This window comes from Aphelocoma coerulescens, chromosome 25 (genome assembly GCF_041296385.1).
Source record: "Aphelocoma coerulescens isolate FSJ_1873_10779 chromosome 25, UR_Acoe_1.0, whole genome shotgun sequence".
In the NCBI taxonomy this organism is placed as follows: Eukaryota; Metazoa; Chordata; class Aves; order Passeriformes; family Corvidae; genus Aphelocoma; species Aphelocoma coerulescens.
Genome location: NC_091038.1, coordinates 3,140,144 through 3,272,724, shown reverse-complemented (window position 1 = coordinate 3,272,724; position 132,581 = coordinate 3,140,144). Strand labels below are relative to the sequence as shown.

Sequence of the window (132,581 nt, the reverse complement as noted above, 5' to 3'; positions counted from 1 at the left end):
GGCTCACTGGGGTCCGGCTGGTGCCTGCCCAGGCTGGGACAGCGAAAGGGACCAGGGATGAAAGTCAGCTCCTGCCCCAACCTGTCCCTAAGACCATCCTGAGAAGTGTTATTTGGGAAGGGGGAGAAAGGGAGAAATTTGGGCTCCCCCTGGGGCTCATTTCATACCAGAGAATCCTACAATGGTTTGGTTGGAAAGACTTTAAAGATCTTCCAGTTCCAAGCCCTCTGCCATGGGCAGGGACACCTTCCACTGTCCCCGGCTGCTCCAAGCCTGGTCCAACCTGGCCTTGGACACTTCCAGGGGTGGGGCAGCCACAGCTGCTCTGGGCACCCTGTGCCAGGGCCTCCCCACCCTCCTAGGGAAGAATTCCCTCCCAGTATCCCATCTAACCCTGCCCTCTGGCAGTGGGAAGCCATTCCCGGTGTCCTGTCACTCTTTAGGTGTTCTTTCACCCTGCCCAGCTCCAGCACCTCCTGTCCAGCGCTCAGCACCCAGGCACCATTCCTGGCCCAGCAGCATTCCCTGCATGGCACAGGGAATCATCGTGCTTGCATTAAGCCCCCTCACTGACTTCCCCCCTGCACCTACACACTCAGCTGTGCTACGGCGTTCCTGGTGCTGCTGGCTGTGCCAGTGAGTGCTGCTGAAGGTGCCACATCCCCAGGTGCCACACAGCCCCTCAGCAACACCAGCCTCGCTCCTGCTCCTCACTGACTGCCATAATTGCCTCCAGGAGCATAAAGGAGCTGCCAGATGGGTGGACTTCGGAAAAAAATAAAGCAAAAAAAAAAAAAAGGAATGAGGGAGGGTTAAGAAAACTATGTGTATGAGTATGTGCATGTGTATAGATGTGTGAGAGGGAGAGAAAAATGGCACTGGGGTACAGGATATGCATTCAGCACTTCACATCTCACCAGGCTGGTTTGGTGCAAGCCTGCAGCACTCGGCACGTGTAGGAATTGTAATCTGTGGAGAAAGGTGCCCCACATTGGGGCTGCTGCCCTGGTCCAGAATGGGAAAGGGGCTGCTGGGTTCTCCCAGGCTTTTTGAGGGAGAGGTGAGATGGAATGAAGGAGCATTGGGAGGTTCACAGCTGGGAGGTCGCTCTCCTCATTCTACTCCAGTCTGCTCATGGGAATCCACACACCCAAAAGGGAGGAAAAATGGTTAAACTGGGCTCAGGAAGGGGCTGCTGCAAGTTCTGATCCCACCAGCTCAGAGCTGCCTGGCCTTGTGGAGAAACTGTTGGGAGCTGGTGCTGGTTCTGGGTGTTGGGTGCTGGGTTCTGGGTGTTGGGTGCTGGGTGCTGGGTGCTGGGTGCTGGGCAGGCCAGCTCGAAGGCAGTGCTCCTGCAGAGCCACTGTCCCCACTGTCACGTGCCGCAGTCTTGCTAATCCCATTTTGAAAGCCTGCGCCCCAAGCTGTGCCCGCTAATCCCCTTCGGTGCCACGGCTGCGGGGCTCGGGCTGTGGTGCTGCCTCGGCAAGCCCCAGGGTGTCCCTGCACCCAGCTCCTCTCTCCAGGCAGACCTGGACGTGCCCACATCCTCTGCCTGCTCCTGCTCCAGTCCTGAGGATGCTCAGGTGCTTCCTGCCCTGTGCAAACAGGTCCTGAGTCCTGGACACCCCCCAAAGACACCTTGGATAGAGGCTGGGCTGTACCTCCAGCCACACCCCAACAGTCCGTGGAAGCGCCGCACTGCCCAGGAGGGATTCACCTGCTTGGCCAACCTGGCTTCAGCACAGCCCTGGTCACTCAGCACAACGCCCTTGCTGGCAGCACCGAGGAGGCAGGTGAGCAGCTCGACCTGCCCGTGCAGAGCCAGGGTTCAGCTCAGCTGTGCCAGGCTCCTCCCCAGGAGCAGCCGCCTTCCTGGCAGTGCCGAGGGCTCTGCACCGCGGCTCCTGCTGGGATGGCACAGGCTTCGAATAATATTGTTGTTCCCTTCCGATGGCAGCAGCTTCCTTGTGGGAGAGGGGAAAAAGCACAAACCGAACTGGGGAGAAAATAAGAGGGGAATGTTTGCCGACTGTCTGCTGTGTGTTGTTGCTGTTTGTTGTGTTTCTGTGGTTGCTTTGGCAACCCTGGGAAGACATGCCAGGCTGTAGCATGGCGGGTACCAGCGCGGTGTGGCGAGGAGCCGGGGCTCCGCTCCGCAGGGACAAACCGCGGCCCCGTGGGGATGGGAGGCTTCAGGCAGGGGATGGATGCGGTCACGTTTGTGCCCAGCTCAGCTGCTGCCCTCCTGGGTGAGCCTGGGATGGGCGCTTGCTTCGCACCCAATGGGCCCTCTGAGAGGGACCTGGCTTGGAGATGCGTGAAGGAAGATGGGCTGAAGGGTCCATGGGGACAGCAGCCGGCCCTGCTGTTTCCCAGGAGCCTGGGAGTATCTGGGCTCATCCTCTCTTCTTGTCTAGAGGAAAGACAGTGGAACAGCGGTGTCATGGAGGGGCAGCTGCTGCCATGCAGCGCTCACCAGAGGGGCAGCGAGAGTGTCAGGCAGTGCTGATGGGGCTGTGGGGGCATCTCCATCCGTCCAGGACAGGAGCTTTTTCCTCTGGTACTGGAGCCGTGGCCTCATGTGGGGAGGGTCACGCCGCTTTCTGTCCCCTGCAGGTCTGCGTAGAGGGGGCTGCTGCCTGCGCGGGATGGAGCCAGGGTCCCAAGGGGCAGCGTGGGAGTGGGGGGACCAGGGCAGAGGAGCCTGGCAGAGGAGGGGACAGGGCCAAGAGCAGCTCGGGGAGGAGGATGGTGATGCTCCCAGAGCCCCTCTCTCGCTCCCGCAGCCCCGGGAGCTGTGCGAACTGACATCCATCAGAGCAGGAGCCTGTGTGCCCCGCGGCATCCCCAGGGCAGAGCAGTCAGGGGGTGGGTGAAGGCTGTGCCCCTGGGAGCCAGGAACATTCTGTGCAGCTCCAGAGATGTGGGTTAACTCTTCGGGGGCTGCAGCGGGAGGACTGAGCTCCTCGGGGCTGTGGGCACCGTCACCCGCCCGGAGCCTGCAGATCCTGGGGTTTGGGTGGAGATTCCTGCAAGATAATGGTTTGAGGGCTCCCATCCCGCTTGGCACAAAAGCGTGGAAAGGTTTCAGCCTGTCACTGGTCAGAAGTGCCAGTTTAATGATATTGTTTAATTGCCACATCTCCAAATGGTCATTTTTTAACTGAGAGGCCTGATGAGGAATCCTGCCCTGAACTGGAAGCTGACTCATTCTCCTCGCAGTCCCGGGGTCATTGTTGGATTACAAATAAACACACCAAATTCCCACTGCTGGGTTCTGGGAACGTGCTCCTGGCCCTGCACGGAGGGCAGGGACCCAGGAAGGGGCTGGGTGTCTGCCTGCCTCCCACTGCATCCTCCCACCCTCAGAGCACGGGGGGCTTTAGTGGCACCTGGAGCTATCTGAGGCAGGGGGAAACACAACTTTAATACTGATGGGGGGCTGGAAAATCCCTAAGTGCAGAGGTTCACTGCCTTGTTCCCCCTTTGAAAAGAAGGGAGCAAGAATCAGGCCCCAGCTCTCTGTCATCCTTTCTGTAGCTATCAGGTGAGACCCAGTTCCCACTTCTTTGCTTTCAGCCCTGGTTGCAGCATCTCTGGGTGCAGCTTCAGCCTGAGCCCAGGTTTTGAGAGCAAAGGAAAACTGAAGAAATGAGAGGTTGGAGCTGGGACTTGAATCCACATCCCAGGATGAGGGGGTGAGGGGAGGGCAGTGCTTTCCGCCCCAAAAACCTCTCCACACGGGGCTGAGCAGAAGCTGGAGCCAGCGTGAGTCACCCTGTGCAGCTGCTGCCAAGGCAGGAGCGACCTTGTGCTGCTGAGCCAGCGTGGGCTGAGGCCGCGGCCCCGCCAGCCACGGGAAAGGGAAGCTTTTGCTCAGGCCGGATGCTCCAGAGGAAAGAATGAGCTCTGGGGCTGAAACCGCTGGCCAAAGAGGACCAGAGCAACGGACGTGAGGTCAGGGAGGGTCTGGGGTCTACCCCTTCTCTGCAGGGAGAGCATCAGGGCCTGCTGGAGCAGGGAGCAGGGTCTGGGCACTGGCGACTACTCCAGGGCTTGGTGAGTGGCATCTGTGAGCCACCCGGGGCTGGGACTCACTTTCCATGAAACTTCAGGGAAAAACAGATAAATCTCCCCTCTGCTCCTGCCACCCTGTCCTCAGCCTTGGGATCCTTCCAGGCTGGCGCTTGTGAATGTTTTCCCCTATCAACTTCTTTTGCTTGAATCAGCGGACATGACTCACGGGGAGGAAAGAGAGGGCTCGGGTGAGCTGCTCCATCCGCAGCGCCGTGGCCCTTCGGTGACACGGGCCGGTGCCACTGGAGCCACGGGAGCAGCGTCCCAGTGCCCTCACCGCCAGGAGCCAAACTCAGGGCTGCCATTCCCCTTGTCCCATTGCTGTCCCCTCCCTGTGTCCAGCCCAGTGGGTGCAGCAGAGGGGGAACTGGTTGAGCCAGTGCACCCTGTCCCGGCAGAGAGGGGAGATTCCTCTGCTGGGGGGAGTGACCCTTGGGGGGCTGCGCCTTTGTCACCAGGGTGGCCACCACACCCTGAGGGACAGGCATCGCCCTTCCCAAGGGACTCCTGGAGCGGAGGAGCAGGCAAAGCCCCTCCATGGCGGGTCTGCACTTTGTGGGGTGGGTGGAAGGTGGGGAGAAGGGGATGTCTCTCCTTCCGGCACTGGGTTAGGGGAGCAGCCAGCCAGGGCGGCGAATCTTGGCTGGATTAGTTAAAGAGATCAAGCAGCTGAGGGATTAGGGAGTCAAGAGAGCTGGGCCACCTGCGGGGGAGGGAAAAACCTAGGAAGGAGAAGGATATGCTGGTGCTCTGGAGAGAGGTGTGCAAGGCCTGGGCTTTGCAGCGATTAGATAAGTGAATCAGGGCCTCGGAGCGATTAGAGAAAGAAATCAGGTTTTACACCAATTAGGTAAAGTCCCCAAGTGATTAGACACAGAGGTGGCTGCAAGAGGAGGTCTCCCAGCAGTCTGTGGAACTGATAGGGCCGAGCATTGATTAAAGGAGCATCAGAGGCTGAGAGCAGTTTGATAAGAAAACAAAACAGTGGATCAATTAGCCTGGGAAAAAGGAGGTGGCTGGGCGATAATGGGAATAGGGAAGTTGGGGCCAGTCAAAACAACCCCTATAGCTTCGAGTGTGGGGCTGGTGGAGCTGCAGGGAAGGGGTGGAAAGAGGGAAAATGGTCCCAGCTGGAGCCTCCAAGGGCCATGGGTACCTGGGGCACTGGGATGAGATTGGTGGGCTATTTCAGTTTGGCCTTAGCACAAGTGAATTCACACCTGGCCTGAAGATGAGTTTATTGTTGGCTGTGGCCGGTGTGAGCCTCACACAGCTCCTCATGGGCTGCAGTGGAGCATCACCAGGCAGCTGCTCCTCCCACCACGAGAAGCAGAAAATTCTGCATTTCACAGAATCTTCGAATCATGGAATGATTTGGCTTGGAAGGGACCTTAGAGTTCATCTACTTCCAGTGCCCCTGCCATGGGCAGGGACACCTCCCACTGTCCCAGGCTGCTCCAACCCCCATCCAGCCTGGCTTTGAACACTCCCAGGGATCCAGGGGCAGCCACCGCTTCTCTGGGCAACCCGAGCAAGTGAATTTCAGAAAAATTCTCTTTTTTTGAGCAGGTTTTGCTCTGGGCTCACACTGTCACACACCTGGAGCAATTTTATCCACTGGGAAGGCAGTTATACCAGGATAACTCAGCCCTGCGCCCTGTCCCAGATGCTCTGGGAGTTTCCAGATACGGGTGCCAGATGAATAAGCAATTAAGTAACTCAACGGAGCCTTGAAATAATTAGACCAAGGAATGCAGCTCCAGAAGATGAGTTTAGTGAAGAAATGGGAGTGTTGGAGAGATGGAGATGAGAAGGGTGATCAGGTCTTGGCACAATTATCTAGAGAAAGTCTGCTCCAGACTGATTAGAGGAAGGGAAAAGAGCTTTCTGAGCAATTAGGTGAGGGAAATCAACTCTGGGCAGGAAGAAAATAGACTATGGAAGAGATTGGGGCGGGAGATGGTGAGTTATCTCTGCCCCTGAGTTAGACAAGGGAGCTTGATAAGGGCTTTCTGAGGCAGAAATGAGGATGAGGAGGATTAAGGAGCAGAGGTGGGTGCTGGGAAAGAGGGAGTAAGGAGTGAGGTGTCAGGTTCTCCGTGGGGCTGAGTAGCAGAAACTGAGCCCTGCACCTGAAGAACAGGAGGACCAAAATCCCGGGATTGGAGCAAACAAACAGAGTAAAACAGGGGTGCTGGCAGCTGGAACAGCCGTGGGTTGGAGTAGGGAAGGGAGCTGGGCACTATTTCCAACCCATCACGTGGCAGGATGCTTCCTTAATCTGCAAAACGGGATTAGTCCCTTGTGCCCAGCAAAGTCGAGAACCAGCAGAGTCTTTCTGCACGGGTGACTTTGACTTCAGGACAGAGGAACCTGCAGGGTGGGAGCGTGATGGGGGGGCAGCCCTGGGATGTGCCCTGGGAAGTGCCCTGTGGCACCCAGGGGTCCCTGACTGAGCCAGTGGTGGGGGGGGGGCAAACTGGGGTGACCACAGCAGGGAGCTTTACCCCAGGTTTTGGGGTGCTGAGCTACCGTGAGAGAGGTGACAATGGTCAGCTGCAGCCCAAGGTTGCGCCGCGGGTCAGCAGCAGCTGCAGCTGGAGAGTGCTGAATCCTTTGGGAACCGCTGCATTTGCTCTTTAATTAGCCTTGACGGCTGCTGGAGCAGATTTTGCTGGTCCTTTCCTCTCTCAGGCTGGCCCTGGCTTGAAGTCGCAGGGTTTGGTGAGGTCAGGCTCCTTTTTCCTTCTCTGCCTTTTTCTTTTCCTCCATCCTTGCACATACAAAAGGCAGCAGAGGGAGGGAGCAGCACCACTGAGGCACATGATGCTGACTCTGGTGCTGTGGGAAGGGGAAGCTGTGGTTTGACTGCCAGGTCATAGTTTGGCCTCTGGAAATGACCCTCTTGGAAAGGGAAGTGGTGTCTTGCCAAGCTCGGGCAGGGGCCCGGCAGACCCCGGGAAAAGGGGCTGCGTTGGTGGGGGGTGGCTGGAGTGGGAGTGAGGGACCTCGAGAGCAGCGGCCGAGGGCAATGCTCAGCTCCTGGGAAACAAACCCCAGGTTAAACCAAGCACCTGTGGAGGTCATGGAGGGTTTTCCATTTTTTTAAAAGTTATTTATTTTCATTTTTAATTTACTGCTTTTCCTCCCAGTTTGCACTCGTGGGGTTTTGCCACAGCTCCCAGTGGCTGCTGATGAGTGACAGAGAACAGTGCCGGGGCCATCCGGGGAAGGTCTCATGGACACTCGTCCCTCCTGGGCGTCACAGTCCTGCTTTTCCCAGCGGGAGGGTGGCTCTGACATATCTCCTTCACCCCTTGGCCTCTGCTGAGCTCGCTGGGACAAGCCTGGTTTCTGTGGGGTGACAGCGTTATCTGGGACACAAGCAGAGCCAGGCTCCACTTTAGTCCCGGTTCCTCGGCTGGTGTGGATATCCTCGGGAGATAGCACGGCAAATTGTCCCCCCGGGACTCCACATGCTTCACCTCCCATCACAGGATGGAAACGGGGATTTGCAGAACACCAGAGCCCAGCAAAGCCCCAGAGGCATGGGGATCTGTCCCTGGGGCCCATGGGTGTGTCCTCCTCCCAATGCTCAGACGCTGCTTTTGTTCGAGCCCTAATGTGGATTTCAGTGTTTTCATGGCTTTTAAAATTTTTTTCCCCTTTCCAATTCTGATGAAAAATGTATTTGGGGAAAATAGAAATATTTAGACATTTCCCTGACAGGCAGCAGAGCTGGAAGAGCTGCGGTACAGCACCGTTCACGTGTGCTGACGAAAGCTCAGCACAAAGAATCAGGCTGGGGGATGCAGCATCCTCGGCAGCACGAGACCCACAGGGTGAAGTGTCAGTGCTCATCCCATAGGTTACTCCTCCTGCCAGCGGCCCAGCACCAAGCTGCCTTCAAAATCTGGATAAGAAGATGGGTTTGAGCTGGTTTTGGGGAGGTATTTTGGTGTGTGTGTACATATAAATGTACATGTTTTTATATATATATATTCACACACACACACACACACACACAGAGACATATAAATCTCGTGTATACAAAAATATATGTCGTATATTAAAATATACTATATAGCATATTAAACCTCACTATAGCAGGAATTTGGTATTAAATTAGTAGTAGTATACATATTACAGATACGTATTTTGCGTTGCCTTGTGCATCTGTCAGTCCGGGAAAGGGGGTTGGTGTTTGTGGTCCATACCAGGCCCACATTTTCCCATCAGAAGGTGTCTGGGCCAGATGTACCTTGAAAGGGCCAGTGAAAAGCCCATCTGGAGCCACAGGATGCTGTGGGGACCTTGGGCATGTCAGTGAGGAACAGAGCTACTCTCTGGGATGAGCCCAGACCTCCCTTTCCAGGAGGCAGAGAAATCCCCAGCCCCGGAATCTGCCTTCCCCACCCCATTTTTCTCCCGCTCACACCCTTGGGTTTTGATGTTGGGAACATGTCAGCCACGTCGTCCCGAGCAGAGGGCAGCCACCGCGCCCTGTGCTGGGGAGGTGACAGTCCCCATCCTGCACCCCACTCCCTTTGTTCCAGCCCTTCAGGCTTCACCCCATTGCTCTGCCTCATTCCAAGGGGGTACAGAGCCTCCTTCCACACCTGGCAGGGCTGTGCCTTCCCAGGCTGGCCCCTGACCCACCGCTGTCCCTGCTGGGTCCCCACTGCATGAGCTCCCTGGATGTGGATGCCACATGCACAGGGCAACTCTGCAGAACCGGGGTATGGGGCTTCTGAGCTGCTCCTGTGGGAGTGAGAGGGGCTGGAGGCCATAAAATCATAGAATCGTGGAATAGTTTGGCTTGGAAGGCCCTTAAAGCTTATCTCATTCCACCCCCCTGCCTCTAGACCTTCCACTATCCCAGGTTGCTCCAAGGCCCTGTCCAACCTGGCCTCGAACACTTCCAGGGATGGGGCAGCCGCAGCTGCCCTGGGCACCCTGTGCCAGGGCCTCCCCACCCTCATTGTAAAGCACTTCTTCCTTATATCAAACCTAAATCAACCTCTTTTAGTTTAAAAAAGCTCCCCTTTGTCCTATCCATCCTTTTACTTGGACTGAGGAAGAGGAGCTCAAGGCCCCTGTGCCCGGAGACCTTGCAAAGTCCTTTTCCTGCTTGAATTTTGGGGAGTTTCCCTGCAGAGCTGTTTGGTTGCCCCTTCCCTTCTCTCCCTTTTCTAACTTGTTGCTGGTGTGGGGGGAAATAAATGCTCTTAAAGAGTTTTGTGGCTGCAAAACATCTGGACAGCCCCAGAACTGCCAGGGTGGAGAGATGCCGGGGTAGGGCTGCAGCAGTGGGACATCCCTCGCCCCAGCCCCTGCCTGGTGGAAAGAACAGGGCAGCTGATCCCAAACCACCTGAAAACCACCTTGGTGTCCTCACGTCCCTTTGAGAGAGGTGGTGCAGGAGGTGCCATTTTTGCCCCCCCAGCCAGGTCTGTTCTGCCTCGGCCGCCCTTGGTTTGGGTGGACGCTGTGGTGGGGTGAGGGACCAGAGACCCAGACAGACCCAGAGGGGATGGGAAAGTCGGAGAGGGGAGGTGCTGAGCCCGTGGGATGGGTTCTGTGAGCTATCCCATTAGTGGGTCAGGCTTGCACAGAGCACGGCACATCCTTGGGCCGTGCACACAGCGAGGTGTGGAGGCAGTGCTGCTCCTGGGTCAGGGTGGCTGTGGCAGGGAAGCACTGCAATGCTGGTTCTCCCACCTGTCGGTGCTGGTTTGGGGCTTGGGGAGCAGTGTGAGGCCGTGGGCTGGTGGGAGCACTGGGGCTGGCTGCCCCTTCCCGCAGCCCCCACACATCCCGGCTCCATCGTCAGCCTGACCCCTGATTACACTCCACAGGCTCTGCATCGCTGCCGTTGCCCCAGCAACGTGTCGTCGCCACAGCAACCGTGACAACCTTATGTTCATTAATTTAAAAAGGTTCGCAGTGTAACAAATGAAATAGTTATAAGCTTGTCAGGGTGTTAAGGAGCAGGGGCTGACAAGTTGCCCCCCTTGCCTGTGCCACCCGAGCAGCCTGGCTCTGCCACGAGGTCCCCACCCCAGACCTGGCTTCATCCCACCATCTTCGAGCACAGTAATTCCTTCAGGCCAGTGCTTGCAGCATCCCGGCAGTGCAGCATCACTTGGTGACCTCCCCAGGAACAACCAGGGGCCTGATGCAGGTGGGGGCTGTGGCAGAGGGGGCTCTGAACCAATGATGCTTCTGTTGGGCCATTCCTGCTGTGGGGTGGCTGACATCTGGGATGGAGTCAAGGTTATCCCATTGTCCTTCCCCAGGGTCAGCACAGGGTTTGTCATGGAGGATAATTATTTTCATGCAGCACGTAGCACCTCAGTACCTGCACTATTAAAATTGATATCTTTACCTTTGTACCTGATACGATCGAGAGGGGGAGGATGAACAGATCAAACACATGGCTATACACACATATATTCCTTAGGAAACCTGGACTGATCACAGATACCCTGGATAGCCTCAGCTGGGGGAAGGTAATCCCAGCTGGCTGAGCCTGGAAGCTGAGGTAAATCAATGTTTCCCTTGAAGTCCTGGGCCAGGTTGCTGACAGGTACAAAGAGGTATTGGAAAGCCGAAGCTGCTGAAGCCAGGGCAAAGGACACCAGTTGAGGATTTGGCTCTTACTTCATTATATACCATTTTGCTGAAATCTCAGCGGATTTCAAATTGACCAAACCCCTTTAATCTCAAATAAAGGCCATTCTCTGGCTTTTTGTAAGTGGAAACACAAAAGGAGCTGGTTTAAAAAAAAAAAATCCTGCCATTGCAATTCTGCTTGGCGAGCTGAGAATAAGGTCATTTTTCAGCAAGAAAAGTGTCCGTTCAGTTAAAAATAAAAATGGTGAGTTCTGGGCCACATTCGTTCCTAGTGGAAGCCGGTGCTGGGATTGCACTGGTTTTTGTCAGCTGGGACCCAGGATTTCACAGCTCCGACGCAGTCCTTTGTGTCAGAAAAGTGTTGGTTTGGGGACAGGGTTTGTCGCTCATTTCGACCCCTGAGCCACACTCCTCACAATCACCCAGCAACTCCAAAGCCTGGACCTGCTCCCTCCATCCCCACATCCAGCCTTGTGGGCAAACACTGAGCAGGCTGGAGCTGGAGTCGGAGGATTCCTGTGGCAAAGGGGAGGTGGCAACTGCCAGGGCCCTGCTGTCTGCCCGGTGCTTCAGGAAGGGAAATCCAGCGAGCACCCCGGGTGCTTGTCTCCTTGCCTTCAAGAGATCCTTCAAAATCTTTCTCAATAATTAAACAAGCAAGGCCTAAAAATAGCACCAATATCTACTATATGTGGCAGAATAATTTAAGGGGAGAGCAGGGAAGAAAGTGTCCTCAGTGTCCCAAACTTCCTCCTCCCCCAACCTCGGTGTGCTCCTGATGAGTGCAGGGAGGCTGCTGGATGTTGGGAGGCCCAGGTCTGGTGACAGATGCCTTCCAAAGCAGCCAGGTTTGGGGATGTTTCATTCCCTGGAAGAGGCTCTTCGGCAGCTTTTTATGCCAGGGTGGGCTTCAGAAGGGCACAGCATCCTCAGCTGTGGGTCCCAGGCTGCAGCAGAGAAGGCCTGGGACCCACACCTGTGACTGAAAGCATCTTGTCCACCTTGGGCACTGGCAGCGGGCACCCCAGGTCTACCCCAAAATAAGCTGGTGGCACAGCTGACCACCCAGCACATGGCACAGATGCTGCTGTGTGTGGCAGCCCGGGAACAGCATCCCCAGGAGCGGCAGCTGGAGCCTTAAATCTGAGCTCTCCTGAGCTCTTGCTTATCTCCAAAGCTCCCAGCACTGAAGAGGGACTGTGGTGGAGCAGATAAACCCACCACTTGAAAGGGGCTGCTGGAGCCTTGGCTCGAGGGAGAGGCAGCGAGGTGAGGCCCTGGGCTGGGGGAACTTGGCCCTGGGGGGTGCTGGGATTTGGGGCTGTGCCCCGTGGTGCTTGGAGGGGGCTCGCAGTGCTCTGACTCATGTGGAGAACCAAGATGAGACTCAGTGTCAGCAGTACCATGGCACTGCAGCTGTGCCATGCCACACTGAGGGTTGGTGATGATCCCGGCTGGGAGCTGGCAGGGATAACTGGGATGGCAGGGTTAGTCAGGATGCCATGGCAGGTTAGCCAAGATGCTGTGGGAGGGTTCACTGGGGTGCTGTGGCAGGGTTAACTGGGATGCTGTGGGAGGGTTCAATGGGATGCTGTGGCAGGGTTTGCTGGGATGCTGTGGCAGGGTTCGATGGGATGCTGTGGCAGGGTTCGATGGGATGCTGTGGCAGGGTTTGCTGGGGGGCTGTGGCAGGGTTAGATGGGGTGCTGTGGCAGGGTTTGCTGGGGGGCTGTGGCAGGGTTCGATGGGATGCTGTGGCAGGGTTTGCTGGGGGGCTGTGGCAGGGTTAGATGGGGTGCTGTGGCAGGGTTCACTGGGATGCTGTGGCAGGGTTCGATGGGGTGCTGTGGCAGGGTTCACTGGGATGCTGTGGCAGGGTTTGCTGGGGGGCTGTGGCAGGGTTCGATGGGGTGCTGTGGCAGGGTTCACTGGGATGCTGTGGCAGGGTTTGCTGGGGGGCTGTGGCAGGGTTCACTGGGATGCTGTGGCAGGGTTCGCTGAGGGGCTGTGCCAGACATGCTGTGAGCATGAAGAAAGCTCTTCTTGCAGCATGGAGAAGCCATGTGGAAAGGGAGCAGGGCTGAACCCTGGGGGATGCCTGAGGAGAAGGGGAATGGATTAGGAACAGACAGCAGCCTCTGGGGCAGAGCAAAGGGGGGAACCAGCGTGCAGCTTCTCGATCCCCATTTGGGACACCCCAGGACCTGCCCATTGCCCAGAGAGGGTAGCCAGCCCAGCCTCCCAAAACTCCTCACAGAGAAAGGCAAACAGCTCAGCCGTGCGTTGCATAACCAGGAAAAAAGGCGTCCTCGTCCTCGGAGCCGAGTGGCTGCCGGCCAACTTTGGCATTAAAGTGGAGCAGAGGATACCGGGAGGGGAGCGCGGATTAGGCGGGGAGGAGACGGGATCAAGTGAGCAGCAGCGAGGGCAGGCTGGCCGCAGCCTCACGGAGGGTCACGCTCCCCAGGGCCGCGGCCAGGAGGGATCCAGCCTCCCTTCCTGGTGCAGGGCAGCCGGACCTGCGGTGCGGAGCCCCGGGCACCTCCCATCCGTGCCAAGGATGGGTCGGACCCACGGCGGCGAGGCTGCCTTGACTCACGGGTGATAAGGAACTCACCCAGGAGAGGCTTTTTGTGTGCGATGGGCTCAGTCCGTGCAGGTTTAACTGGCTGGGCGATGGGGAGGTGCCGGGCCCTTTCATTAGGGCCAGGTGTGTGTGCAGGAATCACAGACAGCATCTCGAGGAGGAGGGGATGGAGATACTCGTGTTCAGCATTGAGGTTCTGTCTGCAGAGACACGGATCCTTGCTTTCTCTGAGCCGCTGAGCATGGAGCTGCTCTGGATCTTGCACTGATTCAGCAAGATGTGAAGGCTTGTAACTTTGGGAGTTCTTGGAAATTGGGCTGCTCCCAGTCAGCAACTACTCCTACACACGGAGGAGATACACTTGCTTGGGGAGCTTCTGCAGCTCTACCCACTGGCTGCCGCAGCCACTGCCTGCACCAGAGTGGGGCTGCAGTTTTGTGCTTGGGAAGAAAAAGGAGAGAGCAAGTTAATTTAAAATTGCAAGGTGCTCCAAAATGTTCCCAGTGTCCATTAGCTGATAAGCATTGTGCTGGGCTTACGCCTCCAGGATGCTAAAATATGCTAAAAGACACTTACCTAGCTGAGAAACCCCAGCAGCAGGAGATGGGGGGGTTCTGCTGTGCCCATTCTGCCCCAGGAGCTGCTGCTGTCCCAGCTGGATACCTCCAGCACAGACCAGCAAAGCTTGGGCTGAGCAAACCCCCAGTGGGATTTGCTGCCTGCAGAATCACAGAATTACAGGCTCGTTGGCGTTGGAAGGGACCTTAAAGCTCATCTCGTTCCACCCCTCTGCCATGGGCAGGGACACCTTCCACTAACCCAGGTAGCTCCAAGCCCTGTCCAACCTGACCTTGAACACTTCCAGGGATGGGGCAGCCACAGCTGCTCTGGGCACCCCGTGCCAGGGCCTCATCAACCTCCACAGGGAAGAAATTCTTTCTAATATCTCATCCTCTGGACTCGGTCCAGCAGATCCATGTCCTTCCTGTGCTGGGGGTCCCAGAGCTGGAGGCATCTCTGCAGGTGGGGTCTCACCAGAGCCGAGCAGAGGAGCAGAAACCCCCATTTACGTGCTGCCCACGCTGTGGGATGAGCCCCACATACAGGACAGCACTGACTGTCAGTTTGTATTGCCAGGTCACATCAAGCTTCTCATTCTCCAACACCCCCAAGTCCTTCTCTTTTGGGCATTTCCCACCAGGGTTTAACCCTGGCGGTTACCCCACAGAGCGTCAGCTCTGGTGAGCAGATCCCACCCTTGCAGCGGGGTGAAGGCAGCAGCATGCTGGGGTTGCTGGCAAATAGTCCTGACCAGTGGCCAGGCCAAGGCAACACCGATGCTTTGCAGTAGCAGTGGGGTCCTCCCCCACCCCCTCCAATTTATCAGGTGTTCTCCAAGCCTAGCAGCCATGGTAGCCCAGCTCAGGACTGGATAACTCTCCCGTTGGTGTGTCAGGGAGGATGAGGATGGTCTATCCCCAGTGAGAGTGCTGCTGGCCTTGGGGATGCTCGTGCAGGGCTGCCTCTGCCTGTCGCCCACAACGGGTGGCCCCCACTGAGGGTGGCTGCTTTCTGCAACTTGAGTTATTTTAATTTTTCCCCCCCTCTCTCGTGGTGGCTCCTGTTTGAGGGCTCACCACGATTGTTCCCACTCACCCATCTGTCTGCCTTTGGAAGCTGAGCATTCCACAGGCTGGGTGCGAGTGTGGCAGTGCCGGTGCTGCTGGAGGCACTGGGCAGGGGCTGGGGATGCTCGAGGGCAGGAGATTCAGGGCTGCAGTTTGTGCCCAGGGGAGTTGAAGGGCAGTGTGTTTGCACTCAGCTTTGCTTCAAAATAAGGGTCAGAGCCAGGGATCTCTGTCCCCCAAGAGCCTTGCAGTGCCAGTGCCCATGGCACGCTGCCCAGGCTTCCCGGCCTTGGGTCCAGGATCAGGGCGAATCCCGTTTTAAGGCAAAAGGTTATGGGCGGGAAGGAAGCAATCACAAAGCAAACACCACAGCCTTCTCCAACCGCACACTGCTCTGGCACAATAAATAGAAGAAAAGGGACAAAAATAGCCCCTCGGGTTGCAGCGCGGACACAGCAAGGAAGCAGGGCTGTGCTTTGGGATGGGGGTGCTCTCCTGCCCACCCCGATGCCCTGAGTCATGGCCAAGGGGATGTCCTGCAGCGCTGCGGCTGCCAGACAATTTCCTGGGGCAGAAATGATGAGTGGGCTTCAGGGAAGGTACCTGAGCCCTTGTAAAACTCACTGCACCCCGCACCCGAGCCCTTGCAAAACTCACTGCATCCCACACCCTGGCAGAGCTCTGGCACTTCCCCTGCGTGCAAACCCTGTTCCCCGCCCCCAGGACCCAGCTGAGCTGCACCGTAATTCGGGCAGAGGCAAAGCCCAGATGTGAAGGCACAAGGACTGGCTGGGGGCCCGGCCGCCGGGAAAAAAACACGCGAGTCTGGCTCTGGCTTTGGGAGCGGGTTCTGAGGGCTCGCACGTCTGATTGCACGCTGCCTTCCCTGGCCAACAGAGCGCCTGGTCCCCGTTTGGGGTGGGTTTGGAGCACGGCGGGGAGGAGGGGAGGGTGGCGGCATGGACCTGGAAGCAAAATGCGTTCACACTCCCCTGCAAGCCTTGTGATGGGCGAGAAAAAGCCTCATCTTCCCCCAGCCTGCGCTGACTCCCGCCGGGGTGAGCCAGGAAACCCCTCCCGGCGGCACCAGGACCCGGGTCCCGTCTGGGTGGGGGGTTCAGCGGGGCGGCCGCTCCCGGCGCGCCCCCTCCCCGCGCGGCCCCGCTGCCGGGGTGCGCAGCTGGAGCCCTCCCAGGGCCCTGCCGCTTTAACCTGCCTCTCCCACGTGCTGTCTGGTTGTGCTGGAGACGGTGACGCAGGCAGGACGTCAATGGACGCTGTGGGAGAATTTAGACTTGGAGAGGAAGGGGGCAGGGAGGAAGGGAGCGCTTGCAGGAGCGGGGGACCGGCGGGGGTGCACGGCCGGGGCAGGAGGGACCCCGCACCCAGCCTTGCAGGGTCGCCCGAGAGCATCGCTGGCAGCTTCGCTCCATGCGATGTTTCCCCCCCCCCCCTCCCGGCATATTTTGGGGCCCCCGCCAGCTGCGAGGGCAAATAAAATAATCCTCCTCCCGCGCCCAAGCCGGGGTGGGCGGCGGGGGGGGGGCCCGAGGGGCCACGTGAAGGCGACGCTTCCTCCCTGCCCGCACGGCCCCCCCGCGTTGTCACCACACGTGTGCCACTCTTGTCCTCGCGCGGGTCGGGCACGCAGCGCCTGGGCTGTGCCGTGCCCTGGGCATGTCACCCCCGCACAGGCAGCAGGTCACGGGTGCCCCAGGAACGGGGCTGGCAGGGACCCTGGAGATCACCGGGGCTGTCCCTCGGCCCGAGGCTGGAGAGCTGGGAGTGACCCTGTGAGTGCCTCTGCGTGCTCAGCTCCGCTCCTCTCCCCGTCCCCAGAGATGGGCTGTGCAACTGCCAAGGGCATCACCCGCACCCCGGGCCAGGGTCCAGCTGATGTGGCATGACAGGACCCCCATCCCCCTCCCTTGCTTTCAGCTCTGCATACCAAGGGCACCAGCACTGCCAGGGACAAGCTGGCCGTAGCACTTCCACGCCAGTGAGCGATGAGATGAGCCACGAACTTTGATTCCTCCCTGCATCCAACCGCGATCTTTAAGAGCCAAACTGGTCTCCCCAAAACTGGCATGGAACTCTGCTCCCACTTGGTTCAGAAGGAGGAACACTGGCAGAGAGAGACAAAAAACTTGTGGCAAGGAGGGTGGAGATGCTGCTCTGCAATAAAAGACTCTGCTCTCGGCCTCTTGGCTTTGCCCCCAGCCCTCACCCCACTCCCCTCCCTGTGCTCTGCGCAGGAAAGGAACAAGTGTCTCCCACTTTAGATTATTGGGTGCCTTTTATGTTTTTTTTTTTAATAGCCTGAGGGTGTAGGTGGCTGCATATCTCGGAAGACCCAGGAGTCCTGCCTCCTTCCCGCTGGCATAGGGCAAGGGAACGCAGTTTCCACTGTCAAGAGGCTGCGCACCAGCTGTACAAAGCAGCAGCCTGGTGTGGGAAGGGAGTTACTCAGCATTCGGTTCCCAAGAGACAAAAAAAAAAAAAAAAAGCAGCTCAAACTGACTTTCCAAAATACTTTGAGGTTCATAGTAATGTTCTCGTCTTTGTCTCATAAATATCCTGGGTTGGATCCTTCCCTCGTTTCCATCCCGTAACTCACAGAGAGGCACCAGAGCGCGGCTGCTGTGTGTTATTCTGACTATTTTTATTTTTTATTTCTTTGGATACATGATCTCAGTTGATTGGAAAACAAACCCCAGAGAATCCTTGAGGAGAGACTGCAAACAGCTCTTGGTGAGATGACTAATCCCATCTCTATCTAAACCAACAGTGTGCTAAAAATAGCCTTATTTCTAACAATAAATATAATAAAATAACTAACTGACAACAAACAGCCCCAAAAAGCCAAACACACTGAAAAGTCCACTAGAAATACATATTGGGATGGGGGAAGGAGCCAGCAGGAAACTGTGTCACTGAGTCAGAGAGGTGGTGGCAGCCGAAGTGCCCAGTGATGCTTGGTCAGATTGAGCCTCTCTGTCGAGACCATCTTTACCTCTTGCCCTTGTGCCTTTGCTTTCTTTGTCCCAGAGCAATATGAGGAAGGTACATGGGCACCAGACCCTGGGGAAGCTCATCCCAAAATCACCATCCCGGCCTCAAGCACCCTCTGAGAGTGGGACCCCTTACCCCAGCTCCAGGTGCAGGTCCATCACCCACTGGCTTGCTCCGTGCCCACCAGCCTCCCCGGGCCCTGAGCTCACCACACACCTTGGATAATTTGGATAATTTCCCACCTACTTTCCACGCACCAGGAGCCTCCCACAGCCAGCATGTTGCAAAACAACCCCCTCAGCTGAGTCACTGGCATTGGGGAACCTCTTCCTGCCCTCCCGGCCTGGGATGGGGCTCAGGGCAGAGCCGGCCACGACGAACAGCCATGATGGGAGCATGCCCCAGCCCCATGCCCTGTCACCCCAGGCCCTTGGGGAGAACACTGGGTGTTTTGGGCTTGTACAGTGCCCTGTGTCGTGGAGGCCAGTGCAGGGGGACCACGTGCTGCTGCATTAATGGCTACAGGCATCATCTGGGTGAAAACACAATGACTCTGTCCCCATGCCCGGCAGCTCCCCTGTGCTGGTTTTGTGCTCCAGTGACACTGGGAGCGCTCATATTCCTGGTGTTTCAGCTGAATGTGACCCAAGAGGGCTGGGACATCCCTGTCACTGGCCCCTAGCCCCCCTTGAGCTGGGACAGTGGCTTTGTATGTGACAGAGCCATCACTCGGTATTCCTGTCTTACAGGGTGCTGGAGTTGCACCAGACTCGTGCCGGCTCCATGTCACCAGTACAGAAGGGGGGTTGCATTCTGCCAGTCAGGGGGAACCATGAAACATCTACCGTGGAGGCTCTGATCCCTGGCACCAGTATTTTTCTGCTAGGAGCAGTCCCACACCAGCCTGATTTTTATTTTACTGTGTTGAGCGGCACGTGGGAGCCTGCCCAGGCCTGCCATGCCACACACGTCCCTGGGAAAGGAAAGTCTGTGCCCCATGCTGACCCCCAGCCCTGCCCATATGGCTCTCCTCCAGCATTCCCAGTGGTGGGAGAGCTCATCCAGTGAGATCACCAGCCCCCACCACACCACTCAGTGCAGACCTGGGGTGTAGATGGGTGGTCTGCATCCCTCCAGCCCTAAGGATGCTTGTGCCCACTGCTGACACTGCTCTGAAGCTGTGGAGAAGTGGCACTGGACATGGTGGTGAGACAGGAACAGAACCAGTTACCCAACCCCCTAAAAACCAGATTCCTGCCCCAACTCACAGCCCCAAACTGTCCTGGCACGGAGGTGGGCGTCACTGTTTGACCTGTTGGATTTCTCGAGGGTAGCACAAAGCGATTTATCTGGGTTGCGGCTACTGGAGGAGCTGCGAATGTAGTGCCCAGGCTTGGAGCAGGGTCCGGGTGCTGCGGCCCTGCTGCCGAGGAGTGCAGGGAGCCCAGGGCTGGTGCCATGTGCTCGGCTGAGGATCCGGCGCTGTGGGAAGGGCCGGGAGCCCCGGGAGCCCCGGGAGCCCCGGGAGCCCCGTGCAGTGAGGCCGGCAGGGGCAGGAGCAGCCCCTGGGCTGTGTCCGGGCACACGGGACAGCATCGCACCCACCAGGGCTCTGTGCTGGTGCCTCCGAGTGCCGGAGCCAGCATCCTGGCAGCAGAACCGGGACCTTCACCGGCAGCTGATGTCACCCGTGCAGCTTTAGGGACACTTGGACCCCACTGACCCACTGTCCCACTGTCCTGAGCCCGACCCCCCATGGAAGCTGGGGCAGAACCCACCATGCCCCCATCACCCCGGGGCGGCTGCTCCGGCCGCGGGGCTGGGCTGGACACTCCTGCCCACCCTGGGGAACACGAGTGGAGCCAGGCCAGGCCCTGAGGGTGAGAGAGGGGAGGTCCGGGCTCGGCGCACCCCCCTCTCCCCCCCGCCCCCCCCCCGCCGGCTCGTGTTCCCCCTCCCCTGCTCACCGCACCCCCGGGCCTGGCTCGGCTGCCGGCTCGGCCCCGGTAGGCCCCGGCTCCCCCCCGGCTCAGCCTCCCTTGGCCCCGGTCCCACCCCGTCCCCCCCGGCCCCGCTCGCTCCCCCCCGCCGCGGCCATTGGCCGCCCGCGCCGCCGCCGCCGCCCCTGACGCTGGGCCGGGCCCGGCCATGGTCGCTCCCCGCCGGCTCCGCCGCAGCCCCGGCAGCGGCCGGTCCGCGCCCCGCTCAGGTGGGTCCCTCCCGCTCTCGCGCTTCTTCGCTGTCGGTTTTTTTTTTTCTTCCCCTCCTTCTAATTGTTATTTTTAATTATTTTTGATTTCTTTTAACGTTTCGCGATTCTGGCGCTACTTCCGAGAACGCCCCCCCCACCCCCCCCTTCCCCGGGCGGCCTCAGGGGGGGCGCGGAGCCCCGCTCCGCCCGGCTGTGTTTGGGGTGGGGGGAGCGGAGGGACCCCCCCGACCCCCGCGCCGCACGGAGCCGCCCCGAGGCGCGGGGATGGGCGGGGGCGGGAGCAGCGGCGGCGGCGGCAGCGGCACATCCTCCCCCCGCGCCCCCCTCCTCCCTCCTCCCCCCTCGGCTTCAAAACAAACCGTCACCAAAATGGTGCAGAGGTGAAGGAGGGAGCGGGAGGAAGGGGAAGAGGTGGCGGCTCGGCCTGGGCGCTGCGGGGACAGGTGAGGGGGGCGCGGGACACGGGGGGACTCGGGACACGGGGGGACGCGGGACACGGGGGGGATGCGGGTGCCGGGTGCGGCACACGGGGATGGTCCCGCTGGGTGCTGCCGATGGGGTGGGGGCGGCACTGGAGGTGCCCACCCCGCTCCGGGGCAGTGGGCAGCGTCCCCGTGGGACCCCCGTGGTGGCAGACCATGAGCCCACCCGCGACACTGCGTCCACCCCCGAATGGGACCCGCTGCGGCCTGGCGGGACCCAGGGAGAAGCAGGGCCCAGTGGATTTCGGGGGCTGGGGAGTGCCCTCCCTGGCAGGGCATAGGGTGATGGCATCGGGGCTGTGGGGGGACCCGCCGGCGAGGCTTCGGGTGCCGGTGGCGGCTGCGGTTTGATTGGCAAGAGCAGATTTTGGGAGAGCCGGCGGTAAATCGAGTCCCGGAGCGCCCATGCCTTGGCCGTGCGCCGGCTCCGGAGCCGACAGCTGGGATTGTTTGTCCGGGGAAGGCTCAGCGCCTCAGCTCCATCCGACAGCGGCCGGAGCAGGGTATCGTGGTGGGGCCAAACCGCGTCACTACTGCCACGGCCTCCCCGGGGTGTCGAGCTCTTCCTTGGCCAGAGGGACCGGCGATGCTGAGCAGGGATGTGGTGACAGGGCGTCCGGCATCTGCGGCTGTTCGGCATCTGCGACGCCGGTTTGCCCGCAGCTTATCCCTTCCCTGCAGCTCCCAAACCCCTTTGGCTTTGTCGTTGGTTTTTATTTTTTTTATTTCTTTTCCTTTTCTCCCCTCATGCACAAGAGCAGCGCACGGTCAGTGATACACGCGCGTGTGCCACAAACGCAGCTGTTCCCCCTGCACCCGTGGAGCCCCACGGTACCCCCAGCTCTGTATGGCCATCAGCTGGGCTGTCGCCCCCTCTTCATCCTCCACAAGTGTCGGAGCTGCCACACGGTTTTGGCTGGTGACTCCCTCGTGCTGCGGGCAGGGGTCTGGGCAGGGACAGAGACACCTGTGCTTGGTGCAAATTCCACTGGCACTTCAGCTCAGCACCTCTGCCTGCCCCCATGCCAGGAAGGTCTGATCCTGTCCCTCCAAAGTCCCTTCTCCTGCAGTGCGTGGCTGTGCATGAATTTTTGGGCTGGTGTCGCTTCACCAAGGTGGGTATTCTCAAACCCCTGTCCCAGGACAGCCAGCCTGAAATCTTGCTGCCGCTGGGGATGGGGCTGTGCCAGCCTCAGCGTGATGGGGATGCTCATCAGGCCAGGGGTGCAGGTTTTGGGTGCAGGTAAGGGTTATTCTGGGTACATTCTCTCCTTCCCTGAGCCGATTCGGTGCCGGTGGCCCTGGCCTGGGAGTGCCAAGCTGCCCCTGTCCCTTTGGAGCTCAAAGCGCACTGCTTGCCCTGCCCTCAGGACCATTGCCATGGGTCCTGAAGGTCACGGACCTCTGGATGGGCCTCATGGCTTCTCCTTTCCACCCCCACCACCTTGCCCTTCAGCCCCTGCAGTTGTCACGGCTTTGCCAAGCCGAGGCATCTGCACTTGTGCCGGCTCGGAGCAGGTGGCCAATGTCCCCGCAGTGGTGGGGGCCACCGCTCGGGTTTCGCTGGTGCCTCTGCCACAGCAGGGATTTAACGTGCTCGTGTTGAAGGGGCATTAGCTCCCGTGTCAGGTGGCTCAGGGCTTCCACTCCTGCCTGGGCTCTCCCCCGGCTCAAACCAGCTTGGGGGCTCCTCATGCCGAACAGTCACGTCCCTGTGTGTGCTCAGTCCTGCTGGGGGGCTCTTGGGACCTTGAGAAGTGCTGGCTTTGTCAGTAGGTGACCTTGGGCATGTCCCTTTTCTTCCCCATGCTTTGGTGTTGTTCTCGGAATGGGAGAGGTGGTTAATGTGTTTAATCCCCCCCTCCTCACTGCTAAGGGGCTCCTGGCTCCTCTTGGGAAGTGCAGCTGCAGAGCTGGAAAGGGCTGTTGCTATTTCATGCTGTCCCCGAGCGGGCAGGGCGGAGGCATGGACGGTGCTGGAGTCACCCGGGGTGGATTTTTCCCAGGCTGCCAAGTGAAACAAGTGGGGTCTGAGTCTCATTTAATGCTGCAGCCCTTTACTGTGACTGGCAACATAAAGGAGCCTAAATATGGTCATAAACCGCATCCACTTCAAGGTCCCTTCGTGCTGCCAGGGCAGCCTCACGGCGGCTTTGTGAGAGGGAGAACAAAGCCGAAAGTGTCGGACGAAAAGTACGGGAGTGGGACCCAGCTGCCACGGTGCTGGCGCGTGCCGGGAACTGGTGCCGGCAGCTGCCTGGCAGGGAGGTGTTAATGCTGGTGCAGGCCCTGGCTCACGAAGGAAGGATGGATGTGAGGGTGGGAGGAGATGCTGCCTGGCACATCCCGAAGGAACAGGAGGGCTTCAGCCAGGTGTGGAGGGCTCAGCTACAGGCTATGCGTCTGGCACCCTGGGCGAGTCATTTGAACCTAAAAAAGCATCTGTGGTGAGGGGCAGAAATTGCTTTTCCCTCTTTTTTCCCAAGCCAGAGTGCTTCCCAGGGTCAGGTTGGCATTGCCTGGAGCGTGCTGGGAGGAACCCGCCATGGGGTGCTGCGTGGCATCTCTGCTCTGTGATGGATTGCAGGGAGGTGGCCGTTTTGGGAATGAAGGGGAAAGAGGGAGAGGGGTGTGGGTTGCTGACATTGACTCCGCTCCCCCTGACCACTGCTGCCTCGCTGGGTGCCCCCAACAGTGGTGGTGAGATGCCATGTGGAGCTGTGCTGGTGTGAGCTGGCCTGGAAGGTGGTGCCTGAGGCTCAGGAAGTGAGCAGGCAGCATCCCATTAAATCCTGTTAATACCTCGGAGTGCACACGGAGGTTACCCAAGCCATGGCGAGCTGCATGGGCGGCCATGGGGCTGCCGTGTTGGTGCTGTGCCGGACTTCCCCATCTGCAACCAGAGCTAAAAATATCCCCCTGCCTCACCCCGCCGCCGTCCCATCTGTTCGGAGGGTGAACTCCTCAGGCCAGGGGCTCTTTCTTATTTTTATCGCTATTTTGGCAGTTCCTGGAGGCTGAGCTGTCCCGAGTTCAGAGGTGACTCTATTGCAGATGACAGTCCTGCTCCCGGGAAGGTTTGGCTCTGCCGTTGAGCCCGACGCGGTGTGCAGAAAGCAAGTGAGGAGGAGGAGGGGGAGGAGGAGGAAGGCTGGGGAGGCACGGAAATGTGTGGCCATGCCGGTGCCATGGGGTGAGTGCTGAGTGCCCCTGGCTGTGCTTGCCCTCCGTGTGCCAGCAGGACTGTGGGGTGCATCACCCCCTTGCAGCCCCCCAACACTGTCTGAGACTTCACCACTCGATGTGACTCTCAGGGGTTTGGTTTTGTTTTTTCCTTTCCTTTTTTCCTCTAATTAGAGAAGCTTTCAATAAAAAGCTGAAATTTGTTAATCACTTTGTTTGATCAGAGCTCAGGCAGTGCTGAAGACCTCTAGGTTTTTCCCTCTGCCTGTGTGAGCTGCAGTTTGCTTTTGCTTTCAAGATGGATCTCGCCGTCTGCCTGCCAGCAGCTCTGCCTCCCCGGATCTGTCGGTTTGCATCTTGCACTCCACTTTGCTTTGCTTGTGGTTCTTCTTTAATTTTTCCTTTCCCCTCACTCTTGGCGTCTCTCTGTTGTAGCTCCCCACTGCTTGCAAAACAGACAGGAACCTGCATCCTTTAAAAAATCCTAAAAAAAGTACCCATGTGGAGAGCAAGGGTTTGATAAATACTCCAATTTGGAGTGATTTATTTTGGGGGGTGGGGTCTAGGTTTGCTTTCTCTTAAATGGGGGTTCAAAAGATGGGGGAGTTGGGTCTCTGAGTTGCATGGGAAGAGTTTTTTTTGGGAAACGTGGCCTGTTTTCGCATGGGTCATGACAAGGCTGGGGGGACACAGCAGCTGCTCCACGATACCCAGGCTGCTTCTGATCTATAGGGGAGCACCACCCCTATATAAAAGGGGGCAATGAGATGAGGTGCATGCAGTGCTGGTGGGTCCTCGCTGCCACCATCTGTGTCACCTGGAAGGGCCTGGTCACGGTGAGATGTCCTGGTTGTGGTTGACTGCTGGAATGCTGGAACAGCTGCCGGGGCCTGTTCCCAATGCTGAGTACTGCCATGGTGCCCAGTGGACTTTAAATAGCTTCGTGCCCCTCCAGTGCCCAGCGGAGCGGGCATGCGGTGCTGCTCTTTCGCTGCCAAACGCGAAGCCCGAGTGGCCGGAGCGGTGCCGGGCGGGTGTCCTGCTGTGCGCGGTGAGGACAAGCTGGAAGGGCGGGATGATGCCTGTGCTGGGATGTGTCAGGCCCCAGCCACCACCCACCCAGGAGCCACTGTACTGTCCCTTCCCGAAGCAGCCGGACCGGACCGTGCCGTGCCGGGGCCGCGCGTTTCCCTCCGTGCCGAGCAGGACACGTAGGATTTCCCAACGTGCAATTAGCCCTTGGTTTCCCCGGAGGCGGCACACGGCCCTGCCCGTGGCCGCGCACGGACGGGGTTGGCAGCACCCGTGGCCCGACCCTCCTTGCTTCAAGTGAGCAGCACTAGCTGGAATGCAGAGGTGGGGAGCTGAGCCCCTGCCATCTGTGCTGGCTGTGCCCTCACAGCCCGGTCCTGCTGGCACAATGGCTCAAGGTCAAAGCCATGCACAGTGGCTGCTGGGCAGGAGCCGGCGCAGGGTGGAAGTGCTCCCACCTCCTGTCCTGAGTCACTGGTGGTTGGGGTTGGAAAAGGGGTAATTAAATGACCTATTTCTGGGCAGGGAGGAAGAGGAGGAGGAGGAGGAATCGTTTCTCTTTCCAGAGCTTCAGACAGCTTCCAGCAAGCGTCCGGCACAAACCCCAAACCGCTTCCAGGAGGAGGTGCCTGCAGCCCCCCCAGCTGGGGTGCTTGGGGCATGGAGGGGGGGCTGGGGGCTGTGGGGAAGGGTGACCTCCCACTGCAGCACTGCTGTTGCATCAGCCTTTTTTTTTGGAAGGAGGCAGGACAAATCCATGGCTCACGAATTATTTTTTTACCTTTTTTTCCATCCCCAAAAAGTAGTAATGAGATTTGGGAAGCAGCACCTGCCTGCGGGGCCAGGTCCCTGACCTGAGCCCACCCCAGGGCTGCCAAGGGCTCATTTTAGGATTCCTAGTGGGATTCCTCCTTCTCCTCTCTCCTCCTCTTGCCATAGGGGGTTATCAGCATCTCGTGCATGATGGATCCTGCAGCTCACGGCCCCAGGGGTGCTGGGGCTGTGGGGCTGGGGGTACCTGCTCTGGAGAATGTGGTGGAGCTTCAGGTGCAAGGTGTTATTGATGGATATAAGCAGTGGTTATAAATAGCCCTGCTTGGAAGTTTTCATCTTCCTTTTTAAATGGAAGTGCCTTTTGGAACAAAGTGACTTTCCTCCATCCTTTTCGAAAGCACCTTTTTTCTTTCCTTATTTTGAAGATGAATTTTTTCTTTTTACTCTTAAATTTTTTCCTTTCCAATTATTGGAAGACTTCAGGGAAAAATTGCTAGGCACCATACCCAGGAACACGTCCCATGTGGTGCAGGCGGGGAAAATATGTGGGGTCGGATTTGTTTGGTTTGGTTTTCCTTAGAAAAGAAATTGAGAATGGAAAATGTTCATGGCATTGGTGAGAATTTTCTATCAAAGCAGACAGAATTTGGGGGGCTGAAAAAAACGGAGTTTGCTTAAACCTGCTGCATCAAGTGTAAAAAAACCCCATAAGTTAAATAAATTAAATTAATTGGATAAAGAACTTCTGTTCAGTAAAAAACTGGCAACGTTTCTGGGTTTCTGTCTGGAATTTTTCAGTTGTAAAACCTGAAATCCTCCCCCACCCCTAGCAGTAACCTTGAGACATGGTGCCGGAGCAGGAGTTTCCACTGGCAGGGAAGAAAAAAATTACAATAAAGAATGTGGACAAATTATTTTGACCGACCAGCCTTTTTTTATTTTGCACCGGCGCTCACTGAGACTGTCCTGCCCTGCAGCCGCTGTGCTCAGTGCTGGGAGCAGGAGATAAACTACTGTGGTGAGGGGCTGGGGCAGGGAATGGCAGGGATCGGGCTCCAGGCATGGGTGCTCTCGGTCCATGGTGACATCCATGGGGAAGGACCTTCTGCAAGTTTGGGACAGCCAAGAAATGGGTGTTTTTCACCCATTTTGGGTATACGGAGGCATAGAGTGGCTGTGTGTTTGTGTAACTGTAGGTGAGGGCTGAGCTGTTGTGCTTTGTCTAAATCTCATAATAAACGTCCCCGTGGAGCTGGTACCCACAGGCTTCTTGCTGGCACCCGAGTGAGCTGCCAGCCCTGGGAGGAACAGCCCGCTTTGTCCGAATGCCAGTGGCTGGGAATGGTGTCCATCCCCGGGCTGCGGTGTCCTGTGGCACCTGTGACACCTCGTCTGGGTGGGGACCCTGGTGCCGCTCAGCTCGATGGTGGGTGGCAGGTTGGAGTGGCTGAAGACCCCACAGCTTGTTAAAATCCCGGTGTTGCTGGAGCCTGGCTCTGCCACAAGCACCCTCCTCCTGCTGGGAACTGTGTGTGGATTTTTGGCCTTTAAAATTCCCCTGCAGGGAGCTCTGGCTTTGGCTCTGTTGGACACAGAGCCTGGCATGCGGTGCTTGGACTGGTTCAGAACTTGCTGGAAGAACCATGGGGGAAAGGAAAGCGTTTGTGTGTCACCAAGTGTCTCTGGTGCAGGCACCACTGCAGAGGTCATGGAGGTGAGGAGGTGCCTCCAGGCACAGTTACCACACTCATGGAATGGTTTAGGTGGGAAGGGACCTTAAAAATCATCTCATTCCAACCCTCGGGTTTATCCCAGGGGATAAACCACATGTTCCCTGGAGACATGTCTGCCCCTAGGAAAACCCTGCGATAGCAGCAAATTTATTTCAATAACTGGAACAGGATGTGGAAGGGTTGGGTGAAGGCAGGGCTTACTTGGACGTGGGCTTGGGGCAGCTTTCCATCTAGTATTCCAGTGAGGAGCAGCACTTGGGATCACGTGGACAGTGTGTGCATGCCAGCTCTCCTCTGAGAGCATGGACCAGTGTGGGGGCTCCTGGGAAGGGCTCAGGGGGTTGGGATGCAGCCAAAGTCAGACCTCATCTCCAGCCTCGTCCCTTGGGTGATGTTTTCCCAGAGAGCTCCATGTGCCACTGGCCATCTCGCTGTGCATGATTTAGGAGGATTCGCCGCCCCATCTTCAGGGTTTTAGGCACAGGGATCGATCGCAGATCCATCCTCAACCTTCCCTGACTCGGCATGGCCGTCCTTCCCACGCACCGGCAACGAGCCGCCGGGAAAACTAGCACCTCTCGGCTTGTTCGTTCAAAAATATCCCCAGCCCTGCGTGGATGCCGCTGCCAAGATGGGGAGCGGAGCCGGCGCTACCTCTTAGCAGAAATCTGTCGCCTCGCTCGGCGGTGGGGAGGCTGGGAGGGAGGCTGGGATCTGCGGAGCGCTGAGCCCCAGCGCTTTCGAAAATAGAAGCAGAACAAATGGTTGGAGCAAGATGCTGGTGGCGAAGGCAGCCAAGGCTCTTCCCGCGGCAGCTGGTGGCTGCTTCTTGCTCCTCCATCAATCCTCTCCCCAGAGCTGGCATTTCCTTGCGGGGGGGAGAGGTGAACATCTGGCTTTTGGGGCGGCCTGGGGCACAGCGATGCTTTATTGGGTTTGGTGTGACCCCCCTGGGGTTTTGGTACGGTTGGGCTTTGACTGAGCTGTGAGCGTGGCAGGGCAGGAGGGGATTCAGTCCGTGTGTGTCGGTGTGAGATAAGGAGGAGACGGGGAGTCGGGTGGCGCCAGTTCCCGAAGGGACTTTGTCCCAAAACAAGGGCACAGGTGCCGGCTTGAGCTGCAGGCACAGCGTGGCAGCAGGTGCTGACCTGGTGTGTCAGACAGCTGAGCACGGAGCTGCTGTGCCGTCCGCCTGCTCCCACGGGACGGGTGGGGGTCCCGGTGGGGTGAGTTCCTGGTTGCTCCTGGGGGCCGCAGGGGTCGTGGGAGCTGCATTCGGGTGCTGCTGGGGAAAGGCCAAGGGCTGGGTTCCTCGCCCCCTGCTTCCCCACGGGCACTGCTCCCGAGGGGACGAAGCCGCCTGTCCTCGCGCCGGCCACTGGCAGCCGGGAGAGGAAAACGGTGAGCCCAGCTCTCAACACAGATTCAGAGAGTTTGGAAAAATCCTGTTAGTTGCCCTCAGGTCTTTCAGCTTTAGGGCCAGATGTGAGTGTGTGCTTTAGCAAGCAGGATTTCACACCTGCCCTTGTGCTGGAGAGAGCTGCTCCAACTGGACGAGGTGGAAGTGGGAAGGCTGGGAAGATGCTTTCCTTATGGGAAGATGTTCTTGCCTTGTCCTTTCCAGTGGAGAGGACCAGCCACCGCGAGCTCAGCATCCGCCTGGGTGACCTTCAGCGCCTTTGCTGCTTTGCATGTCCTCTCCCCTGCCAGCCGCACTTGCACCGAGCATTGGGGTCTTTTTGTTATGCAAATGCAGCTTTGGTTTTAGCTTCTCAGAGATAAATACCTCTGAGGCTAAATCTGGAGCTCGGGGCACTGCTGAAAGCACTCGATGGCCCAAGGCCTGACAGGTCAGATGCTGAAGGTGGTAGTTTGGGGGTTTGGCTCCTCTTCAGGCACCGAAACAAAACACTCGCAATAGTTTTTCCACTGGGGTTATACAAGTTTTTTTGCAGCAAGGAAGGAGCGTGCTGAGTCCTGGTGGGGGGTCCTTGGCACCCGCTGCCACCCCGCACCTGGAGTTCCCACTTTTGCAGTGATGTGCTGTGGTTTTATTTAGGCATTTAGAGCTCAGGAGACCCTTTTGTCCCAGCATCACGCTGCCCTTTGAGGATCCCCACTGAGCCGTGCCCAGGCCCGGTACAGGACTGAGACAGTGATGTCTCAGCACCCCTGACACTGACCACCTGGGTTTTGGGGTCAGGATTTGTCTCCCACCCCTCAGAGAGGCCGAGGGGTGCAGGCTGCATGGCCCGAGGACGCGGTGCCGGGTTCCGCACACCAGACCGGAGCTTTTTCTCACCTCCCCACTCGTGTGTGGTGTGGACTTGGCATCCCCCGGGGCACTCTGGCTTCCTTTGGGACCCCATGAGTCCCTAAGAGCCCATTGCTCTTGTGATGGGGTCATGGGCCGTTGGTCTGGGTTTGGGCAGAGGAGTTTGTGTATGATCTTATTTTTATTTGTGCGTCTTTCGGAAATTTTTCGTCACAGCAGGTGCCGGTTCAGTGCCCGGCGATGGGGCGGGAAGGGGTGCGAGCGGGGTGGAAACGTGGCTAAAACTGGTTTGGCTTCTGTTCATGCAGTTTTGCTATTTCTGTGCCACAGGAGAACTTGAGGTCCCTAGGGTCTGAAGCTGTGGTTCATCCCTCCTGTGGGGTCACAGGTCACCTACCAGCCTGAAAACTCACAGACACCAGCCCAGGGGCTCTCTAGGGCTGAACCAGGGTAGTGTGACGTTAAGAACACCCAGAGGTATCTCATGCCCTTGCAGAAACACGGGCAGTGGTGGGTTTTATTCCAGCTGGGAGCTGGACAGGAACTCAGGGTCTCCCACATCCTGCTTGCCATGGGATACCATGAGGACCTGCTATGGGCAAAGCAGGTGGAGAGGAAAGGTGGTAGGAAGTAGAGGTAAAAAGGAGAGGGCAGCTCTTTCGGAGCTGCTTCTTAGCAAAGTTTTGACACCGGCTGGGTGCTGAGCTGTGGTGGGCTGGGCTAAGGCCACCCCAAAATAGGGTGCTCCTGCTCAGGGCTTCCTCAGGTTCCACAAGGTTTGCTGGGGGATTTAGGACTTGTCGCTGTGTCCTGGCAGGGTGGCAGCCTGCATCCCCCAAAGCCCTGCAGGGTCTGGAGCATCCATGCTCAGGGAAGCTGCTGCCCAAATGATGCCCCAAAGTAGGTACTCTGTCGGAGGGACAGGAGCAGGTCCCCATTCCAGGGAAGAGAAGGCTCCAGATAAACCTTAGAGCCCTTACCAGTGCCTAAAGGGCTCCAAGAGACCTGGAGACAACTTTGGACAAGGGTCTGGAGTGACAGGACAAGGGGGGAATGGCTTCACACTGACAGAGGGCAGGGTTAGGTGGGATATTGGGAAGAATTTTCTCCCTCTGAGGGTGGTAAGGCCCTGGCACAGGTTGCCTAGGTTGCCCCATCCCTGGAAGTGCCAAAGGCCAGGTTGGACAGGGCTTGGAGCAATATGGGATAGTGGAAGGTGTCCCTGCCCATGGCAGGGGCTGGAACGAGACCATCTTTATGGTCTCTTCCAACCGAAACCATTCCATGATCCCCTGCATCCCTTCGGCTGTGGCATGGCCCTGCGCCTCCAGTCTCTGTTGCCCAAGCCAAGGTGCTGCCTTGGTTCTTTCTTTCTTTTTTTTTAATTCTTTTTTCCCTAAATGCATTACCAGTGCAGCTCATCCATATTTCCACCACCTTCTCCCTCCTGTTCTCGCGCTGAAGTCTATAATGCTGAAATTATAGCATCCCCCTTGTCACCATGGCAACACTCAGGGATGTATTTAAAAAAAAAAAAAGGACCAGAAGCCCTCCAAGGATTATGACTTCAGTGAGGGATCAGGCTGGAGGGGAATCTGGGTCACGGCTGGAGCAGGCTTTTCTTCCAGCCTGTCTTCAGTAATTCCCCTTTCAGCGCCCAGGGCCGCGTCAGGGCAGGGCAGAGCAGAGCTGGCACCCATGGGTGCCCTCGAGGGGGTCCAGCTGCCCTGGGAGGTGCTGCCTCGCTCTATACAAGATTGCTTACTGCCCAAGTACACTCTGGGAAAGAGCACCCTCTGCAAGTTCAGTATTCCCACCCAAAATCCAGGCGTTTCAACGGAGCCTTTTTGATTCCCAAACGCGTGGTGCCTGCAGGAGTGCCAGAGCCTCGCTCCCCCTCCACCCCACTTCGTGCAGTGCAAGTTTTCTCTCTCATCCCCCAAAATAAACAGGACTTTTTTATATTTTTTTTTTTACTCCTCTTCTTCTTTTTATTTTTTTTCCCTCCCTTTTTCCACACCCCCAGAGCCGCTGTTGCTGGTGGCAGGGAGCCCAGACTCTGTAGGAACTCAGCAATGCTGCGAATCCAAGCCCCGGCTGCCCTCTCAGTTTCGCAATCCTTGGGAAGGGGGGAGAGAAGGAATAAAATGGGAGGGGATTTTTTTTCTTTATTAGAGATTTATAGACTTTCCCACCAGTAGGGACAAGGAGCTGGAGCCGAGCGGCCAATTTCCTACAGTAAGTTTCCAACACTGCTCCTCTCTGGCCTCTGCAAAACCCTCTGCAGCCTCGCCTATGGTGGGTTGGGTTGGTTAAATTTTTGGAAAACCATCAGAAATGCTGGCGGGGGGGTTGGCAGGGTGAGGGGCTGCTGATGCGGGGGGCGGTGGTGTGGCTCAGTGGGCCGGCACCTCCCATGGGTTAGGCGATGCTAAGGGCTGGGAAAAATCAGCTCAGGTGGTGTTTTTGAGCTGTTAAAGCCTTTTTTCTACCTGTTTTCTGGTCGTATGTGAACCCTTTGGCTTGGGCTTCGTGGTGGTGCCGCGACAGCCGCTCATGGCTGCTGGTCCCTCCAGCTTGCCAGGCTCGGTGCTTCTGGGGCACGTTCCCTGCTGTCCTCATCCCCCTCAGCCATTTGGCCTCTCGAGGTTTGTGGTCCATTTATTTTTAGGTAATTGCAGTGTCCGGGCGCTGGAGAGGCCGCTCAGTACCGCGCAGCCGGACAAGGGAGGGGTTTGTTGGCCAGTGTATTTTAAGCAGTTGGTTTCTTAGAGGCGAGAGCTTGCCCAGCTCCTTGCACTGGTGTGGAGGGGCCCAGCCAATGCCACGGTGGCTCCTATCCTCACAGATGCCACTGTACCTGTGCCTGGTGCTGGGCATGGGGCAGCATGCGAGGGTTCAGCTCCTGGCCCTTCTCTGCACCCTCGTGCAGGATCTGACCCTCTGCCAGTGCTCCTGCTGGAGGAAAAAAATCCTCCCTTGAGCTGTGCCTGGATGAGATCTGAGTGCTGGCAGCTCTGCTCCCAGTATCCAGTGATTAATGGGATTAAATTGGTGCCCCTAGTGAGGTTTTTTTATTTTGCATCTGGTTTTCTCAAGACTTTTTAAGCAGGGGGAGGCCGGGGCCATGTCGCACTGAGATCTGATTAGATAAGGGAGAGCTGCCTGTGAACAAAATTCCTACCGGATAATTATTTATACCTCCATGTGCGTCACTAATAAACATCTGGATCTGCTCCAAACATCTTCATTTGATTTGTTTTGTAGTCTCTCAACGGGGATGTTTCTCAGCTCCGCACCTCCCTCTTGTTGTGTAGCTTTGGAGGACTTGGCTGAAATGAGGGGTGGGTTTGAGCAGTTGCCCCACTGCTCATGGGACAGTCCCGTCCCCCAGCACCAGCCTTGCTTGCCCATTCCCCCCCAGACATTAGCACTCTTGGGGCTGGTTTAGCAAATTCCCACTCCTGGATTCCTGTGATGGGGTGACAGTCACGTTGCCCTTTCTCGGGAGGAGAAAATTTGTGGTGTTGGTGATTGCAGAAAAATATATGAGTGGTCAAAACAAGCCAAAAAGCAGCCCCAGATGTGTTGCTTTCTATTTTAAACATCCTCGTTTGATTTGGGGGCGAACCAGACTCCTGACCTTTTGGAGCACGTGGGGCTGGCAGTCACGCCAAGCTCTCCCAGGCCAGGGCTGACTCCTTGCTCTGTTTGTGTAGAGCCAAGAAATTACTATTAATAACTTTCCCTGAATGAGAGTTGAGTACCTGCTTCCCTGGGGCTCCTTGGAAGGCTCCGGCTCGGGCGGATAACATCAACAGTCATTACGAACGGGACTGAGAGCACGGGACTGAGAGCATCGGGCGCAGCTGGGATGCAGATGGGAAGGGACTGGTGTGGGAGGGGAGAGATGAAGGAAGCCTCTGGCTGGCTGTGAAGTGCCTTGGGCAGGGCTTGCAGGCGCCACGAGCCATTTTTTGTGTGTTCCTCCATCCTTTTCGCAGCCCTGGCCCCTCTTTGCACGAGAGCTATGCAAAAACCATCCCGAGTTCGCCAGAGGCAGCAGCGAATGCCAGCTCCATCCATGTTGGCTGTAATCTGTGTCTCACCTCTGCCGGGCTCTCAGGAAAAAATTAAATAAATAAAAAAGTTTCAGTGCTGCACCCAGCCTTAATCTCTTTAAACTGTATTTCCCTAATCCTTCATTAGGATCTCATTGTGAGCTTGTTATCCCGTTAGGGCTGAGCCGTGTGTGGCGGCGCGCGCGGAGCCGGGTGGGAAGGGGCTGTGTCGGCCCTGCCGAGGCCGCGTGCTCCACCGGGACGTGCCGGCAGTGCCGGTGAGGTGGGCTCGGCTCTGCGGGGATGGGCGTCCGTGCTCCGTCCCGCTGCTGCATCAGGGAGGTGCCGGGCGGGTGCTGGGCGCTGGCGGTACCGGGGTCTTTGGTGTGAGCTGTGGGAAAGTTGTTTCTGTTTATCTTCCCCTCCATTCCTTGATGTGCCCATCTGGAGCGTTGGAGCTGGGGAGGGGGGTGTCATGTAGAAAGTGCTGGTTTTGGTTTGTACCAAGGCTTGGTCAGCCTTTGGAGCGTTTCTGGGAGTGCCTGCAGCGCCGGGGCCAGGCACCAAGGGCAAGGTTTTAGCTGGGGCTATTATCCAGGAAGCTGGCTGGAGGTGATCTCAAGGGTCTCACCAGGAGCAGGTCAAACTCGGTGTGCACTGAACCCCCTTCCCGCTGTCACAGGGGCCTCAGAAAAGGGCATCATTTGGAGCCGGCTGCAGATTCCTTCCTTTAGTGAGAGGCGCTCTCTCGCTGGGAGGCTGCGCTGGTCCCTGCTTGGTGCTGCCGGTCCCCTGTCCCAGCCTGACACAGCCGTGCCCGCACTCTGCAGCACCCAGCCTTGGCACCTTCCCCTCCACACAGGGACCTTCTCGGAGTGACTGGCAACGGCAACAGCTCTGCAGCACCCCGAGGGCTGGGATACCCGCAAACCATGTTTCTAGAAGTTCTTGGAGCAAGAGAGTGGCCCTGCACGAGGCTGCAGCTGGAGAAGTGGGAAGTCCACCCTGCCGGATAATGGAGCAGGGCTGAGCCTTGTGCAGGCTGCGATCGGCGAGAGCAGGAGATGGTCTGCAGAGCCGGTGAAGAAAGCAAAACAAAACCCACACACCCACACATTCCCACATGCGCAGGCACACACGGCAGCGAGCAGGCAGGGAGGGGATCTGCCGGCAGCCAGAGTCGAGACTCGAGTTAATTTGGTGGAAAATGAAAACCATTGCGGCAAACGAGAAGGTTCCTGGCTTTTCTTTTTCCTCCCTCAAAAAAACCATGAGGTGGGATTTTTACCTTCCCCAGGTTTTGTTTTGTGCAGAAACGTGGTTCTGGAGAGGAGCCTGGTGGCTAAAAGAGTTGCTGCCTGTTCTGTGCTTTCCTGCCCAGCCTCCTCCCCGCCGGAAGGTCTCGTGGGCACATGTGTCACCATGTCCTTGTCCACTTCTGCAGCGGGTCAGGGGTGGGAGGTGGCTCCTTTGACATTGCTCAGCAAGTGACAATGGACTCTGCACGTGGCTTTGCCCGAGAGCCTTGGCTGGCGTTTAAATTAATGGACATTTATTTGCCTCCAGGTTGGGGAGCATCGCTGCAGGCTGTGCTTTTGGGCAGTGCTGGGGCACGAGGGCACAGTGAGGGGCTTGTGGCATCGTTCACCTTTGGGAGATGGGGTCTCTGCAGGGAACCCAACCCGCTCAGATGGTGTAGGACTGACAGACTGGTTCTTGCCGTGGCTGGGGCGGTGCTGTGCCCACACTCGACCTGTGCCGGGGCGGCGGCGCTCCCGCTCCCCCCGAGGGGCTTCCCCCCTACGCCAGAGCACATTGGAATTGTGAAGTGTTGTGAGATGAGATTTATGCTGCCTTTCATCTTTCCAGAAAATGAGGATAGTGAAGTCCAGGAGGACTGGATCCCTGGGATTCGCTCTCCTTCCCTGGGTTTCGCAGCCCTTTGGGGTGCTCCCATCGGGGGCTTGGCTGGGGCTGTGCTGCCCTGCTCCCTGTGGCTGGGAAGGTAGAGCTTTTCCAAATGCCTCTCTCCCCTTTTCCTGTGCCTATAATTAGCCCTGGCTCCCCGCCACCATATACTGTACGATCCTGGAAAGAGGTCATGGCTTTGCTGAAATTCTTGGGAACAGAGCTGCCTTTGCAGCTGGGAAAGCAGCGCAATTTCCAAGCAGATAAGAAGTAGGGCAAATGCAACTCAGTTCCCTGCTGTAATTTATGGGCTCTGGGGATGGCATCCAGCGGCCTCCTCCCTGCTCTGGCTCTCCACATGCTTGGGAGAGTCTGGATTGGTGAAGAGGTTCCAGCTGGTTCCCAGCTCCGGTGTGCTGTCCGGTGGTCGTGGGTGAGGAGGGTCCTGTCTTCTCCTGGACTGCTGGGTCTGGTTTTCCCCTTCTGCTGGATCTTGTTGAGGTCTTGCCCAGGGCTGGAGAAGGAAACAAACCTGGTTTTGGGTGTGTGTGGTCCTTTTCACTTCTAAAACTTCTCATTTTTATGAACTTCCCCAGAATGGAACTTCCTTTGCAGCAGGAAAAGCATCGTCTTGATGACCTTAAAGGTCTTTTCCAACTGAAAGGGTTCTATAATTCTGTGATTCCATGATCTCTGGGCAGGTGAGGAATAGGACTTGGCTTTTCTCCCAAGGAGGACAAAGCCCACAGAAGCAGAAGGGTCACAGGGGCTGGGGAGGGTTTTCCCACCTCCAAACCTTCCTGTGCAAACTGGTGAAAAACTCAAAGTGAAAAGAGTGTTTTGAAAGTAGAAAACTCCCCTCTTCAGAAAAGAGAGACAGAAACACAGTAAAATCCCCTGTTCAGAAGTTTCCCAAAGCTCTGCTATTGTTTCTCTGCCCCTGCACAGTCACTCTGAGAAAAAACCAGGATCAATCCACCCAAAAAGGACAGGAATGGAGAGCAAGGGCTTGAGTTTCTGTTCCAGCCAGGACTCCACACGTGCTGTATCCCCCCGGCAGCATCCTGCCAGTGAGCCGATCGTCCTTTTCCAAAGGAGAGATTAGCTAAAAAAATCACCAGATTAAAAAGCAAAACACTTTCCATTTGTTGTAATTGGCTTCTGGGCCAGCGAGTCCCTTCCCTTCCCTTCCCTTCCCTTCCCTTCCCTTCCCTTCCCTTCCCTTCCCTTCCCTTCCCTTCCCTTCCCTTCCCTTCCCTTCCCTTCCCTTCCCTTCCCTTCCCTTCCCTTCCCTTCCCTTCCCTTCCCTTCCCTTCCCTTCCCTTCCCTTCCCTTCCCTTCCCTTCCCTTCCCTTCCCTTCCCTTCCCTTCCCTTCCCTTCCCTTCCCTTCCCTTCCCTTCCCTTCCCTTCCCTTCCCTTCCCTTCCCTTCCCTTCCCTTCCCTTCCCTTCCCTTCCCTTCCCTTCCCTTCCCTTCCCTTCCCTTCCCTTCCCTTCCCTTCCCTTCCCTTCCCTTCCCTCTGAATTTTGCTTTAGTGACTGAAGGGTGCTGAGGATGCTGAGGTCCATGGGCTTCTGCTGGGTCCCCTTTGACAGCACTACGAGTTTTTCTGCTGATTCCAAGACTTGATAACCCCTTTTTTTTTTGGCGTTTGCTGTTACCAGTATGTTCAAACTGGGAGTTGCATTTGGGATTTGGAACTTTTCCAAGGGTCACTGCTGTGGTTCTGTTAGAGGGAGGTGATGCTTGTACCAGCCACGGAGGTTTTGTTGCCCCAAGGGGCACCGAGTTGTTTGGGGAGAGCAGGACAGTCTCCTATGGATTCACGCTGTTCGGTTGACTGATTAACCAAATTACGCAGAAATCTTCTTTTTTCACCGTAGGTGCCTATAAACCCCCTTCTGCTTCCCCCTTGCAATGGCGTACGTGGGGGGTGGTGTAGGAGTTGCTGACGATGGCACCGAATGTGCGAGTGTTTCTCTGCACCTCACCGGGGAGAAATATTTTAATCTTTTCTTGTTGTTGTTGTGTGGTTGGTTTTTTGGTTTTTTTTTTAAAATAGTGGATCTGAAGTTTGGGGAGTGGACACCCTCTCCACAGAGATTTGCCAAGGATGTGAAGGGAGCTGGGGCTTGAACTGGGAGATTTGGGTAACACCAAGGATGATTTTGTCTCTGGCTCGGGGTTTTCCCCTGCTGGGTTTTCAGAGGCAGCTGGGTAGCAAAGCCTTGCTCCGTCAGGATGGGACACACCTGCTTTTCTGGATGCAGCCCTGCCTTTGCAGCCAGTGAAGAGCTCTGCTCAGCCACTGGACTCAGAGCTTGTATGGAGGGGTCAGGGTTTGCACGGTGGTTGTGGGGTGAACACCCTTTTTGCTTCCTAAGGCCGAGCAGCCCTGGCTCTGGCTCAGATCGTGTCTGTGCCAGGTGGTTTTCCAGCCACTTGCAGGGGTTTGCCTGATGAGTGCTGCTGTCCATGGCTGGCACTGGTGGGCTGGGTGCTGGAGTGGGGCCAGGAGGGGTTGGTGAAGGGTGCTGGAGGCAGCAGCCCTGGCCGTGGCTGGCTCCACTCTGGACACACCGGAGGGGCCGTAGCACAACCCAGAATTAAGTGTGAGTCTCCCAGGTGCCGGCATTTGACCGTGGAGCCCCTCTCCTCCCCACAAGGAGCTCCCTTTTCTTTCTTGTTTGCAAATTGCCCTTATAAACAGGCTTAAAAAAAGCTCTCAGCTTCCAGCAAGGGCCACGGGGCTGGGCCAGGATCTGTCCTCATTCCCTGGAATGGGGAACAGCAGCAAGGGGCAGGTGGAGGTTTGCCTGGTCCCCCTACCTCGCAAGTGGCCACCTCCTCCTTCTGCCTTTGCAATGGCGTTGGAAGGGATTTTGGGTGATCATCCGGCAGCCCACGCTAGGAAGGACCTCTGCCAGCCCAGCACGTCACCCAGTTGCAGCTGAGAGGTGTCTTAGGACCTGCTACCATCTGTCAGAGCGGGGAGATGGATGGGCTGGAAGTTTTGGACATGGGTGGTCATGTTTGTTTGGTTTCCATGGGGAGAGGCCGGGCCGAGTGACTGGTGGCAGCCTGAGCTGCCTGCCGAGGCTGTGGCAATGAAGAAGGTCCCCAGGCTGGCAGTTGCTGACTCAGGTGATGGCAGAGCGGGGCCATGAGGGGCCTGGGCTTTGCTCTTAGTGATGATGATTGTCTCCTGTCCTCCCTGCCACCCGGCTCTGGCACTCGCTGCTCGGCCACACCTCACCCGGTGGCCCTGGAGTTTGGACCTGTCTGGCAGAGCCAGAGCTGGGGCTGGGGCTGAGCTGGCCTTGACACCAGCGGGGGTGGAGACGCCCAGACCGGCCGGGCTCCCAGGCTCTGGGAGGGAAAGAGTGCTGTGTGTGCCTGCAGCAACTCCCACAGGGTCCTTGGGGACCTGCCCAACGCAGGATCCTTCCCAAAGCGGGAGGTGAGGGGAGCTGGCACCTGCTTGCCAGGGCTCTGTGTGCTTTGCCCATGCTGGGCATACGCACAGCAGCTCCTGGTGCCTTCTGTGAGCTGTTCACGTGGATCCACGTCAGTGCTGCCAACACGTGAACCCTGCCTGCGACGAGGCCAGGCTGGTGCTGATGTATGTACAGGCGTGCTGGGATGAGATTGTGGGTGGGGTCCCTTCCAACATCACCCACTTGCTCCTTGTGCCCGTCACCCCTGCCAGGGCCCCCCAGACCTGCTGCCCTCCAGGGACAGTGGCGGCTCTCCATGTGTGTGTTGAGGAACCAAACTCTGTTGATTTTCCTCTGGCTCTGATTGTGTAACCCATGGGTGGTTGTGTTGGTCAGTGGCCACAGAGTGTCAGGGATGAATTGCTGGTGTATGCCAGCACTTGTGCAGGTGGGATTTTCACTCCCCCGTGCCTCCTGTGGGGTTTGTGTGGGTGGGAAACGTGGATGGCTGCAGAGCAGTGGCAGAGGATCCGTCCCCCCATGTGACAGAAGGGAGAGCATGGCCTGAGAGACAAGTGGGAATTGGATCCGTGGCCTCTGGGGAGAGGCAGCAGTGGACAGGAGAGGTTTTTGGGGCATCAGGAAGGCTTGTGGGGAGTCTGGGGAGCAAAACACATGATGGTGCCATCTCTGCTTTACCTCTGCCTTGGAAATGCCAGCAGGAGCTGGAACTGCAGATCTGGAGCAGCTGTCACTGCTGCTGTGAAGTCTCCTGCACCCCTGGAGCAGCACTGGGGCCTTTCACATGGTGCCCCAGAGAATATGGGGGGTGTGAGCAGGGTGGGGCCACCCGCAGCCCCTCTTGGCACCTCTAGGATGGGTTTGGGTTGCACATGCACTGTCTCCGGTTGCCATGAAGTTGGATAAAATTAGTTCAGGAAAGTGAGTGGTGGCTGCTCTGAGTGGATGTGGCAGTGGCCTGTTGTACCTGAACCTGGACCTGGACCCAGACCTGATACAGCACAGAGCCACTTGCTGTCCCATCAGGGAAGGTGCTACTGCCCTCGGGCCCCAGGGCTGGTGCCAGCAGGTGGCAATGTGGCCTGAAGTACTGTCACTGTCACCGGGGCGAGGGCAAGCACTGGGTGCTTGGGGTACAGGGCACCCACATCTTGGTATCCCTGTGCTCTCATGAGAGCCCCTGTGATGTCCTGGGGGTTTTGGGGTCAGTTTTGGGGTCTTCCTTGTGCTGCTGCATGAGCAGGTTGGGACTAGGAGGGAGGTGAGTGGCTTGCTCAGGGGGAGGAAATTGGGGTTTGGGGGATGCCTGTGTGTCCAGCTCTGCTGTTTGCTTCCCCTCTCTGTGCCTCAGTTTCCCTGTGCTAGGAGGTGCAGGTGGTGCTGCTCGTGCTGGGACCACTCCATGCAGGCAGTCATGGTCCTGCTGACCAGCACTTGCCCAGTGCACAGGTATTGCGCTGTCCTGCAGCAGTGTCAGCCCCTGGACAGGCTCACGGAGTGGGGACATGCCAGCTGGAGCCAGGCCAGGTGTGGGTACCTGCATGCCCAGGGGTATTTCTGCTCCCACCAGATGCGCCGGGTGCAAGGAGATGGGTGGCCCAGCTGTGCAGAGAGGGCAGAAGCAAGATGGGCGCTGTGAGCCAGAGGAAGCCCGTCTGTCTCTCGTCTCATGCTTCCCCCGGGCCCCCCAGCGCCCCTTGGTCACTGGTGTGGTGGTGCGTGGCTTTGCTCCGAAAGCCGTGCCAGTCCCCAGCGCGCCTGCACCTCCGGCCGCCCCCACGTCCATACAGCTGGGGGTTTCAGTTCTGCATCTCCGCTGCCCAAGGGGAACTCAGCCAGCGAGAGCGAAACTCGGTGGCTCCAACGGTTGCACTTGCGCCACCCCCCTGACACCCCCTCATGTCCCCCAGGTCCTGGCAGGGCCAGCAGCCGCTGTTGCAACACCTGCAGTGACAGCTGTGCCACTCGGCCGCTCCGACCTTCCCTGGAGCGCGGCTCAGTGAGCATGGAGAGGCTTCCCGGCTCCCCCGCCCAAATCCAGGGGCTGGATTTGGTTCCATGCTGGGACCCTTGTGAGGCAATGCCTCTGCAAGGTGACCTGGTGGAGCAGGGGTGTGACCCCCCACAATTCCTACCCTGCCTTGGTCTGGGGGTACCTCCACCCTATCCCTGTGCAGGCTTCGGAGGAGCTCCGGTGGTGGCAGTCACACAGCGCACGTTGTGGACGTCTGTGCCCTTGGCACAGCTGGCTTGTGCCATCGTTCTTGGTCATTGCTCACTGCTGCACTGTCACGCTGGGCAGCCGAGCATCCTGTGCCACTGGAGGTGGATTTCCTCCTCCTGGCTCCCACCTGTCCCCCTTTCCACGCCCCTGGTGCTGTGCTGCTGTGACTCGGGTGCTGGCTCTGGCAGCAGTGCATGGTTGGGAGCTGGGGCTCCTCACTGTGTTTAACTGCCAGCCCGTCCTGCCTGCTGCTCCTGCCTGGAGTGGGATCTCTCCCAGTTTGTTCCTTCTCACCTCTTGATGTCAAGCCAGAGGAAACCCAACTGGAAAAGGCTCAACAGGTCTAATTAAACCCTGGGGATATTCCCAGTGGTGGGTGCAAACTGAAGGATTGGCCATGGCTGAGATGCTTTAGTTTCGTGAGCTGGGGAAATGGAGAAAAATGGAGAAAGTCCTTTTTTTTCTTTTTTACTTTGTCTGCTCCTTGCTGTTGTTGGGACTCCCTGAGACTGACATAGCATAGCTCTGGGAAATGGGGTCTGGGGTCTCCCTGGTTTGGGGCGGGAGTCCATGAGCACCTGGCAGAGGAGAGGCAAGCTGGGGCTGGGGAAGTTTGGGTTTGGCATCCAAGTGTTTGCAGCCCTGAGCCCATTGCTGAGGAAACGTGAAAAAAGAGGAAGGAGAGATTGTGGTCACTGCTCTTCCCCTCCACAATCTGCGCCTCCCTCTTGGCCCCTCTGGCTCTGGAGCTGGTTATTCTGCCCGTCCATCTCCCCCTGACTTTCCAGCTGTGTGCTTGGAAGTCCCCATGGCAGTGGCCATGGATTATTTATCTGGGGGTATTACATGTATATGTGATGTAGGCAGGGGTTGTATATATTTGAGGTTTATATACATGGGAATAAATATGTATTTGGGGGTTTATCTATACATATGGGCATAGATATATTTGATGGGTTACATATATGGGAGTATGTATATTTTGGGAGGGTTATATGTATGGGAATATATATATTTGGGGAGTTATACATGTGAGAATATGTATGTGTTTGAGGGTGTTAGCAAAGACCGGCTGTGGCACAGGGGCTGCTGAGCACCAGCTGAGCAGATATCCAGGAAAGTCACCAAAAGCCATTCCTGCACATCCTCCAGGATCCTTACAGGCAGGTTGGAGCAGCTCCCAGCATCTGCTGCCTTTGCATGGCAGGTTGTGCCAGCCTAACTGCATCAGTTAAAAATGGGGGTCCCAGGAGGTTCCCCTCATTTTCCTGCCCTAAGGAATTTTGGTTTGTTACTTGGTGAAACCAAAGCTTTGGTTTTCAAACAGGAACAGTTTTAGCACCTGCTCAGCATTTCTGCCCCAAAGCTGGACATAAAAATTGTCTTGTCTTTACCCCTTTCTCTCCCCTTCTTTTTCCACTCAGGGGAATTCACTTGCCTTTGCTGCCTCCATCCCTCTCCTATGTGATTTTTTCCCCCTCAGCTTATAAAATAACAGAACATTTTGAAAACATGATACTTTTCCCCTTCCCTGGGCAGCATTTCTCTGTTTATAACAAGAAGGCTTCGAAGGCAGGTGTGTGGTGGGGTGAGAGCTGGGGACTGCACAGGAGCCCTGGGGGCTGCCAGTGGCCTGACCCCGCCCCAGCCCTGCTCTCACTGTGCAGCAGCAGGTGGAATCATCACCTTTTGAAATACTCAGAGTTTCTGGGAGCAGTGCCAGGATGCTCACCTGCCAGGGCGAAGGATGTGCATGGACAGACAAGGGAGCTGGCAGGGCCAGTGAGTGGGGGCTTTGCTCCTTTGCACCTGCTCAAAATGTTGCAAAATGGGGACTTGGGGGTTCACTGGGGTTTGCTGGTGCTGGATGTACCACCAGGTCCAAAGGGCAGCGGCTTCTGCAGCTTGGGCAGGGTGTGAAGCAGCCCTGGAGCTGTTGGGCTGGAGGGGGTCAGGCCCTTGAGCACCAGGGCCTCCGGACTGTCCCCCCATGTGTGCTGTTCATCCCTGTCTTGGATGACACTGGGCTGCAACCCTGCAATGTCACAACTGCCTGCAGGCTGAACACCCCAAAACTAATCCTGGTCCCCTGGAGTTCCCTACCTTGCCCTGACAAGGGGCAGCTCCTCTGCCGGATTGGGTCGGCAAAGGCATTGCCGTTAAGTGTCATGATCTGGGGGCTGTGGCACAGCCAAGGGCTGCGTGGAGTCAGCTATTGTCCAAAAATCGTCATCCTGATGGCCTGGTGGGCTGTGGGAGCCAGGGATGTGGCTGCTGCCAACAGCCAGCCATGGGCAGTTCTGTCAGTGCAAGAGTCTGTGAGTGGTGACTGTGTGGCTGTACCGGCTGTCCCACGGCACCGTGGGCATCCTGCAGCCTGTGGAAACAGACATTCCTGGCTTGTCTACCGGTGTCTCCCACTGAGAGGAAACAACTCTGTGTACAGACATACGAGGTCTTGCTTGGCCACATGTCCCCCATTGCATTCTAGTGGGCTGTAGAGCTGGCCCCGAGCGCCCTGAAGCAGAGCCTGGGTGCAGACCTCAGCCACATCCTCCACTCAGCCTAGCCTGTGGTCCCCGGTCCCCACGTGGTTCTACCACCAGCCCTACAAGGCACTGCAGTGCTGAGACCAGTGGGAGCTGCTTGGACACCAAGAGGAGGTTCAGGAACCCATTTGAGAGACCTTTTGCATTAAACACCACCTTCCCTTGTCCTGGCTGGGAGCGTGGCACTTGCAAAGTGGTGCTTCTTCTGTGAGTGTCCCTGTGTTCAAGTGGTCAGTCATTCTGTAGGACACTCTGTTTTTATTCAGGGAAATAAAGGAGTGGTCCTGGGCTGGGGGGTGACAGGTTGGTCTGGGCATACTGGGTGCAAGTGAGGTGGTAGCTGGAGCCCCCCATCCTTGACCCCACTGCTCCCCTGTTGTGGAAGACAGACTCATCCTGAGTCTGTGCTGATGAGGGAACCCCTGTGACTGGTCCGTTCGCAGGACCACAGCCCAAGTGGTGTGAGGTTTGAGGCCGGAAAGCCACTTGCACCTCGGCTGTTCAGGGGTGTCCCCTCTGCTTGGCTCCTCGGGAGCGAGAGGAAGGTGCAGCCCCGGACGGAGCCACGCGCTCCTCGCTCCGGCTTTGTTCAGGCTGAATTTTGTAATGTCAGGAAATGAGCTGGCTGTGGGAGGGGAGGCAGCCGGGGGAGGAAGGCTGGTTTTGTGGTTGGAGCGGAGGATGAGGACGCCGGAAAGCTGAGCACAATTCCTCGCTCTGTTGCAGGTGCTGGGGGTGAGGCTGCAGCTTGGGAGCTCATGGTGCGTTTGGAGAGCGGGTGCTGGCCTCTGGGCCTCAGTTTCCCTTCTGTTCAGCACCGTTCCTCTCGTGGGAGTGTGCTGTGGTGATGGGCTCTGCACAAGTGCCAGATGGTTGCGACCACCGGTAGATGACCAGCACAAGGCTGGCTGAAGCCACTGGGTTTTGCCCCATGGGTGTCCTCCCATCTCCCAGTGGTGAATGGGATGAGTTTAGGAGCTGCGTTTCCTTCTGGGCCGTGGTGGTTTCTCCTCGGGCCAAGCGCACGGGCTGTGTGCATTCCCTGGGAGAGCGTCCGAGCAGGCGGGTCAGTGCATGAGAACACAAAGTTCACCTCAACTTCGAGCAGCTCTCTGCTGGCCACACTGCCAGCCTGGGCCATCCCTCGTTAATGTTAACTTTATGATTTGTTTCATTCCTGAACTCTTTCGAATTTCTTTCCCTCTGGTCTCACTGGGATGCTTTCCACATTGCATAGCCTCAGGGTTCCGGGTTCTCTGGATCCCTGTAGGTGCCTGGCCAGGTCCCACCCAGCCTGCGTGGCCCTTGCAGTGATGCTCAGGATCAGGGCAGTGCAGGAGGGGACCCTGAAGCCCCTGTCCCTTCAGCCAGGGCTGCAGGGGATGCTGGGCTCCCCTCGCTGTTCCTTCCATCTGGCTGTGCTTGGACGGGGTGTGTGGGGAGTCCTGTCCTTGCCTCTGGCCCCTCAGACTGATGGCTGCTTGCATTGTCTTTGCAGTTGGATTGAGGAGCGGTGGCTGCAGCTCATTCCTGGCAGGAGCAGAAGATGCAGGAGGCTGCGTAGCAGGTATGGGGAAGATCCCAAACTCTGGATTCCTGCCTCCCCTTTGGGTTTGCTTGGCCACATGCTCCAGGCTGGGACCGAACAGAGGGTCCCACAGAGGATGCAGCTGGCTGCAGCTCAGGGTCTCAGGCTCCCACAGTGGTGCCGACAGGACCCTGCAGCCCTGCTCCAGTGACAGGAGGAACAGTGAGGTCTGGTGCTGGAAGGGCACAAGGAACACCCTGCTCCACTGTGCCCCCCTCACCTGCTGCTGCACACGGGGGTCCTGGTGTGGCAGCAGAGCCGCCAGAGCAGGGCAGGGAGGTGGCACCCAACAGTGGGTGCCACTGCTGTTCTCCAGTGCCCATCATCCCCTTCACTTCCTCATCTGGCACAGCTCTGATGGCTCCCCACCGTAGCCACAGCACTGATTTGGGGCTCTTTGGGTGTTTTGCAACACAGCTCTGTGTATCAGTGCAAAGGAGGGTTTTCCTGCCCTGTTTTCTCCTGGTTGTGGACAAGACTTGTGGCCAAACCTGTTGTTATTTTGTCCCTTGCATTCCTCTGAAATAAGGTGCCGCTGGGAGAGGGCCTCGTGTCCAGGTTTTCTTCCTTTTCAACCTTCTTGGCCTGTTTATTGCTCTTACAGTAAATGTTTGTGTCTCCTGTTTCTGCAGCGAGGTTGTGGTACAGACACCACCGCGGGCTGCTTTATGAGGGCTCTATGGTTTCATGTAATGCATCTTCTGTACCTGAGAGTGAAATCAATAAAAGGAAAGATTTTTAAAAATAATCTGCCCCCAGCTCCTGAATGGAGGGGGCTCTGTCACCACTGCTTAGTGAGATGTTTTGTGGGGTTGTGATGGCTTTTAGTGCTGGAGAGGGGACAGGTAATTTATTTGGAGGCCTGGTGGTGGGAGATGGGGGCAGCATCACTGCGTCCTCTGCAAGCTCAGCACCAAGGGCTTCATCTTGCTGATAGAAACCAAGAGCAGCTCCCCAGGCTGCGTCGGGGTGAGTGCAGCAGAAGGGCCCTGCTGTCTCAGTGGTGCTTGGTGTGTGCCAGCAATGGGCCGTGGTGTGCCAGAGGAGAGCAGGGTTGGAGGGCTCAGCTGGGTCTGTCCTGCTGTGGCTGAGCTGAGTGCAGTGCTCCGGGAGTGTTCTCGGGGCTGCTGTGGGACCAGCTCCGGTCCACTCGCTCTGGGCACAAATGAACACCAGCTCAGTGTTTCCGTGCAGTGAATGATTCCATGGAGTGTTGGGGCGATGGGTCTGGCTGCTGTGGGGCGTGCGTGGAGGGCAGGAACCTCCTTGGCTGCCAAACACTGCGGTCCCGATGGACCGTGCACATTCCGTCCCCCAGCCCGGATGCGGTGGGCGGTGTCAGGATCTCTCAGTAACTGCGTTCTCCCCCACATCACTGCTTGCTGCTGGAGACACGATGCCCAGCTCCGCCAGCTCCATCCTGACCAGTGACAACAGCTCCTTGTTTTTTAGTTTCGCACAAATTCTTGGGGTTTGGGTTGGCAGTGTCCTCCCGCAAAGCCCTTGTGCTGCCACTGGTGCCAGTGCAGAGTTCTGAGCAGGGGAGGAGCAGCTCAGTGATTTCTGCAACTGCAGAACTGCTCGCTCCGAGGAGCAGCTCAGCAAGTGGTGCGCTTGGGGAGGAGGATTTCGAAAATCATCTCTGGGGACTGCAAGTGACAGGAGCCGAGCAATTAGAGGAGCAGTATCGACCCAGCCTCAGAAGCTTGTGACGGCCGGCACTGGGCGATTTAATCCCAGTGAAGCCACGTCCTCGCGTCCTGGACGTGCAGCATCGCTGCCCGCGATCAATAGGCATTTTGTCTGAGGCCAGCCCCATTTGAGGTGCACCAGGCAAACCTTCTTCTGTGACAGTAAACTCTTCTAGGGCCTGTGACCTTAATTGAATCGACTCTTTCATGTCCTGAAGATGGTCGCATCATCTTCCTGCAGCCGTGCTCGGTAAATCACGTGTCTGTCCCTGCGCGCAGGGTCTGTGCCACCCTGCTTCTCGCCTGGTGAGATTTTGCAGCCTGGGGCTGATTTCCAGCTGCTTGGGAAGAGCCCTTGAGTCACCAGGTCTGTTCCTCTGCTGTCTGAGGCCTTGCCTGTGTTCTCTTGAACGTTCATTGGAGACTGGAGTTTGCAACTTCCAGGCTCCCACCGTGCTCAAGGTGTGAGTGTGCCACCTCACCTAGCACTTGGCTCTTTGCATCTGGCAAGATCCTCCTGATCTCCAGGGAGAGCTTGTAAAATCCAGCCGGTGGGTGCACCAAAACCAAATCCCCACTCTTGCCCCTTTTGGATATGGAATACTGAATTTGGTAAAGCAGTGGGTTCCTGCTGTGCTTGCAGCAGCTGAAATGTGGCTGAGCTGCTGGAGGTCACCTTTCCAGTCCCCGTGCAGCCGGGTGGCCTTCTCTGGTCATGGCTCTGCCCTGCGCTTTGGGTTCTGAGCTCATCCGCTATTTTGCCACTGGCGGGGGGAAAAAAATGTCTTCAAAGCCCTTTTCCCTTGGGGAAAAGCCAGCTTGGTCAGAAACGTCCGCGCAGAAATGTCATCTGACCCAGCAGCTGGCTCATGCCTCCCCGGGGGTCCTGCGGCGTCCACTCCCCATGTCCCGGTCCCGCCGCGTCCCCGGCTTTGGGGGGTGGAGGGAGCGAGCCCGGGCGCTGATTTTGGCAAGCTCTGGCCGCTCCCTTCCCCCCACAGGCTTCACCACCCCCTCCTGCCTCCGCATCTGCCTCTGCCCTTCAGCCGCCGCCGTGCACCCCGGCCGGCCCCGAACGGGGTTTTGGGGGGCTCGGGGCCGGCCGGTGCCTCGGCAGCGCTGGCGGCGGGCGGGGATGGCGGCTCCATCCCGCGCTTCCTCCCGGCCGCCAGCGCGCAGCAGCAGCCGTGGAGAAGGACGCAGCCACCCTGTCTCCTGTAAGTACCTCTCACTCTTTCCACTGGAGAGTTAAAATTAGCAACTTCTTTTTTTAAAGCAGGCGTCGCTTTAAACCTCGCCAGCCCAACTGGGTTTCCTTTTATTTCCCCCCGCCCCCGGCTCCTTTTCTCTTGATTTTTTTTTTTTTTTAAATTTTGTTGTTATTGTTCAACGTGTGCATGCACTTTTCTCCCTTTTTATTTCTTTATTTATTTTTTATTCCCCCCCCCCTTCTTTTCGTTCCTTCCTATTTTAAACACGGGTGACGCTGCAGTGTCGGTGCGGAGTTTGGAGCCAAATAAACAGCCCGGCGCTCCCCCACCCCGATCGCCTTACAGAGCCCGGGGCCGGAGCCCAGCGCCGAATTTAGACCCTTATCTATTGTCAGGCTCCGCGGTCGGCGCTGCTCTGCCAGGGGGGGTTGCCCCGGACCCCCTTGTTGCTCCTGACACAGATCCTCGCTGTGAGTTTGCCGCTTGTTGTTTTTCCCTCTCCTTTGTGTTCGCGGTAAAGCACAGAAGTGCCCGTAAATCAGGACCCGTTGCTTTTTTTCCAGGGCTGGGTGTGCAGGGAGGGAGTGGAGGGTCTGAGTGATGTTGGGCTCCCATGCTGGAGAGAGGGAGAAACTGAGGCACAGAAGGGGGACATGGCTCCCTGACGGGGAGTGGGTGAGCTGGGATTTCCCCTTTTTTAGAATCAAAACAAACAGAGACCAGGAAGGAAAAGGCAGCAGGCACGGGCTCAGATGTAGGACCGGTGCCTGTCCCGGGGATAAATCCCTTTGGGAAGCTTGTGCCCACGGTCCCCTGCGGCAGGGCCGGTTCCAGGGCCTGGCGTGCGGGTGGAGGGTGCCAGTGCCGGCACGGTGCCGCGGCCAGAGCTCTGCTGCGCCGGGACCCGGCCAGCGGCTGGAAGTGGACGTCCCAGCCCGGATCTGCGAAAGCAAACAGGAAGGCAAATGGGGAGCAGCCGCTGTGTTTACTCAGAGGTTATTTATTGTGGTTCCTCAGAGGTTGGTACTGGGGGCTTTTAACACCTTCCTGCTTGGTGCTGGATCCTTGTGGCCGGGGCTGGATGCCCGGCAGGAGCTTGCGGCCACACCGGAGGTGAGCCAGGTACCAGGCGTCAGGAGAAGTGTCACACTGGGGCTCTCTGTCCAGTTCCTTCTCCTCCCTTGACTGTTTCCTAAATGTTTGTTTTGCTCTAGAGCACAGCCTGGCCAGGGTGGATGTGGTGGGGATGGATGTGGTGGGGCTGGGACCAGTGCTGAGCTTGGCTCATCCTAGAAAAAGCTTTTTCCGTTTGATTTTTTCAGGGTTTTTGTGCTGTTGCTGCTTTGGGGTAACAGTTAATAATGCTGATAATCTTCATATCCACGTCTGTAAAATGGAGGTGCAGAGCCCGTAGGAAGGAGGTTGGCATCCTTCAGAAGTACTTTTAGTGTTTCCCTCCCAAGAGGGAGGGAGGGAGAAGTGTTTCCCTTCCCAGGCGTGCACTGCCCTGGCTGCGATGCTCATGGATCGGGCTGGAGGATCAACTTTGGGTATGCTTTGGGTTAAACCCAGCCCTTTACCCATTGCTGGGGGTGGGGGAGGTGGGTTCTCCCCTCTGCTCGACTTGGAGGGGACTTGTCACAAGGGGGTCTTCTCTGTTGTGGGAGCCACTACAGGGTCCCAAGGTTTCTGCTTTTGGAGCTGAGTGGCTGCCCCCAGTACTGCTCTAGGCAACAACAGCTGCAGAGCCCTTTCCTCCTCCTCCTCCTCTTTTGGGCAAACAACCCATTTGGGCAACTCTTTATTGATACATTTTTACATCCCCACCCTTCAGCAAAAATTGTGACCGAAATATTTTAATTTCCTTCTACTAACTCATACCTTACTTTTTCTCTTCCCACCTTTGCAAGGGGATTATTGACAAAAAACTGTGGTATTTGATTTTCTTCCCCAATATTTTCCCTTTTCCAAGAGGAATTGTGACTGGTGTTTATCCGTGACATTCCTGCACTCACAATGGCTCTTATCTATAAGCCCTTGGGGTCCATCTCCTCTGTGCGGCAGGAGCATCCCAGAGCTTTTCTGCCATCCCTCTGGTAACGTGGCTGGGAACAGTGACAAGCCCTTGGCCTCAGCTGTAGCCATGTGCCAGTGATGCTCTGGCGTGGGATTTTGGAATGTGCCAGACCCAGGATGTAATAGTGCTTCTGGGAAGTGCTGAATTTTGGCATTTCCCACAGTGTCTGGACATCTCCATTGCTCTCCTGAGTGTCACCTCCATGCTTTTCTGGGATGTCCTTGAGGGGCTTGTGGGCAACGTCCACATCCCCAGGGCTGGCCAAAATCATCACCCCTCTGGCACATGGCTTTTGGTGCAGCCAGAGAAGGGCTCCTCTGGTTGGGGACCTTCCCCCACCACCTGAATCCCCCTTGCTGAAACACAGGGTTTGGGCTTAAAAAATCCCCTTTTAAGACAAAATGCTGTTCTTGGAGGATCTGTGCCGGGATGGGCTCTGGAGGAATCTGTCTCAATGGGAACCATCACCCAGTGGGTCTGTAAATGGCTTTCGTGGAGTCGGCAGACGTCATGGCCTCACTGCAGTGGCCCAGCCGGTGCTGGGGAGCAGGAGGACAGGATTTGTGTGCCTGGGACAAGAATGTGCGTCCTGTGAGTGAGCAGCAACAGCTGAGACCCAGCTGTCCTGGTGGATTTGAGCTGCCTGATGAGCTGGGGCTGGATTCTCACCCTTCTGGCTCATTGGCATGTGGCTCGGGATGCATGCGGGTACAAGCCGTGGCTGAGCTGAGGAGCGGGGTCAGGTCCCAGCCCATGGCAAAGCCTTTGTGGCACAGGGGACACCCCCTGGTCCCAGCAGCCCTGAAGTCATCTCTCCCCAGCCTGGCTTTGGCTGCAGCAGCTCTGGGCAGATGCTCCAGTGGTGCCCTGCTTGGGCTCTGGGTAGCGGAGTGTGGCTGGTGGCTGATGTTACTTGTGTGCCGGCCTGGAGACACCGTGTTTTCAAGGCAGCCTGGAGACACCGTGTTTTCAAGGCAGCCTGGAGACACCATGTTTTCAAAGCAGCGCAGGGGAAGAGGAAGTTAAACCCATTTTTGCCATGTGGCATCTTGTCCCGGTTCCTCCTGTGAGCTTAGAGTAAGTTGGGTTGGGGTTCAGTGGAAGCCAGACCATGGTCTGTGCCTCCTGGTAGGCTTTGGTGGCTCCTCCTTTGGTGGCTGTAGATCTTGGGGCCAAGGGACAGCTTCTCATGCCCAGGGCCTTGATCTCTGGTTTTGGTGCTGTTACAGTCCCAGATAACTAACGCTAGGTTTGGGCCTTTGTTTGCTTTATTCGATGAAATAGCAATGTCCAGTGGTGAGCTCCAGCTGTAGTATGGCAGCGTGCTCCGAGTACGAGCCTGTGGCTATAGAAAAAAGTGGGTTTTTGGGAATGTGTAAAGATGTCCACCTCTGACAAAGGCAGATGGCCAGGATGACAATTTTTGTGGCTTTGTTTCCAGGCTGGAAGTGCCAGGGGCAAGTTGGAGCTGTGATGGTGGAGTCCAAGCACTGGGATGGAGGCAGCAATGTGGGCCTGCCTGGTCCTGTTGGTGCTGGTCAGATTTTTTCCATCCATCTCTCCAAGGGACTTCTTTAGTGAGCTCTGCTATGGCGTCACCCTCACAGTAATGAGCATTGCCATATCAGTGACAAATGAAGATCTTTTGCTTCGTATCCTTCTCCTGGTCAAGTGGAGCTGGTGACCACCATGGCCTTCCCAGCAAGGAAGCTCCTGGCTTCACCAGCTCCTTTGCACCCCAGATGAGTGCTGGACCCTGCAGCCCCTGGGGAACCTGGTGCTTCCTTCCCAGGAGCTCAAGACATGTAACTCTGGTGGGGAGTGGGGCATGGGGCAATGCAGGAGCAACATCTGCTTCTACATTGCCTCCTTGGGACCCGATGGAAGCGATGGTTGCCTTGGGCATGGATGTAGTCAGCAGTTGGTAGATGTAAATAAAATCAGCAGCCCCGTGACTTTGGGCACCACGGCTGTTACTCACCAGTGCTTGGGGGTGCAAAACCAACAAAGAAGTGATTGTGAGAGGCCAATTTGAAAGATCTTGGTGGTCCTTGGGAAAGGGCTGAGCCTTTGGGAATGGCGCTGCTGAAGTCGTGCACTGGGAGGGAGGATTGTGCTCAAGGGCTGAGTTCCAGGGTGGCACTGGGAACCTCTGGCCTCTCAGCAGCCCTGGCTCCCAGGCTGAGCCCGCACTGGGCTTTGGGTGCTGGAGGGTCTACAAAGCTGCTCTGGGGTGTCCCTTCCTGGGTGGGGATGGGGCACAGAGTCCCTGAACACGTGGCTGGGCTGGAGATGGAGATGAGCTGGAGATGAGGCTGGGAGAGCTGGGGCTGTTCAGCCTGAAGAAGGGAAGGCTCTGGCGAGACCTTGGAGCCCCTTAGAGCCTAAAGGGGCTTCAACAGAGCTGGAGAGGGGCTTTGGACCTGGGTGGGGAGGGACAAGGGCCTGGAATGACAGGACAAGGGGGAATGAGTTCCCACTGCCAGCAGGCAGGTTTAGATGGGATATTGAGAGGAAATTGTTCCCTGTGAGGCTGGGAAGGCCCTGGCACAGGTTGCCCAAAGAAGCTGTGTCTGCCCCATCCCTGGAAGTGTCCAAGGCCAGGTTGAACGGGGCTTGGAGCAACCTGGGATAGAGGTTGGAACTAAATTGAGTTTTAAGTTTCCTTTCAACCCAAACCATTCTAGGATTTCGTGATTTGTGCCACAGTGCCCTTGGGCAAAGGGTACTAGGATGCCCCAGGCTGGCTGCAGAGGACATATCCCCAAGCCCCATCCCACTGACACAGGAGGGAAGAGCAGAGTTTCCCCTGGACAGTTTCACTCTCAGCTGTGTCCTGTGGGGCTGCTGTGGATTTCCATTGCTCTCATGGATGTCCTGGAGCAGCAGTCGGGTCTCATGGAATTTCCCCTGGGTAAAACCCACCAAGAGGAGAGAGTTATCCCCTCTGCTGCTGGGGGAAGTCCCATCCCCTTCATGGAGAGCCCCTAAATCCCCAGCAGGGAGGGCTTTGCCCTGATGCTGCTGAGCTGCCCCTGGGAGCCCCATTGGGTCCCCATGCTGAGACCCCACCCCCTGTGCTGGAGCTGAAGGCAGTGATTGTCCCCCTTGGGCGTGTTGTGTTTTGGGACACACAAGCCATCAGTGTCCTTGGTGACCACAGTGGTGGCGGTGACCCATAGTGAGGGTGCTGGCAGCGGGGTCCTGGCTGGGCTGCACTGGGGGATGGGTGCACCCTCAGGATGGGGGTGCCAAGGAGAGTGGAGGTAATGCTGGGGATGTTGCTGTGCTGTTCATTAAGGGAGAAACCGCCTCAAAGTGAAACATCGCTGCTGTTGGGTGCTGAGGCTTTTCCTGGGCTCAGATCCCCCCACCCCAGAGCAGGAGGCAGCTCCATGGGGAGCAGAACTGGATGGCCCCAAAAGCTGTAGCCATGTTCACCCCCTCCATGCCTCCCCTTTCCTCCCTGTGGCCTCAGCACCAGCGAAAGTCCCCAGTACGGGGCTGGCTTGGGGTTGAGAACTGCTCCTGCTCCTGCTCCTGCTCCTCACCAGTGCGGGGTTGGCCGTGACAGCCTCCTGATTTGCTGAGTGCAGGATCCGACCCCGAATTCAGCTCCCTCTCCTTCTCTCTCTTTTTTTTAATGAGTCAACCTCTCATCTGTCATATTAAACCTCCTCATTACCAGGTATCTAAATTTTGCTCTGACAGTAGTGACAGGGGAAGCTGCGATCTCATTGCCACGGTGCGGGGCTCCGGGGAGCTGGCAGGTGGTTATTTCATGCCCTGCAGGGAGCCGTGGGGGTGGGCAATGGAGCCGGATAATGGGCTCTCACTTCCCATCATTTAGAAAACCCTACTTAGTGCAGAGGGAAAAATTACCCCCAGTCTCCGACTCTGGAGCTGGTGACGGATAGAGAACATGGGGGAAGGGGAACAGCTTTGGGGGTCTGGCTGCTCCTCCCTGGGCATGGAGGGGGGATTGGGATGAAAGTGATTGGGGATGGAGGGTGGATGGGGAGGAAAGGTGGAAGGAGATGAGGGTGGCTGGGAATGAGGGTAGGTGGGGATGGAGGGTGGATGGGGATGGGGATGGAGATGGCGCAGGGCTGCCCTGTGCAAGCAGGTGGTACCAGCTGGGGAAGGGGATGCTGTGCCCGTAGTGGGGAGCCCCCAGGACATGCAGGGTTCCCAGCCTTGATACACACATCTGGGGAAGCTGCTGAGCCACTTGGGAGGCCATAGCCGGGCTCAGGGCGATGGGTGACCCCTGCTGCGAGGATGCCACCGCCAAGGGAGCTGCTCAAGGTCACAAGGCTTTTCTGGCAGCTGCATCAGCCTTTGGTTGCTGTTCTCAGGGTGCTCTGAAGGTCACTTTAGCAGGAGACTGTCCAAGCCCTCCCGTTTAGCACCGAGCCCTGCAGCGACTTGTCCGTGCCGCTCCCTCCCTGTAGCATCTCCAGGAGAGAGGACCAGCTGCCTCTCTGAGAAGCCACGTGGTGTGAGGGGCTGCAAGTCCCTGCTTGTCCTGGTCCTGCAGGCTTTTCCTTCCTGAAAATGTGTCCTTACCTTGGGTGAGGGTTCCCTGGTTGACTTTTGAATGGCACCAAGCAGGGCCATGGGTTTGGCAGTGACTTTTCCTGGAACTCCTGCCCAGCCTCCCTTCCCTGTGTCCCCTCCAGCCTCTGCTGTCTTTGGCCATGCTGGCAGTGCAGAGAAGGTCACCAGCTGTACCTGCTATCGCCCAGCCTCTGCAGAACACATCCCCAGTCCAGGATGTGTTCCTGTGGTGCTGGATGTGATGGCATCCCTGTGGTGTGGGTTGAAACTGTGATTTGGGGTGTAGGGGACCAGGGTTCCTGGTCTGGGTGCTGCCTCCAGTTCTTGTGCTGATGTTGGCGCTGTCATCCTTTCTTGAGGGTGTTGTCTGACTCCGCACTGGCACACAAATTGCAGGGGATGAGATCAACCCCAGTTTAATAATTGCCCCTAAATCCTTTCTTTCACCCAGCCTTGCACAGCAAACGCCAGTTCTCCAGCATTGTGTCAGGGCCGTGCTTTTCCTCAGCCTCTGCGGGGCTTGGCACGGCGCGAGGTTTTGTTGCAGCTCAGCAGAGCTGGTTGCACGGTTGGCATCTGCTTTTCTTCAGAGAGTGCCTGAATCTGGGTCAGGAATATATGTGTCTCTTTCAAATTCCTTGGGGGCCTGATTGAATCCAGCCTCACTCCTGCTCCCCTGAGTTCCCGAGGTTTTCACCTGCAGCTGGCGGGACTGATTCCCTCCTGCAGGCAGGAGGAGCCGAGTGCTGGTTTGGCTGCCCATCCCAGGGAAATCGGGGCCCTGCCGTGGGTGTCAGGTGTGCAGGAGGGATGGCAGCTCAGCGCTGGGTTGGCACCTGCTGGCGAGTGGGATTTGGCCTCCAGGAGGGTCAAGCAGCTGCATTTCTGAGCAGGAGATTTGCTCTGGAGCCGTGTTTCGGTCACCTTCCTCTCCCCTCCCCCTGCCTGCATCTGGAGGTTCGACACAGGAACCCAGATAGCATCATCCTGAAACCAGAATAGAAGCTTTGGAGGAGACTCGAGCATGTTTGTGCGGTTTTGATCTCGGTTTGGAGATAAAGAGGTGCTAAACAATGCTAAGCTGGTGAGTTGGAGTCCCTCACGGTGCGTGCAGTGGGGCTGGGGACACGCTGGCACCTGCCCTTGCTGCCTGCTCTCCTGCCAAGGATGTCCCCACGTGGGTGCTGCATTCCTCCTGGGTGCCACGTTCCCCTGGGGTGCTGGAGCTGCTCCTGCCAGCACTGCCCCCCCATCCCACAGCAAAGCAGGGGTGATGGCCAGCACCATGCCAGTGGCTTTGCCAGAGAGGAAGAGCAACATTAACATGAATACAGGCACTGTGTTTTAGGGAAGGGGGCTTTGCAAAAGAGAAGGAAGTCAGTCCTGCTGATCCAGAAACCACACAGAAGGAAACTAAAAGTCCTTGGTGTCAGCATGGAGGATATGTTGAAAAAACAACAATTAACTCACAAAAGGCAGCAAGAAAGGAAACAGGAAGGCAAGAACTGCAGTTAAACAGGCGGGTTCAAGAGGTGACTTGAGCTAAATCCATGTCCTTAAGGGATGGGATCCAGCCCTGGTCATGGGTGGGGAAGCAATTCTGTTGGTCTGTGTAGGACCTGGTATCCTCAAGGTGAGGCTCGGAGACCTCGGCTGCAGTTGCTCTTTATTTGCAATTGCTTTTATAGCTCTTTGTGGCAGGTGGAGAGTCACAGCTGTGCTGGGGGCTGCCGGGGCAGTGCGGCCACGTCGCCTCTCAGCGCGGCTGCTTCTCGTGGGAGAAGCTGCAGGTTTGTGGCAGGAGCGATGCAGCAGAGCGAGGGGCTGCTCTTGCCACCTCCAAACTGTCATTGCCACCTCGAGAGCATCGTTGCTCCCTCCCTCACTTGGCCCGTTCGCCCCACCTCAGCACGGGCAGTGAAGGGCTCGGCAGTGGCTCGGCGTGGTGGGTGTAAACCACTTCCCATGGCAGGCCGAGCTCAGGGGCTGCTTTGCAGCAGAGCAGCATTTCCTTACCTGGGCTCTCCTGTCGTGAGTGGATGGACAGGATGAGTTGTTGGTGGACAAGAAGGTGGACATGACCCAGCCATCAGCACCGGCAGCCTGGAAAGCCGGTGCTGTGCCCAGCTGACCCCACAGCATGGGCAGCATGTGAGGGAGCAGGATTCTGCCCCACTCTGGTGAGACCCCCCTGCTGTGCTGCCTCCAGCTCTGGGGTTCCCAGAATAGGATGAACACAAAGCTCCTGGAGTGAGTCCAGAGGAGGCCATGGAGATGCTCTGAGGGCTGGAGCCCCTCTGCTCTGGAGACAGGCTGGGAGAGCTGAGGCTGTTCAGCCTGGAGAAGAGTCTGGGGACACCTTAGAGCTCCTTCCAGTGCCTAAAGGGGCTCCAAGAGAGCTGGAGAGGGACTTTGGACAAGGACCTGGAGTGATGGAACAAGGCTTCCCAGTGCCAGAGGGCAGAGTTAGATGGGGTACTGCGAAGAAATTTTTCCCTGTGGGTGGGTGACAGAGAGGTGAGATGAGATGAGCTTTAAGGATCCATCCAACCCAGATCATTTCATGGTTCTGTAACACCCTGCACCTTGTACCCCACGTGCCCGCCGGCTGTGTGCCAAAGCTCCCTTGCAATGACCTTTTTCTCACAGAGAAGCTGCAAGACTGGGATGTGTTATTGCTGTTGTTTCTGTATGTGGATAAACCCGACACCCCCAAAATGTGTTTGGGCTGGGGTCAGTGAATTCAGTCGTGTCAGGTGCCCTGTTCCTTGGGGGTAGATAGTGTGGGGAGGACCCTCCCTTTACTCTCAGCCAGCCCCTTGACTTGATGGAGCCTGTTAAGGAAAAACTCATCTTTGGGAGCATTCTGCAAATCTTGGGTAAAAGACGGGTTGGTCCCACAGTGAGAGCGTTGGGAGCCTGGGGGGAGCAGCTGCTGAGTTGGGCTGTGATCTGCCGTACCTGTCATCTGCATTTCTCCCTTCAAACTGGGACTTTCTGTGCCTCCATAAGATGAGCTGCATCTTTGCAGGGCAGCATTTTTCTTCTTTTCCGAGCCTCCAGATGTCCTTTGAAGCTCCTTTTGCAGGTTTCCTTGCAGCCAAGGACGTCCCCATTGCACAGGGCCTGTTTTGGGGATGGAGATTGGGAAATGTCCCTTGAACTGGTGCCACGTTGAACCCATCCCAGTTTTGCCATCACTCGTGCCGCTGGCTCTGCTGTGTGTTCCTGCACAGGCACGAGTGGATTGGGGAGCACGGTGCCACATGCTGGGAAAAGCAAAGAGCTCCAAAGGAAAATACATTTTTGGAAAGGATGCTTTTATTTGCCTTTATTTATTTTCCTAAAGCTTTCAGATTAATCTTTTTTATCTTCCCTCTGCAGCTGCGTGGCCAAGGTTTGGTTTCTTTCAGCTGACATTGTGCTGAGAGCACACAGCTTTGCGAGGCGGGTGTTAAGGAAGGGCAGCTGAATTCCTTCGCCCTGGAGAGGGGAGGTGTGTCGAGCTAACTTTAGTAAGGAGTGACTAAAAAGGGATGCAATAAAAGTATATTAAAAATAGCAAATGGTCGTAGAAAGTGGATGTGAGACTCTCAGTGTCCCTGCTCGTGCCGAGAGAAACGTGGGGCTTGGTAGGAATGGAACAGTGAAAAGTTATGGAGCAGTGCAGAGCACGCCGCTGCTTGTGCAAGGCAAAGGTGAAACCACTTAGATGAAATAGATCAGGAATTTGCACAGTAGATTAAAAAATCCAGAAATAAAGACTTGAAAGAGATATCAGCTCCTCTGTGTCCCCAGCTCTTGGAGCTGGGGATTCAGCCCCCCAAATTCCTTGTTTTGTAAAAACATCTCCCAGCTGAGATTCCTCTGTGCTTTTTCTTTCTTCCCCCATTTGCAAAATGCTAACTCTGCTCTCTCGCCTGTCTCTCCAATTTGGAGCAATTTACTGGGAGCCGGGGATGAATTACTCAGCACAGAGTTAACCAGCACCTGCTCGGAGTTAATTGGCATGTGTGCTAATTGCTGTGATAGTCACACTTGTGCGAGCGGAGCGTGGGGAGGGGGAGCGGGCGCTGGTGGCTGCCTCCATCCCAGAGCTGCTCGCTGCCTCCCTGGGGCGATGCCGAATTCCCTGATCCTTGTTGAGATGCCTGGGAGTGGAAGAGGTCAGGGTGGCTTTTTGCCAGTGCACCACCCATCACTTGCTTTCCAGCGGATTTGTAGGTCCCTTTCCATGCCCTTGGGCCCTCCGTGTTGGGGTGTAGTAGCTGGGATGCTTGGCGGTTTCCTTGGAAAACAAGGCTCAGGAGAAAGAAAGAAGCTGCTGTCTGAGAAGGAGGAGATGATGATTTAATGCGTGGGGTTATTGTATATGAAATCATTTGAGACCCCAAAGGTTAGAAGTTTGGAGGAGCTCAGCTCCTCCTAGCAGTCCTGTGCTCTGGGTGCTTGGCCATGTGTGCATTCAGGTGATTAAATTCCACCTGATCACGGATGAGGGTCATGGGTGATCTCGATGCCTCGGGCTGGGCAATCAGGGAGACAAAGCAATTTGGTGGTGAAGGAGAGGGGAGCTCCAGGGGCAGAGGGGATCCTCCTGGGTTGAGGCCGAGCCACAGCAGCAGTGCCAGCATGAGGGACAGGAGAGATGAGGGCGGCTCTCCAGGTTTCTTGCTCTTCCAGCTGCTGTTCAGAAACTCGAGCCAGTGGTCAGACTTTCTGAAACAGCCACCTGGGCAGGAAACGTGAAAATACCTGGGTTTAAAAATATGGTGGGGAAAAAACCCAACCTAAAAACAAATAAACTCACCCCAAACCCCCAATTCCATGAAGAGAAAAGGGAGGGGGTTGAAATCCCCTCTGTCAGGTGCATTTGGAGGGTGCCGAACATGCTGTGCTCTTCTCCGTCCCTCCTCTTCATCCCATCCAAGGGCTGCCCTCCCGGTGGGGTGTTTTCCTTCTCGTGCAGGGCAGAGGGATCAAGTGCAGCACATGGCAGCTGCTTTTCTCCCCATGATGATGAGCAAAAACCTGTTAAATCACCTTTTTCCTGTGGGAAACTTCATCCAGCGGCGTAAGCAAACCCTGAGGCTGGGACACTGCTCCCCATCCAGCCGAGGCGCTGCGGGTGCAGAGTCGGGATTCAGAGCAGCAGGAGGAACCTGGTTTGGTGGTTGAAAAAGGGGATTTGATTTGAAACACTTGGGGTGTGTTTGTGGCCTGGGGAGAGGAATGTGGTTTGAGTCCCACTGCTCCCATGCTCATGTGGAGCTGAGGGCAGGGATGAGCAGCACCGGGGTTCTTTCCTCATCCCTACAAACATCCCATCTCTTTGAGCACTGTGGAGCTTTTGCCTGCCATAGCATCCTGTGAACAAGCCCCACAACGAAATTGTGTTAAAATATGTTTCCTTTCACTCGGTTTAAATTTACTGCCCGTTGTTCTCCAGTGTTTATTGTTGCTTCTGGAGAGTTCCTCTCTGGTTTGGACAGTAAATCTGCTGTCTTTCAGAGGGTTTCTCTGTCCAAGAGCTGCAGCACACGGAAAGAATTAGCATCGTGCCCTGGGTCTGGTTGCAGAGCTGTTGCTACTTTGTGCTGCTGCTGGTGGTTTTGAAGATGCTGAAGGTGACTATTTTTCAGCCAGTTTAAAGAAATGGCAACTCTGAAGGGAAAAGCAGCAAAGCAAACCTGACAAAAAGTTCCTCCTCTTCCAAAGTTTCTTCACCTTGGTTCCGAGCCTTGGGGCTGTGGACTCTCTCCTGTGTGGGCTCACAGTGAGGGAAATACTGAGTGGACACTCCAGGTGGATGAAATAAAAATCCTCATTTTCCTTTTGGCTTTTCCTGGATCACCAACCTTCAAGGGATGCTCTCGGTGCAGGCTGGAGCAGGGATGCCCTGAAACTGGCGATGCTGTGGAACTGCTGATGCCTCAGAGCTGGCGATGCTCTGGGACCAGTGGTACTCTGGAACTGGTGATGCTCTGGGACCTGTCTTTTTGTGGCTTCCCACGGTGGGATGGGGAGCAGCAGCCAAAGTTACGCCTCTGGCATTGGCTCAGTGTTCCCCATGGTGACAGTGCTCCTCACAGCTGTGCGGTTGCTCCTGTTTGCTGCTGGGAGGGAAACATGCACCTGTTTTGGGAAATAATGATTCAAGAAGTAAATGCCATCCCTGCATGGTCTGTCCTTGCAAAGAGTCTTACTGGTGGGATTTATGTGTAAAAAAACCAGGTTCTGCTGCCCTTTGTCTCTTTGGTCTTCTTCCTGGCCTCCCCATACCTTATCCTCCCTGGAGGGCAAATTGTGGATGTCAGGATATGGAAAAGTCTCCCCATTCTCCTCTGGGCTCCTTGAACTTGCACTGAAACCACAGAACATGATGCACGATGAATAACTTTACCCCCAGAAAAGCAGAGAAAAAGATGAAGTGACTCACATGACTCAGTGAACCCCAAAAACAAGTGTGGGAGTGAGACTATTGGAGCTTTGTTGTTGTTGTGGCATGACCTGATGAGGGGACTAAGGATGGGACCAAGGTCTTCAGCAGGGTCTGGGGGCACTCTGGGGTGGGAGAGGAGCAGGAGGAGCTTGGTTGGGTTGGGTGTGGCTGCTGCTTTGGATTTGGAATGATGGTTTGGGAGAAAAAGTGGGTTTTTTTCAAGCTTTTTGTAACAAGACCGAGGGCTGGGGACTGCCAAGTTGAGGCAGATAGGAAGCTATTTTGGGACTGGTTTTTCCCTCTGCCTGGGTCTTGGCACAGGGCACCTCGCCTTAAATGCCATGTTATCACTGCTGTTACCCAGCTGCTCAGAGAGAGAGCAGGGAGAAAAACATACCTGTGGAAAATGAACTGGCTGAGGTTCCCTCTTTGTCCCCCTCGCTGCAGTGCAGCACATGCTGGGAAACAGGGTGAGATGGGCTGGGGGGCTGTGCCAGGAGATGCCCTGGTACAGCTGGGTGCAGCCTCTGGCACTGGGGGATGCAGGTTACTGTGGGGAGGCTGCAGAAGGAGCCGTGTGAGTCCCCTGAGACCTGCAGCACTCGTCCCTTTGGGGGGAGAGGTGAGGGCACAAAATACCCCCGAGTCAATCGCATCCCCCAGATCCATGGAAACAGCCGGTGTCCAGCTGTGGCTGAGCCCAGTGGAAGGCCAGGCTGTCTCGGCTGCCTTCAGAGTTCTCCTTCCCCATAAGAATTAGGTTTCTGTGCCTGGTTATAAGGTTTCTTTCAAGTAATCAAATAAAGACATTTTAAAATTCCAAATTGAAGATTAGCGCAGAAACTGGAGACGGATTTAAATTGCCCGAGCTAATCACCAGCCACTCGACTGCTTATGACTTTATTAAGAGAAAAAAAAAAAGTCTGGAGTGTCACGGAGGAATAGTGATTCACGGGCACATTGCTGCCGTCTCCTCCTCCTCGCCGAGCGTCGCAGTGCCCGGCCCACACGTGTCCCGTGGCACGCGTGCTCCTGGCCTCCATCCTTGGGCTTCTTTGAGAGCAGTTTGGATAAATCCCTCTGCAGCTCTCCTGGCCCCCCACAGCTGGGTGGGAGGAAGAAGCAGGGACCACCCTGGCCTTGGGGGTGGGATCTGCGCTGGGCGGTAGGAGGATGCCGGGAGGGTGCCGGGTCCTGGATGGGGTTTGGGAACAGAGTGTCTCACTCCTGTCTCTCTTGCTGTGCAGGTTTCTGAGCAGCTGCTGACATCTCAGCCCCACTGGATCTGGCCGCGCACAACGGTACCATGAACTGAGCACGGAGCCACGCAAAACTCTTTTTTTTTTTTTGTTTTGGCTTTTTTGGGTTTGTTTTCCGCCCGAGAAAAAAGCCCCCCACGCTCTTTAATGAAAGCGTTTTAAGGTGGGGTTACTTCTCCCCTCCCCTGAGCCAAAGTCGTCCCGGGTGCGGTGAGGATTTCCGGAGAAGATGGGGAGAAAAAAGATCCAGATCCAGCGGATCACGGACGAGCGCAATCGGCAGGTCAGTGCTGTGTCTCCCCGCTCCCCCACCTCACCCTCCTCCTCCTGCTGGGGATTTTAAGGGTCATGTTTCAAAATGACCCATTTCTATCCCAGTTTGGGCCACCAGTGCTGTGTTTTTCCCAATCCATAAAATGGGATGGGCGAGACTTGGTGCTGAGGCCGGATCCAGGCGGATCCCAGGAGCAGGCAAACGGCCCCGCTGCGCTCCCTGTCCAGGCGTTGCTCCTCGCCTTGGAGCTCCTTGAGCCATTTCCATCTAAGTGCTTTTCCAGAAGAAAGTATCTTCTCCACTTAGTTAGTTCCCCCCTTTTTTTTTATTTTTGTCTTGCAGAAAATATATTTCAGTTGACATTTTCCATGTGGTTTTTCAATAAAAAACAGCCACAACAAGTATCCATTTTGCTGAACGCAAACAACTCAAATTATTCCTTTTTTTTCCTCAGTTGTAAACTTACATGACTCCAGGGCTTTTTTCCTTGGGCTCTCTTGAAGCCGAGCCCGAGACACACACGCATGTGCATGTGTGTAGGAATGCATTCATGTATCTCAGAGGGAAAACAAAAACCAACAGATTTTTCCCAAATTTCCATGTTCCTTAAACTGGAGTGGTGGAGCAGCAGCACTTTGCCAGCCCAGGTTTGCTCTGGGATGATTCTGTCGATGTATTTCCCATAACCACAAGACTTCCCTTTGCTTTCTGTGCTCCTGGAGTTTGGCTCAGCAGATCCAAGCCTCTGCCTTTAGTCCAGCCACCAGCACACCCCAGCATGACCTGCCACTTGCACTCCAGAAAAATAGAAAAAACAGTAAAAAAGCATGTGGATATAGTACTAATCCTTAAAGAGTGGCAAAGAACAGAATTGGGTGAACCACTTCATTGCTCCTCAGCAAAACAATAGGAAATGGCAGGTTTTCCTCATTATAGCTTCACTTGGTGGTGGGGACCGGGACCATATAGTTCTTGCTGATGTCCCAGTTGCATCAAATAGTTCTTGCTGATGTCCCAGTTGCTCCTGGGGCTGTTCATGTCCATCTTGAGGAGGAAACACGGCCTTAGGGGTTATTGAAGGATCTGGAGTGTATTTCACGGGGCAGTGCTGCAAAGGGGAGTGAGGGCTCTGCAGTGACTGGAGCCCTGCTGGAAGTTCAAATGAATGGAAAGTAGTTGGTAATGCTGGAGGGGGCTGGCACAGCCTGGCCCTGCTGGATAAACCTTTGGGAAAGGAAAGAGGCACTTCTCTGCAGAGGCAGCAGCTGACTGATGGGACTGTTTCTGAGGGATGAGTTGCTCCTCGGCACAGGTTGGAGGTAAAGGCCCTGCTGAGGTCTCTCAGCATCGGGTGGGATTTGGCCGCAGGAGCTGCTCTGTGTGGCCGGGTGTCAGGGCTTTAGTGCATCTCTGATGTCAGGTGTTGTCCCCAAAGCCCAGTTCCCTGGGCTGGGGGACACTGGTTTTCCCCTGGCAGTAGCTGCATCCCTGGCTGGGCTGGTTCTTCCAAAACCCAGCACGGGAGCATCGCTCCCCGCCCCAGTGCAGCACATCTTGCTTTGCTTCCCAGAAACCAGCCCGATCAAATCGGGTGTCAGCAAAGCAGCAGCTGTTTAATTGGTCACCAGCACAGCTTTGCAATCAATTTTCGCAGCTCCCTTTCTTTGGGAAAAAAGGACATACCAGGAAATGGGACATTTCATTATAAAGGACTGCTTCAGGCAGTGGGATCTGTTCTACCCATTGTGGTAGGAGCTGTAAAGAGGGTGAGAACCCTCCTGCTCTGCTCTCCAGCTCCATGCTGTACATGTGCAATGCCAGGATCCACTCCCCAGAGTCAGAAATGTCCCATCTTGCTTTATCTCATAGAACCATGGAATGATTTGGGTTGGAAGGGGTCTTAAAAGCCCATCTCGTCCCACCCCGCTGCCATGGACAGGGACACTTTCAACTAGACCACGTTGCTCCAAGCCCCATCCAACCTGGCCTTGGACACTTCCAGGGATGGAGCAGCCACAGCTTCTCTGGGCACCCTGTGCCAGGGCCTCCGCACCCTCACAGGCAAAAATTTCCTTCTAATATCCCATCTGAATCTCCCCTTTTTCAGTTTAAAACCATTCCCTTTATCCCATCACTATCTGCCCATGTAAAAAGTCCCTCTCTGTCCGTTTGATAAGCCCCTTTAAGTGCTGGAAGGCTGCCGTGAGGTCTCCCCGGAGCCGCCTCTTGCTTCTCACTCTCCTTCCCTCCCTCTGCTGCTGTTGCTGCGGATCAGCGCTGAGCAGCGTCCATGCGTGCGTGCCCGCCCTGGCTGCCGGCTAAGCTGGCTTAAACCCAGCGTCTGGGAGCATCCTCAGCCCACCCCTGCCCCCACGGCAGCCCCCCTGCTCCGGCTGGGTGCAGAGGGCACAGTCGCTCTCCCGGGAGCGGAGCAGCCCGGCGCTGGGGAATGATGGATGGGGCACCGCTGCTGGAATGCAGGGCCGGCCGCCCCAGCTGCGCTGGGCGAGCGCACACCGTCCTCGGCGTGCCCGGGTGGCTCCAATGGCACCTGCGCCTGCCGGGAGAGGGAGGGATGGGGAGTGGGAGTGGTGCAGGGATGCCCTGGACAATGAGGGATTCACCAGTGGTTGTGCAAGGAGGTGGAGGCAGAGCTGCCTTTGACACCTGCGTTTCCACTCGTGCTGCCAAGTTCGTGCCTTGGGGCTGCTGGGGCATCGCGGCTCTCAGGGAGAGCTCAGGCTGGAACAGGGGCTCTCCAGAGCCTGCCAGGTGAAGCTCTTCCCATGCATCTCACACTGAGCCTACGGCATCAGCGAGTCTGACCCTGCTCGTGTCCCAGGTTTTGCCTTCCATGGGGGCACAGACCAGAGCCCACGTGGAGACTCCAGCAGGATGTGGAGCTGCTGGAGTGGGTCCAGAGGAGGTCACGGAAATACTCTGAGGGCTGGAGCACCTCTAGTACTCTGGAGCCAGGCTGGGAGAGGTGGGGGTGTTCAGCCTGGAGAAGAGAAGGCTCCATGGAGATCTAAAGGGGCTCCAGGAAAGCTGGAGAGGGACTTTAGACATGGACCTGGAGTGACAGGACAAGGGGGGAATGGTTTTAAACTGAAAAGAGGGAGGTTTATATTGGATATTAGGAGAAAATTCTTCCCTGTGAGGGTGGAGAGGCTCTGGCACAGGGTGCCCAGAGAAGCTGTGGCTGTTCCATCCCTGGAAGTGTCCAAGGCCAGGTTGGATGGGGCTTGGAGCAACGTGGTCTAGCTGAAGGTGTCCCTGCCCATGGCAGCGGGGTGGGACAAGATGAGCTTTTAAGATCCCTTCCAGCCCAAACGAGTGTGTGATTCTGTGAATTACAGCAGCAGCCAAGACCAGGGGAGGAGAGCAAGTAATGTCATTAGAGGAATTACTGGAGAGGATTTGCCACAGCAGATCAGGCCATCAGCCCTTCAGGGCCAGGCTGCTGACTCTGGCAACTGCCAATATGGTTTGCATCAGGAGAAAGGCAAAAATCCCCTGCTAGTGTGGGGCAGTAATTCCTTCCTGACCCCTTTGGGGATTGGCTTATGCCCTGAAGCATGAGATTTGATTACCCTCTTAGACTTACAAGGTTAATTCTTCTAGATGAGGCTCGTGCACGGCGTCAGGGGAAGGTTTGGGGTTTCTGGCCTGGGTCACGAGTGGATGCACAAGGCAGTGTTAGGTGATGCTTTTGTGTGATATGGTGGCAAATCTTTGCTTTTCTCTGCAAGGTGCAAGGGTGCCAATAGAGAGGGATGCTGCTGTGCCCTGTCTGCAGAGGGAATATCCCTTATCTCTAGAGGGATAATTTGGTGTTTTGTGTTCTGCTCAGCTCTGCCCAGATTGCTGGTTGATTTGGGGGAGATGACCCCACACTCTTCACTGCTGAAGGGCAAAACCCAAACCATGCTTGTCACTGGTCTTCAAGGCCAAGAGCCGCCCCACCGTTCACACATCTCAGCCTCACCCCATTGCCTCCAGTCTCGGTGCCTGGCAAGGTGTCCCTGGCACCGGTGGCTGCAGGAGCAACCACCCTCGGCTGTTCCCCCTGTCTTGGTGGAGACACCACGTGTTTTCCTCTCAGGGGCTCCTCGAGCTGCGTGGAGGGTGAGTCAGAGCCCAGAGAGCATCCAGGCAGGGACAGAGAGACAGGGCGTGCTGGGGAGGGGGACAGGGAGACAGGGCGTGCTGGGGAGGGGGACAGGTCATGGTTTTAGTGCCTGTTCTGCCACGGCTGCAGGAGCAGAACCGCAGCTGGGTCCCACATGAAGTCACAGTGCAGCCACAGGCCGGCTCTTGGTCTTGGGAGCAGCCCCGCAGCAGAGGTTTTGGGTGGCTGAGAAGTTGGGATGCTAGTGGGGAGGGGCAGTTATTGATGGCACAGGAGCTGGCCCTCGAGTAACTCAGTTTGCATCAGAGTGTGCCGGGGCTGGGGCGGCGCTGGCAGCGCGAGTGGCCGTGGCGAAAGCAGCGCACGTGGCGGCCACGGCAGCACAGGGTGCTGGCCCTACACTTTCCAGGGGATGAGGCGATTAGAGCCGAATCTCGTTACTGCTTAATCATCTCTGGGAGATGGCGGGGAGGGGCTGCAGCTCCCCTTGCCAAGTGTGCCCAGAGCTGCCCCTGCTCTGCCCTGCTGCCACACGCAGGGACACGGTTCTGTCTCGAGGGGTGCGGGACCCTGGGGGTGCATGCTGGGTGCTGCTGGTGGCATCACGGTGGCACTGCTCCTCGCTGTCGCTGTGAACTGGGAAGCTCCCTGTTGAGCTCTTTGGACCGTGGCTGTGATGCCACTGACGGGCTGAGCGATGGCAGCAGCCTCGTTCACTCTGCTCCCTCAGCCCTGCGAATTAAAGCTGTTCAGTTGCAAAACTGATGCTGTGGTGGAGGCCCAGAGCGGAGTTGAGCCCTCCCACGTGGAGAGGGAGCAGCTCTGGGCACCCAAGGGCATCTCAGCTCATCTCCAGCCCTTCCCCTGAAGGCTGCTTTGCCCCCAGAGCAATGCTTAGGACAAAGTGGTGACCTCCTGCCTCTTATTTTCTTTTTCTGCTTTTTGCTTGCTGAGAGGGCATTGGCCAAGCATTGCGCCTTCCCCATCAGTGTGCCACATGTTCTGGAAGGGTGGGGGACCCTCAGCAGCTGTCTGTACTGCAGCCGGGACAGGGAGCCCCAAACCAGCTCCCTCTCTACCAGCTGGGTCCTGTTAGGAGTGTGGTGCTGAGAGCTGAGCGTGGGCTGGGAATAGCAGCCCAGCGTCTGCCCGGCATCTGGAGCGGGTGTTGGAGCCAGCACCCAGCCCCAGTCCTGGCCCCAGCCCCCAGCCAGCTCTCCAGGATCAGTCCTGCAGGAGCTGCCTCGTCAGCTGACAGCTCTGGTGACAGCTCTGGTGACAGCTCGGGGCAGGGTGGGTCAGGGAGAAGGGGGACCCCAGTTGGGCAGGCGGTGAGGGAAAACACCCCAGTGAGGCTGCACAAGGGGACAGCAAGACGAAGGTGGCAGCTGGGTGGGCCCCTGGCACAAGGGCTCAGGGTGCCCTTGGGGAAGCGTAGCCTCCCGAGGTAAGTGGGGGCTGGTGAGCAGGAGAGTGGGTCAGGGCTGGGGTGGGCACCCTGAGCAGTTTCGGGGTGCTGAGCCCCAGCTCTGTGGCCCCCAGGGTTGGGCACTCGAAGTGCAGCTGCAGCAAGCAAGGACAAGATCTCCATCACTTGAATATTCCACTTAAAAACCCGCAGCCCCCGGACAGATGGCAGCCCTGCTGGGGATTTTGCTGAAATTTATTTTCTCTTGATTTGGCAATATGTGATTTCCAACGCTGATAATCATCTTTGTGCTTGTGAAGTGTCTGCCTTTGGAGGATCCCAAAATAGGCAGCAATATGAACTGTTTGGAAGAGGGAGGCAAGAGAGGAGAGCTTGGGGTTGGGTCCAACTGGGGAAACTGAGACAGAATATTCCCTCTGCATTCCCTTTCCTTTTGCTCTTCCTCCAGTGGTCATCCCATTTTTCTCTGGGAGGTGTTTGAGTCTGTGGCAGCATGGACACAGCTTCTCACCATGGCTGTCCTTGCTTTCAGGTGACCTTCACCAAGCGCAAGTTCGGCTTGATGAAGAAGGCCTACGAGCTGAGTGTCCTGTGTGACTGCGAGATTGCCCTCATCATCTTCAACCACTCCAACAAGCTGTTCCAGTATGCCAGCACCGACATGGACAAGGTGCTGCTCAAGTACACCGAGTACAACGAGCCCCACGAGAGCCGGACCAACGCCGACATCATTGAGGTGAGGCCGCCTGTCCTCGCCCCGGCTCTGCCATTGTGGTAGAGCCAGGGCTGAGTCTGGTACCACACTGGCTGCAGGAGGTTGGTGCAGGGTGGGGATGGAGCAAACACATCTCCCACACTCAGTGCCAGATGGATTTTGTGTGGTTTTGGTCCAACCTATAAAACTGCTCCGTTCTGAGTGGTAGAGTTGAAGCTGTCTCGAGCTGTGTGTTGACCTAATGCCTTGTGGGCACTTCAGCCTGCTCCTTTGTGGGACTTGGCTGTGGTCCAGGCAGACACCGAGATGGATTTGGAGGCAGCTCCTGAGGCTGCTGCACTGGGAGTGCCTGGTACAGCTGGTGACATTGCCCCGGCCTGATACTGAGACAGGCACAGTGGGGTTGTGGGAGGGCACCAGCGGCTGAATCACAGAGGAATTCAGGTAGGATGGGCCTTGTGCCTCTGGTCCAGGGCCTGCTCAAAGCACAGCCAAGCTCATGGGTTGGTGGGTTTGCTCAAGGCTTGTCTGGCTGCATTTTGTCGGTCTCCAGGGGTGGCCCGACCGTGTCCAGCCTGACCCATCCCCAGCACTGCCAGTGGCACCATGCCCAAACTGCGCTCACTTCAAGGCTGCTCTCCTCCAGCCTGCCAGCATCGCAGGAGATGCTCAGCTGCCATGTGCTGTTGGTGCCCCCTTCCTGGCCCTCTCCACAGCTTTGTCCCTGGTGCTGGCAGAGCATCACTGGGCCCGAGCACGGGGCACATTTGGCTCTCAGGAGAGTGCCAGCGGTGCCTCGGTCATTGGTTACATCCTCTCCCTCAGCAGTAACCACAGATGGAGCTGCGGGGTCGTCAGCATGGGGGCAGCTGCCATTAAACCTGGACAGACAGGCAAGTGAAGGGTTTGGCTTTGTAATTAGTGGCATTATGGGCATCAGTTAATGCCCTCAGAGCCATTGGGGGCAGAGTGGAGCCACACGGCCTGCAGTGCTGGAGGAATTGGGCTTCTGCTTCTGCCTTTGAATTCCTTTGGTGCCCCTTGGCCAGCATGCTCAGGCTTTGATTTCATGAAAGAGAAGGGAAAAAACCCAGCCTGCCCTCTCCCTAAATCTTGCTTTTCTTTTTTATGCTCTGTAAAATGTGTCTTTTTGAGAGATTTGGACCTGAGGTTTTCACCCCATGGCTGAGCCATGGCATCATCTGACATCATCTGCCTTCCCTTCCTGGGGTTTGGAGACTCTTCTGCCACCGCACAGTTTTGTAGGGGCCTTCAGAATGGTTCCAAAATGTCCTTTTTGGCCTGTTTGAGCCAGGTAATGCCCATGCACTGTGCAAATGCCGGCGGTTCCCTGCCGCGCTCAGCAGCGCAGCCTCTGCGGGATGCTCAGGCTGCGGCGCTCGCAGCATCCAACAGATTTGTCTTGGCCTAAAAATACCGTAAACATTTTGGGCAGCGTTCTCTGTTCCCTTATGGTCCAAGATGCAAACACTCCCAAGCCGACAAGTTACACACAGTCCTTGGCACCCAAAGAAACACTGTGTTTGCACCACATGAAAAGCTGGATCTGCATCCAAAGCCAAGGAGAGGAACATCGGGAGCGGAAGGATATTGGTGGATGGCAAGAAAAAGAGCCCAAACACGCCGGGCTCGGCATGTCTTGCTGGCAGAGCCGTCATGGAGCAAAGCCTGCTGGGGTGCAGGCAGGTTTGGAGGCTGCTCAAGCATCCCTCCTCATCCTTGTCTTGTCTGGGAGCAGGACTGGGGCTGCTTTAAGATTTTTGCTGTTTTCCAAATCCATGCCCCCAGGAGACCGTTCCTGCTCTTGGTGCTGATTTCCGTTTCCCCTCGCCCAGGTCAGGTTCCACCAGCCCAGCTGTGTCCCCACTACACACAAATCCAATTTATCTCATGTTTCTTGGTGGCTCCCAGTTGAACTTGACTCACAAAAAGTATCTTCTCATTCTGGAAGCTTCCCCACATGGAGCATTTAGAGACCGTGAAAACCCAGGCTGGGAATTTGCCACCAAATACGAATTTAAGTGGATTTCAAGGGGCTGCTGTATCAACCCACCTTCCCTGTGACACCCGTGGCCCCTTCCTGCTGGGGGATTCAGCCTTGAGTGGCTCTGGCAGCATCTCAGGAAGGATGAGGAGCAGCCAGGACCTGGAGGGGCTGAGGCAGAAGCCTCTTGATTTTGTTTTCCTGGTGGAAGGGGAGCGAGCGGCGGCCCCAGAGGGCTGGGCTGAGCTGAGCACTGCCAGGCTGGGGGCTCCTGGGGCCAAAAGCACTGGTACCACAGCTCAAGGCAGGACAAGTTGCTGTGTCCAAATTCTGTTTTAAAACAGCAGTAAACATGAGATCTCCTGGTTTTTGGTCCTGGGGAGGTGCATCTGAGGGCGGGACTGGGGGCACCCCATCCTGTGCTGCGCAGGAATGTCCTTGATGGGTTTATGCCCTGGATATTTAGTGAGAGGCAGAGCCTGCTCCATGATGAGCATGCACAGCCCTAGTTCAAGAGGGGTTCCACACCCCAGCTGCCTTTTAGGGACCCTTCCCTGCAGGGACACGCCCCTGTTTCAGCTGTGCCAGGGCTCGGCGGCAGCTGTCAGGAGTGGGATTCAGCCATGCAACCCCTGCAGCTTCCCTGTGCCCAGCAAAGTCCTGGTTATTGCAGGCTTTTAAGTCTGAGAAAATCTCTCTAGTGCAGAGAGGGGGGTTTCCTTAATCAGGCGGGGGCCAGCTGAGCCCCCAGACAGGCACGCTGGGTGCCACGTGCACGCCCAGCCTGGGATCACGCCGGCTTTGGTCCTCGCTGTCGCTTCTCGTTTCCTCACAGCCTGGCTGATGTGCCAGTTCCTGATAAGGGACTTGGACAGAGCAGAGCTCACCGGGCACCAGGATGCTCCACAGCCAATTAAAGCCACACAGCCATTTCTGCCCTTTCCTTGGCTGAATGTCCTGGAGGGGCTGATTTTCCCCTAATTCTCCTTCCTGGGGTTGTCATTCCCCAGGATGTGTTAAATCAGACATTTTGCAGGAGGTGGTGAAATGCAGAGGCAGCTGCCAGTGTCATGTCTTCATCCTCCTTCTCATCCTTATCCTCATCCAGACTTCCCCAAAGCCCAGAGTGGTTGGGTGTCCCTCCTCTAAGGGAAGTCAACCGCATCCTGGTTGAGCATCGTTTCCTCTCACATGTTCTGCATTTCCTGCTGCTCTCTTCCCCTCTTTGGATTGGAAATCTGCTCCCATGTGAGGTGGGATCATGGAATTGAGAATATTGCCTGGAAAACCAGGATGTGCAGTGGGTCCTGATAGAATGGGGGGGACCTGAGCATGGCAGAGAGAGGGGCAGGTGATGAGTGAGGTGGATTTTTGCAATGGGAAGTTCTCACCCTGGTTTTCTCTGAAAATTTTCTGCTGGAAAGGAATTGCTTTTAAATCTCTTCCATATGAAAAATGGTTGTGTTCCGCTGGCTGCAGCCCAATGACAGAAAGGTTTCCTGAAAACCTCTTTGCATCTTCTGTTTTCTCCCTGGCAAAAAGAAAGAGGAGGAATGAGAAGGAAAGTTCTTTTCTAAAAGACCTTGCAGGGATCCCGAAAACAGGAATCTTTGGGTTTGATTCCCGCTCCAGCAGAATTGTTTTCCTTTTACATCATCTTGACAAAAAGCTAAAAATGTGGGACACATTTTTTTTGGGAAAAAAAAAAAAACAAAAAAACAACCCCAAAAGAACCGGCAGCCAACGCCCGTATGGCTGGAAATGGCATTTTGTTGTCCCAAACCTCTCGTTGAGCAGCAGATTGCTGCAAGCCACGCTGCCTTGGCTCGTATCCTGCTGCGACTCCGGCCCCGGTCCCTCCCCGCCGCCGGTGCTTCCCGTCCCACCGTGCTGCAGATCAGCCCCATCCTCAGCCTTGCCAGCTCTGGAGCTTGTCCCTGTCCCCTTCCCCGCAGCTCCAGCAGCCCCTCACTGTTACAGGTCACAACCCCAGCTCGAGGGTCACAGTCCCAGTTTGGGGGTCACAGTCCCAGCTCTCAGGTTTACAATCCCAGCTCGAGGGTCACAGTCCCAGTTTGGGGGTCACAGTCCCAGCTCTCAGGTTTACAATCCCAGCTCACGCTGCTGCTGCCTGTAGCATCCGGGAAGGATTTTTTTCCCCATGCACAAGTGGCTTGATGCTTCCTGGGGCTGCTGGCAGGTTTCCTGCTGGAGCAGGGATGGCAGCACCACAGCTGCCCCTCACAGCTCCTCTGCTGAGGACACACCCCGGCGGGGAACTGTGGGTCTCACAGACTGCAGTTCTGACTGATTTTATAAAGTTGGTGGCTGGGGAGAGCAAAGAGACCAAGGCAAAGCTGGGACACCAAATGTCTTAGGCCCACAGAGAAAGACCTTGGGAAATGTGAAGGGGCAATGCTGTGAGCTGTTTCAGGGTCTGAGTGAGCAGAGCCACATCCACCCCATTCCACTGCTTTCCTTGACAGACTTATTGAGGGAACAACCCCCAGGATGATTTTCTGTGGACTTAGAAATGGCAAAATGCTGTGGCTGGTGGCTGCGGCCCCTCGCTTGTCCCTGTGCTTGGTTCAGGTGTCAAATATGGGCAGAGCTGAGGCCGCTGGGAGCTGCCTAAAAACCTCCCTGGTAGCAGCGTTGCTGCAGGTTTTAGACAGAAGAATGTTGTTGCTCGGCTGAGACCTCTTGAAAAATCCCATTGTGAGGTTCCCTCCTTTGAGGTCCTGGGGGATGGTGGTGGCTCGTCCATCCCCACAGCTTCTGAACCTGCCAACAGCTGTTGCTGGAGGACAGGAGTTTTCAGGGATGTGAGGGATTACCTTCCTGATTCCCAACCGGGGATGGGAGGGCAGAGACGAGGGGTGCAGCTCCAGCCCCTGCAAGGGGAGTCACGGCGAGATGGGCACAGCCCCTTGTTAGACACCAGAGAGTTTCTCCAGTGCCTGAAGGAAACCCGGCTTCTTTGCTTCACTGCTCATGGAACAACTTTTTCCATTTTGCCTCTAAAAGAGAAAAAGGAAAAAACTTTTTTATTTAGAGAAAAGCTCAACTTTCCGTCTTTTGGCTGCGTCGGCGAAACAAAAGGTTTTGGAAAAAAAAAATCCACAAAAAGCAGTTTCAAAAAAAAAAAAGGCAACGCTGTTCCTTCCCCACCAGCAGCACCTCTTCCTCTTTTGGGCCATTCTGAGAACAAACAAGGACACGTACAAAAATAGAAAAATAATACGGAAAGATCCTCAGGAAACTGCAGAAAAAGCCCTGGGAATCTCCCATTCATGGCAGTGGCTCTGATTCCCACTGCCTTTCTCTGTAGAGAGTCAACACAGGAACTAGGGATACCAGGAATTATTAAGTATAACATTAATATTAGGTATAAGAATTATTCCAAATCATTATTATTAGGTAATTAGTTAATAATTATTAGGTATCAGGAATTACTGGTGACACTAAACAGGGCATCAGCTGCCACCACGGCCAGGAGTGAGTCTGGTCCTTCTCTTGTGGAGCTGTATGTGAACGAGAACGTTTCTCCTCTGCAGCTGAATCCAGTAACGAGGGTGAAAATGGTGCCTGGGAAGGCCCAGGAAGGAGTAATTCTAATGGGAAATATTGTGAAAAGCTTCAGCTGGATGGAGAACAGGCTGGGGGTGGGTGTGGTGCCCACTGCTTGGCCGTGGCTGCCTGGCACAAGCGTCCACCGAGCCCAAGCTGCGGGAAGAGCGGAGCCCTGTGGCGCGATGTGCGGAGCGGTGCCGAGCAAATCCCGCCCGCAGCATTCCCAACCCTTCTGGAGACATCCTGGGTTTTATTTGCTCCAGCAAAATTCCCCCTAGGAGCCCTGTGTTTCCTGGAGCTCGCAGGTAGTTGAGGAGCCACTCCCAAACATGCTTTGGCCTCAGAATGGAGATGTTTGTTGCTGTTTAGGAAGACAGAGAATTGTCAAGACTTTTTTTTTTTCCCCTGCTGAATTTGGCATGAAAAGGGATCAAGACTTCCAGGAAATTCTGTAGCTTTGACTTCTAAAAAAAAAAATAGCTGGCAAGTGCTGGTTCCGTCATAATGCCTAATTGCTTTTGGAATGTTGGAAACAGAGGGATTCAGAGTGGATCTCAATTGGCTGCTGAATACCAGTGAGGGACTTTGGGGTGTCACCGTGCCCTGCGGTGGTTTCTCACCTCGTTACCTCGATATAGCAGTGCCCGTTTCCTGTTTGTGAGCCCAGTCTTGGTGTGGGGTTTGCTGCCCAGTGTTGTCACCATCACCCCATGTCACCCCCAGCAGGGTGTCACCGTGCCACATGCCCTGTCATGTGATGCTCTTCCTGTGGCACTCCTGCATTTGGCAAATGCCGCTCATCTGGTTTTGTCAGGAAATTTTGACAAATTTGACAATTTGCTTATAATTTTGGGGTTTACTTTCCTATTTGGCTGTTTGTAAGCAGGGTTTCCCTGGTTTTTTGCAGGACAGCAAAGAGCATTAAGGTTTTTTTCCCCATTGTGATGTTGTGGCACTTGAAGTGACAAATACACCTGAGTTCATGAAGGGCCAAATTCAGTCCCAGTGTAGACAGAACCTTTGAAACCAAGGAAGTTTCTCTCCATCGCTCTTCATGCTGTAACTCCTAAATTAGAGGCAAAAGCCAGCGGCTGTATCCTGACTTTTTCACCCCATTGAGGTCAGCAACATCTAGGGGTGATGGTGTTGATTTGTACAAGGGCAAGTCCATCCAGGCCAGGGGATGTTCTTGGGGGGGACCTGCCCGTGTTCCCCATCTCCACTCCCGGATCTCAGACTGTTCCGGTTGTGTTTTCAGACGTTAAGAAAGAAAGGTTTTAACGGCTGTGACAGCCCAGAGCCCGACGGCGACGACTCCATAGACCAGAGCCCCTTGATGGAGGATAAATACCGCAAAGGCAGCGAGGATCTGGATATCCTGTTCAAGCGATACGGTGTAAGTACCTGCCCGTGCCTGGAAAACCTTCATTATATGTTCTTTTCTGTTTTGTTTCTCTTCTGTTCGACTTCCCCCCAACCTCGTCCCCCGCTCCCTCCCCGACACCCCCGTGTCCCCCCAAACGTAACAGGCGCTGAACAAGAAGCACAGGGAGTGCGAGAGCCCGGAAGGGGATGAAGTGTTTGCGCTGACCCCGCAGACGGAAGAGAAATATAAAAAGATTGATGAGGAGTTTGATAAAATGATGCAGAGTTACCGGCTCGCAGTGAGTAGCTGGTGGCCTGCAGCCCCCTGGTCCCCTCCCCGGTGCCTCCAGGTGACGGGGGGGTGGATTTTGCATGGCTTTGCTTCGGAGCCGTGCCATGCCTTGGGAGCCGATGCCAACAGCCCCTGCAGCCCTGAATGCACCTGGCTCTTGAGGGCCCTTCCTGTTTCCCATCCTTGGGAAAATCATTCTGGCATTCCTGACCCTCCTTGGCTCTGGCCAGTGCAGGAGGGTATCGCTCGTCTCCTCTCCTCTACTGCAAATACCTCTACTGAGGCCAGATTAGGGCCTCCTTTTCCACCCTCTTTTCCCAGAAAAAACAGATTTTTGTCTGGGTTAAGATCCCAGTGTTCATGTGAGCTGGTGGCAGGTGCCAATCCCTCACATCCTTGCAAAGCTCAGCCTGGTTTGGGCTATTCCACGTTAATTCCCCCCAAATCCACCGAGCCCTCAGGGCAGCTGGTGGCCGTGGCAGAAATCCAGGGAGGTTTTAGCCTGTGATCCCGGAGCTGTCACTGGCACCGGGGTGGCATCAGGACAGTGCTGAAAGGGATTTGTGTCAGGAGACGGGAGGAGGAGGGGGACACGTTTCAAATTAGTTGTTAGTTCAAGGGAGCAGAGACTATTGATGCAGGCAGCAGCTCTTCGGGGGATTAGCCCCGAGTCACTGCAGCCGTAATTAATGCTGCGGGAGCGGGGGGGGGGGGCTCCTTTTCCAGGGGTGGATGCAGCACAGCAAAAGTGACACACACAGCTCCACCCAAAATAATCTGCCTTTGCAAGCCCCCACAGGTTAAAATTCTGGCTTTTCTCGAGAGCTGGGCCTTGTGAAATCCCCAGGTTTTATTTTGCTGACTCAGTGCTGTGTTGCTCCACGAGCCTTGCAAGGATCCCAAAATCTGCATTTCCATCTCCTAGATCTCAGGGTGGAGGGCGTGGGGAGGCTGCCCTGAGACCTGGGAGGGTTGAGGAGGTGGAGGAAAGCAGGGTGCAGGCGGTGATGATCTCTAGCAGCTCTGCTGTGATGACAAGCCCAGCCCCACGAGAGAGGGGTTCAGGGCAGGATTAGCTCTATCAGGACATGGATCTACTTCAGCCTCCCTGGTTTCACTAGTGGGATGCAGATTCCTACACCCTACCGGGATGTGAGTGGGGTGGGAGTAGATTCCCAGCAGGACATGCACCCCCCCACACCTGGCACAAGCCCTGCCACTGGTGGAAAATAGGCTCAAAAGCCACCTGAGCTTTGTCCTTAGTGCAGAACACCCTAGTGAGCAGGGGCTGCTCAGCATCAGAATGTGTCTGCTGCAAAGGGAGGGCCCCAAGTAGGCCCCCCATCATCCAGACGTGCCAACCCAAAGGGACAGTCCGTGCCCAAAAGTCCTTTCGGCAGGTGGCATTCAAGTGCTGGGTGGCTCCTCATCAGGGCATAGCATCTGGCTCCCCCACTAAACCTCCCTGGCAGCAAGGGGCCGAGCGGTGCAGGTGGAGTGTGTGCAGTTGAAGAAGACGCTTTTCCATTTTAACCGCTGGGTTGGTTTTGTGTGTGACCAGAACTAACCCAGCAGGGTGGCCGGGGCAGCCTAACGACAGCCGCGCCTGCTAACGAAGGGCCTCGGCGGGGCTTCTGCCTCTGGTGTTTGCCCTCACTTCTAACGAGAGCAGAAATGGTGGGTTTTGGCTGATGTGTGCATCTTCTCCCCCAGCCTTCGGACCGATGTGCCAAGCGCCGTGTCCCTCGTTGTGCCCTCTGCGGGGCGGGGGGACCGGGCGGCCGGGCTGTGCTGGGGCAGCGTCAGCCTGACGCTCGTCTGCAGGTGCAGTGGGGTGGAGCTGGGTTAAGGCAAACCTCGGCTCTCCGGCCGGCGTAGCCAGCTCACGGCCCTACCACGGCGTTGCTCGTGCTGTGGTGTGGAGGAGCTTTAGCTCTTCCTCTCCCTCCCCGGGAACGCTGCGCGCACACGGACGCGTTGGCAGTGATTTATTACACAATGCCGCTCCGGTGTTCGTGCAACGCCCAAGAAACCTTCCTCCTCCTCCTCCTCCTCCTCTGATTCTGCTGCCGTGCAGGATGAGCTCGCAGGCTGAGCAGAGGGAGGGCTCCGTGTTCCAGCTCTCCCTGGCGGTGTAGGAATTGCTGAGCCCTGTCCCTGTGAACGGCAGCCCCAGGAGCGGTGCCGTGGCGCAGGCTCAGAGCCGCTGTCCTCGCGGCTTGGCTGCGGCCGCAGGATATCTCTGAAGGACAGGATGACCTTGGGAGGCAGGTGGGGAGAGTTCCTGGCAGCGAGGCGTGGGTGAGCACTGTCCTACTCCTTCTCCCCATCCCCCTCTCTCACCTAAGGAGCAGGATCCAGGAGCAGATTCCTGGAGGAGAGGGGGCTGCAGGGCGGTGGGGAGATGCACCAGCTGCAGTGGGGAGACCTCGGCTCCCTCTTCCCTTGCTCGTGCAGCCTGTAGGGTCCCACCTCTGGCCCTGTGATTGCCCCATCCAGTGCTGGGCCACTCTCCCTCTCCGTCCCTGAGCAAATTAAAGTGGGACTTTAGCAAAGCCCCTGCTAAAGCCTCTAAGCAGGTGCCAGCTCCTGTTAACAAAGAGCAAATCAGTGACATAAGACAAACGGCTGGGATAATTGCAGCGGGTCTGGCTCCCACGGGACGCTGGTAGGTGAAGCTGGTCCTCAACCTGCAGCCAAGGATAGGGCTTTAGCGATGCTCCTGCATCCCTGGGGTCAGCTGCTCCTTCCCAGCAGCTCCCAGAGGAGCCAGGATGGATCCCAGAGTCACCCAGGGGCTCTGTGGAGCAAAACGAGTCTTTCCCAGGTGCTCGGCCACCAGCAGCAGTGCCAGCCCAGAATGGGGATCCACTGCTGGCTTCCTGCTGGATGAGGAACGGCCTCATGAAATCCTTGCCAGCTGCTTGGGGTGAAGGGGAGTGCCGAGCTTGGCCACTGTCAGTGGTGGGGAGATCACCAGGCTGGTGCCTACCTTCATGCTCTGGGCTGCTCCCAGCCTCTCCTTCACAGCTGCCCTGAAAATAGAGGGGGTAAATAAATACAGCCTGAGAATGAGGCCAAAACAGTTGTTTGCAGAGTTCTGGTGTGTCCGAGGGGATAGCCCATTGCTCTTCCTGGTGTTCCCCTGTGGGGAACTGGGCTCTGGTGCATCCCTCCAAGGTGTCAGTGTGGGTTCAAGCACAGCACTGGTCAGCAGTGGATGTATGAGGAGAACTGACTGTGCCCCCTTGGTCAGCAGCTGTGCTGTGCTGCAGGAACTCGGCTCTGGCTCCCTTTTACCCCCTGCTCTCTGTTCAGTCCACAGTGCCCGCTCCAAACTTCGCCATGCCCGTGACGGTGCCAGTGACCAACCAAAACACACTGCAGTTCAGCAACCCGGGCAGCTCGCTGGTGACCCAGTCCCTGGTGACCTCCTCGCTGACAGACCCCCGGCTCCTGTCGCCACAGCAGCCTGCATTGCAGAGGAACACGGTGTCCCCGGGGCTGCCACAGCGGCCAGCCAGCGCAGGTGAGCCACACCTCCACCTCCTCATCCTTCCTGCCTGGCTGGGCTTGCAGCACTGAGCATGGGGCATCCCTGGAGGGAGGGGACACCCCTGCTGCTTCCATCCCCTGTCCAGGGGTCCGCATTCCAGCGCCTGTGGGTGGCAGGAGCATCCTGGAAAGGTTGTTGCCCCTCGGTGTGTGCTCCTGCCTTCCTGCCAGACACTAATGCCCTCTGCTTATGCCTTGGCCCCAAACTTGAGGGCAACCTCCCCACCTTACCTAGGTCTCTTTGAGAGCTGGATCCCTGCAGGGATCTGTTTCAAGGTTGGGCAGTGCAAGATGAGTCACCCGGCGCCATTCCCGGGCTTGGGGGTGGCTGCCGGCATCCTGCTCGCCAGTGGCACTCCGGTGACATGGGACTGCTGCCTAAAAAGGGCTGTTGCGAGTCGGGCCGTGCTGGTTGCAGTTGGTCACGGGCGATTACTCATGTGGCCCTGCTGACAGATCGGAGGAGCAGTCATTTCCAGCAGGGACCGGCGGTGGGTGGCAGAGGACAGGGTGGGGGAGAGGAGTTGTCACCCGTGTCCCCTGCGGTGGCCGGGGGGGGGACAGGGACAACGTATGACCACAGCCCGGCTTTCCTGCAGTGTGATCATAAATAATAATAGTGTGCAGAAAGCCCCTTCCTGCTATTTTGGATGTCACAGATGGTCTGTCAAAGTTGCCCGGGCTGCAAATGGCAGAGCTGGTGCCAGTGACCACTCGGATGTCTGGGCCCTCAGCTGTGGCCCCTGGGGCTTTGAGAGCTCCGGGGAGCTTTGCAAAGGGGGTGGATTTGGAGAGAAGGGCTGGGTGGGAGGTGCCTCCAGAAGCAGGTTGTGTGGTGGGTCAGGGTGAGCAGGAGGAATTGCCTGGCTGGGATGCAGCAGGAGCTGTGGTTCAGGGACAGCTTGTTTGCTCACTGCTCTCACCGCAGGGTCTCCGAGGTGCTTCAAAGTACTCAGGTGTCAGGATGAGGCCCCGGACCTGCAAGACAGGGGTCATTCTGCTCTAGGGCTGGTCCCAGGGAGCAGCATCTCACTCCAGGCAGGGTGGCAGAGCCCTCCTCGGGCACAGGCAGCCATCGCTCTGGCTGCAGGGATCTCTTGCCCTCTTGTAGGCCCCTCAGCTGAGAACAGAAGAGGCTTCCTGGTAAAGCAGACCCCTCTGGGGGCTCGCCGTTTCCAGCTCACTCACTGCTCGTTTGAGGGGGATCGTTTTGCGGTTGTGAGTGCAGAGGTGTTCCAAGTCCGGCCATCTGTGTCTCATTCACTCGCTGCCTGGGACACGGAAGAAATCCTGTTTATAGGAGCCAGGGCCTTGCATGTTAGAAAAAACTCCTTTTTTTCCCCTGAATCTTTTTTAGCATTGCACTGGAGCTGGTTGTGTTGTTTCCAAAGCAAATGCACTGCAAGCACTGGGTGGGTGCCTTGGCAGTGCCTGGTGCTGTTGGCTCGGGGATGGTGTGGGAGAAGGGCAGCCAAGGCTGGGTGCAGGGTTGGCATCACTCACCCAAGGTGGTGAGCCTTCTTTGGCAGCATAGGCACCAACATCTGGGGTGCAAGTGGGGTCCCACAGCAGGGCACACCTGCAAAATCCTGGTGGAGTCCCTTCTCCGGGACTTTGGAGGCACAGGGACGTCTGGCTTTGCATCCTAATCCCTTGAGGGGAGGGTGCTGCGGTGTCACATTTGCCACATTTAGTGGGTCACTTCACCCTTTCTCAGGCTGTGCAAGTTTTGGGACCACTGCCGTTCCCAATCCTGCTCCCATATGGGGAGCAGCTGTGCTTCCCTGCACGGCAGCAGCTCAGCCCTCCCACCCTCCTCCGGCTTTCAGGGGCTCACTGCAAGCCCAAATCTGAGAGCCATGGGCTGGATAGTTTCTGTCTCAGGTTTCCCCATCTGGGTTGAGAAGAGCTGGGCAGTGGTTAGAGGTGGGGTTTGGCATCAGAGGCTCCTCGTTCGCCAGCCCAGGGCTCCGGGTTGACTGCGGTCGCAGCTCCGGAGCCTCCGCGCCGGCTGTTGGCTGCAATCGCCGCCCGCGGCGTGGTCAGGCAGCCCCGGCTGGGGAATAGGTGGCTTTCAGAAATAACTTCATAACAAGGCAGAAAAAGATCAAGTCTTCTTCCAGGCGAGGCAAAATGTTCTGGTTTTTGGGAATAAAAAGGTCTAGTTTTTCCCGGCCTGGTGGGGAGCGTCGGCACTTTGCAAGCACTGGGACCACGGGAGTCTGGATCGTTGTGGCGTCCTGGCAGTGTGGGATGGTTTCCATTCGGTGTGAACATTACAGGGGGGATTGTGTTTCCCGTCATGCTGCTGGGGCTCTCTCCTCCCCGGCAGCACCGGCCCCGTGTCCCCCAAAGGGGGGCTTGGAATAAAATAGCCGCAGTGTTTTCCAAGCTGCCTCCTTTGGAACAGGCTCCTGTGCACCTGGCTCCTTCCCAAAGGAAACGGATCTGCCTGGATAATGTTTCCCAACCTGATCACCAGGAATGCTGCTCGTTTTGCCCAGCACTTTCTCCCCAGGAAGGCAGTCCTGCTTTTTTCCCTCTGCCTTCCTCTGTTGTGCTCCCTGCTTTCTTGCTCCCCAAAAGCAGGGATGCTCACCCCGTTTCTACATCGATGGTGATCCCAGCTCTCCGCTTGCTTTGCAGGGGCGATGCTTGGGGGAGACCTGAACAACACGAACGGAGCCTGCCCGAGCCCCGTGGGTAAGTAAGGAGCCTTTCAGCCCTGCTGCCCTGGCTCCATGTGATGCTCCTGCCCTCAGTTTCCCCACATGTCCCATAGGATTTTGCTTTGCTGTTCAGCACTGCTGGTCCATAGGGAAGCTCTGGGGAAGATTTTGCTGCTCTTGGCAGTGGGAGGGGTTGGCATGTGGAGCTCCAGGCCAGTGCCTTTGTTTCAATGAAGACCCCTGTGAACAAGGAGTCTCCATCTACCCTGGATCTCGGGGAGAGCTGCAGATCAGGGAGGTGACCCGCAAAGACCAGGATTTGGGCAGCTCTGGGTTTAGCTCCTGGTGCTGCACAAAGTTCTCTGCTGTCCTCGGGTGATCAGTTAATACCCAGTTCCTCCTTGCGCTTGGGCCCTATAAAGGAACTTCACTGCAAGTTAAAAAAGCTCTTTAAGGGCCCTTTCCACTGCGAGAGCCTCAGTGCTAACGAGGTTCAGGCCTCGTGGCTCGGCTCCTCAGCTGTAAAATGCACTAACAATATCTCCATCCCCACATCTGCCTCTGCTGTCTGCAGACTGAGGATGTTGGGCCACTGCTGGTGTAGGCACAGCCCAAAAACCAGTGACAGCCCTGGGTCCTGCTGGGAAGCAGCTGCTGCTATCGGCACTGGGCTTGGCAGTGATCCCAGCCTTGGCAGGACAGATGCCATCCGTCCCAGGGCAAAGGCAGCCTTGCTCCCGGAGCCTGACTCCTCCTCCCTTCTGGGCCTTCATTGCAGTGGGTGTTCAGCCGACGGCACGAAGGAGGAGGAGTGTGGGATTCCACATTGCCCCACTTAAAACCAGACTGGAGCTGGGTCCCACTGGTTGTGCGGGTGGAGTTGGTCCAGTTTGGTTCTGCAGCACCATGGCCACCTGACCGTGTCCCCTGCACTCTGGCCACTCCCAGGAACAGCCATTTCCCTGTGCTGGGCAGCAGCCGTGCCAGTGCCAGAAGGATTTCTTCGCAGAGCAAAACCTGCCAGGGTGGTTTGTGGGGCAGCGTCTCCCTGGCTTCTCCCAGCACCCAACACGGAGCTTTGCTGATCCTTGAGGGCAGAGGGAAGGGGCCATGGTGCCGTGGCCCCCAGGCCCCTTTGTGGCCCCTGTTCCGTGCAGCCGCCCCCATGTCAGCTGTCGGAGCAGCCATGGCGGGTGCGGAGCTTGGCAGGGCCCGTGAATGTCAGCATTGACGTCACCGGAGCATTCCCTGCGTTCCTGCTGCCACTGCAGGAAACGGGCCTGAGGAGCAGGGACAGCCCGGCTGTGGCCAGCCCCGGACCCCTGCTGTCCCCAGACCCCCGCCCTCCCTGGGGCTCCCCTCCTGGCTGCGGGAGGGGACTGTGGCTCTGGTCCTGGCTCTGGCACTGAGCTTGCAGTTTTCAAATACCTGGTACATCTCTTCCTCCTCCTCCTCCTCCTCCTCCTCTTCATTCTCCTCCTCCTCCTCCTCCTCCCTTGCAGTCTCTGCAGCACTGAGTGATCACCTGCTGCCTCTGAGTCATCAGCTGCGGGTGCCTCTGGCCGGATCCTGCAGCGATGTCGCTGTATCCCTGCATCCTGCCCACGCTCCATGCCGTGTGCCACCCTCAGGATGCAGCACCCGGTCCACCCCTCCTGGTCTGTGGGGGGATGCTGAGCCCTGACTGTCCCCGCTCAAATTCACACCGGGGTGGTGCAAAGGCAGCCCAGAGTGCTCCACTTTCAGACTTTTTTTGGTGGGTGTCCTTGGTTGGGAAGTCCTGGTGGGAGTGTAGCCCTTCTCTCTCTGGCTCTCAGGGGTGGCCAGATCCATGCTGGGTGGACACGGCAATGACAGCAGCAGGATTGCCCAGGGCCACCCATTTTTGGGGGTGAGTGGCAGCACTGGAACCCAAACCAGCTCCTCTCCAGCACAGGGAGCCACCCCAATGCACACCCCAGGTGATGCACAGATAACATGGTGTCCTCAAACAGGGAGTCACCGTGAGAGCCCTGTGTGCATCCGTGCCAGTGCTGCCTTGGGAAGGAGAATATCAAAGGGTTTAACATTTATTTTGGCTTTTCCATGGCCACCAGCACTGCGGGTAGCCAAGATCACCTGGGGAATTTCTGCAGCTTCGTTGTTAATAAATCTGAAAGCCAGGGGCCTTGTGAGCAGGATTCCAGCAGCTCCTGGTGCACGGAGGTGCCAGGGCCTGATGCACCAGGCACGCGCCTTATGCACGGCTGCTCACGGTGATTTGGGACTGGGAGGACACCTCGCTGGGGACAGGAAAGCTGGTCCCCTCCCTCCATCAGGGACATGGATGCCAGAGTTGCCAGCCTGAAGCAGCCCGGCCACCACGGGTGTCCCTGATGGCAGCTCCCAGGCACCCTCTGGGGCAGCACCTCCCATCCCCGGTGCCATCCGTGGGATCAGCCCTGCTCCCCGGGAGCGTGGCCATCCCCTGTGCCTGGTTCAGCCCATCACCGCTGTGTCCAGCCCGGGACAGCTCTGGGGAGGCAGCGGCCCCCACGCGCTGCGGCTGCGGCGTCAGTGCCACCAGCCGCCTGCTGAAATGCAGATGCAGCGCAATGGTAGATGTGATTAATAATGCAATCAGCGACCTATTTTTCCCGGTCTAACGTGCAATGAATATGAGGGCTGAATCCTGGTGATTGCTGAACGCCTTTCTATCTTTGGGGCCTATTCATGAAAAAAAACCAACCCTCATCAGAACAGTAATCTGATCCAATTTATTCCTTTCCTGATGTTCATCAAATCTTTTCCTTTTTATTTTTTTTTCTTCCTTTCCTTTCTTCTTTTTTTCCCTTCTCTTTGCACATAAAATCCTTAAGTGGGGCAGCAGGAGGAGGAGAAGGAGGGAACCTTAGATCTTCAAAGGGGCAGTGGGAGCAGTGAACTGAGGCCTCACTCTGCCACAGCCCCTTTTCACTGCTCCAGTACCATAAAGAGACCTTAAAAGCGAATGTACCAGTAATTACCCATCTTGGCAGGGCTGCGGTGCCCAGCCAAAGCACGGAAAGAGCCTGGCTGCAGATCAGGCTCTGAGATTTGCTGGGTGTTACTGCAGGAACAATGGGGAGTTCCTGCAGGGTTGAGGAGCTGCCCTGAGCGCTGGGGACTCAGGCCCACTGCCTGTCCTGGTTTCATCCTGCAGGGTGAGCCTGCTGGGGTGCAGGAGGGTTTTGGGGAGTCTGGGGGGATGCAGTGCTGCTCTCCCACAAGGAGGAGCACTCATGGAGCTTGGCAGGACCTGTGAATGTCAGCATGCCACTGCGGCACCGCTCACCATGGTGTTTACTACAGCTGTGCATTCACCATGGCCATGTGTTCACCATTGGACATTCACCATTGCCATGTGTGCACCGTGTGTTCACTGTGCATTCACCACGGCCATGTGTGCACCATCACCGTGTGTTCACCACTCTGCATTCACCATGGCCATGTGTGCACCATCACTGTGTGTTCACCACTCTGCATTCACCATGGCCATGTGTGCACCATCACTGTGTGTTCACCACTCTGCATTCACCATGGCCACGTGTGCACCATCACTGTGTGTTCACCACTGTGCATTCACCATGGCCATGTGTGCACCATCACCGTGTGTTCACCGCTGTGCATTCACCATGGCCACGTGTGCACCATCACTGTGTGTTCACCACTGTGCATTCACCATGGCCATGTGTGCACCATCACCGTGTGTTCACCACTCTGCATTCACCATGGCCATGTGTGCACCATCACTGTGTGTTCACCACTCTGCATTCACCATGGCCATGTGTGCACCATCACTGTGTGTTCACCGCTGTGCATTCACCATGGCCATGTGTTCACCATTGGGCGTTCACCATTGCCATGTGTGCACCATCACCACTCCTTCACCACCGTGCACTCACCGTGCATTCAGCCGTCGCCATGCCTTCACCTCCTTTCTCTCTGTCACCCGTGTTCCTGCAGGAAATGGCTATGTGAGTGCCAGAGCCTCTCCGGGTCTCCTTCCCGTGTCCAATGGCAGCAGCCTGGGCAAGATCATCCCGGCCAAGTCCCCGCCGCCGCCCTCACACGGCACGCAGCTCGCCGCCAACAGCCGCAAGCCGGACCTGCGCGTGATCACCTCGCAGAGCGGGAAGGGGCTGATGCATCATCTGGTGAGTGCCCACAGGTCTGCTGGGACTCCAGGTGGGCTGGGAGTGGGTCCCCTGCCAGCGGACAGGCTGCGGGGGTGTTCGGTGCTGGAGCAGATGCAGATGCAGGCAGTTGTTCTGTGCTGTAGTGGTGGGAACTGGCTGGGGCCATGCTGGAGGGGAGATCCGAGGAGGAAGGCTTGGATTCCTGCATGCACCACCCTGGCTGGTGCAAACCCTGTGCCGGGCACCACTCTAACCTGTGTGTGCCCCACGGAGGCGAGGGTGCGGTGCCAGTGAGCGCGGTCGCGGCGGGGATGGGGTGCTTGAGTTAACGGTGCCTCTCGGTTCTCTCCCTGTTCTCCCACGGACAGACCGAGGACCACTTGGCTCTGGTGAGTTCCCTGCTGAGTGTGCATGGCGGTGTGGTGGGACGTGGGCTGCTTGTCCCCTTGGTCTGCCCTGGCTTGGCGAGGCATGGGGCACACAGAGGGGGTGGACACTGGCTCCTTTGCTCTGTGTTGGGAATGCGGCGGGATGTGGGCACCAGCGTTATATCCAGTCCTGCTGCAGAAAGTAAATCCCAAGAAAAACATGCTTTTAGGAAAATCCCTATGGAAAAGAAGGGGCTGACATGAGCTGCAAAGCGCCTGTTTCTCCACCAAGGCCAAAATTGCTGTGTTGGTCCCCCTGGGAAGGTCAGCCAGGGTCCCTTTGGGGACTGTGGAGCTGGGCTGGGCACTGCCACTGCCCTGGACCTGCCCATGGGGCTTCACTGGAGCCACTACAGCTACAGCACAGGAGGACCTGGCCCATTGCCAGCACATGAGAGATGGGGAGTAAATCAGGCTCTTCCCATATTAAGGATATTATTTAAAGCCTGTGTAAATCCACTGGCTGGCTGGTGCACTCCCTAAACCTCCCTTGTGCATGGGGCAGTTTTCCGTGTTATTTTTATGGCTTTTTTCCTCTCCCTGCCAGCAAAGTGAATGCCACCTTGTTTGTGGCAAAGATTCACTCTGCTCCGTTGCTATTCTGGTGCAGGGCAGATGAGCCACAGGTCAGCGCAGCAAGGGAAGGGCAAGAGCTGCTGTGGGATGCAGGTCACGCAGCCAGGGAAAAGCTCTCCAAAAGCACAGGAGTAAGCCAATCCCTCTGGCAGCCTGCAAGGAGACACTCTTGGCCAGGGCAAGGATGGGCCAGAGCTTTGGCAGACGTGAATTCTGCTGCTCTTTGTGTCCCCAAACCCTTCTTGCTTAGTGGCCCCCTTCCAGCATCTCTGTGCCTCAGTTTCCCCATGTGTGGAGGGAGAGCAGTCACTCCCCACCTCCCCATCTGCTCATTCCTGATCCCACTGCCCGGGGCATTCCCTGGGCACTGCACACTGAAGCAGTGTTGGGTAAAAATCCACTGGGGTGGCATTTGCAGTTTTAATTGTTGGTCTGAGTTAACCTTCTGGGTTTTTGCCAGAAGTGAAAAACATCCTCTCCCCAACTGAGGTGGCAGGAGGGGGGTGGAGGGTGACGAAATGTGGCCAGGGTGGGACAGGGACCTTGGCGCTGCAGGATCAGGAAGGGGACTGCAGAGTGTTGTCCCTGCAGATCCCTGCTGCCTGGTGCAGATGCCCCCCTGCTCCGCTAACCTTCTCCCCAGATTTGCTCCCTCCATATTGCTCAACCTACACACCAGATCCTCTCTCCAAATGGCAGCTCCCGCCTCTTTCCAGGCGGCTGCAGGATGAGTCAGTGGCCCCTCCGCTGCGTCCCCGCTGCCCGCAGCCCCAGCCCTGCCACCCTCGGTGCTGCTCCTGCAGCTCTGAGCATGCTCTGCTCCCTTAGAGGATTCCAAGAGGTGTTCCCCCATTTCTCTGCACACTCCTAATGTGCCAGGGGCAGCAGGGTCCATTCACCGGATCCATTCCCTGGGAGCATGCTGCATGGTGTGTTACCAACTGGAATGGCAGCTGGAGCGTTGTCTGTGGGCACGGGGTGTGAGTGGCACGATGTGGGGGGCAGCTTGCACACCTCCTCCTGCATGGATTGGGGTGAAAATCGGGGTGCTTCCCCCAGCGCAGCTGGGGCTGACATCCCCACACTCACCTTGTGGTGTGAAGGGGGTTCCTGGGGCTGGTACCCCCTGCCCAGCCGGTGTCTCACCAGCCCAGCCCTGTGGCACGGCCACGCTCGTCCCTGTGCCTGTGCTCTCCCAGGAAAGCTGCAGAGCCCCAAAGAGAGGGGCAGAAGGGATGGGGCTGTGGGGGCTGCATCCCACTGGGCTGGCTCAGGGTCTGGTGCAGGCAGGAGAAGGACAGGGCTGTGTCTTGCCTTCCGTGAAGACTTTTTTTGCCCTGTCCTTAACCCACAGCAGTGGGCACGGCCAAGGGTGGCTGCCAGCAGGATGCGTGCCAGGAAAACCCGCTCCTACAGCCCCCCACAGCTTTAGCAATTAGAGCCCTGGTAATCGCCTTCCCCGGGCCACAGGAGGGACCTGCGGGCTGGGCAGTGTGTGGGTGCAGGGTGACCAAATCCTGCACAGCTGGGTGCTGTTACCCTCCGGAGGTGGCCAGGGCAGGGTTTTAGCCTCCAGCCTTGTCCCAGGAGTCTCCGTGGCCATGGGGAAGCATTGCACAGTCTGCGCCCAGCCCTGCAGGGCCCTGGGAGCCCTCGGTGGCACAGAAAGGCTGTTCCCTGTGTCCCAGCCAGCCTCCTGCCAGGCGTGATTTAAGCTGGGCACTGCCCCAGTCTTCACAGGGTGACGTGTGCTGGGGTGCTTCGGATTAGAGTCAAGCCTCTTGAGTCTGATTTAAATCAGATCAGCAGAGACAGCCCAGATTATCTGCCTTGTAAACAGGGCTGAATCTGACCTATAGATCCGCCCACGTAACTGCCTGGAAAACCATGGGGGGAGGTTGGTGTGCACTGGTCCAAGGGCAGAATTTTTCCACAGTGGACCTGCTAATACCTGAGTCACCAAAACCTTGTGAGGGCACCGAGCCGGCAGGATGCCGAGCACTGGACTTCGAGTTTAGGGATGCCAGAGTCCCTTTAAAATCCTGAGGCCAATGCTCAGCATCCTCAGCTTCCCTTGAGGCAGGGGCTTGTTTTTGGCCACCAGAGCTGCAGGGAGGAGGCATCGGCTCTGTGCTGCCTCGGCTAGTCTTGGTTTGCTTTGGTCCCTTTGTCACTCCTTGGCAGCTCAGCAAGCCTCACACGCAGCCTCTGGAAAGCAGCGAGGAATTGTCAGAGGCATCCTGCTGATATTCCCCCTCCATGCACACAGGGACATGGCTGGTCCTGGTGGGTGAAGCCCAGCCCCGGGCAGGAAGGGGACTCAAGGCTGTGACCTGCAGATGAGAGTCACAAGGTCCAGAGTGTCAGTAGCTGGTGTGGTTTGTACTTTGCTTTTTTGCAGTGTGGAATAGCCAGAAGATCAATCCTGCTTATCCCACGGTCTCCGTGCTCAGTCCCGGTGCATGCCCAGGGGGTTTTGGGGGGCCACAACCCATGAGAACGACTGATTCCAACCATCTGGGCTTTAACTCCCTCCCTGTTTGCTCCTGCAGCAAAACACACAGCGGTTGGGTGTCTCTCAAGCAACTCACTCTCTGACCACACCAGTTGTTTCCGTGGCGACTCCGAGTTTGCTGACACAGGGGCTGCCCTTCTCGGCCATGCCCACAGCGTACAACACAGGTAAGACATGGCCAGGGCAGAGCTCTAACACAGGTCAGACGTGGCCAGGGCAGAGCTCTCGGATGGGTCAGTTAACCCGAGAGGGAAATGTGCTGCTGCAGGCACGTGCCTGGTGCTCCCCAAGCAGCTGCAGTGGTGCTTGTGGAGCTCGCCACTGCAAGACCTGGTTGAGTCCAAGGGCTCCACAGGCTTAAAATCAAGGGGAAACTCATATAAGTGGTGAGAACTCACTGTCGTAGCCAGAAGGGCTGTGAGGGCTGATGTAGCCATTGCACTGTGCAAGTGGATGCTAATTACAGCTACACCCATCCCCGGGGTCTCGAGAGCTCAGGGGATGTCGTAATAGGGGCTTAATGACAACAAGCATAGGCCCCCAAAAGTTTGGGAAGAATGCAAACCAGCCTGCTCATAGGCCCATCTGATTTGGGCTGGTGGATTGAAACCAGCCCGAGGCGACAGTGACAGCGCACTTGCCCAGGCAGAAGGGTTGTTCATCTGCCACCTGTCAGACCTCCACCAAGACTTTGAGGACTTGCTGGCTGCCTGTGTAACTTGCTCTGGCTCAGAGAAAAGTTTGCAAAAATGTAAAAAGCTGCTTGTCTGGAAGAACCCAGAACTGGCATGTTGGGAACTCCCTCTCCTAATTAGTAGGTGTAGCCCCGAAGATGCCGGTTGTGCGTGATGAGGCTCCTCTCCCTGCGTGACCATGCGGTTCACCAGCCAGGCTGGGCACAGCCAGAGTACCCAAAATAGGTTTTAATTGAGCCCTGTGCTGCTACTCAGGGTGGAGGGGCCTGAATTTCGGCTCTCTGTAGTTATTTTTTCTCACAGCTGACCATGGGTAGAGCCGTGCTCCTGCCCAAGTGCCAGTGGTGTCTGTGCTGAGGTGTTTGCTCTGGGGGTGAGTGTGGGGGGCACCACTGCAGGGTGCAAACTCTGAACCTGGCAGTTCCACCAGAGCTGCCCTGTTAATTGGATGGGAATTGTCTTGATTTGCGAAGGGTCTGGAGCACAAGGAGCTGAGGGGGTTCAGCCTGGAGAAAAGGAAGCTCGGAGGGACTTTCTTACTCTCCAGAACTCCCTGACAGAAGGGGGCAGCCAGGTGGGGGTCAGGCTCTGCTCCCAGGGAACAAAGGGCAGGACAAGAGGAAATGGCCCCAGGTTGTGCCAGGGGAGGTTTAGGTGGGATACTGGAGAAAATTTCTATGTGGAAAAGGTGTTCAGGCTTTGGAACAGACTGTCCAGGGCAGTGGTGGTGTCACCATGCCTGGAGGGGTTTAACAGACGTGTGGATGTAGCACCTGGGAACATGGGTTAGTGGTGGCCTTGGCAGTGCTGAGGGAACAACTGGACTCGATGATCTTGGATGGCCTTTCCAACCCAAATAATTCTGTGATTCTGTGATGCTGCAGAAATGATCATTGCATAGGTAGCAGAGGGGTGCAGATGCCCTGAGCAAACTCCCAGCCTGTAAAGTTGCCACTTGTTCTTCCCAGGACTCACCTGTTAATTGGGTGGATATTATCTGGATTTCAGGCTCTGTGTGTGCTGCAGTTGTGCTGAGCTGCCCTCTGGCCAGAGTTAAGTGCCCTTTCCTGTGCTAGCTCTGCCACCAGATTCAGTCAAACCTGACCATTCCCAGCTCTGTGATCCAGGGCAGCTCCAGCTCAAGCCCTGGTGGGGGCTGCAGGGGCAGCCACCGTCAGCAGTGAGTGTCAGGAGCTCCCAAACCAGAACAGCCGGTGCAGGGGGTGGAGGATGGTGTGGAGCAGGGAACCCGCTGCCAGGACATTGGGTGGGGTGTGCCGGGGATCCGCCAGTGGCGTTGGCAGCAGTTCAGCACCGGCACAGCCACCTCTGTGTGTGCTGCAGGGGTGGGGACAGCCGAAACCATGAGACACCCAAAACTGGAGAGGAAGGGGGAGGAAACGGTGCGAGGAGGGTTTGATGGGTGTCTGTGTCAGGGGCTGACATGGCTGACCAAGGTTTGACCATCTCCTGAAGGAGCAGCACCTTCACACCCTTTGTGAAATTCCCACCTGGTATCAGGGGCTCCAGTGGCATTTTTGATGCTCCCGAGGTTCTGCATGGGAAAGGCATTGCCCTGCAAGTGGGGAGGGGCACCGGGGCGTGGGGTGTCCGTAGGGAGGGGACACGGTGACAGCTCCGTGTCCCCATGGCAGGCGGGGAGCGCCCCCTGCTGCCACCCGGGACACTGCGCGCGTGGGGCCGTGCCAGGCATGGGTGCGGCTGTCCCAGGTACGCGCCAGGCACAGGTGAGGGTACCCCAGGCACAGGTGGGGATGCCTGAGGTACGGGTGGGGCTGTCCCGGGCACGGGTGAAGGTGCCCCAGGCACAGGTGGGTGTCAGCTGCCAGGGTTCGATGCCCCAGGAGAGGAGGAAGTGTGTCTGTGCACTGTCCACCTAGCTGGAGGTGGCTCTGGGGGTGTCTCACATGCCCGTGGCCCTTCCTGGGGGGAGCCAGACATGGCTACATCACGGGGCTGCCCTGGTCACTGCTGTGCCTGGGGGCAGGGCCACTGGTGGGTGTCGTGGGGGGTGGAGGATGGAGGTCCTGCCAGTAGCTCATGCCTTGAGAGTGGAAGACAACTGGATGTAAGGAGGAAATTGTTTTCACTGAGGGTGGTGAGGTGCTGGCACAGGTTGCCCAGCAAAGCTGTGGCTACCCCATCCCTGGAAGTGTCCAAGGCCAGGTTGGACAGGGCTTGGAGCAACCTGGGGTAGTGGAAAGTGTCCCTGCATGTTGGACTAGATGGCCTTTAAATGTCTGCTTCTGTGGCACTTAGTTGACGCAGTGTTTGGTCATAGGCTGGACTGGATCTCTGAGGTCTTTTCCACCCTAACTGGTTCTGTGATTCCAAGGCAGGCCATTCCAAGAGGTGTGTCCTCTGGCCAGCATCCCTGTGCCCCTCACAGCACGAGCCGATGTTCCATGCATTGTGTGTTCGTGTCTCTTGTGGGTCTCCATCCTCTCTCAGTGCTTGGGGCACTGCAGGGGCAGGTTTGACATTGAAGTGACTGCAGGGCTCCTTCCCTTCCAGATTATCAGCTGACGAGCGCTGAGCTATCCTCGCTGCCGGCGTTCAGCTCACCTGGAGGGCTGTCCCTTGGCAACATCTCTGCCTGGCAGCAGCAGCAACAGCAGCAGCAGCAGCAACAGCAGCAGCAGCAGCAGCAACAACAGCAGCAGCAGCAGCAACAGCAGCAGCAGCAGCAGCAGCCGCCGCAGCCGCAGCAGCAGCCGCAGCAGCAGCACCTGGTCCCGGTGTCACTAGGAAACTTAATGTAAGTGACACAAGGGACCACTCAGCCGAGGTTGGAGAAGCAAAGAGGGAAATGGGGAATTCCTCTGAGGGTGCCAAACCTGCAGAGCCCCAGCCATGACTACTCCCTGGCTTCTCCAGACTCCCAGTGTCAGGCCCTGGTGGGTCCATGCTGGGGACCGGAGCTGTGTGCCCACCCAGCAGCTGCTTGTGAAGTCTGGGGATGTCCCTGTTGCTGTAGGAGTGACCCAGAGTCCCTGGCTGAGATCAGAGTACTTGGGGATGCTCAGAGAGCCTCATCCTCCTGCCTGTCCACAGTGGGATTGGTCCCTGCACTCACATGGGGGGAGCTGAGAACCAGCCAGAGGCAGTGTTAGATGGGATGGACATTGCAGGATACGGTGTCTGGAATTGTGCCCTGCTGGTATAGGAAGAAGGTGGCTTTTAGTATTGCAAATAGATTGCTTTGCTCCAGGGCAGAAAATACAAGCACTTGCATCTTAGAGCAGGTTTTCTGAAGTGGATCTGCTTTTAGTCTGGAATAAAGCATCCACACACAGAATTAGTCAAAATAAAGATTTAAGCAACTTGCCTGTGATCACATTGAGACCATGGGACAAAGAGAGGCAGGAACTGAAGAGGAGGGTCAGTGACTTAGCCCCAGTCACTGAGTCAAAGACTCTGACATTTCCACCATGAAGTGCCAGATGAATGCATGGAGAGATGAAGGGGGGATGAATAGAGGACTGAAAGGATAGATGGACAGATGGAGGGGTGGGATAGATGGATGGGTGGAGGAATAGATGGAGGGGTGGATGGATGGACCAGGTTTTTTTGTAGGAGTTGAGTGCGTTTCCTCACTGCCTGGTGCATGTTTTCCAGGCAGGGCAGGCAGCAGCTTCCTCAGTAGCTGCCTGGGCCTCCTGCACCAGTAGGGCTGTAGGATGTGTGGAAAGCCTGGACAAAATTTTGTGTTGTGGTAGAGGCTGAGGAGGTTTCCAGTTTTGAGCAAAACCACCTGGCTGAGCCCTGTGCCGGGTCCCTGCAGCCCACAGGGATGCTGGGGGAGAGCTGTAGGGACACCCATGGGACAGGGTGTCACAGCCTGTCCCTCTTCTCTGTGTCACTGCTGCGGGACAGGGGGTGGGATTGGGGCTGGATCACAGGGTGCTGGGGGAGGAGGGATGCTGCCCACAGGGTCTGATCCCAGCTCGGCCATGATGTGTCCTGGTGACTATACAGGTTATGAATTCTGGAGTCACAATTCTGATTCTGAAGTCATAATTCCAATTATGAATCCAGATTAATAATCTAATCCAGGTTTATAATCATGGGTTCATTCATCTGTACTGTGTGCAGGTTCTGAATTCTGTGGACTGGAGGGTAAAAGGCCGCCAAAAAGATAATAATGAGAGATTTCCCATTATTTCCTCCTCTATCTTTTTCTCCCCCTTCCTCCCCTTCTGCTCTCCTCCTCCTCCTCCTCCTCTCCCAACCTCTTCCCCTCACCTTCTGGATGCCCAGACAAGGGAGTCACTTGTCCCACACCACCACTTTGACTGTCAACACCAACCCCAACATCAGCATCAAGTCGGAGCCCGTCTCGCCCAACCGGGAGAGGAACACTGCCACCCCGCTCAGCACCTTCCCCCACCAGCCCCGGCACGAGCCCACCGGCCGCTCGCCCGTCGACAGCCTCAGCAGCAACACCAGCTCCTACGAAGGCAGCAGTGAGCGGGACGATCCCGCCCGCCCCGATTTCGGCTCATCCCTGGGCCTCCTGCGACCCACCAGCGAGCCCGAGGGGGAGAGCCCCTCCGTAAAGCGCATGCGCTTGGATACCTGGGTCACATAACGGGTCCCCGCCGTCCCTGGGAGCGCCGCCGGCTCCAGCAGGGCCACGGGGAGGGGGCGGGAGGGGCGGGGGGGGCACAGGGGCGAAACGGGTGATGGGGATGGGCTGGGGTGGGGGGAAATTATCATAAACTGCCTGAGAAATAGCTTTAGGATTTTGTAGGCATTCATTCTAGCGCAGCAGGCGACGCACGCAGTACATACGGCGCTCCTCAGCCGCGGGCTCTGGAACGGCCAGGTGTGTGGGAATGGGGGGCTGGAATGGAATATCCGTGTCCTCACCAAAAACAGCAGCCCCTGGCGATGCTCCCCCGCGGGCGGGCGGGCCGGGCACTTGGTGCCCACTGGCTGGCGAGACCCCCTGGGAAGTGGGACCGTATCCCTAAGGCAGAGCGCCTGCGGCAGGATGGGCTCTGGGGGGAGACGGGGCACAGAGCACCCCCAAAATGCACCTTCCTGGCCGTTCCTGGGTGTTCCTGGGTCCATGTGCAGGGAGGGGCAGTTCAGGCATGATCCAGCTCTCCAGAAGCTTAAAGGGCTTTGGTAGGCACAGGTTTTCTTCCAAAAGGGTTTTCCGTCACCAATTTTCCTAAACCAGCTGGGAAGGGAGGCAGAGGGCGGCTCGGAGAGCCCGGCCTTGATATGAAACAGTGCAGCCACATCCAGAGCCTGCTTGAGGCTCCTGGATCCTGGAAAGCTGCATCAGGGGAGTAAGAGGCAGACTTTTAAGGCTTAATCCCGTTTGCATGACAAGTAGATGCAGACAGCACCCTTCCTACCAGAGCAGGGAACTGCACTGTTTCTGACCAGGGTCATTGGAACACCGGGGTTCCTATTCCCCAGGAATGCTTTGCCTCCACCTGGCACAGCAGGTGTGTGGAGAGGGGATGCATTAGTGCTGGTTTTCAGAGCACATTGTGGATTTTAGCAACCAACATCCGTAAAAGCATTTTAAAAATGCATTCCCCTTCCACATGTGCCAAAGCTTTAAATCAGGAAAATGAGAAGAAACGATTTTTTTACTGAAGGATGCAACTGAAGTAATGATCCTAATGAGATTTTGCCTGAAGGTTTCTAGGCCTCAAAAGGCAATGGTGAGCTGTGTGGAAAATCTGCTTGAGCCTTGAACAGTGATTTAGTGGAAGGAAAAAGGAAAAACCAAGGAATTTCCTCATGTTGCCACTTGTTCTGGCAGTTTCCCAGGGATGGGTGTCAGTGCCCTGATCCCAAAATGCATCAGCCTGCTCATGGTTGGAGGATTTGGAGGAGAAGGGACCGTTCCTGGCTGGCATAGCCATTAGGGATGGGCTTTCTCCCTGCAGGTGCTCTCCTCAGGGATGCCAGTCCCCCATCCCCCTCCCAGCCTGCTGCCCCATCACCCTGTGCAGGGACACCCCAGCCCCACTCACCCCTGGGCTCGCAGTCCCAAACTGGCACAAAACCTGCCCGGATGCCACCTTTGCCAGGCTTTGGCAGCTGGAGCCTGGCTGGCCTTGGGGGGCCGTGGAGGAGCTGGGAGCTGCCTTGGGTTCAGCTCTGCCCTGAGCCAGAGGAAAGGGAGAGGAGCTGAGTCACGGTGGGATTTATCCCCCTCCTGGATCCCTCTGCCAGGTGTCAGCAGCCAGCTCAGCCTTGGAATGAGGCAGATGGCATAGAAACGTCCTGGGAAGAGGGCAGAGCAGAAGCAAATGTATGGGGTTTTATAAACTTTTCCAAACCAAGCATTTATCACAAAGTTTCTAATTGGAAAAACAAGACAAGAAAAGCTGATGATTATTGTGAAATGAGCAGGGCCGGCCTAGAGGGAGTGGTTGGAGGAGGAGAGGAAATCCTTCAAAAATGGGGTGAAAATTAGTAGCTGTTGGTGTGTGGGACCCGGCGGAGGGATCAGGGTGGTGGATGCTCAGCGGTGCCAGCGTTCTGGGTACCCGCTCCTCACCAACATCCTGCTGGTGGATCAAGGCATGGAGACACTTGCCAGATAAAATCCCTCCTCCAAACCTCAAAATAACCAAATTGCTGCCACAGAGGCTTTCCCAAATGATGCTTTTATTCTTTTTCAATGATAAGATTTGCAATTCCCTCTCCTGCTCCCATGCTCCAGAAAGGCCTTGGGTAGGCAAGGGGAGCCCCGTGGTGGTGGGGAAACCCTGGCAGGTTTTGTGCAGTTAAATCCCCCCCTGTCTCCCCTCCCCGAGCCAAACCCAGTGGGTGCCACCGTGTGCCAGGGACACGCTCGGGTCTCACCTCCAGAATGCCGGCGCGGCATCGGCGGCAGAAGCGGATCTCCTTCCCTCCATCTCTGTGTCCTGTGGGAAGCGGGAGAGATGCTGCGGACCTTGGTCTTCCTCGCCCATGCTGACGCCCCGGCCTGGCGATGCCGGACGTACCGGACGCGCACCTGAGCTCTTTGCACGGCCTTGCTTTGGAAATTAGGCGGGATAACGACGTCTCATCGCTCTCGTTTTGTATTTTATTTTTGTTTTTCTTCGCAAAAAGAAACTCAACCCAACGAGCCGGGGTCTGCCCCGCTGGGAGCGGTGCGGCGGGAGGGCCCAGCAGAGCGCCTTGCTCCAGACACCCCGGCGAGGAGGCGGCAGCAGAGACCCCCCCGGCACTCGACGCCGTCGGTGCAGAGCAACCCTGAGGGGGGGGAAAAAACCAAAAAAACATTTTTGCTCATTGACTTCATGCCCTGACTCCCAAGTTCACACTTCTGCCTGGAAGCTGAGAGCCTGGAAAACACAAAATCCAAGACACAAACGCTCTGGGTTACGTAGGTTTAGATCTGCCTGGCGGGGAAGGCGCCAGTGCTTGGGCGCCGTTCCGGGCTGGGCCGAGCGGATCTGCAGCAGCGCGGCCGCGGGACTCGACGATCCCTGGGCTGGTGCCACGGGCAAGTACGGCTCGTGGGGAGGCGGGGATGCCCTGGGTCAGACACGGCGTTGGCTTCACGTCGCAGTGGAAGGGGTTTGGGGGCTGTTTGTCGGGGTCTTTATTTTGTTGGGGGCTTGGGGTTATTTTATTATTCTATTCTATTTTTTTTTTTTTTTGTCCAGGTCATTATCCTTTATTTCCCCCCAGACTGTAGTATCTGGTAAACTCCTCCTAATTTTCAAAAGACAACGAGAAGAATGACAATCTAAGAAACCAACACCCTCCTTTGTGCTTCTATAAATATGTTCTGATCTAATTTTATTTCTCGTGCTCATCTGTACTGTTGACAGTTACAATTGTGTATAATTTTTTTTTTTTTTTAATTTGGAATTTTTGCGTTGTATAGGGTTTAGTTTTAAAATATATATATATTTTCCATTTTTTAAAAAGGGGTGTTGCAAAAAAAAATTGCACGATTTAAACGACGATAGTTAAAATGCTGCAGTTTTTAGAGATGTGGAAGCAAAATGGAGCTTATTTATTCTCAAAGGCTATAAAGGTGTAAAATGCATGAAGAAAAAAAAAAACATTTACAAAAAAAAAAAAAAGACAAAAAAAGTGTAACCTGAACAAAGTGTAGCGTTAAAGATTTTAAAGGATGACAACAACAAGAAAAAAAGAAAAAACCAACAAAAAAACAGCTAATATATTGTGTTTGGGCTAGTTTGCTTTTGTTTTTAATTGTTCCTTTTTTGGAGAATGAAATACATTTGTGTATATTTTCATATAAGAAGTATGCACTGAGATGTTTCCAAACTGATATATTCCTTTCTAAGCGTGTGGTTACTTACCAAAGTCTGTTTCTGATCTTTACCTTCTAAACTCTCTGTGGATCCTCCAGCCCGCACCGGACGCCGCGGCCGCCACAGGTAAGCCGGGGTGGGGGCAGCGGCATCGCCCCCTGCCCTGCCCTGCCCTGCCCTGCCCTGCCCGCGGAGTGCCCAGCGCCGGGCCGGGCTGCGGGGCTGGCAGCTGCCGGCCTTGTGGGGGCTGTGACCCCCGTCCCGGGAAGGCTGGTCTTTCCCAGGGCTTGGCAGAGCTGTTTTTGGGGTGTTGGTGCCGGCGGCGGGGGCCGGGGCTGGTGTGGGGTGGTGCCGGGCAGCAGCGCTGTGGGGCAGAGGCGGAGCGAGGGTTCTCGGGGTGGCCGAGGCGCGGTGCGGGGAGGAGGAGGATGGAAGGAGGTCACAGGGTGTGGCTCAGGTGACGCTGCTGCCGGCAGCTGTAGGAGCAAGGATGGGGTGGGAAGTCACCTGCCCACCCCTGGAGGAGATGTGGGGACGGAGCAGGACCCTAAATGATAGTTAGGACCTAAAATACTGGGAAGAGCTGCTGGGGCGCAGTGAGGATGGTGATGGATCGATGGGGGTGGTCCCGCCTGCTCCGGGGGCTGTGGAGGTGATCAGCTGGGATCAGGTGATCAGCGAGGGGACAGGGTGACCCCCTGCTCAGGGGGTTGTTTTTGGGGGGTGTCAGAGAGCCTGGCTGTGCTGGATGTTTGGATGAGGGGGTTGGTGCTGGGGGGAGTCCAGCAGTGGGCTGTGGTTGTGTGAGGGGCACGCTGTGCCTCCACGGGGGTTGTGCTTGTGGCAGGGAGTCCCTCGGGGTCCCTTGGGGAAGGGGTTTGTTGCTGTCGCGTGTTTGAGGCCGCTGCCAGGGTTGGGGTCTGAGGGCAATGGAAGTGTTAAATCCAGAGCTGGTGGCAACGGGCCACGTGTGGGCCCGGGGGAAAGTGGGGCGAAGAGGAAGAACGTGTTTTCTTTTCCTTCCCCCTTTTTCACTTCCCTCTTCCTCCCCAGAACAATCTCAGCAAACCAAGGGAAAAGCAGATTTACAAAAAGCCCCACCTTTTCCTTGAAAATTCCACCTCCCTCACTTTCTTCTCCCCTTGTGTTGCTTGGTTGGGGGATTCCCCCCAACCCTTCAGGTGCAAATCGGGAAGTTTGTCACCAGTTCTGGGGAAAAGGCTGTGAACTGCTGCTGCCGGCCCAGAGCTCGGCTGGGGGTGAGGGGCACTTGGTGCTCTGGGGGTCCCCTCCACCCTCCTGGGGAGAGCATCCATCAGGTGGGGCAGGAGCCTCTTCCCAGCCACACCTTAGCTGTGTAGTCCTGGGTGCCACATCCTGCCTCCCATCCCTCCAGCTGAGGGCACAATTTGGAGATGTTTTTGGGGATTTTCACCTTCCAAAGTGGCAAAAACTCATCCCCATCCACCTCTCGCGGGCTGCGGGAGAGTCTCTAACAGTGGGCTTCAGCCGAAGGTTTGCTCTGGTTTTCCTTACCCATGTTCATCCTTTTATTCCACTTTCCCCTCTCACTTCAACTTTTCTTTCTTTTCCTCTCTATTTTTTCTCTTTTCCTTTTTTTCTGTTTTTCTTTTCCACAAAAAAACCCAACCAGACCCATAAACCAAGTATTACGTTTTCACTACCTCCATCCATCACCCTTCCTTGTCCAATGCAGGAAGCCATGCTCGGGATGTAAGAGGGCCTTCCCCCCTTTATTTTTCCCTTTCCCCTGGTGATTTTATCTCCCTTCTGTCCCTCTGCCCCTTCTCTCTCTGGTCTCTCACCTGTAGTATTTTACCTGGCTACTGTAACTGTAAATAGCGAGTTTCAATCTGTTAGCAATGGTAACAGTACAGAAAACTGGTTTGGGGTTTTTTTTGTTGTATTGATATGAAATGAGATTATATTTTTGTCAGAGTATATTGTAATAATACTGACTTTGGACATGGCCGAGTTGTACAGTGATTTCTTGTTTAACCCTCTTGGCTCTTCCCGTGCACCCCCTCCCCGGGCCTCCCTGCTCCCCAAGTTTCCATGTCCCAGACCCGGACCCTGCCAGGCTCCTGGACAGGAGCAGCCATTTGGCATTGGCTTTGTACCAGGGCCGCTTTTCCACAGGGTTCCCAACACGCCGGCGTGTCCCCCGTGGGTCTGGAGGGGCCAGCGACACCCAGGAGTGTCTTCTAGTGAGCCTTGCAAATAGGGAGGTCCCTGGTGTGCAGGGATGCTCTGGATCTCAGCTGCGCTCAGGCCAGGAATCGGGGACCTTGGAGCAGTGGACGGGGTCGTTCCCGCTCCCCTGTTCTCCCCAGCGAGTGGAAACCCCAGTTACTTTCCAGTTTCTTCCTCCCGAGCTCCGTTCTCTGGAGCGATGCCTGTTTGGAGTGTGCTTTCCTTAAGCCAGAAGAGGGTGGTGTGACTCAGGCTGCGCCAGGATCGTCTCCTGACAGGCTGGGATGGTTTTCCGGGAATTGAGGATTTTACAATATCCCCAGCCCGATCGTCACTGGGTGGGGATGGGCGGCTGCTGTCCCCCCCCCCAGCCCCGCATCCACCACGGGCCAAGGGGACCCCCGAGCATTGTGCTGGGGGACAGTGAGGGATTTCTTCACTTCAGATGGGTTCTCAGAGCGAGATTTCCGTGCTGGGGCCGCTGAGATGTAGAGACCGGCCCAGCTCCTCACTCTCTCCGGGCGTGAACCCCCCCAGAGCCGCAGGAACATCCTTTCCCAGGGAAACGCGCTCTCCTGAGACCGTGCTGGGATGCCCCCGTGGGCTCCTGGCGTCTGCAAGGCCGAGGGGTGAAGCAGCCCAGCTTGGGCCGTGACTCCCCTCCTCCCCAGGGCTCTTTCCGAGCATTTGCAGGCGAGTAGGATGCTGAAGAGGTGCGGAGCATCGTGGCCGTGCTGCTGCTCCCGCTTCCTGTCCCCCATGGCCGCTGGGTCGGGTCCTCGTTGTCCCCCATCCCCTCTGCTCCCCTGGCTCCCCGTAGCTCAGTTAAGCAGGTAGGTGTTAGCAAACTCTGGGGTATCTGCAAAAACCTTTGTAAAATAGAATAGACCCTTTAAATGATGCACTAAAAGAAAAAAAAAAAAAATTCATAAAATGCCCCCCGTCAGCTTCTCTGTGTGATGGTTCGTTGGATGTCCCCGCTCAGCCCGTCTGTACCGGCACAGGCAGCTCTGCATCCTCCCCCCAGGGTGCTGCACAGGTAGAAACAAAACAGGACGTGCACTTCCCCCGAGGAGTTTTATTTATTGTTTTGAGAAGCAATTTAAAAGGAGAAAAAAAAAAAAAAAAAAAAAAAAAAAAAAAAACTGTATCTATAATATATATATATATATTTTTAACCTCTTTTTTTTCCTGATGCTCCTCCACCCGTGTGTGTGGGTGTGTGTGTGTGTGGGTGTGTGCGAGTCAAGGGATTCGGCGCCCATGGGTGGCAGGTCGGGGCAGCCGTGGGGCAGCCACGCCCGTCCCGCAGCCCGGGGCACAGGGCCCAGGGCGTTCCCTGCCCCGTGTCCAGCTCCGGGGCGAGGCAGTGGGAGCCCAGCAGCAGCAGTGGGAGGGGAGGGAGGATTTATGTCGAGAGCTTGTAATGTTTTAACCGGGATCTTTGACTAATTCCATCTTTCTCTGGAGTGTTTGCGCCCTCGGGGTCTGGCCTGACTGAGAACCTCCCGCGCCCTGGGGACGCCATCCCCTCTCCCTGTCCCCGTTCCCTCCCGTCCTTGCTCCCTTGACAATCAGTGGCTCCTTCCCAGGGACTGCAGCACGTGGTTGAGACGTCTATTTCGTTTTTTCAATATTCCTTTTTTTGTGCTGTATGGTGATGCGTTATTGTATATTCCACAATAAGAAAAAAAAATATATAAAAAAATGATGATAATAATAATAATTACCATGAGAAATTCTTATGAGTTTTGTTTGGAAACTCTTTCACTATATTTGTTGTAAAGAGGTTTACTATTAAAAAGAAAAAAAATACACGTTTCTGATAATTTTCCATGCCTCTGGCTCTTTCTTTCCTGCTCTCTGCAGGGCAGGGTGCAGCAGGGTGTCCCTCTGGCTCCAGCTCCAGGTCCTGGTAGGGTGGGGATGCTCCGGTGTCACCTGGTCTCCGCAGGTGCTGCCGCTGTCCCCCTCCCACACGGGCAGGAGCTCACCCGGGTGTGCAGCAGTGGGACACACCTGGAGCAGCTGCAGGGATGCAGGAGCAGGGGTGACCCCTGAGCTGTCCTGCTCAGGTGTTCTCAGTCTCCTGTCCCTGTCCCGTGTCTGTAAAGGATCCGGCCAGGCTGAGGACCAGGACCCCCCTGGCTCAGGGGAGAGGCTGCCCAAGGTGGAGTGATGGCTGTCCTGGGATGCTCTCAGACGTCCCGGGATGCTCTTGGCTCCCCTGGGATGCTCTTGGTGGAGATGGTGGTTCCCACTGCCCAGTTTCTGGTGCCTCCAGGCAGTCCCTGGGCTGGGATGGACACCCCAAGATACCCCAAACATCCCATGCTGTGGCTCCCACAGGCCCTCGCAGTCTCCCTACAGGTCAGGCACTGCCTTTCCTATCCAAAGCTTTTCCTGCTGGGGTTGGACCATCCCCTGGTGCCTAATGAGAACCACTTGACTTTAGGCCAGAGCCTCCCTCCAGCTGGAGGTGGATTTCTGTGGGGATTCCAGTGAGAATTTGGAGCAAGTGTGACCTGAGGACGTGATTTTGGGGTGGGGTCCCTGTTGCACAGCCTGTCTGGGTACTTCTGGATTCAGGATATGTCCAGGAATGCTGTGAGGCTGGTACCTGCAGGAAGGGCAGCAGGGCCTGCATCCTGGGACTCTCACCCCAAGTCCTGGGTTCCGTTTTTGGTCCCTTATGACAAAGAAAGACCTTGAGGGGCTGGAGCGTGTCCAGAGAAAGGAATGGAGCTGGGGAAGGGGCTCAGCCTGGAGAAAAGGGGTCTCAGGGGGGATCTTGTGGCTCTGCACAAGTCCCTGACAGGAGGGGGCAGCCAGGGGGGTCGGGCTCTGCTCCAAGGGAACAGGGACAGGAGGAGAGGGAATGGCCTCAAGTTGTGCCAGGGGAGTTTTAGGTGGGATATTGGGAAAATTCCTCCACGGAGAGGGTGGTCAGGCACTGGCACAGACTTCCCAGTGGTGGTGCCACCATTCCTGACGGGATTTAACAGTGGATGTGGCACCTGGGGACTTGCATTAGTGGCGACCTGAGCAGTGCTGGGGGAAGAGTTGGACTCGATGACCTCGGAGGCCTCTTCCAGCCTTAAATATTCCATGTTTCTATGATTTCAACTAAACCCGGCCAAGAGGTTACTCCCAGCAAAAATCACCTTTTCACCCCAAACTGATGCAGGGGAGGGGGGGGATCCCCTTCCCCACCCACCCCCCAGGGTTCAGCCCCGACGCTTTATTTCCTTTAATGCTCTCAAAGCCAAGTTACTCCCGATGCCCCCCCGGTCCGGATTGGGGGGAGGGGGCGGGGTGGGGGGGTGGGCGCGTTTCGCCGTAGCGGCCGCCAGGTGGCGGCAGAGCGCAGCGCCCTGCGGCGCTGATTGACAGCTGTCAATCACCGCTGCCGGGGCGGCTGGAAATGGGGGCTCGAGGGGGTGCGAGGCTTTGAGCCATCCCGGGGCTGCAGCGTGGGGCGCTTTGGGCCCCAGTGGGCTGTCTCCATTTTTCACTGTCTCGTGGCTGCGTGGCTCGGGAGCTCCTCAGCCTGGGATGAATTCCGTGGGAATGAGTAAAACCGCAGAGATGTGCCTTGATATCAACCGGCCACGTGCATGGGCAGCCCACAAAGCCAACGCTGTGCCGGGCACATCCACAGCAGCATCGGCAGCAGGTGAGGGGGGAATCCAGCCCTCCGTTCGCTCTGCTGAGACCCCCCTGCAGAGCTGCCCCCAGCTCTGGGGCCCCAGCACAGGAAGGACGTGGAGCTGCTGGAGCGAGTCCAGAGGATGCCTCGGAGATGCTCCAAGGGCTCTGGAGCCCCTCTGCTCTGGAGACAGGCTGGGAGAGCTGGGGGTGTTCAGCCTTGAGAAGAAAAGGATCCGGGGAGACCTCAGAGCCCCTTCCAGGGCCTAAAGGGGCTCTGGACTTTGGACAAGGGCCTGGAGTGACAGGACACAGGGAATGGCTTCCCACTGCCAGAGGGCAGGGACAGATGGGCTATTGGGAAGGAATTCTTGACTGTGAGGGTGGAGAGACCTTGGCACAGGGTGCCCAGAGAAGCTGTGGCTGCCCCATCCCTGGAAGTGTCCAAGGCCAGGCTGGACACTTGGACTTGGAGCAACTTGGGATCGTGGAAGGTGTCCCTGCCCATGGCAGGGGTGGGACAAGATGAGCTTTATGTTCCCTCACAACCCAAACCATCCCCTGACTCTTTGCTGACCGATTCAATGACAGCAGCCTGCAAAATTTCCAACCTGTGCGAGTGAGGCAAGGACCTGGACCATCCCTGGGTTTGGGGAAGCCTCAGGGTTGCCAGCACTCCCTGGGATTAGTTTCCCAGTCATGGGAAAAGATGAAGAGTGGGATCAAAGCCATCCGTCTCTGAGGGGCTTCTCCTTGCAGGGCTTTATATCAATGTGTTCTGTTGGCTGAATTCTGCCAGCCAGCCCCAAAATACCCCCCAGAACATTTTTGCTGAAAATGCCATTTTCCGCAATCGGCTTTTTCCGAGCAGCAGGCTGGGAGCTGCGGGAGCCAGGCCCCTTGGACAAAGCTCTCGCTCTTCGCTGGCCAACTGGAGCTGGGGATGGCAACACTGAGGGTTTATCAAAGGCACTTTTGGGAATGGTGGATGATTCTGTTTGTCTCGCGCTCCCTTTGTGCAGGAGGTGCTCTCTGGCTGCACTGGGAAGTGCCTCTGCTCGCCAGGGATGTGGCAGCCAGGGAAAAAGGGAGGAAAGAAAGAGAAAATCCTTTGCCCTGCTCACTCAGCTGGCAGCCTGGGAAGGACCTGGAGTTTTTCTCTTCTGTATTTCCAAGTTTCAGTAACGGAGGAGGGTGGAAGCTGAAGTTTGGTTCCTCCCTTGGTTAGAGCCTCTTCCAGCTCCAGGTCTAATCACTACCTGCAGCCAGAAACTATTCTCTGTGTGGTCAAAGAATAGTAGAGAACAGAAAAAGGGTAGTAAAAGAATAGTGAAAGAGTAGTAAAAGAATATTAAAAGAATAAAGCCTAAGTTTATATTTCTTATTTTTTGGGATGTGGTTTCAGCTCAGGAGAAGGAACATGGAGTCAGTAGTTTGAGGGAATGGAGGTAATTTCAATCTCTTTTTGAGTGTATTTGATGTGAGGAGGATGTGTGGACAGCGCCTTTCCAGAGCGCACAGTTTGTATCTGTGGAACCACTGGTGTGTGCACTCGCACCCCGAGTCAGCCCAAAAGCTCCCGGCTGCTCCAGAGTGTTTATTTTACACCCACCCTACTCACACTTTGAAGTAGATTTAACCAACAACAACAAAATTATAGGCCCAGTATAAATCTTTAATCAGAACATGTTTCCCCCTCCGAGCCTGCACTGCTGTGCACAATCAGAACGCAAATCAAAAGAAAGCGGAGTAAATTATTCATTGGGAATCTATTCCTGCTTTCCCTGCATGGGAGACTCGGAGGCAGAGTTCGGGGTGTGTGGCTGCCTCGGGACTGTTAATATTCACTCCAGGAAGTTGAGCTGCGGCCACAGTGCCGAGGGATGGACAAACTGCAGCTCCCGGTTCCTCTCTGCCATCCACGGGGGGATGATCCGTGGCTGGGGTGACCCGTGGCTGGTGCATCCCCCAGCCCCTGGGCGATTGCTGCACCTCCCCTCGCACCAAAAGGTGTCTGCACGGGTTTACCCCTGGGGAAATGAATCCCCTGAGCCAATCCAGCATCTCACCAGCTCTCCCCATCCCTCCCTCATCTCACGCACTGCACCCACCTACAGAGGCTATTTACGGAATGCCCAGCAGACACCGAGCCACACCTGCCCACCGAGCTGCTGTTTGCCACTGACGGGACACGGAGATGTCAGGAGGATTTAAGGTTTAGGTGGAGTTGCCAAAGCTGTTTGGGGAATGGGCTTTTGGAGATGGCATTATTATTATTATTATTAATTTTTATTTTTAATTTTATTGTTATTGTTACTACTACTATCAATATTAAAAACCTCACGGTGTTCATCCAAGGAGTGCCTGGGCCCATCACTGCTGTGTGTCTGACACAGTGCATTGTTCTCGGCTGTTAGTGGAATCAAACCCCTTTTTCTTGAGGGTGGTTTTTTTTTTTTTTAATTTTATTTCAGAGTCACGCTCCACGGCACAAACTGTAAAAATACATTTTAAAATGGCCAAAACAGACAGGTCGAGACCTTTCTGCTAACAATCCTCCACCCCAACCTTGAAATCTAAAGTAGTGAAGGATTTCGCAGAAAATAATGGATCATTTTCCCATTTACCCATGATTCAAGGATTAATAACTAATCCCATCAAAGGACATCTGCTTAGATTGTTCCTTGTCAGTGAAAGTAAATAGAGCCTTTTAGTCTTTAGACCTAAACTCCTCTGAGGTTATTATGCGCAGGAACCTCCTACAAGCGGTTGCTTTCTCTGTCGCTCCTGCTGTGACTAACCCTGGAGGGAGAAAGCAAACTTTGCAAGTCCCTGGACATAAAGGTTATTTGCTAGAATGGAGGAGACTTTTATGAGAGGCCGGGTAAGCTGAGACCCTCACCCTCCCCTAAGGCTTGGCTCGGGCAGGGGGCTGCAGCCCGCCGAGCCCTTTGAGCCGCTTTGTCCTGCCTCCATGGCACATTCCCCGTTTCGGGGCGGGAGTGCCGGGGCTTTGCTCTCCCGAAAGCTTCTCCCCTACTTACGGTGCTGCTGCAGATCGGCTCTTGTGGGGTTAAACGGGAAAATGAGGAACTGTTTGGGTGTGGGTCCAAAATCCCCAGGGTTGGCAGGAAAAGTCTGGGAGAGGGGTGGGTGTGGGAGGGGTGAATGGGGTTGGGGTCCACGGGGCTGGCAGAGGAACCCCTGGGACATTGGGGGAAGCGGGGAGGGGGTGACATAGGACTTGAGGGAAAAAGACCTTGGAAACAATGAGCTTCTTGTCAAACAATGGCCTGTCAGAGCATGACTTGGGTTTTCATCAGCGGGGCTCCCAAAGCTGCTTTTTGGGGGGATGGAGACATTCCCAAAGGAGTTCTGGCCAGGAGGGGCTAAGCCAAAATGTGAGAAATTTGCCCCAAAGGAGAGGAACCCTGTCTCTTCTGCCCAGCAGCTGCTCTCTGTAAATATTGCTGCCCAGGGCAGAAAGGCCCCCAGAGGGGAGGGAGATCCCTCAAGGTCACCTGGGGAGAGCCCAGTGCAAGGCACAGCAGATCCCAGGTCCCTGTTCTCTCCTTCTGCCGGGGTGGAAATAACCACTGGCGCCCGTGCCAGGCCGTTGGAGGGATGCATGTTGTAAGCATTTCAGAACATCTAAAATTAGACTTTGTCTTTTTTTTCCCCCTACCAGAACATGGCTGAGTGTCTCATCCACCAACACCAGCTGTGGATTTTTTTGCTCTCGCTTTGGAAAAAGCTTCCTCAGAGATACAGACAAAAAAGAAATGCTGCTCCACCCTCTCCCTGGCGCACACAAAATACGAGAGTAATTACAAACTGGGGCTGTGGGCCCCAAACCCAGACCCTGCTCTGGGCTATTGAGGGAAATCTTTCAAAATCCAAATGGAAACCAGCCCCACCAGCCTTTTGCCATGTGGGGAAGCTGGTCCTGCTGTGCTCAGCCCTCCCAGCCCTCCGGACCCGCAGCCCCGGTGCTGCCGTAATCCAGCCTCGGCTCCCGGCTCCGGCAAAGGAACAATTGCAGGCAGAGCCAGTGGGAGTTCAAAAGGAGCAATACTGAATTAAACGATAGCAATTTCCCTTATTTTCTGCCGCTTAAAGGTGCACGCTGGGAATGTTTAAATATCCTTGTTATCCCCTTCAATACCTAGGGAACATTTTTTTAACGAGCTGGGCTGTAATCAGGCCGTGTTCGTGCCAGGCATCCCTTACAACAGCCATTCTCCAAAAGAGCTGTCCAGATCAAAGCCCTTTGAGGCAGAAGAAAAGGCACCTGCTGGACAGAGGGCTCTGGGCAGCTGAGCCAGGGTAGGTGCTGGGGGGACACTTCACCCAATTTTACCAAGACAAAACAGAGCTCCCTGCCAGTACGGAAAGAGGGAATTTTGGTATTCAGTGTAGGTTTGGGGTTTTCCTGGTTTGGTTTTTTTTTCATGTTGGTTTGGAGAGGAGCTGAAGCTGAGGATAACATCGCATCTGAGGCCGAGATGGTCTGATATAAATGAATTTGCTTGTTTTCAGGGTTCAACCCCCTTCCCCTCTGAAGCGACTGGGTTACATGGGTGCCTTTGAAGGCATCAAGCTACAGTTCAGCCTTTGGGGTGAACTATTAAAATATTCTGAATTACTAAAACCTCCACCTGAGGTAGGAAACACTTGCTGGGGAGAGCAAGGAGGAAGCCATGAGGCTTTCCAGCCCTGAGGCAAGAAGGGTTTGTCTCGCTGTGGGGGTCTTAGTCAAGGATGGAGCAAAGGGTGCACATACCCAGGACAGAGGCTGTGTGTGCCCAGCATGGGGGCTGTGGGTGCCCAGGACAGAGGCTGCAGACAGGCAGGAGTTGCCTGAACATGGCTGGCACAGCCCTGCAGGCCTGGGGATGGCTTCGGATCTTCTCTGCCGCTGTCCTTCAGCGTGCACCCACTTGCTTCAAAATGCAGCTTTTGTTGGCATTTTCTTTGTCTGCGGGACGCCGAAGCGGTGGCACCACATGGCCCAGGCAGCAGTGAAAGTGCCCAGCGAAGGCAGAAAAAAGCCATCCGTGGAGTGGAGGTTGGCACCAAGACAAAGACATTTATTTAGAAACCACCCAGCTCCAAACCCTTTTCCCTTCCCCTGAACCTACAAACCACTAATCTGCTCAGGAGGCTGGACCCCAGATTTTGAGGTGACTGGGACCGCTGGGAGAATCTCGTACAAAAGCCTGGATCTGAACGTCCCCCGGCAGCAGCCACACGCACGCTCAGCTCTGTGGACGCTGTCTACGGAAAATAACGCACGGCTTGTCTAAAGCCACGCGTCTTTGTGGACATCTCAGTGCAAACACTTTAAAAGCCAAAAATCCTCTTTGACCCATACGTGGCATTTCTTACAGAGCTCACTCATCTCCCACATGGAGCCTCTCTGAGCTGGCTGGCAAAAAAAGAGGGAATTTCCTTTAAAAACCCCGGCAGAAGAGCTGCAGGCTGCTCCACACTGGGGCCCTGCCAGTTCCCCGCACCCTGCATGGCCTCAGAGGTGCTCGCTGGTGTCCAGCACCCACCAGAGAGAACAGGGAGCACCCACTGCTTTTCCCCAAGCGGGGAAGGGCTGCAGGTAGGGCATTGTGCAGAGGCTGTTTTGCCCCTCCACATGCACAGGGGCACGGAGAGCATCTCCCTGCAGGTGCCCTTGGGGGAGGGAGCCGGGAGCTGCTCAGGTGGATGGAGTTGGTGCGTCTGTGTGCGGGTGGGGGGAAATCCCGCGGTGCTCCCACCCCGCGTGCAGCTCCACGTGCCACACGCGTGGGACACACAGCCTGCACAGGGCACACGGATGGGGGCACAGGGATGGGAGCACATGGATGAGAGGCACACAGATGGGGGCACATGGATGGGGGCACATGGATGGGGGCACATGGATGAGAGGCACATGGATGGGGGCACATGGATGGGGGCACATGGATAAGGGGCACATGGATAAGGGGCACACGGATGGGGGCACACGGATAAGGGGCACACGGATGGGGGCACATGGATAAGGGGCATATGGATAAGGGGCACACGGATGGGGGCACACGGATGGGGGCACACGGATAAGGGGCACATGGATAAGGGGCACACGGATAAGGGGCACACAGATGAGGGGCACACGGATGGGGGGCATGCAGACAGAGTGCACACGAGGAGGGTACACCTGGATAGGGCATGCCCAGGTTTATGCACAGCCCAGGGGCTTCTGACCAGTTTTGGGGGTGCTGCTGCTGAATTTGCCCCCCCCCCACTGCCACTCTGATGTGCGTGGCCTCTCCCGGGGTCTCACCTCGGCAGGGGGCTACGGGTGGGGTCGGGGCTGGGGGGACAGAGCCGCAGCCACAGCGCTGCGGTGCCTTGTGAAGATTCCTTGGAATAAAACCGGGGGGCTGCACAAGTGGGGGGCATTCCTCCCCTCTCCCCTTGTGCGCTGCAAACCAGACCCTTCGGGGGGGGTTTGCGGGTTTGCTTTGGGTTTTCTGGAGGGTTTTTTCAATTTTTAATGGGTGCAGGAGCTGCGCGGCTCCGTGCGGGGGAAGGGGCGTGCGGCTCCTCCGCGGCCCCCGCTGCGCTCAAGGAGCGCGGGGCTGAGGGCGGCGGCGGGGGTCCCGCGGGTCCCTGACCGCCTGCCTCCCCCGGGAAGCCCATCCCCGAAAACCCCCGCTTTCCGAGGTGAGAATCCTCCTGGATCATCTGAGACTGACCGCCCCCGCCGCCGCAGCCCGGGATTTGCCTTCCAGCAGAAACTCTCTTCAAAAATAAGTTTAAAACGCCCGTTTTGCGGCACCAACGCCCCTTTTCATGCCCTGTGGCAGCGCCTGGCACTGGAAAAATAAATGTGAGATGAGACGGGCACAAAGCTCCTGAGCTGGAGGCAAAGGCTGCGTGCCTTCCACTGGAGGAGCCAGCATTGCCGAGGGAATTCCGAAAGAAATGGGATGAATTTCTCTATCGCTTTGCTCCAACCCCTCCTCTTTAAAGTTCAGTATCAGAGAAAATAAAGAGGCGCTTTGAGACCCAAAAATGAACGTCTGTCCTGGCGGAAGGCAAAAGGTTCCCACTTTCTTTAATTGCTACTTTGGGATAAGGAGGGGAAAAATAATAATCCACTTTTTTTTTTTTTTTTTTTTTTTTTTTTTTTTTTTTTTTTTTTTTTTTTTTTTTTTTTTTTTTTTTTTTTTTTTTTTTTAGCATAATCTGGTGGGCGAAGCCGCCGCTCTCGCTGGCGGGTGGGGAAGCGATGCCAGAGGCTCTCGGGTCTGTAGTGAGGATTTCTGAAGGGAAAACTCTTCATCTCGTTGGTCGTTGATAGCTGCGAATTTGCCAGGAGAGGAGGAACAGAAAGGGAATTTTAATTTTTTAATTTCCTTTCCATTCAGCGTTTCCTGCATTTCCAAACTCACGGGAGGTTTGCAGGAACGTCGGCTGAAATCCCGAAATGTAATAATAATAATAAAAGTAAAATTAAAATATCAAACGGGACGGACAGAGATGCTCGGGGTAACACACGGTTCCTCCGCCCGCGGCCGCGCAGGATGTTCGTCGGTTCTGGCCATTCGCAGTAAATAAATGAATTTTTTAAAAAACCATCCTGGTGACTCGGGAATTAAAGAGGAATGGGGTAGAGGAATGCAGAGAGCAGCGAGCCGGACAGGGCTGGGAAAAGCGACTCAGCTGCCGAGGTGGGAATGCAACTGCCGAAAAAGGCTTTTCCCAAATAATAAAAAAATAAAAATTAAAATTAATTTTTAAAACTGGAAAGAAAGAAGGAAAGAGACCCCCGCAATTCCCTCTGTTTCCACGGCTGTTGCGCTTGCCAGCAGGAATAACCCGGATCCGGCGCACGGCCGGGCTTGCGGGGACGCTGCGGTGCCCCCGGGGCTGGGCTGCCGCCACCCCCCACCCCCATCCCCCTCGGAGCCCTTGGGGAGGTTTTGTTCACTTTGGGTATTTCTATCCATATTTTTATCATTTAAACTAAACCACAAAAGACTCGGCGTGAGGAATTGATTCCTGATTTTGAGCTCATTCTCGTTATTTGGGGGTTTGAACGGCGGGCAAAAGGGAGAAAATGTTATTTATTAGGCGGAAAAATAAAATAATCCTACGAAGGGAAGAAAATCGGAGCCCAACTTGAAACGGGCGTTATTTTTTCATACGCCGTGATTACCGTTCGTGGAAGGAGGGAAACAAAGTCAATTCCCAAATCGAGGGGGGACGCCCAGCGCCGGGGGAAACTTCGTAAGACGCCACCGGGGAAAACGCTCCGATGCCCGCCCCGAGCGACACAGCGGAAAAACCCGCTCCTTGCGCTGCTCCTGCCGTGACCCCCCAGCTTTAATCAGCATTCAGGAAATGCCAGGGAGACTTTGCCCCTAATCTGTGCTTATTAAGCAAAAAAACCCCGGCGATGCTTATAAAATCGCAGGTAACAAGGGGGAACTCGCGATCGAGCGCGTGTGCCGGGCATCTCCGCTTTATGGTGGGGGTTTTGTTATTAAAAAAATGCAAGAAGTCAGTAGTTACCTTTAAAACACTCCCTCGGACCGGGGCTGGAGCGGTCCGGCCCCGGCCCGGCCCTCCGCGTGTCCCCGAATTACCGGGTTATTCCCGGTGTGTGCTGAGGGCACCGCGCCGTTTTGGGAGGGGGTCCTCAGCGGGAGGAGGAACCCCTCCACTCAGGCCGGGCCGTGCTGCTCGCCGGGAGTTTATGTCAAAGGGAGAAAACATTTATTTGAATTAAGGAGCAAATTCGGAGCAGCCACGCGGGCCCCGGCCGCACGTGTCTGCGCCCCCCGAGCACTTTGTGCCCCCGCGGCTCGGCCGCTTTCCTTTAAAACCACCCAAATACCCTCAAATAACCTTTTTTCTCCCCTTGTTCCCGTTCCCCCGCACGCCTCACCCCAATTCCCACCCCCAAAGGCTGCTGCGGTTCTCTCGCCCCGCGTCTCCGTGGCTGCAGAGAGAGAGGTTGCCATATTTGCATATATGGTAATGAGCTCCTAATTGCCAGGCTTGCTGCGCTTTGCTGATCGATTTCGAGCAATCCAGAGGTTAAGGAAGCTTGGAAATAGCGCGGCTCCCAGCTCGCCCCAACCCCGAAGCTCCCCCGGCGGCCCCCCCGCGCGATGGAGCTGGCCCCGCATTTGCATCCCAACTTTTTTTAACTCTCACACGTACACTTTACGTATCGGCTACGTGGAGGCTCCTCGGCCGCTCCTATATATCCTTACGCCGGGCACGGCCCCCGCTCCTCCGGCGGCGGCTCCGGGCTCGGGGCCACCGCGAAGACCCGCGGGCGGTGGGGCCGGGGCGAGCCGGGCCGGACCGGGCCGGGGGCGGGCAGGGCAGGGCAGGGCAGGCCAGGTGAGGACAGGGCAGAGTGGGCAGGCAAAGAGAGCGGGTGAGTGAGGGCAGGTAGGCAGACAGAGCAATGCAGACAGGTGGGCAGGCAGGGCAGGGCAGGGCAGGGCAGGGCAGGGCAGGCAGACAGGGCAATGCAGGAAGAGCAGCAGGCCAGGCTGGTGAGCAGGGCAGGGAGGGCAACGCAGGCAGGACCCGCTGGCCATCCGGGCGCATTCCCAGCCGACAGCTACCCCTAGGTGGGTGAAGAAGTCGGGGTAACCCGGGAGAAAGAGAGGAGGCCGGGCCGTGCTCTCCCGGCCGACCATCGCCCACCCACCCCCGCCCCGTGCTCGCGGCCGGGCCGGGGCGCGGAGCCCCCGCGGAGCCCCCCGCAGCCTTCCGCGCCGCGCGGGGCCGGCCCCGCACAGCCGGACAAACAATGTGAGACTTGGCGGAACAAAAGCGGCGGGGCTTGGGTTGCTGAACACGTCTGAGGCCAGACGAGCCGCGCGATTTATTGGACTCGGTGAGAAAACCATAATAAAAAAAAAAAAAAATAAGGGGGGGCGGGGGGCGGAGGGGGGAGAGGACTCTCAAAGCGTCTTTATTATGGGCTGGGGGCCGCAGCGCTGCGGGGCCGGGGGAGCGCGTCCAGCTCCTGCCTGGGGCGGGGGGCGCGGGTCCAACCAGGGCCTGCTGCGGGGTCGGAGTTTCTCCCAAAGCCCCGGGGGCAGGGGGAGCTTCCCTCCCTTTTCCCTTTTCTCCCGTCCCGCGGCATCCCGGCACCCGAGCTAAGAAAGTTTGGGGACGGCCGAGCGCGTCCCCATGACCCCTCCCCGTGCTTTTCTCTCGGTCTGCGGGTGACCCAGATCCACTCTGGGCGAGGGATTCACTTCTTTCACCTTCTCCCTGCTCGAGAATCCAGTTTTGGGGTGCGGAGGCCCCCCTGCCATCCCCCACTATGCCTCGGGCAGGGGGTGGGAGCGGCCTGGCAGGACACGGCCATTCCAGGTTCTCGTCCCCGCTCCACGCGTGCCCGCGGATTCGCTGTTGCCGTCCCCGCCAATCCACGGCGCTTTGTGCTTTGCTCGGGGGGATGCTCGCGATGCGTGACGGGGAGGGAGAGGCACCCCCAAATCCTCGCTCCTGCCAGCGCCTTCCCCGCGAGAGTGGCCGGGGGTGCTGCGGGGGTCGGGCCGGGGCGCGGGGCGTGGGCTGCAGGAACACGCACACGGCTGACCCGGGGAGAGAAGGGCCCGCTTGCCCCCATCCCTGAATAGGATTTAGGGAGGGGTGGGATGCGCAGAGCTGGATCCCCACTATGGAATAAGCAAATCCCAGTGAATGAAACGCGCGTGGAAACAGCCCCAGAGCAAAGGTTCCGCCCGTCCTCCTCCACCGTCCGCGGCAGAACGCGAGCGGGCGCGGGGCGAAGGGGGCACGGTTCCTCCCCACCTCGCGAACTTCTGCTCGTGTGGCATTTCTTAGATTTCTCCCCCGCCCCAACAAGGTCGGAGCTGCTCCATTAGTACCCCCAAACCCCATAAATTCCTGCCCCGGAGCGGTCCCGCTAAGGCTCCCCCTCCTCAGGCCGCGGAAGGCACCCAATTTAAATGGGTTTAGGGCTTTTTTTAGAAGTTATTGAAGCCAGACGTGATGCCCCGGCCGAAATCCGCCCCTCGGTTGCAGCGGGCTCGGGTGTTCCAGTCCTGCCGCCGATGGAAAATCCCGCATGTCTTTCTTTTTTTCTTTTTTTTTTTTTTCTGCTAAGGGAGCTTTAATCTTTATTTTAATTTTAATTTTTATTTTAACTTATATTTTAGTTCTTACTGTCTTGTTGTTGTTGTTGTTGTTTTTGTCTTAAAAAGCCTCATCCCTGCAGTCTGTTCTTGATTCCTTCCTCAGAGCAGGGAAGAAGAAGCTGCGCTCAAAGAGTGCACGGGAAAAAAATCAACCCGGGCTTCTTTTGGGCTATTTTTCGGGTCGTACGTGGGCTCACGGCTCTGCAAAAAAAGCACATGGTACCCACCAGGTCAGGTCCTGCCCAGCTCGGCTCCGTTTTTAGCCCCCGAAAATTAAGTTTTTATTTATGCACTGGTGTGCGTGGAAATTTTAAGGCTGGAAATCCTCAAATCTGCCGTTATAGGGGAGATCCCGAGATCGCGGCGGCGGCTCCTTCTGCTTCCTTGCGGTTTGGATTCTCTTTTTTTTCCAGAAAGACAGCAAAGCAAGGAGCAGGTTTTTATTTGTTAAGACACTCAAAACACACCCGAGCATTTTCTGCAAATCGCTCGTGTCCTCCCCTAAATCCTCCCAGATAGGGCTGGTTCTAATGCGATGTTAATATTAAATAAATTAGAAATAAAAATGCACTGTCATAGGGGTAATCCCACGGTGAATCCAAATTTGATAGCGAAATCCTTGTCTTTGCAGCCTTTTGCAGGATAAATCGCAAAATTCGTCGTGTTTCTTCTTTTGGCGGGTTAAGAAAAATAATTATAATTTCAGGAGAGGACTGAAATAGAAATTTAGAAAAAAAAAAAAAAGATGTGAATTTAATAAAGAGAAGAATAAAAAGAGAGGCAGGCGTGCGGTTGTGTCCCTAAAATCCCATCTCAGTGAGGGTGGGGAATGGTTAAAGCCGGCCCCGCCGGGACCCCACAGAGCTGCTCCACGGACACCCACGCCGTGGGGGCTGCGTGGGCACCAGCGGCGCTGCTGCCTCTTTAACCGACCCCTCTGTGCCTTCTCTTCCAGGAGAGCCCCGGCTCCAGCTCCGCTCGCTGCTTCACCCCCGGCCCCGCTCTGCCCACGGAGGAGAAGTCGCTGGCGTGGGGAGCGTGGCCCAGGTGGGTGCTGGGGAACCACGGAGGGAGAAATCACGGGGAGCGCCGACCCCGGGGTGCGAGCGGCTCCGGGAGGGGCCGGGGCGGGCCCTTTGGCTGAAAGAAGTTGGAGGCTGCAACTGAGAACGGGGTGCAGGTGGGGGGACCCCTGGGTGCCTCCAATGGGCGCTGCAGCCCCCTCCACGCCCCCCCGTGAGCACCCACAGAGTCTTCCCGAAATCTGCGTTTTTCCCCCCACCCAAGTCTGGAAGTGGAAGAAGGGAAAGGGGAAAGGTGCAACACACCACACCCCAAACCCTTTTGTGCAGGCTGGAGGCCACGGGGAGGGGCTGTCGGCGGAACAGCGACGGTCCTGGGGAGCAGAGCCCCAGCCCCGCGAAGGGGGCCAGGATATTTTGGAGTTATTTCCACATCCCCCTTTTCCCACTCCCAGGCAGGGCTGTAAGTGCTGGGCCTGATGGGGGCCAGCCCAGTGGGCTCCCATTTTCCCAGTTGGGCAACTGGAAGAGAGGGCCCTGACAGGGTGGACTGGGTGCACTGGTGGTGACAGCGGGAGAATCCTGCTCCGGAAAAGAGACAAAGGCCATGAGCAACTTCCCAGCCCAAACTCACAGACGCAAACCCAGCTGGCTTTCCACTTGGAAAAAAATTCCAAGGCAAAGAGAACTTCAAGAGAAAATGAACAAACCCAGCCCCAAAACTCTGTTCTTCTTCAAGGAAAAATCATGGTGGGTTTTTTTTTTTATGGGATCTGTATTATAGCAGGAAAATCAAAGGGTAATTAATGGCGGGGTTAAAACTACAGAAGTAAGAGAGCATTTGATTCCATCCGGGATCTGCACACTGCGGCCAGGCCCTGGCACTGGCGTGGAGTGGGCTTCCCCTCCCCGAGAAAGGGAAGCCAGGGAGACTGAGCTTGAGAAGGTGGGTGGTGTGGGAGGATGGCCACGGCTGGTGGAGGAGACGCTTGGTGTTTGGCGATGGGTATTGGCGATGGGTGCTGGCCGGTGGTGCTGAGGGTGGTGGCGATGGCGATGGTAATGAGGGTCGTTGTGCTGAGGGTGGGGAAGCCCATGGTAATGAGGGTGGCGATGAAGATGATGGTGATGATGAGGGTGATGTTGACGATGGCGATTGAGGGTGACGGCGGAGGTGCTGATGGTGGTGGCACCGAGCGGGAGAGATCAGAATGGCGGAGATGGTGGCGGCGATGGGGCAGGCGGGGGTGACGGCCAGCGGCGGGGGCGGGGGGCGATGGTGGGGAGGGCGATGGCGGGGATGGGGGTGACAGGTGGGGGTGACGGGTGGCGGCGACGCGCGTGTGCGCGCAGCCCCTCCCCAGCCCATTGATGAACTGATGAGCGCTGCAGAGGGGTGGGAGCCGGGGCGGGTGACGTCAGGCGGGGCCCAGCCAATGAGCGGCGGCGGCGAGGGCCGGGAGTGTGAAAGCATGAATGAAAAGTGCCGCGCGCCGCTCCCCCCGGCGCAGAGGCTGCGGGCAGCGGCTGCGGGCAGCAGGTACGAGCCGAGCCGAGCCGAGCCGAGCCGAGCCGAGCCGAGCCGAGCCGAGCCGAGCCGAGCCGCCGCGAGGGCCCCCGAGCCACCGCGAGGGCCCCGGCCCCGGCCCCGGCCCCGGCCCCGGCCCCGGCCCCGGCCCCGGCCCCCCGCGCTGCCGGCGCTCCGCTCCGCGGGAGAGGCGCGGGCGGGGGCGGCGGAGCTGCGGTGTCTCGGCGGAGCGAGGGCTCCGCGCCTCCCCGCAGCGCGAAGGGTGAAAGAGGGATGCAGGTGAAAGAGGGATGGAGCGGAGCAGGTCACTCGGCGAGGGGAGGGACGCGGGTGGAGGCAGGAGGGAAGGATGCGGGGCGCCACGGGGAAGGAGAGGGATGCGGGTTCCTTCCCTGAAGAATGGAGGGATGCGGGCTGCCCTGGAGCGGAGGAACGGGGGGGGGGGGGATGCACGTTCCACCCCGGAGGAAGGAAGGGTGGAGGGACCCAGGTCACTCTGGCGAAGGAGAATGTGGGTTCCCCCCCAGCCCCCGGAGAAAGGAAGGATAGAGGGAAGCAGAGCCCCCGAAGGAAGGACGGAGGGATGCGTGTTCCCCGCGAAAGAAGAAAGGACGGAGGGATACGGGGAGAGGAAAGCGAGGGATGCGGTTCCCTACTGGGGGAAAGCTGCGCTCTCCCCCAGAACGAACGGAGGGATGCGGGTCCCGGTCCCTGCCCGAGATGCGCGGTCCTTGCTCAGGGCCGGGGTCCTGAGCCGCGAGCACGAGTCGCTGCCTTCCTTCTTTCCTCCCTTCCATCCCTTTCATCATTTCCTCTGTGTTTTCCGTGTTTATTCATCGCTATTCCCCCAGATCTTGGCTGAATCCAAAGCATTACAAGTTACTATTTATATTAACCGGCAGGTTTTTCTTGCAGTCATTTTGTTTAGAGAACGTTAAATGCATTTGTGGGTGGGGAAATGTCCTTTTGGTCTTTTATGCATATTTTAAGTTGTGGGCGCAAATTATATTTGCTTTGATTATTACCAGTTTGAATGCATTAATTTGATAGTTATTAAAAATAATGTGGGCTTAATTCTCGGCACCTGCAGAATATCATTTGGTTTGCAAATGAAACAAATTGAAACTCGGCAGAAAATAGGCAGCCCTTGCATGGTTATCCTGTAATTCTGCTCCAAATTGTGTTTCCAAGGGGCCTGATCCTGCTTGTCCCAGTGATGCTCAGGACTCTGTGCCCTGGGCTGGTTGGGCTGCGGGAACAGGGCCAGGGCTGTAGCTGTGCGAGGATATTACGGATCTGGCTGCTAATATTTGCATCTCTTTTTATTCGTTTTCCTCCTTCGTTCCTTCCTTAAAAGCCACGTGCCCCCGGACCCCTGGAGAAGAGGAGGTTGGCTTTTTCCTGCTGATGCTGTAGACTCCAGGGGTTGGTTGTTATCTTTGGTTATCTAGCTGTATGAGTGGTGTCGATTCTTCATAAAGCTAGATAACCGAAAGTAAAAATAACCCCATTACACGCCTGAGGAGGATGTGGAGAAGAAAGGAAATTCATCAAAAGGAAGAGAAGGAAAAGAAAAAATTAAAAGAAAAAAAAAATAAAAAGAAGAGAAAGGAAATGAGAGGCGGAAAAAATGGGGGAAAAGACAACTTTCAGAGACTGGAATTAAAACCCGAGGTAGGATTTTTTTTTTTTTTTTTTTTTTTTTTTTTCTTAAGAACCTATTTGCCTCCTGTGATTTTAAGAGTTACTGATTCTGGGCATGGGAAGAAACCGTCTGTGTTGAGAAAGACAAAGATGTTGCCGCTCTCTCCTCGGCCGTTAACTGTAATTGAATTAACAAAGTAAAACTTCCAATCAGATTATGAATTAGTTAAGTCCAGGACCCAGACTACAGATCAAGGATGAACTTTCATTGCATAACCAGTCGTAGAGCATCAGAGAATCCATAAATCAATACAGATTACTGTGTTGGATTATCTGTTTAATAAAGCAGCAACAGAGCAATGTTTATTAATGGTTGTTTTGCAAATATGAGTGCTGGATTCTTTTTCCTTTTTTCTACCTTCCCTCCCCCCTCTTCCCTATCTGTTATACAGATACATATATTTTCCTCCCTGACAGCTATAACTTGATATCAGTATTAGAAAGAAGGATATGGTGATTTGGAAAATGGTTTCTTGCAGTTTTCTTTGTTTTTCTTCCCTTGTGTCTCTATCCAAATGCTTTCTTTCTTCTTTTAACCCTTTGTCTATGAACGTTTCTTTGAATGGACTCAAGATTCTAATTTGGGGATTTACAGAAGGTATATATATATATAACTTGTGTGTGGAACCACACGAGACTCATTGGGGAACTTGATTTTGCTTAATTTATCTTCTCTGCAAATTGATGCTGGTTCTTATCCCTCTTTAATGGATTATGCATCAACCTCTTCCTTATGGAAACTGGGATTTTTTAATCTGCTCTACCATAGAAGGGAATTTTGGGTCAAAGAGGTGAACTGGGTGCTTCCCACCTGCTTTTAATAGTCAGACTGGGTGCCCAAGATGCCACCTGCAAAACACAGCAACCTATTTGAAAAGGTGTCTTGATCTTGCTTAGAAGAACACAAAGATCTCATGGCGGATTAAGATAAAATAATATCAGAGCAGTGATTCCAAGGAGGAAAAAAAAAAAAAAAACCAAACCAAAAAAGACTTTATAATAATAAAGAGCTAATGTGGGTGACGGCACCTGAACTAATTTTGGAAAGGAGCAATTATAGCTTTGTGACTTTATGAAAATCCTCTTGTGAGAGATGTAGAAATGAGCTGACTTTTGACCTGTGCTGGACCCGCTCGTTGCGCTCATGTGCTCATTGGGATCTTTAAAAAAACCCAGAGGGCAGAAGGAACTGTCCCCGGCCCTTCGTTCAGGGAAGGGCCATAGTGCTGGGTGTGACGTGAAAGATTTATCCTGCTCATATGATTGCATGAAATTAATAAACAAGATATTTTTCCTCCTCACCCGTGGCCCTGTAATTCAGAATAATTTAGTGCATGTGTTAACTGGGAGTTCTTGTAATGATCTGCTTGGGGAAAGCTTAGGGAAAACCTTCTTTCCATCTTCCCATTGAGGTTCACCTGGGTGCTGCCATTGTTCCTGGTGCTGTTCCCGCAGCCCATGCTGGCGGTGACAGGGATTTAGGGAAGTTTTTACAAGCTCTTGTTTGATTCCCTGTTCTCTGTTGCCGTCCTGCTGCTCCTCCCTGGGGAGAGTGAAGTGCTGCTCTCCTGGCCAGGTGGTTTGACCCCGGTCAGAGAGGGACATTGCAGAGGACAGGGCAACAGAGAATCAGCTCCAGGAGCTTTGGTCCATGGACAGGGGGAGCACCCGCCAAGGAAGGGGAGAGATCCTCCATGGATGCTCACACCCTGAGCATCTCGTAGGATGAAGCTGGACACCCTTGGCTTTGGTGACAAAGCGGTGACAAAGCGGGATGTCACCGCATGGAGCTCTCCTCATTCATCCTTCCCAGGCAGACTGAGCCAGGAGAGCTCTTGCTAGTCCAGCTGGGTGGTTGCCGCTCCGGCCAGGCTGATGGACCAGGATGTGTCTGTGGGCAGACGTCGGCACTGAGCAGTGGCCCAAAGTCCGGGTGTGAAGGGGTGCGGTGGCTCCCCAGGGGGACGAGGGACTCTTATTCTGGGTGAGCACTGGGAAGCTGCCATGTGCCATCCACCATTGGCCACTGGCTTCCCTCAAGGAGGGGGAAAAGCGCCTTTTCTCCAATCAGGGGCTGGGAGCGGTGCTATGTGAGCATCTTTTGGTGTTCCTGGGTGACCAATCCTGCTCTGTGCGGCACTGCCATAGGCTGATTTTGATGGTGTCACTTCTTGGCTATAACAAAGGCATGAGCAGGAGTGGGGGGATGTAAACTGGGACAAGGACGAAACTCGTCCAAGAATTTAGCAAACCATGTGTGGAGGGCCTGGAGCCAGGGGCAGGAGGTGCCTGTGCTGGTCGGTGATGGAGAGGGTGGGTTTAAAACCCACCAGGCCCAACCTGGCTCTCTGGAGCTTGTGCACCTCATTCCCAGCTGCAAAAAGCTCCCTTTAGAACGCTTGTGACTCCCACCACCATTCAGGGACATGGTGACACCGTGGGGCTAAAGCACCTCCATGTTCATCACCCATCCCTTTGTGCTCCCAGCCTGGGAGGGAAATGGGAACCAGTTCCAGCCGCTCATTGCCTCTCAGCCGTTGGATGGGTCCCTTGGGGTTCCTAGTGCCACAAGCTTTGCTGCAGTCCCTGGGGTCTGTGGGTGCTGTCGGAGCACGTCGCTCTTCGGCCGGGTGGAATTTCTTTTTAATTTGAGTTTTTGTTGTGGGGGGTAACCATTTCCAGCAGCGGGACTGTCCGTGTGACTGCAAGCTTGGCTCTCTCCAAGGGTTTTGGAATAGTCTTGTGAACAGCTGATTTTTAATTTTTTTTCCTTTTCTCCCTGGTTTACTCCTGGAGTGCACTAGCAGTAAGCCCTGTGTGTTTGCGTGACATTGATCCAAATTGCAGTTTACATGTGGCCATTTAAGCTTGCTTGGACACTATGATTTGACTGGTTAACACTCAGCACTGTCTACTCTGTTCTCCCTTCTGGCCACATAACTGCTGGAGACATTAATAGGAGACACACTCGCATGTTCGGGAGCGAGGTATCAGCTCTCCACATCCCTTCTCTTGCTTAGCAGCAGTTTGGAGTTGGGGAAAATAAAAGGGAGCAAATGCAATACTAATTTTTCCCTGATTCGGTGAGCCATTGAGGAGAACGAGCCTATACAAATATAATTGTTGAAAATTATTAATTTCACTCAGCAGATCCCCTTTAGCTTCTGTCTTTGATGCTTACGTTGGCAGTGCAGAAATGCAGCAGAGCAGTTTGTTGCTGAGGCCAAAGCCCTTTTGCACCACTCTCATCGTACGAGCAATGTGTTGTGGGTCGGGGGACTGGCAAAAGGGCAGAAATACTTGTGCTGGTCGGTACTGCCAGGGGATAAGAACTTTTATTTTGTGATGGATAAAATATGTATATTTTTTACATTTCGTATTTGAAAATTCTCAGCCCCGAATGATGAAAAGTAGTTAGAAAATGTTTTTTAAAAATCATGATTTTGTGGTGTTTGAGGAAAACTGACATTTCCCCATTGACGGAATTTTTTTGCCAGCCTTTTACAGTTTTAAACTGAAAACAAAAGGAGGCCCTGATGGCTCAAGCCCTTCAAGGTCTCCCTAGTCCATGAAGTGCCCCTTGTCCTCCCGGCACGGCCCCATGCACCCTGGGTTGGGCAGGTGTGGAATAGCACTGCAGGGCCACCACAAAGAAATCACACTGATAGGAGAGAAATTTGTGTGTATCGATAGAGTTTTGAAATACAGGGATAGAATTCCATCCTACAAGCAATTGCAGCTGGATTTGGAGGGAGAGGGGATGGTTTTTAGAGATGCTCTCGCAGCAGAGCTGGCAGAGCGGTGACTTGTTCCCAGCCCCAGTCCTCAAAGCTCTGCTCTTTTTGGGGTGCTGGTCAGGCTGGGTTTGGGGGGATCTCTGTGCCAAGGAAAGCGTGAGAGTTCCTGCCATGGGTACCCATGGGGTCAGAAACGCTGATTGAAGCCTCCAGCTGCCGGACCGGGGCTGAGAGGGGAGCACATCTTTGTGCTGAGAACAGAGTCTTTCCTCTTCAAACAATCAGGGCTTCAAACCCCTGAGCGTTTTCAAGGGAGCGATTTTTATGTCGGGATTATGATAAACCGGCTGAGTGGGCGCGCTAAGCCGCCATAGGAATCAGATCAGGCCCTGCTTTAATTTCAGCAAGTGGCGGGTGTGTGGGAACGGAGGCTGGGGTGATGCTCGGAATTAACCGTGTGGGCGCTGGGCCCCGGTGCCCCCCGTCTCGGAGCACAGACTGGAGGAGGGGTGCAGGCAGGATCCCGTTGTCCTTGTCCCCAGCGCGGCTTTGCCGATGGGGTCTGGCCACCGATGCACGGCACTTCGCAAGGTGCTCTGCAGCACCCTGGGATGATTTTGGGGTGGCCAGTGCCGATCTCTGCATGGCAGGAGAGGGGATTTGTTGAATTACCCCGCCCATCCCAGGGTGCAAACGCGGTGCTGGGTGCCCAGCAAACGGGACCGGATGGCTCTCCCGCACCCTGCCCGGGGGGAGCGGGCGACAGTGCCCCGAGGGGGTACAGCTGGAAGGAAAATGATGAGCTCTGTGGTCTTCAGGCTGCTGGGAGGAGACGGGCGCCAGCGGGCAGGTCGCTCAGATGCAGCCGGGGTGATTGGATGTGAAAGCGGAGCCGCGGTTCTCGCCGCCCGCGCTGGCAGCTCCGCTCTCCCCACTGCCCGCCGCGGCGGCGGGAGGCTGTGCTGGCCCAGGCTTGTGTGACAGTGGTGCCAGCATGACGGGGGGGGGCCCTAAATATAGTCCTGGGGCCGCATTCCGGCTCCCCCGGCGGGATTTTCAGGGACAGATATAGAAAGGGACGTGTGCGTGAGTCCCGGCACCTCTCCGCTCGCTCCCGCTCGCTGTAAGAGCTGGGGAAGGGGTGGCGGCCGCCGGGCGCGGGCAGGATCTGCTGCCCGCAGGGCTGTGATGGCCTGGGCAGGTTTGCAGGAAAAGAGATGGGAAATTTTGGTTTAGGGGTCCCGTGCCAGCTGTGGAGGGGGATGCCCCGAATCCTGGGATTCTGGCTGGGGAGTGTCCGTATGTACTGAAGTCTGCAAGGCTGATGGGGAGGTCTTGGACCGACACTCCTGGCTGAATCCATCTCTCGTTATCAGTGGATCACAATCTCTCGCTCACTGTATAACTCCAGGATTTATCCTGCTACAGCTGCGAGCAGACTTGGACCTGGCATCTGTAACTGTACAGCTAAAGCTGTGTAATCCCCACCCAGCATCGATGGCCATGGCTTGAGCTTCGACTTTGACAGCCCAGGCTAGGTGTAAAAATAATTGTAATTCCACTTTCAGGGGTTTTCATATTGCTGGAGCAGGGACAAAAGGGGTAGTGCCAGGATGCTGGTGCAGGAGGAGGGAGCATCCATGTTGGGTGCATCTGCTGGCTTTAACTGCTTGGTCTCGTGCGATGCATTTTTACAGGCAAGTGGAGGACATGAGGTGGAGCTTGCTCTGGGATAGGGAGAAAATGCAGGTTCTCAGAGAAAAAAAAAGAGCGCTGATTAATAAGTGTCGGGAATGAAAAAGACTGGATACTCACTGGTGGTGGGATGGCCTGGTTTCGAGCCCTGTGTGGCTCCAGGTGGCTGTTGGCTCATCTTGTGGCCTTGCATTGTTCAGGTCAAGGCAGGTAAACCAGGTTTAATTCGACCTTCAGCAAGTTCCTGCCTGCTGGAAGCTCATCTTTAATTGAAAAAAACCTCCAAAACACAAAAGCTTTTCTGGATCGGTGTATGAGCTCTGGGAAAGGGGGTCCCCCAGATCCTCTTCACCCTTTTGGAGGCACAGAGTGTTCTTTGGGAAGGAGGAAGGGTTGTCCCTAAGGAGTCTGCTTTGTTTCATCTGTCTCTCCCCCTCCATCTTTTAGTAAATTTCTGCTGTTTTGGTTGAGTGAAATATTCAGCTTTTACAGTATTTCATAGGAGTGGATTGTTTTAGGGATTCCCGGGCTGAACCAGGCAGGAATGTGTCTGAGCCAAATAACCTTCCTCTGGCATCAGCAGGCACCAGCTGCTTGGGAGGAAAGTGCTTGAAACCCTACAATTATGGGATAATGTATTCCAAGAGAGTTTCTTGGCTTTCCGTTCCTGAGCTGGAGAGTTTCTATTCCCTCCCTGATCCTTGTAAAATGTCGCTGAACTTGGATGTTCTTGTCACCTGCTCCTCGATGGTGCTGGGAGGGGGGACAATCCCACAGCCGCAATTGGCAGGGGCTTGGGTCTGGGCAGGAGGGAAAAAAGCCGAATTTTCTGGCATTTGCTTTGAATTTGCCTCTGCCACCCTGCTTTTGGGAGAGGAATCATATCTTTGAAAAGATCTGGAGGGGCACCGGCTTCCACAGTCACATATAGAGTCAATGGAAAAGCGATGGGGAATTAACAATATAACTTGGATTGTTCAAGGGAATTAGGCACGTAATTCAGTCAGGAACTTCGACTAATCCTGCAGGGCACTGTCGGTATCCAGAGGAGTTTCCTCCCTGCTGGGGCCTGGCCAGAAGGTGCAGCAATTGACCCCTTTGGCTGGGGGGAGGTTTGAGGGTTCGGGATGTGACGCTGGACTGGAGAGGGACCATGGAGGACGGGTGGCCCTGGGCCACTGCCCCACCCCACAATTTTGCAGACAAACTCCACTCCCTGGAGATTCTTCTCTCTTTTTCCCCTTTGTTTTGCCTTTGAACAACAAAACCCACTAACACGCACACACAGCTTTTATTTCTTCTTCTTCTTTTTAATGAAAAAAGGTCTTTTCACCATTATACCCACCCATCTGCAGGAGCATCAGCAGGGCTGGCTGGATTTCTGGAGGCAGAGCTTTCTCATGGAGCTGTGCATCTCCTTGACACTCTTTGCTCTAGAAAACCACTGATTTTTGGAGAAGAGGGAGCAGGAGGAAGCCTGCCCAGCCCCTCTGCCCAGCTCGGCTGAGGCTGTGCCAGCACTGGGACAAGCTGGCCGAGATGCCGGAGTGAAAGCAAGCTGCCTCCCTCCTCTGGTGCGAGGGATGGCCACGGAGCAGGTTGCCATGGAGAACCGGGATTATTCTGCGCGTGTGTGTACAGGGTGGGGGGAATATTGTAATTTTTTTAAAAACATTTTTGATGGAGCGCGATGCCGTCAGTGGCCGTGCTCAGCCGACCTTGGGAGCTGCAACCTCCAACCCCAGCCCCATCCCCTCCTCCCCTCCTCCTGCAGCCCTAGCTCCTGCCCCAGCCCCTCCATCGGACTCTTATCTCCAATAATCCCCCCGTAAGAGGGCTTTCTGCTTGTTATGACACCCAGTGAAAGCGTGGGAGAAAGATCCTTTCTTCGCCCTTGTCCTCCACAGCCAGCCACTAGCCTGAATGGGAGGCTTTTTTGTGTCTCTGTGTGCCTGACTAATTGAGCTGAAGGACTTGCGTCTGGAAGGGCTTGAAAGGGACTTTTGTTGCCACTGCGGAGTTTGTGGAAGGCGAATGAGCCCTGCTTTCTTAGGGAACGCGGGTCCTGGGCAAATTTGACTCTCGAGTGCTCACGCCTCCCAGTTCTTTGGGAAAATTAGAAAAAAAGGGTGGTGGGATTGAATTTTTTGTGTTGTGTGTGGGGTTTTTTGGGGGTGATTTTTTTTTGAGCAATGTTGGCAGCCCCAGGCGCTGGAGAATTGAGTCTGGAAAAAAAAAAAATCTGGCCCTGGAAGGTTGGTGAGCTGGCTGTAAAAAAAGGGCTTGTGAGATGAGTTAAAACCGGCTAAAAATAACAGTATCAGGAGCCCTCCAAAAATAACAGTATCGAGAGCCTCTGCCTCCTGCATTTTTAAGGCCTGATAATCAAAAGCCAAATGCTCTCTGTGATTCCATGGGAAATTGTTTGGCGGTCCAAGGATGCTTTCACACCCCATTGCGTCCTGAGAGGTGACGGGCATCGACTACCACAAGACTGTTTAAGTGGCTCCTGCAAAATTCCTCTTTTCCTCCTGGATCTCATACGAGTGATGAAAAGTTGGGATTCTCCCTAAAAGCTCTTTAATTGTTGCCTGGTGTCAGGCAATCCCCAGGTGACTCCTGGCAGCACGGGTGCCGGTGTGGGCGTGCAGGAGGGAATCCTTCTGCTACCTGTAACAGCCCCAAACCCCACAGCTTCCTTAAAACACCCCACATCCTGCTTGGTCGGGGAACCAAGAGGTTTTGCCGTAGCATTTTGGGACTTTAAAGGCTCTTTTCTGTTGGGAAGGTTGGTTTGGGGCACCTGGACTCTCATCCCCGGTGGTATCTTCTGCTGCACTTTTGTGGCCATCACAGGAATGTGGTGTTTCCATGTGTCTCTGTCCAGGATATTTTCTTGCTGCCTTTGCTAATTTTTCATGATCTGATACTGGATTCATTCAAAGACCAGCAGCACCTCCTCCAACCCGTCTTTTCCCCACGGCCATGCAAAGCCTACTGCTGAGTGTCTCGCCTGGAAAACACCCTCAGCAAGGAGGGAACGTGGGGTTTGGGAGGAAAACAGAGCTTTTGAGGCAGAAAACTTCTTGGCATCTGGCAAAGACTGGGCAGTGGCTTTTTAAGTGGCTGGTGGGAGAAACGGGGAAGAAAGTGGCTGGATGGGGTCACTTTGTTCCTGTTATTTATTTCCCATGGGATGTGCAGCCCCTGCACCTGGTTGAGAAGCCGCTTGAAATGATTGTCCACAGTATATTTTCAATAAATGTATTTCCGCTGTAATTTCTCAACCCCTCCATTTTTCCCTCATTCCAGAGAGCTTGCAGGTCCCTCCACGCAAGAAATTACTGTGGAAGCTGCCAGGGTCCATTCCATCCCCTGCATGGATAAACACTCCCAGGGTGTGTTATTGATTTCTAACGACAAGGGATTCAAACATGTTGAAAGTTGCATTTTTCGTGGGGTGATGCAGAGGCTGCAAATGCCCACGGCAGCTCTTTTCCCACCCTGTGCCCAAAGGCTGCAGTTGGGTGTCTTCAGGAGTTTTCCAGGGCCAAAGAGGTGCATCAAGGATGGGGGGAATCCAGAACAAACGGGTTTGAAATAGATGTAGACATGAGCAGTGAAAGTTGATAGAGAAGGGAGGTGAAGGCAAAGAGAGGTGAATGAACAGGAGGCCTTCTCAATAAAGAAAACCTATCAAAAATTTAAAAATCACTTTTGGAGATGGAGCCAAACCCCTTTTCACGTGACTCCACCTGGAGTTTTTCAAACCAGCGATTTCTGCACTGCTCTTTACCAACATTGTGCTAAAACCCAACCTTGGTTTTGTGTCCCGCAGCCCGAGGCCCGTCCTGCCGCAGCTCCGGGGATGCCCGTGATGCCAGGTATTTGTTAATGCATCCTGACCCCTTACTGTCCCGGGAAATGACCATTTCTGTGCTCTTTGGGTGCTCGTGAGGCAGCGTCTGAGGGGTTTGTCCTGTCAGCCCCACGCTGGGATAATGCAGTTGTGTATTGGTCACCAGTGATGAGCAGCTCCCGGCCATGCCTGGGCACGGCTGCACCCACCAGCACCCTCCAGCCCCTCTCCCCCACAGCACTTGCCTTTTTTCCTACTTTTTTGTTTGTTTGTTTTTTTTAGGGGGGGAGGGTGGGCTTTTTTTGTGTGTGTGTGTTTTGGTTGGTTGGTTGGTTGGTTGGTTGGTTGGTTTTTTTTAAATACACTTTCCAATAACAAATTAAAAAAGAAAAAAATCACCCAATTCCAGTTTTGGAATGATGTGTGAACTTGGAAATTGGGGCTTGGAGCAAAACAGGATGAGGGGAGCACAGCAAGGCCCCTGCTCCTATGGGCTGGAGGCCAGAAGACATAAAGAAATCCAAATCACTGGTGCTTTTTTTTTTTTTTAATATTATTCCTATTATTCATTATTCAGTAATTTTTCCTCTTTTTTTTTTTTTTCTTTTTTTTAAGTAGGGAAAGGGGTTTGCCAAACTGCACACCTCGAGTATATTTTACCCTCTGCGGAGGCCTTATTAGTCTGGAACCAGCTTAATGAAATAAAAGGGTTTATTTTTTTTAACTGACCAGTAGTTCTGGGCTCGTGCATGTCAGAGCACAGCAAACTGACTCTAAACCAATAATTTTAATGGTGTCTCAAACCAAAGCCCTAAAATTTTGGAAATTTTTGCTCTTGCACAGATTATTGCTGCTGCACTTAACACTTTACAGCTCAAATGGCAAGAGATTTTGAGTAGATTGGGAAAAAAAAGATCAAATGTAAAACGAGGTATAGAAAATAACAGAAAAATCAGAAGGTTTTGGAACAGATGAGGAATAATTCTCGGGCAAAACACAGCAATAATCCTAAAGTGCTTTATTATCGTGAATCAATACAAACTTGCTATAAAATATATAGAATTCTGCCATGCATCTATTTCTTCACTTTACAGCCCATTGTAATATTCATAATTCCTGCAATCCCAACATTCAGTGAGCACCAGGTCACCACCCGGAATTTCCTTTTTCAGTTCCCAGCGCTGGGGCCTTCTCATTTTTGGGGCTGGGATCAGGAATCAGGATTTTTACCAAGGTCTGGAGGAGTGGGGCCGTGGTCCCACACTGAGGCCGTGCACGTTTCCAACACGCTCGGAGCATCCCTGGATGCTGGACTGGTCACAGGGATGTGGATTGGGGCCCCAGTGCCACCACTGCCATCCCTCTGCTCCTCCCTCCCTCCCTCCCTCCCTGGAGGCCCACGGGCTCACCCAGCACTGGGGGAAATTGTAATTTAATTTTTTTTCCTCAATGAAAACACTGAAAAAAAAAAAAAAAAAGAAGAAGAAGGGGATCTTGGTGCATTTTGTGACTTTGTTTTCAGCAGAAGAAGAGGCAGTGGCTGCAAGGCCATCCCAGTGAGCGGGTTCAATGTGAGCAGCCAGAGCCTTGTGGCTGCCAGGACCCTTCGCTGCTGCACCACCGGAGGGTTTCACCTTCTGCCAAGAGCGGCCTGCTTCTCTTCTTTCCCTCCCCTTCCTTTTCTTTTCATTCCTTTTTTTTCTTACCTAATATTTATTTTACCTTATTTTTCTATTTATTTTAAAATTTTCCTTTTTCTTTATTTTCCTTTTTATTTTCCTTTTTAATGTTCCATTTTTCTTTCATTTTATATTTCCTTCCTGTTGTTGTTGTTGTTTTTCTATTTTGTTTTTTTCTTTCTTTCTTTCTTTGTTTTCTTTCCCCATTTTCATTTCCATTTTTTTCCCCAATTCCGCGCTCAAGCCTGCTTTGTCTTGTCTCCTGCCACAACATTTAACGAAGGGGCAGCCGCTCCCACGCCAGTGGGGTTTTTATTGTTGTTGTTGGTATTTTCCCGATGCTTTGTTCCTCCCCAGGGCCCGTGGTGCCCATCGAGGGGTGTGGGTCGGGGTGCCCGGGATGGATTGGGAAGCACAAAGCCCCAAGGAAGACACGAGGGCTCTTGTTAGCCAGGCCGTGCAGGAAAGAGTTAACCCATTAGAAATTCCGAGCCCTTCTTCCGATAGTTAAACCTGATTTGCATGCATTTGCATAATGAATGTCATTTGCATTCTTGGAGGTTGGCTACTTCTGTGGGAAAAGTCAAAGCGGGATTGCGGGGAGGGTGAAGGGGGGTCGGTGAAGAAAGAAGGGAAGATTTTTCCCCGCACCCCCGCGCATCCCTGCCCCTCGCCATCCTCACCCAAATGCTCCTTTTCTTCCCCTTCTTTCCCCCCATTTTTCCCCCCTCGAGGCCTTCCTGCCTCTCCCTTCCGCAGGACGCACAAAGCCAACCATCGCTGGCTAGGCCGCGCCAGGCGAGGCGCATCCTTTCCCGCTTCCCCCCCTTCCCCGCCTTTAATTTCTCCCTCTAATTCCATCTTGGCTCCCGTTCCCGGCGCCCTCGCGTGCAGGGGGCTGCGGCCCTGTCCCTCCCCTCCCTGTGGGTGCATGCGTGCTGAGGCGGGAGCAGGAGGGGGAAAGAAAGGTGGGAGCCACCATTTTAGG

At 55.9% G+C, this 132,581-nt stretch overlaps 1 protein-coding gene across 12 annotated transcripts; it reads left to right on the top strand.

Moving 5' to 3' along the window:
- Positions 1 to 20,072: 20,072 nt before the first annotated feature.
- MEF2D (myocyte enhancer factor 2D) lies at positions 20,073 to 95,697 on the top strand. Of its 12 annotated transcripts, none has more exons than XM_068995331.1 (12): positions 20,073 to 20,152; positions 45,333 to 45,401; positions 62,651 to 62,945; positions 69,030 to 69,233; positions 76,320 to 76,454; positions 79,766 to 79,976; positions 82,649 to 82,705; positions 86,656 to 86,846; positions 87,197 to 87,217; positions 90,385 to 90,514; positions 93,578 to 93,821; positions 95,324 to 95,697. In XM_068995331.1, exons 3-12 carry the CDS (start codon positions 62,892 to 62,894, stop codon positions 95,652 to 95,654), a joined length of 1,578 nt encoding a protein of 525 aa, XP_068851432.1. In that variant the 5' UTR covers positions 20,073 to 20,152; positions 45,333 to 45,401; positions 62,651 to 62,891; the 3' UTR covers positions 95,655 to 95,697. The 12 variants fall into 12 exon arrangements, with proteins under 12 accessions (XP_068851432.1, XP_068851422.1, XP_068851434.1 ...); XM_068995321.1 differs by lacking the exon at positions 76,320 to 76,454 and adding an exon at positions 76,049 to 76,186; XM_068995322.1 differs by lacking the exons at positions 20,073 to 20,152; positions 76,320 to 76,454 and adding exons at positions 20,520 to 20,598; positions 76,049 to 76,186.
- Positions 95,698 to 132,581: the final 36,884 nt, after the last annotated feature.

Bases quoted from the DNA above. Each gene is read 5' to 3' on its own strand.
- MEF2D (XM_068995321.1), top strand. From the start codon at position 62,892: ATGGGGAGAAAAAAGATCCAGATCCAGCGGATCACGGACGAGCGCAAT. The intron at 86,847-87,196 runs GTGAGTGCCCAC...TCCCACGGACAG, and splicing joins AGGGGCTGATGCATCATCTG to ACCGAGGACCACTTGGCTCT. The intron at 93,822-95,323 runs GTAAGTGACACA...CTGGATGCCCAG, and splicing joins GTGTCACTAGGAAACTTAAT to ACAAGGGAGTCACTTGTCCC.